The sequence below is a fragment of the Phoenix dactylifera genome, chromosome 17 (assembly GCF_009389715.1).
Source record: "Phoenix dactylifera cultivar Barhee BC4 chromosome 17, palm_55x_up_171113_PBpolish2nd_filt_p, whole genome shotgun sequence".
Classification (NCBI taxonomy): domain Eukaryota; kingdom Viridiplantae; phylum Streptophyta; class Magnoliopsida; order Arecales; family Arecaceae; genus Phoenix; species Phoenix dactylifera.
In genome coordinates this window covers 233,967-356,556 of record NC_052408.1, presented here as the reverse complement: position 1 = coordinate 356,556, position 122,590 = coordinate 233,967, and the positions used below count along the sequence as shown (strand labels likewise).

The 122,590-nt window shown below is 39.0% G+C and overlaps 2 protein-coding genes, 3 long non-coding RNA genes and 1 pseudogene across 5 annotated transcripts; 2 read left to right on the top strand and 4 right to left on the bottom strand.

The window, feature by feature from the left end:
- Window positions 1–14,387: 14,387 nt before the first annotated feature.
- LOC103715065 (60S ribosomal protein L24-like) lies at window positions 14,388–19,303 on the bottom strand. The gene is made up of 5 exons (XM_008802574.4): window positions 19,158–19,303; window positions 16,094–16,169; window positions 15,649–15,750; window positions 15,395–15,543; window positions 14,388–14,846 (listed from the first exon to the last, which is right to left on the bottom strand). The coding sequence occupies exons 1-5, from the start codon at window positions 19,166–19,168 to the stop codon at window positions 14,693–14,695; spliced, it is 492 nt and encodes a 163-aa protein (XP_008800796.1). The 5' UTR covers window positions 19,169–19,303; the 3' UTR covers window positions 14,388–14,692.
- Window positions 19,304–27,698: 8,395 nt separating this feature from the next.
- Window positions 27,699–27,944, bottom strand: LOC120104158. Its single transcript, XR_005506608.1, has 2 exons — window positions 27,853–27,944; window positions 27,699–27,760 (listed from the first exon to the last, which is right to left on the bottom strand). It is a non-coding gene; the product is annotated as an uncharacterized LOC120104158 (long non-coding RNA).
- A 780-nt stretch (window positions 27,945–28,724) lies between these two features.
- Window positions 28,725–30,167, bottom strand: LOC120104159. The gene is made up of 2 exons (XR_005506609.1): window positions 29,597–30,167; window positions 28,725–28,908 (listed from the first exon to the last, which is right to left on the bottom strand). It is a non-coding gene; the product is annotated as an uncharacterized LOC120104159 (long non-coding RNA).
- A 15-nt stretch (window positions 30,168–30,182) lies between these two features.
- LOC120104157 lies at window positions 30,183–30,774 on the bottom strand. The gene is made up of 2 exons (XR_005506607.1): window positions 30,692–30,774; window positions 30,183–30,607 (listed from the first exon to the last, which is right to left on the bottom strand). It is a non-coding gene; the product is annotated as an uncharacterized LOC120104157 (long non-coding RNA).
- A 6,122-nt stretch (window positions 30,775–36,896) lies between these two features.
- On the top strand, window positions 36,897–68,161 carry LOC103715075 (annotated as a pseudogene).
- A 7,783-nt stretch (window positions 68,162–75,944) lies between these two features.
- On the top strand, window positions 75,945–88,175 carry LOC103715064 (E3 ubiquitin-protein ligase At1g12760-like). The gene is made up of 5 exons (XM_008802573.4): window positions 75,945–76,869; window positions 84,173–84,292; window positions 84,391–84,523; window positions 86,228–86,395; window positions 87,629–88,175. The coding sequence occupies exons 1-5, from the start codon at window positions 76,310–76,312 to the stop codon at window positions 87,800–87,802; spliced, it is 1,155 nt and encodes a 384-aa protein (XP_008800795.1). The 5' UTR covers window positions 75,945–76,309; the 3' UTR covers window positions 87,803–88,175.
- The last annotated feature ends 34,415 nt before the right edge of the window (window positions 88,176–122,590 follow it).

Sequence of the window (122,590 nt, the reverse complement as noted above, 5' to 3'; positions counted from 1 at the left end):
GATATTGGTACTCCCATACTCGCACTTATTTTCTCATGATCAGATTATTGAATGTTTTGAACAATTTTTTTTTTCCTTTTGGGTTAACGGTGCAAATTTTGCTAGCTAAATTCTTGGCAAGGACTAGGTTACCTGGACTTCTGGAGGAATTGAAGCTGCTGATACCATATATATTGTAAATTCTGGGTGCTGCTTTTATGCCACAAATTTTAGGTCCTGTGAAATGGATGCAGCATATTGTTTGGAAAAGGCTTCATAGCATCAGCCTGCTCTCTGCTCATGGCATTCATTGTGTGTCTGTCATCCACTAAGTCCATGTACTGCACCAATCTCTGACTGCTTTGGTAGCTTCATGCTGCGACTGGGGAAGTGGTGCTGGGTAGCAGCACTGTTTCAGAAATGCTCAAACAATTTAAAAAGGTCACTCGGTGTGGTTTATTCTCATTGCTCCTTTTGAATTGGTATCGTGAAGTGTGCCATTAAACGAAGCAAATTGATTGGTGAGATGCACTGGAATGACATTTTTGAGTGATTTTTCTAAGTTACCATGGCATTGCTCAATATGCACTCTAGATCTGAGGCATGGTGTCGGGTGCGGACCGTCACAGGTGAGCTAGCTACTTGCGCACAGCTGTGCAGTGGGTATGGATTATTATTATCATGCTCTCATATTAGCTTAAACCATTTCTCTGGTTTGTCTTTGTACGGCTGGTGTGCTTATATACATGCAGAATTTTAGTCACTAATATGAAAGGTTACATGATCCATGTTGCAAATCCGTAATATAAATTGTTGGATGTAATGTAGAGGTTGTGTGAAAAATCATGGATTTTGGAATCTTGATGCATAAACAAAGTTATCTGATTTTTCGTAAGCATTTGACAAGGTCTATCCGCTACATTCCTAAGCATGTTTTTGGAGTCTGCCTCGGCCACCACCCTATACAAGAGTATCAAGACCAAGATTTAGAATCATTTACGTTCTGATGGCGATCAGCATCAGTTCTCTGGATGGGCATAAAATGCAGAATGCATATCATCAACAACTTGTTTAGAATCATTAACCTTCTCCAATTCAAATTGGCAATGACATAAATTATATAATATATTCATTAACGGTGTATTTTGGTTCTAGCTATAACCTTCACGCCTTCTCATCTTCCTAGAGCTGAGGAATTGTCTGCTTTTGGCGTACATAAACTTGTAGCTAATGGATTGGTAGGGAAGGGTTTGAGATGGCATGGTAGGTATAAGAATGCACTACTTCTTTCCTAACAACTACTGGGGTTTGGTGTACCAAACATAAAGACAAATGACTCAATGCGATCCAAGTGCTCATTTGTAGAGGATGGATTATTGTTAAGGTCTCACACCTGTGGCTTTGTTTTGCCTAGGCCAGCTCTGCAGGAATTTCATGACCCATTTCCTTAAGGAGGCATTTGGTATGGAGTGATCATTGCAGGATCAAGAGTGATGTAGGTGGAGGTGATGAGATCATCGCATTTGGTTGCACCATGGTGATCCTACGTGGTAGTGATCCTAAATCACCGCCCAACTCGGTAATGGGATATTTGTCCTTATTTTCCTAATCAAAATAATTATTAGTATGAAAAAATATATTATAAGTATAAATAAAAATATTAATTCTATAATGAAAAATAACATATTTTTATAAGATTAATAATTTATTAGAGTAATTGTCAACCTTAAAGGATGAATTTTGATGATTACAAAACACTTGAGATGATGTTGTATGCTAATGATGTTGGCTTAATTGTGAAGTTTTATAAGTTAAGAAAAATCAGAAAAAATGAAGCACTGCAAAATCATAAGTTCTTCACAAACACTTCATTGGATATGTTTGGCAAGGAAAATGATTCTAATCTAATCCATGGAGATCAAAGATGAAGTTTAAAGTTTTCTGGTTGAAAAATTTGACTCGACCCCTAAGCAAAAAGGACAAGTTTGAGTTGACTCTGGCATGTTTTCTTCAAGTAGCATAGTTAATGAGTCGATCCCCGCAAAACATGAGTCGACCCTTGTATAGTTTAAATTAATAGAGAGCTTTTACTGCCTGAGACAAAGTTTGAAGAGTTGATCCTTGTTCCAAATGAGTCGACCCCTGAAATTGAAGAGTCGACCCTTGTTCCAAATGAGTCGACCCCCGAAATTGAAGAGTCGACCCTTGCGTTTGAAGAGTCGACCCCAGTTCAGTCTTAGCATTAGTCAGAAAAATTACTGGATGAGTCCACCCTTGTATTTAAAGAGGCGATTCCTGAAGAAGATGAGTCGACCTTTAAGGTTAAAGAGTCGACCCTTTGAAGCTATCACAGCAAGAGTCGTCTCAATATCTTGAAGTGCCGATCCAGGATAAACATGAGTCGACCCCTGAGTTACATAAGTCGACCCCAGTATTGCTGGGACCACAACGGAAAGCTTGCAACTCTTCTTCTGTAATAGAAAAGATTCCCATCAGAACGGAAAGAAAGAAATTCAAATCCCTCCGAAGAACTCGTCTATAAATTCAAGGAAACCTTAGAAGGGAAACAACAAGGAAAGTGAAAAAGATTCTATTAAGAAAGAAAAGTTTCCATTAAGGAAAAGAGAAGAAAAAGCTAAATAGTTCATCATCCTCACCAGCATTCTTCTGAAACTTACTCCTGTGAGGAAATCAGTCGAAGCTTCTCATTGCATCGAGAAGAGCTACTGCTCAAGTATTGGAACATTCTTCCACAGCCAACTTCTTCATCGGCTTCAACTTTTATATTTATTGATTCGTTCTATATACTCTGAAGCTTTAAGTTTTTTAGTTACAACATTTATTTATTTGGATTGACTGTTGCTATAACAGTTTCATTCATTTGAAACTTGTAAAGGCTCTTCCAAACCTTGATTGGAAGTTGCTAAATCGGGAGTATTCCGCAAGGAAAAAAGTTTTTGGTTAGTTTGTCTGAAAACCAACTGGGTTGTTTGTGAGCCCGGAAAAACAAATGGTGTAAAGTTTTTGGTTGGTTTGTCCGAAAACCAACTGGGTTGTTTGTGATTCCGGAAAACAAACAGTGATAGATTTTCGGTTGGTTGCCTGGGAAAACCAACTGAATTTTTGATTATGAGCTAGGAAAACAATCAGGTTGTAAGCTGCTGGATTATAGTGAAATCTCAAGCTGGCTTGGGGAGTGGATGTAGGTGCTGGGAGTGCACTGAACCACTATAAATTCTGATGTTTGTGTGTATGGTTTATTTCTCTTCATCCACTGCTTTATTTGTGCAACTTTAATTCTGTTGCTAAATCTACAAGTTATTGAAAGATAACAGTAACTCACATTCTTCACACTATTAATATTAAAAGACCCAATTCATCCTCCCTCTTGGGCTGCACCTCTGGGCAACAAGTGGTATCAGAGCCTGGTACTCATAGTAACTTATTGATCTAACAATCAAGAGTTAAAAGTCATAACAGCCTCTATGGGAACTTCTATTACCGAAGGGTAATCTACCAACAAACCACCTCTTTTCAATGGCACACACTTTACTTATTAGAAAGCACGTATGCGTATTTTTATTCAAGCACTTGACTATGATTTATGGATTGTTATTGTCAATGGACCTCACACACCAACTAAGATTATTGATGGCATCACCTTATTCAAACCTGAAATTGAATGGGATAACCATGATAAAAGAATGGCTCAGTTGAATGCAAAAGCCATGAATGTTCTTTACTGTTTTTTAGATGCAAATGAGTTTAATCGTATATCTATTTGCATGATTGCTAAAGAAATCTGGGATAGGCTGGAAATTACACATGAGGCACTAACTAGGTAAAAGAATCTAAAATCAGTATGCTAGTACATAAATATGAACTATTTAAAATGAAAAAATTGAGTCTATAACTGAAATGTTTACTAGATTCACTGATATTATAAACGGCTTGAAAAGCCTTGGTAGATCTTACTCTAACAGTGATCTTGTTTGGAAAATACTTAGGTCTCTTCCTAAAACATGGAAAGCAAAGGTCATTGCCATCCAAGAAGCCAAAGATCTCAACTCTCTCCCACCGGAAGAACTGTTGGGTTCCTTAATGACTCATGAGCTTTTAATGAAACAGAACCTTGAGGAGGACGAACACAAGAAGCACAGAATCATTGCTCCTAAGTCCACTCTACATGAAGATGAGAGCGAGGATTCTGAATCTGATAACAGTGAGAAAATGACCCTAATTACAAGAAGATTTAGAAAGTTTTTCAAAAGAAATAAAGAAAACTTTAAGAAAAGACCTGTAATCAAGGAGGAGCAAAGTAAGGAAAACAATCATAAGAAGCAAAATGTTTGCTACGAGTGCAAAAAATCAGGACACTTCAGAACTGATTGTCCTCTATTGAAAAAGGCTCCGAAAAGGTTAAGGAAGAAAGCTATGCTGGTTACTTGGAGTGACAGTGATGAATCCAGCTCTGGAGAAGAAGAATAGCAACAAGAAGCTGTAAATCTGTGTCTAATGACACACGAAAATAACGTATATTTGAATACTGAATATGATTTCATTTTTGATAAACTTTAAGATGCTTTTTCTGAACTAATGACTGAATAAAAAAAATTTAGCTTAGAAAATAAGGAATTAAAAAAATAAGAACCAATCATTGGAAAAAGAAAATGTTCTGCTTCTGAAAAATGAAAAGAAACTGCATGAAGAAAATCAAAAGATAGCTAAAAAAGTTGGATAACTGAAACCTGTAGTAGACAAATTCACCCTAAGTTCTGAGAAATTAAATCTAATTCTTGAAAGTCAGAAAGCTGTCTATGATAAAGCTAGTTTAGGATACAATCTTTGGAGAAAACAGAAATTATTGAAAAACATATTTGTGAAGCCAACTTATGTTCAACCGAAATCTGCACTATTCAAATTAGACAAACTGAAACAGAAATACACTACATGCAATCCTATAAGCCAGAATCTTATGAGCAATGTTTCAATTAAGAAGATATGGGTTCCAATGGAAACCATCATTGCTAACATTCAAGGATCTAAGAAAACTTCGGTACCAAAGATAAAGAATTAAATTTCTATTTTGTAGGTGTGTCTAGCATCCCAAGCATCAAATAGAAAATAGTATTTGGACAGTGGGTGTTCTAGACACATGACAGGGGATGAATCCCAATTCATATCCCTCAAAAAGAAAGATGGAGGAATGGTTACCTTTGGTGATAATAGAAAAGGCAAAATCATTGGCATTGGTAACATTCGGATCACTCCAACAACTTTTATTGAAAATGTTTTATTGGTAGATTGATTAAAACATAATTTACTAAGCATTAGTCAATTCTGTGATAAAGGATATGTTGTGACTTTTGAATCATCTATGTGCTTAGTTTCTAGTACTAATGATAGTGGTGTAATATTTACTGGACATAGACATGGAAATATGTATTTGGTTGATTTAGATCAAATACTCATGAAAAACATGGATTGTTTGGTAGCTATGAAAACCAAAAATAGTGAAGCTAGTTGGTTATGGCATCGAAAGTTAGCTCATGCAAGAATGGATTTAATTTCAAAACTTATCCGAAAAGAACTTGTTTTCGGCTTGCCTAAATTATCATTTGAAAAAGATAAAATCTGCTCTGCATGCTAACTAGGAAAACAGACAAGAGCTTTTTTCAAATCTAAAAATGTTGTCTCCATAATTAGACCCTTAGAGCTTCTGCACATGGACTTATTTTGACCAACTAGGACTGCAAGCCTAGATGGAAAACTTTATGGCTTTGTTATTGTGGATGATTTTATTAGATATACATGGGTTTTATTTTTGGCACACAAAAGTGAAGCATTTTCAGCTTTCACTAAACTGTATAAAAAGATTTCAAATGAACATGGACTGCAAACTATCAAGATTAGAAGTGATCATGGAACTGAATTTGAAAATCATGACTTTGAAAATTTCTGCACTGAAAATGATATTGATCATAACTTTTCTGCACCAAGAACACCACAACAAAATGGTGTTGTAGAGAGAAATAATAGAACTCTTACTGAAATGGCTAGGACTATGTTATGTGAAAGTAACTTACCTAAGTATCTTTGGGCTGAAGCTATAAACACAGCCTGTCATGTTCTTAATAGAGTTACTCTTAGGTCAATTCTAAAGAAAACTCCTTATGAGCTTTTGAAAAATAAGAAACCAAATCTTTCATACTTTCATGTTTTTGGTTGCAATTGTTTTGTTCTAAATAATGGCAAAGACAACTTGGAAAAGTTTGATTCTAAATCAGATGAAGCCATTTTTCTTGGATATTCTTCATCAAGCAAAGCATTTAGAATATTCAACAAGAGAACTTTAGTCGTAGAAGAGTTAATACATGTTATTTTTGATGAATCTAATAACCCTTCTTCAAGAAATAATGTAGATTTTGATGATGATGCAGAAGAACTCAATAAGCAAATCAAAGAGTTAACCCTAAAGGATGTTTCTACATCTGAAAATTCAGAATATGATGAAAATCAAGAAGAAGAAGATCAAATGCTTAAAGATAAAACTAGTCTACCAAAAGAATAGAGGTATGCACATAGTCATCCTAGAGACTTAATAATTGGTGATCCTTCATAAGGCATTAGGACTAGATCTTCCATTAGAGATGTTTGTAATCATCTTGCATTTGTTTCTCAAATAGAACCAAAATCTTTTGAAGAAGCAGAAAAAGATAACAATTGGTTAATGACTATGCAAAAAGAACTAAATCACTTTGAAAGAAACAATGTTTGGAATTTGGCTAGAAGGCCTGAAAATATTTCTGTAATTGGGACAAAATAGGTTTTTAGAAATAAATTAAATGAACATAGAATTGTAATTAGAAATAAGGCTAGATTAGTTGTTAAAGGATATAATCAAGAAGAAGGAATTGATTTTGATGAAACTTTTGCACCTTTAGCTAGACTTGAAGCTATTAGGCTATTACTTGCATTTACATGCTTTATGGACTTTAAATTATTTCAGATGGATGTCAAAAGTGCATTTCTAAATGGTTTCATAACTGAAAAAGTTTATGTAGAACAGCCATCTGGATTTGAAAATCATAAACTTTCAGATCATGTTTTTAAATTGAATAAAGCACTTTATGGCTTGAAGCAAGCTCCTAGAGCTTGGTATAATAGATTAAGCAACTTTTTAATAAAGAGTAATTTTTCAAGAGAAAATGTTGATAAAATTTTATTTATTAAAAAGAAAAATGCTGATATTCTGATTATTCAGGTATATATTGATGATATTATATTTGGTGCTACTAATGAAAGTTTTTGTGAAGTATTTGCTAAGCTCATACAAAGTGAGTTCGAAATGAGTTTGATGGGTGAACTCAACTTCTTTCTTGGACTCCAAATCAAGCAAACAAGAGATGAAATCTTCATCTATCAAAGCAAATACACAAAAAAAATCTTAAAGAAGTTTGGTATGAAAGATTTAAAATCATTAGGTACTCCCATGTGCTTCTCTTGTAAATTAGAAAAGATGAGTATGGTAAATCCTTTAATTCAAAGCTGTATAGAGGAATGATTAGATCTTTACTTTATCTTACAGCAAATAGACCTGATATAATACATAGTATTTGTATGTTGCAAGATATCAAGTAAATCCTAAAGAATCACACTTAATTGCTGTTAAAAGGATATTAAGATACTTAAAAGGAACACAACATTTAGGTTTATGGTATTCTAAGACATCTACAATTGACTTAATTGGACATTCAGATGCTGATCTTGCTTGTTGTAGATTAGACAGAAAAAGTACAAGTGAAACTTGTCAATTCCTTGAAACAAACTTAATCTTTTGGTTTAAAAAGAAACAAAATTCCGTAGCACTATCTACAGCTGAGGCTGAATATATTGCTACAGGAAGTTGCTGTGCCCAAATCCTATGGATTAAGTAACAACTTGAGGACTATGGTATAAAATAAAATAAAATTCCTATAAGGTGTGACAATACTAGTGCTATAAATCTGACTAAAAATTCCATACAACACTCAAGATCTAAACATATAGAAATCAGACATCATTTCATAAGAGATCATGCTCAAAATTGGGATATAAAAATAGAATTTATAAATACTGATAAACAAATTGTAGATATTTTCACTAAACCTTTTAAAGAAGAAGTCTTTTGTAAATTTAGAGGTGAATTATGCATTTGTGATCCTTTTTGATGATTGATTATGAATGATAAATTGCATATTTTGATTGACTATTATTGGTTGAATTTTAGTTGATTTGATATGTGGTTTACAATTGATTTTTGAATATTATTTAAAAAGATTTTGTCTCTTGAACTATCTGAGGAGACGACTCATGTAAATGAGGAGTCAACTCATGTAGTAAGGGACGACTCTTTTAAAAGAGTTGACCCCTAACCTACAGGAGACGACTCTTAAGTTAAAAGAGTCGACCCCTAATCTACAGGAGACTACTCATAAGTTGAATGAGTCGACTAAAGTGGAACTATTTGAAACGGATTCTAAGGATTCTCTCTCTCTCTGAAACGTTGAACCTGAAATGTTTCATACCCCTTAGAGCGTTTTTCAGTTTTCAAACACTCCTTCAAACAAAAAAAATCCTAGAAAATCTTTTCGAGGTCCCGATTGATCTTCCAATGGTGAGAAGAAAGCAACTTATATCCAGACCAAAGAGGAAGAATACCACTCCACAAATAGAGAGGAGAACAAAGGCTAAGGCAGAGAAAGACATGAATCCACAAAGACAAGAAACGCCGCCACCTCAACCCGTTTCGGCCCCTCTGTCACCTCCATCCTCGGTTTCAAAGCAAGGTCCCCTCTCCATAAGAAATATCTCCACCGGAAGAAGAGTGGATTTCGAGTTTTTGGAGAAGAACTTCCCATTAGGGCAAAATTTAAAGGAGATGGGTTGGGAATATCTCTGTTTACTGAATGTGCCAACCTATCCAGACTTGGTATGAGAGTTCTACAACAATGCCAGATTTGGACAGGGTCAGATCTCGTCCAAGATAAAAAAAATCCCTATTTTGATTACAGAAGAGATTCTCAGAGATGCTATTCGGATTTCAAATGATGGAGAGAATGGAGATCACTTAGAGAATAGGAACGAAGGAATAAGCACTATTCTAAATAGAGAAATCACAGAAGATTGGACTGAAATCAGTGCCAATTAACTGAATGCTGAGATGCGTCTGCTGCATCACATGATCAACAAGATGTTCTTTCCGAAGACAGGAAAATTTGATCATGTCTCAGAGAGAGACATATTAGTTATGCATCATGTGATTCAAGGATTGCCATTGAATCTATCCTGCTTAATGCTCAGATACATGGAAGCTTAAGGACAGAGAAAAGGAGCTTCACTTTCCTATGGTATGGTTCTGACATTAGTCTTCACTTATTTCAATTTGAATCTAGAAGGGGAGGCCAAAAAAGAATTACTGTCTTCAGATATCTACAAAATGACAAATCACTGAAGAGAATGGGATTTGTCAAAATTGAAGACAAATGGATTTATAATGGAAAAGGAATTCAGGATGAAAGTGGTCAAGACACTCCAACACCACTTAAAGGCAAAAGAATCCCTACTCAAGCACCTCCAAAAGTGCCTCCAGTCAGTCAACCTCCACCAATTTAAAGACCATCAGATCCTCCACTACGATTTGAGAAGTGACAGTTAAAATTTATTGGAGGTAACATCATTAAAGCACTGTTCAATTCTGGAGTATGCTGGAATTCAGTAATTGATCTGACCAACTTGATTAAAGAAGTAAAAGCTAAACTCCAAGGATTGAGGCAACTAGCAGCTAATCAGCAAAGAAGAATTGCTGCAATTGAAGAGCAATTGAAGTCTTAGAAAAATTTTGTTCAAGGCTCTATCCAAGAACTGAAGGAAGAACACACTAAGCTCACTGGCTCTATCTCTGCACTAAACAACAAGATTGAAAAGCTGATGGAAGAGCAAAAGGAAGATCAGTCTGGACCTTCATCCTCAAAACCTTGAACCTAGACTGAACTTAGAATGAACCCCATGTTTTCAAAATACTTTGTTTCATGTCTATTTAGCGCACTTGTATACTGACTGATACCAATTGTATCTTTTTGATTTATCAAGTGTACTTCATTTATCAATTGCAACGAATACTTACCCATCTTGAAAAATATGTTTTCTTGGACTGTATGTTGCTCTGATACATATATTGATATGATATCCTCTCTCCTTAACACAACTGTTAACTAATCTTTAATGTTTAAGCTCACAAAAAGAGAAAAATTGAAATTATTTTTTTTTTCCGTCCTTTTGTTGATGACAAAAAAGGGGAGAAATATAAAAATAATTTCAATCTGAGAAATGAGAAATAAGAAATGTGAAAAGAATTCTAATCTGAGAAATGAAAAATAAGAAATGTGAAAAGAATTCAGAATTCCAATCTCTACACTAAAGATAATATATAGAGAGAGACTTAAATTATAATATACATATATGGAATGGTAATGGTACTGTGGTACTGCACTATTAAGAAAAACTTAAGAAACGAAGAAGAAAAAGAACTCTGCATAATTTAAATGTTTGTAACTGATAGGGGGAGATTTTTCTCCTTAACTTGTTGAAATTATGCATATATCTCTTAATGTCATATTTGCTCTGAACTTCATTACAAAATTCTTATAATTGCTGTGAAATTTATTGCAAAATTCTTTTAAACTCAATGGTTTTGTCATCATTAAAAAGAAGGAGATTGTCAACCCTAAAGGATAAATTTTGATGATTACAAAACACTTGAGATGATGTTGTGTACTAATGATGTTGGCTTAATTGTGAAGTTTTATAAGTCAAGAAAAATCAGAAGAAATGAAACACTGCAAAATCATAAGTTCTTCACAAACACTTCATTGGATATATTCTAAAAGGAAAATGATTCTAATCTAATCCATGGAAATCAAAGATGAAGTCTAAAGTTTTTTGGTTGAAAAACTTGAGTCGACCCCTAAGCAAAAAGGACAAGTTTGAGTTGACTCTGGCATGTTTTCTTTAAGTGGCATAGTCAATAAATCGACCCCCACAAAACATGAGTCGACCCTTGTGTAGTTCAAATTAAACAGAGAGCTTTTACCGCCTGAAACAAAGTTTGAAGAATCGACCCTTGTGTAGTTCAAATTAAACAGAGATCTTTTACCGCCTGAGACAAAGTATGAAGAGTCGACCCTTGTTCCAAATGAGTCGACCTCCGAAATTGAAGAGTCGACCCTTGTTCCAAATGAGTCGACCCCTGAAATTGAAGAGTCAACCCTTACGTTTGAAAAGTCGACCCCAGTTCAGTCTCAACGTCAGTCAGAAAAATTACTACATGAGTCGATCCTTGTGTTTAAAAAGGCGACTCCTGAAGAAAATGAGTCGACCCTTTGAAGTTATCACAGCCGTCTCAATATCTTGAAGTGCCGACCCAGGATAAATATGAGTCGACCCCTGAGTTACATGAGTCGACCCCTGTACTGCTGGGAGCACAACGGAAGCTTGCAACAACTTTTGTCTTCTTCTGTAACGGAAAAGATTCTAATCAGAACGGAAAGAAAGGAATTCAAATTCCTTTGAAGAATTTGTCTATAAATTCGAGGGAACCTTAGAAGAAAAACAACAAGGAAAGTGAAAAAGATTCTATTAAGAAAGAAAAGTTTCCACTAAGAAAAAGAGAAAAAAAGCTAAACAGTTCATCATCCTCACCGGCATTCTTCTGAAACTTACTCCTGTGAGGAAATCAGTCGAAGCTTCTCATTGCATCGAGAAGAGTTGTTGCTCAAGCATTGGGACATTCTTCCATAGCCAACTTCTTCATTGGCTCGAGTTTTTATTTTTATTGATTCATTTTATATACTTTAAAGCTTTAAGTTTTCTGATTACAACATTCATTTATTTGGATTAACTGTTGCTGTAACAGTTTCATTCATTTGAAACTTGTAAAGGCTTTTCCAAGCCTTGATTGGAAGTTGCTAAATCGGAAGTATTCAGTAAGGAAAAAAGTTTATGGTTGGTTTGTTTGAAAACCAACTGGGTTGTTTGTGAACTTGGAAAAATAAACAGTGCAAAGTTTTTGGTTGGTTTGTCTAAAAACCAACTGGGTTGTTTGTGAGCCCGGAAAACAAACGGTAATAGGTTTTCGGTTGGTTGCCTGGAAAAACCAACTGGATTTTTGATTGTGAGGCCGGAAAATAATTAGGCTGTAATCTGCTAGGTTATAGTGAAATCTCAAGCTAGGCTTGGGGAGTGGATGTAGGTGCTGGGAGTGCACTGAACCACTATAAATTCTGGTGTTTGTGTGTATGGTTTATTGCTCTTCACCCACTGCTTTATTTGTCCACTGCTAAATCTACAAGTTATTGAAAGATAACAGTAACTCACATTCTTCACACTATTAATATTAAAAGACCCAATTCACCCCCCCTCTTAGGCTGCACCTCTGAGCAACAGTAATAAATATATTTTTATAGAATATATTAATAATTAATATATTGATAAATATATTAATATTTTATTATAATATATTATGATTAATAAATATATGATAAGGGATACTAAAAGTAGAATATGTGATAAATTTATGGAGCTATTATAGGAATTAGTATATTGACTTATATTTTTGATTCATGAGAATTAAAAACACAAAAAATCCATCTAAGATATATCAGGGGTATTTGTGGTATTATGTGATCGGTGATCTTGGATCTCCGTACCATACCAAACAAGTTACTCATGGATACCTGAGGATTTTTAATTACTGGATCATGGCCTACCAAACACATTGATCTTTTTTTTTTTTTTGTTGAAAGCGGCAATTCATATAGCTCTAACGTGAGTACATCCCGCCAGATTATAAGAAAGCAAAAAATACAATGGGGGCGGAAGCTCTGCTATGGAAGTCCAGCAGATCTCTCCGGAATGCCATGTAACATGAGAGGCAACCTAGTTTGCTGCTCTATTCGCCTCTCGGAATACATGTACTGCCTCAAACTCGTCCATCTCCAAAGCCAGCCTGCGGGTCTCACGGATAAGAAGGTGACCATCACCATACCTGTTCGCACATCGGATCCAGTCGATAACTATAGATGAATTCTCCTCGAGATGCACCCGCCCGGCACCGAGCACCCACCTTGCATAGGATATGCCCTCCCAAGTTGCCCGCAGCTCTGCCCCAACTACTGTGAGCCCAGGCGTATACCGGCCACCTGCTGCAACCAGTCGCCCCAGGTGATCTCTGATGACAAATCCGACCCCTCCGAATCTTCCATCGGACGCCATGCTACCATCAAAGTTCACCTTGAGATGACCAAGAGGTGGGGGCACCCAAGAAGTAAAAACACATTGATCTTAGATTACTGGGGATCAAATCACCCTAGCATTCGGATCATCGGAGATCTTAAATCACCGTGGTGATCCTGTTGGGGTTACAAATGCCCCCTAAGAAGGCAATTTAGGAAGCTCAAAATAGATGGCCTGTCAAAATGGGGAGATGAGTATTGTACAAAAACAGACTCAGCAATACTGAAGGCTATGGGCTCATGCAGTAACATTAGCCTTGGCCCAACTATTTGGGATCCCTCTCCAGGGTCCAAGTGTTCAGCTGAGCATTTTCCGGTGACTGCATAGCAGAGCTCCAGTAGTCCCCTACACTGACATGCATGACCCTCCTTTCTGCTTTTCGTTATCAACTGCCAGCATAAACAAACCAAGTGTTAGAGAACAGGGTTTAAATCTAATGTATTAATTCTTGCGAATCCTCTTACGTTGAATCATTACCATCAGATAAAACCAATAAATCACCAACAAATAATCTATAGCCGAGAATTGCATAAAAAAAAAAAAACATTTCAGTTAATTCTTTTAAAATCTTTCTATCAATCCTACGGTGAACTTTGCCACATAAATGGATAATACTGCAACAAAGACGAGTTCTAGATTACTAATCAAGAACCAAGTCCACTTTATTTTTCTATTTTTGACTCCTATCAAGTTAAAAAACCAAAAACACTAAACCACAATCAAAGTTATGTGAATCGAGATTTCAATGCCCTGCTTATGAATCAGCAGCACCAGCACCCGTGTGACACGGATCAAAATGCCTCATGCAGAAGTTTGTAAATATCTTGTGAAAAAGTTTTATACCATAATTGGCCCAAAATTGGCAAATTGTTCAGGATGTTTCAACTTAAGTCTGGATGGTGTTCCCCAATCTCAGTCCATCCTGAGAAATCCAAAATTACATGATTTTCTGATAACCATACAATGTCTGTTTAAGATGATGGCTCATCATCATGCACATAAAGGCCTCTAAAACCAACAGATCGAGGGCCATCACCGGAAAGTCCAGCCACATGGTAAAAACTGTAGTACGAAAATTTTCAGGAATGCACAGAAAATTCATAACGGCCCTCACATCAGGCATAGATAAAGTCATTGCAACCTAAACAAAACAATACATCCAAGTTGACAAACTAAAGGTAGAACATCAGCAGAATCGGAGTGGCCAACAAAAATTGCCTTGAAGTCCCAAGCTGGAGGCTACAACCATAGAAGGTCTAAATAAACATGTAAATACCAGCACAATGAATATGCAAATGTCCGAATACTTGAACAAAAGTGAAACACTGTTCCTCAATCTAATGTCCCGTTGCCTTTCTTCTACTAGAGAAATACTAGTTGTTCAGCGCTTTCCTCCACCACCTCCAAGCTTAGGGCCTTTTGTTGCTGGTCCCTTCGGCATGCCCCTAGTCTGAGTTTTTTGTGTCTTTGCCAATGTTTCTGCCTTCTTCGCCTTCTTCTCATCCTTGGTTTTCTTAATTCTTTCCTTGATCTCACTGCATAAAACACAATTCAATTTTCTTAAATGAAGTGAATAATTATGCGCTTTGGAAATTATGTTCAAATAACAAGATAACGCAATAAACAGGAAAAGACATCATATTCGTGAAGGGATGATCCCTACCCTGAAAAAAGTGTGTTGAATTAGTCAAATATAGCCCCCAAGCAGTTGCCTAGGCGTTATTTTAATAAATTAACATCTTAATATGCTTTAAAGCAAAGGTATGAATCTAACCAATTAACACTTTCAAGGTATATACTAGTTTCAAAATTTAACATTCTAGCTGGTAGAATTGAAAAATATTACATATAAACATAATTGTAAAATATAAAATAAAAGTTTTCTTTTTTGGTAAGTAAATATAATGTAGAAAATTGAATATTAATTCATTGATCACATTCTAGTCAATGAAGACTTCTGAATTGTTGTTTTATGATGATATCGTCTTCACGTTCAGACCATCAAAATTTGATAATGTTTAGTGCAGTAAGCATTCATACGGGATGAAGCCAGAGGGAAGGATGAGAAAGAGCAGCAATATACCGTAAGGCAGCTTCCCTGGCAGCATCCCGTACTTCTGGTTTCTCAGTTCTTTTCTTCTGAATCACCTCTAAAGTAGCACCAACAATTGATCTAGAGTAAGGTTTCTTGGTAGTTCGGCGCCTCTTCTTCACAGCTTCAGCATGGATATCCTGATATAGAAAACAGAGATGAATATGCCATTGACCAGCTATAAAAGCAATGCAGTATCCAGAATGAATCATAAATATACATCGATTATAGAATGGAACAATTACCTTTTTATGCTGTTTCCTATACATTGCAGTCCAGGTAAGCTTCGAAGGCTTGAGTCGGTTGTGGAAGTACCTCTTGCATTTTGAATTGGCGAAAAGGAAAACCTACAACCACCAGCAAAGGCGTTTTGTCAATAAGCTAGAAACTAAAAGAATAAGGTTCTTGGTCTGCCATTTCTTTAAAGGCTTATAAGAACAAAAGCCAATTTTATAAAATAATGAAGGTTAACCATAAACCCTGCATTCTTTCTTTTCCCTCTGAAAGTTATAGAATAAACCCCAAATACACTGAGGAATACAAACTCCACCTTCATTAATATGAGCAGAGTATATCTACCATTGGAGCAGTTAGCCAGCGGCAGACCATTTTATATTTGTAGAATAGAAAGATACATCAACAGCCACCTAGAAAGTCAAGTAATGCAACACTACTGCGATTTTAATTTACCTGGGAATCTGAGCGGACGAATCTGATACCCTTACCAGGGTATATCTTGGCACCACTGAAGCGGCAAAGTTCAGTCCTGAAAAGGATCCAGATATTGATAACCATGAGGTACTACCACGCAAATGCTTGTACTACTATCATATACCCCTCATTTTGGAGCTTTTTAGGTTTCATAGTGTTCTACAATATACGAATTAAGACTAGGAAGCACATTCAGTTATTTACAATGTCAAACTCTAAAGCTTGAATAACATTGAAGGTAACTCTAAATCGGAATCCCTGGCAAGATGTGATGATTGTAGTTATCTTATGATAGCGAAAAGGGAACAATAAAAGCATTACCATAGTCAAGGAAATTTTATAATAATTGGAAACAAGCATCTGAAAATTTATAGACATGAAGACAGAGCCTACAAAACAATCACCATCAGTAACATATGGAACCAACTTCAAAATTAATATTATTCCTGTCCATGTGGTGAGCCTTATTTAAATGGAGTGAGATAGGGTGCAGATGCAGTTAGTTCCCTATGAGGCAACATAGAAATTTCCTGCTATTAGGTTTAAGATAAAAGAACAATTCTATGCCCACACACTATTTATGCAATGTTGAGGTAGGACATGATTGACAATGGATTTTAAAAGCCATCAAGCTATATTAAAATAATTGTCCGATCAATGCATAAATCAAGCATGTGTGAAAACAGTGTGAGAATAGAATGGTAAGAGTTCCCAAAGAAAAAAAATAAAACCAAAAATATTGGAGCTTCGATTAATATATATTGGGAGAAAGACTGCCATAACAGATCTAAAAGAAGACTTCAACTGAATAGAATGTCATTTTGACATAACCTGATGATTAGCTATAGCCACAATGGCAGTATATGATTTGGTTTTGTCCATTTTAAACATTTATATTGAACCCAATTTTCCCATTTGGTTCCTCAACTGGATATTTTTTACTGCAAATAACAGTTCCTAATGTTAAACCTTGCCTACTTCAGCAAGTCTCCTTTCAAACAGGAAAACTTACTTCAGCAAGACTACTTTCAAACAGGAAAATTTTCAAGGGTTACTTCCTGCTTGCAATTCAAACAACATACAACAAATATGTGAGAACTGCCTCCACAATAACTAGTCTCCCAGGTTTTTTGCTAGCTGACTCTTGCTCAAAGTTGCCTGGGACATTTAGCAAGGGTTGACATCAACTTGAGGTGCCGGTGAGGATCTTAGAAATTGGAAAGAGAACATATTGGTATGCACCTCATTAAAGATAAGCAGCGCTTGCTGGGCAAAATTTACTAAGTTATACATCTCATTTTCATTATGTTTATCCTGTAATGAGTTTATGATTGCCATTAAGTACATTTCTGGGGTTGCTACACTTAAGAACAGACAAGGGGAACTCTATAAGTTTTGGCTTACAAGGCAAGAGAGGTCTAGCATCTGTGAATTTATTACTATATAAAAGTTAGAAAATGGGAAAAATGAGGGATGAACAGAAGTCAACACCCAGCAGCACAACAGATAAAACCCTACAACTAGATACCCATTCCTACAAGCATGCACAAAGAATTAGAAATCATAAAATGAAATGATACCCAATCATGGTTTAAAGTTGAAACTCTATACCTGAAAGTCTGAAACAGTTCAGTTTTAGTTGTATGTGATCTGAAACTAAGTCCAGTCTTTTGAATTTTGCCAAAACAACTTTATGAGGCCAAATTAATTGTTCATATCAGATATTCAAGCTAATTAATAGTTTTTTAGTACATAAAAGGTTAGAAAGCATTCTGTATTGTTGAAGTTTCAAATTGTCCTCATTATTTAAGGGAAAAAGACATGATATAACTCCCAGTGTAGTTTCAAACTCCAACCTCACATGCCGAAGGAGTGGGATGTCAAACTGCCAGACCACGTTTGAACATGGCTCATGCTCTATGAGACTATGACATCATGACATGACTGTTAATGTCTTGATACACTCACATGTAAGCATCACTTACATGTAATCTGCACATAGACATAGGCAGAAAAATAAGATGGAGCGAAGTGAAATTTAGGGAGTAAGATCTTAAGAATATAAGAGTAGGATTTTGTTGATCTTCCAGCTACATTTTTAGAATTCTTATTCAGGTGAAATTTTATTCACTATTCAAAAAAAAAAGATATATGAAGAAATTTGAGCCCTAATCTACTGTCTCAGCAAATTCCATCTAGATCAAAGCAACCCTCATCAACAAGGATAAAGAGCCATCTACCATCCCCGATAAAATTAGAATACAAATAATAATACACTCACTTGATGCCATTCACCATTTAGCTTCTCCTACATCCACAGACTACATTCACAGCATTTGGCAGGGAGTCTCCTTACAAATCTTCTCACCCTTGGAATCAAGATTATTAAAATGGGCTTTTCAGATACGGATACGATAGCTTAAATCAAACCTTCCACGACACTCAACATAAACAGTCCTTTAACTAGGGTAATACTATGATCATCAAGCTTTCTCCCAATTATTGCATGACGCAAATGTTTAGCTAAAATGCTAGGCCATGATTTCACTCAAATTTCTTAACTTTCAACTACCGACCCTCCAGAAACAAAAACCCATGATCATCTATTAAATCCCAAAACACACAAAATATAGAATGAAAGATAAAACAACAATCAAACATCGCACAAGGAAACTACGAACGACATCCGTAAAACAGCTCCAAATTCTCATTTTCAACTGTTCCTTCCATTTAAATAGAAATCCAACATGCTCATCGCACGGGAAAAAAATTCCAAATTCAAATAGTTCAATAAAAATAGAAAGATCGCACCTGACCTAACCTAATATGTACTCGAACATTTGACTGCAATCGAATCATTTGCAAAGAAACAAAAAAACATCAAAAATAGTTTTTCTTCAAAAAAATCAGAAATCCAGATCCATAGCAGAATTTCTGAAAATTAACTCAAAAAGAAATTTCTATGCGATCTTTCGCAATATCAAGAGCGAAAAAAATGGGAGGAGTCATCAACCGGAAGGGATGATATGGAGAGGAAACGTACTTGAGAACCATGGCTGCCGCTGCTCGCCTTCTCTCTCGACAGCCCTAACCCTAAAAACGCTGTGGGGGAACTAGAAATAGGAACGCCATATATTTTATGAGGCTCCTTAGCTTTCAAAATTACATAAACACCAGGTGCATCTGAGTCCGCTTACGGCTGCAAATGAGTCCCCAGGTACTCGTGTCGTGTCAAGGTCAAAAATTGGACCCAATTTGGGTTTATAATTGTTGATCTGACTGGACGCACGGGCGTATGCGTCATCTGAGTTTAATTTGGGCCAGCAAAAAAGGATGCTTGACCAGACCAAATATAATTTAATCCAACCCAAAATCTCCAAACATATAAAAAAAACTCATCCTTTTTTTTCCAAAAAAAAAAAGATAATTGAACGAAAAATTCTATTAAATTTGTGGACTGTACCAGTACAACCATCAAGAATGAATTACGAAAACGAAGGAAACAAAAACCAGGCATCATGTAATGGATTGGGAAATCGAAGGAGATAGGAAAAAAAGATTAAAGTCACATTCGATGCCACGTGTGCTGCATCCATAACCAACTGAAATTATCCGATGGTCCACCTTTGGCTTAAGTGAAAAAAGAAGAAGCACTATTGACATCCATGGGGATGATCAGTTGTCGTCAACTTTTTTTTTTTTTTTTTTCTTTGGTAAAAATAACATTCCATATAGCTCTAACATGAGTATATTTTGCTAAGTTAAAAGAAAGTAAAAGATAAAAGAAAGGGAGTAAAGCTGTCAATGCCATCTAGATGAACTCTCTGGAGTGCCATGCTACAAATGAGACGATTCAGTCTGCCGCTCTATTCGCCTTCCGGAGCACATGTGCTGTTTGGAAGGAGGTAAACTCTTAGGCTAGTCTACGAATCTCACATATCGGTGGGTGGTCAACCCCAAACCTGTCCACTCTTCAAATCCAGTCAATCGCCATGAGTCCCCCTCGAGACATATCCTATCGACACCGAGAACACGCCTTGCATAGGAGATGCCCTCTCAAGCTGCTCGTAACTCCACCCCGACAACATTCAGACCGGGAAAATGCCGACCTCCGGTTGCAATCAGCCTGCCAAAATGGTCACTAATCATAAATCTCATACCTCCAAACGCTTCATCCACCGACATACTACCATCGAAGTTTACTTTGAAATGACTAAAAAATAAAGGTACTTAAGAGAGAAAGACAAATCTGGACGCTGTGACAGCAGTACAGATACCTCCCATGCATGGCACACATGGTAACTTTTATTTCTCCTCATTAGCGTGGCAGTTCTGGGCCATGTGGCTCATTTGTTTCCGAGAACGAAAAGCCAAACTGTACGTCCGGCCCCTCATCTTACTCCCTTTCTTTTTCCTTTTGAATGTTTGGGGAAAAAGTATATTATGCTATTTTAGCTTTAATTATTAATTTTGATTTTTTCATATATTATGTTGAAATAAAAAAATAATTTTTCTTCATGTAGGTGCCCTCCACTGAGAGCTTCTACTTATCTAAAAAGTAATTCTTTCTGTGAAGGCATTTTTTATGTATATGAATATAATCATAAATGGCTAAATTATAGTACTCTTATAAGTTTTCTTATGTTTGATTTTGATCATGTTTCTTTTTCCCATTTCCATAGAGTTTTTTGAATAGTTTTTTAATGTCTATTTGTTATTGTATTTTAGAATCTATATATGCAGGGTGGTTTGTTTTTGTACTGATATATTGATTTTTTTTGTCTATTTTGGGTTGCTTAAATTGCATTATTAAACAATCTTCTTTTGGATACTTCTTTTCTATTAATAACTGATTTTGCGGTCAACTATAATTGCAAAGATCGATGTAGTTAAGATTTCGCCTAAAGTTATGTTGGAAGAAATTATGTGTAGGCTAGCTCTTTCAAGACCAATTTATCGAATTAAGTTGCGAGATGAAGGATATTTGAGATCTTTTGTGGACATCGTGCTAGCCTGTGGGAGAACTCTTCCGAAGTAAGTAGGATTTGGGGACGGTTGGGTAGAGACCAAAGTGAATTAGAAGAAATCACCACAGGATTTGCAATTAGAAAGTTGAAGAACATATTCAATTTTGAAATTGAGGATTTTAATTACAAATAGAAAGAATATTTTAAACATATGTATTAGAGAACCATGTTGCTCGTGATGATCTTGAGGCTGAGCATGGGCAGTTACAGTGGGACCATCATTTATCACTTGAAAGATATCAAAAGTTAATGCCACAATATGATAAGCTAGAAAAGGAGATCAGTGAATATAGAAAAATATTTCAACCTGACTTGGAATCATCAGTAGGTGAAAACAGTCCGTAGAAGGGTTTGACCAGCTTTTTTTTTTTGTAATTTGGTCCCTAACCTATGTAGAAGAAAAAAAGACTGATCCCCCTTATGTTTTTTTTTGTTTTTAAGAAAATAAAACGGATCCAATAGAGGCATCTAGACATAATAGAATAAAAAGAATTGGTATTATTGCTTAATGAAATACTGGAAGATCACCAAAAATAAATGATCATTTGGGTAATAACACTAAAAACCAACAATTTGTAAATGCACATTTTCATCACATGATTGACAGTGAAAGGTACGTAGATAGTCATGCATGCAAAATATTTTTAATTCCATATCGGACTGAGCAAGCTGTTATTGTGAAAAATGTAACGCGGTTGATGAATTTGATAATTTTTGAAGTGTTGTTCTAGATATACTGTTGCAGATGATGTTTTTTTGTAAAGACTTGAAAGAGATGCTATGTTGATGATAGATGGAGGTATATTTTTTTTATTTAGAAACAAAATAATTATTTTGTATATCTAGGATATTTGTTAATGTTGAGTTTATTGTTGTTAAAAAAACAGTTCAAGAAGATGAAGTTTTCAGTGCAATTTCTACCAACCAGCTATTTCATCAGTTAGAATCTGGTGCATCACACTCTAAAAGTTAGAGTAAGTCATTTAGCAATGGCGTATTTTTTGATGGTATGTTATTCAAGAATATATATATATATATATATATATATATATATATATATATATATATATATATATATATATATATATATATATATATATTTGGTGTAGAAATATTTAATGAGCCATTGAATCTAAGATTGCTTGAATATCAATGCCAATTTTGCGGCTCTTTATTCTAGTATAAAAAACATATACACAAATCAACTTTACATAGCGGTTTCACACGTAGCATCGTGGTACGGACTCAAGATTATAATAGAGAATGAATATACTGAGTTTGAAGATTATATGAAGAATATTATTTATAAAGAAATTTTTTCTGACCTTTCTTCAAGTATCTTTTCTATTATGCAGTTGTATATAGTAGCTTAATGGATTTCATTTTTTTCTCAAGCTCATGTTTTATTATACATATTGAATTAAAAGTAGAATAAATAAATAGTATTATATTATCTAGTTAAGAATTCCATGTAGGTTTTGGCCGTTAGGCTGCCATAGATAATAATGCTATAGTATAATAGATATTGCTCCACATGCCTTTCATAACTTTTCAGTTCTTTTCATTTTTCTTGGAGAACTTTAAAAGTTAGTTCGCAAACTTCTTTAGAAATAGTACTTCTCAATAGACGACGGTCAACTCTGTATCAAATGACTAACTTTAAAAGTTACTTTTCAAATTGGAGAATGATGAAGCCTAAGCTATTAATAGAAAGCTAACATTAAAAGAGGCATGAACGAAGATATAAAGATAAAAGATTGTGTTTTATTATTTTTAGCTAACACAATTATATGTACAAGGCAAAATGCTGCTATTTTTGACTAATATAATTATAAGGCTGGATAGGCTAATACTCTCTAAGTTTTCATTTCACTTTCGAACTAACCTAACGAAGCCCTTCACTACCCTCAGCTTGCATGATGATCTACTCACCACACATCGTTATCAATTGCAGAGGAGGTGGACCGAGCAAAGCAAGTTGAGGGTTTAGGTGTAGGCCTGGTTGATAGGAGTGGAAATAGGAAAAGGTCCACCAAAACAAGCCTAAAGAAGGTGAGGAGATAGGATTAGTCCAAGGATGGGTGAAAAAATGTTGACCTTTTGATTTGAAAGCCTCCAACTAAACAGCAAGCAGTTAGTGATGGTATTTCAATTTGGCAGTGCAACTCATTTGTGATGATATCCTGATTCATAGTGGTATTCCAATTTGGCAAACCAATCAAAATCGATGAATCAAAATGAATGGTCTTCTTCGACCAATACTTAGTGTTGCTCATCATGATAAATGAAAGGAGATCAGAGGGGGGCATGAGTACTTAGGAAGAAGGATAAGCACCAAAGAGAGGGAGGTGGGGCCTAGTTAAGAGGGAAGGTGTGACTTTCTAGAAGATGAATTGAAGTCCCTATTAATACGGGAGACCACATTGGATCCCTAAGGATATGAAAGATCCTTTGAACAACATCCAGCCATTTTAGTACACAAGAGTATGCCATGCAACAAAAAGCAGAAATTTTAAAGAGATCAGAAGAGATGCTAGTAGATTACTGAAAATAGAAATAATGCTTCAGCAAAAGGGAAAGTATTCAATTAGCAAATTAAAACTATAAGTGTAGGATTTCTTCTCTCTAGATATCAAGAAGGTGATAATGGACATCTGGTCAATCTTTTTATCATCGGTCAACAAGATGTGGGGGGGCATTTCTACACCCTATCTCAAAACTTCAGATAGCAGTCAAGAGCAAGTGCCAAGTGGATTAGGATAAGTGAAGATTATGTGACTTTTGCTAAACTAGAGAAAGTGCAGCCACAATAAATGTCACTAAGTGGAGATATATATCAAAGAAGGCCCAAAGCTTAGAATGTGGCCACGATCAACTATGATACATGAAAATAGACCAAGATGACTAAAATAGTTTCAGGGATAGTCCCAAGTATAGAACTATATCTTAGACTGAAAATATATGATTATGATTTGATAGAACAAATGTAGTGACGAACTTGCATACTAAAGAATAACTGGCGTTACTTACCATAATCGTCTAGAGTGGAGGCCGAACATGAGAACAACCATCAGAGTATATAATTATTGTTTGTTAGTATAATTAAGTGGATAGTGTACTTTCACTACAAAAATTTAGAATTTTATCGACAAAAAATTTGGTCATAAATTTTTTTGCTTTCATCATTAAAAGATTTTAGTAACCAAAAATATTTCATCACTAAGTGGTCACTAAAGGCCCTGTAACTAAGTTTTATTAGGCAAAAATGTAAAGTCATTGAAAGAATTATTACATTTAGTGATCAAGTGCCAATGGCTGTTAGTGATTATTTTGTTTGTGGCAAAAGATTGAAAAATGATAAGGAAAGCCCAAAATTGATGACTTGATAAGGAATCAATGACCAAAAATGACTTTTGATGAGGATTTAGTGTCATAACTAGCAATCTTCTTTTGTGACAAATTTGCCTTGGTCATAAAAAGCTATTACAATTAATAATGAAATGGAAATGGTCATTAAAGACAAATATTTGCAATGATTTTTTTTGATGAAAAGATTAAAAAATTATACTTTTTTTATATATACGCCACTACAAGAGATCGAACCTAAAACCTCTTAGATATTTTCCCATTACTTAATAGTTATGACAATGTTAGCTTTTTCTATATAGTTATGCTTTATTATACCTATTTAAAACTTTCACATTATAAGATCATTTCAAAATATATTATGATATTTTATATTTGGATAATTAATTATTTTCATAAAAAATAATTATTTCCTTTTTGAAAAAAATAAAAGATAAATAAATTTATTTTACTATTTATAATATAATGAAAACCTTTCACTTAAATATTTTAAATATCAATAATTTCAACATATTTCTATAATTCTATATTTTTTTTGTTAAAGTTCCTTAAAAGTAGATAATTCATGAATCTTGTTGTTTATGTGTAATTAATAAGTAATGGTATTTAATACAAAATACACTTATTAATACTTTATATTATTATTTTATTTAAGTAATTTTATTTTTTATATATTTTAATATAAATCAAGTTGGATCAATAATCTAAATCCTTAGTTAAATCAGTTTCCATACAAGTTTTTAATAATCACGTCTTAGACTATCACCTAGTTATCGTGTGTCGCTTGAAATATTGATAGTGGATTTCGTATCATTTTTTTTCTTTCTAATTGTTAAATTATCTCGACTCATGCAAGTTGTTCAAAAAATAGATTGAGCCAAATCATGTTAAACATAAATATTTAACTTATCAAAAATTTCTTGGTAAAAATATAATATATAATCAATTTTATTAAAATGAATTCTGATGGGGCACATGAATTTTAGTAGCTAGTTTGATGCATTTTCAAAACCAATTAAGTATCTAATCGAAATTATATGGTATTAGCTATATCTTATCATCCTCCAAATCTTTATTTGAATTTTCATGATGGTTGGCTTGGTTTTAACAGCACACTGATAGAAAATCATGATTCATATTTTATTTTTAGTGATTAACGCTTGCTTTATTAAAATATTATAATAATTTGATATTTTTGCTGATGATATTAACATTTGATCATTAATGTATAAGATTTTAGTAACAATATAATGTATTGGCAGTAAAGATAGAGAATTTTAATGACCACTCTATATGCTCATCATTAACAGTATATAACTATAGTGACGATCTTAAAAATTCATCGCTAAAGTCATATGCTTTAGCGATGAATCATAAACTTGTCATTAGTATATTGACCAATATTGATTTTAGTATTCAAAGTTATAACAACATACTATATCGTCACTACAGACATAGAGTTTTAATGACCATTTTATCTTCTCGTCACTAAAAGATATATACCTACAATGACTATTTTAAATTATCATCACTAAAAAGGAAGATAAGAGGTAACACTAAACCCAAAAGTGTCTAATGAGCTTAATTAAAGGGCAGTCTAGTGTATATCACCTCCAATCGACTCAACATGATTAGCCTGGGTAGAATTTCAACTTCAAACTACTTACATATGTTTGATGTTGAATCTTCCAATACATCTTGAATCATCTCAATTGGAGATCGAATAAGGAAGATATGAATACTTTAGTAAGGTTGTATTGTTGTTAACAAAATTTTAGATAATTATAAAAATGCCCCTGCATGACTAACACGAATTAAGGATGATTCTTTTTTGATTTTTCTTTCATATTATTGGCTTTTCCATCTAAAAAAACTTTGAGTTAAAACTCTTAATAATTTTTTTAAAATTCTTTATTATTATCCTTTTGTCTTTTTAAGGGATATTTGGTTGCTTGCAATTGGCAACCGTAGATGTAGTTGGTTGCAATTGAATTATAGGCATTCAAAACAAGCATTTAGATGCTTGCAATTGTAACTCATTCTGTAGCTCAATTGCAAAAAGTCTCAAAACTTGTAATTGTAACTGCAGCAAAAATTAACTGTAGCTCCAACTATAAGGAATCTTGTAGTTGAGACAACCTTTAGAAGAGATCCCTCACCACTCCAACCGTTCTCCTTCTTCTCTATGACATCCTTGTAACTAGTAATCATAATATTAGCATAATATTATTTTTATATTAATATTATTATATTAATAATATAATAATATTTTGGTATTATATAATATTATAATACTATGATCTCGTTATACAATTATTTATTATATTAATCATAATAATATCTTATTATATATAGACTAAAACATTACACACTACAAAAGAAAGGAAATCTCCCGACGCTTTTTTTGGTCTATACCGACGCTTATAAGCGTCGGCGAATTCCAAGCCCACGCTTCGCAAAGCGTGGCTCAGACGTCGGGCAGGTGGGCGTGGGTCGGGTTTAACCCGACGCGTTTAAAAAGCGTCGTTGGTCTATGCCGACGCTTTTAAGCGTCGTTCCTTTTATCATACGCCGACGCTTATAAGCGTCGGCGAGAGGGGTTGCTTTTCCCGACGCTTTTAAGCGTCGTTTCTTCTATCAGACTCCGGGGAGAAGGGTTGGTTAGTACGGGTTTAGGCCGACGCTTAAAAGCGTCGTTACAGGCTTGCTTTTCCCGACGCTTTTAAGCGTCGTTTCTTCTATCAGACTCCGACGCTTGTAAGCGTCGGGGAGAATGGTTGGTTACAACGGGTTTAGGCCGACGCTTAAAAGCGTCGTTAAAGGCGTGCCATTAGCTTTTTTCTGTTGCATTTCCCGACGCTTATAAGCGTCGGCATTAAATTTTTTTTTAAAAAAAAATTTTGTAACAGTAATTTTTAAATACTCTGTGTACATTAAATTCTTACAAAACAATAGAAACAAATACACTGAATCACATATATAACAAAATATGAGTCACAAACAAGAACTTTGATTACATTCATATTATCATATTTGATTACATTGTGCTTCAAAAACATTCTAAAAACATACAAGTCAAATTCCTAAGTACACAATCTACAATATGTATCAAGTTTCCTAAATGAGAAGCCAACTCTCGAGTTTGTTTAGCGAACTTCGCATCTTGGACTACTGGGTTGTTAGTGCGCACAGGCGGCGAGCCACAGAAGAAGCCTGCTTGGTTGTTCATGTCTGAATCACCATCAGGATCATCCTGAGAAGGACCAAACTTTAAAAAAGTTGGATACGAAAACTAATAAATTAAGACTAAAATATCTGTTACATGATTTTGAAGTAGACGGGTACCTTGTTCAAGATAATATCAAGGATCTCCGGACCACAATCCCCTCTATGGACAGGCAAAATGCTGGAAAAAAATAAAACAGAATCAGGGAGATGCAACCTTGGCGCCGGCATTGTAAGAATATAACGTTGAAAAGATGAGGGCATTGCGTCATGCATGCTTTACGGGCTTTATCTCTTGCTGGTTAGTTCAAAGTCATTAACTAATATATGTTCACTGGATGCTGACTCATCTTATTGAAATCACTTTGGAGAAACATGAAAAAGAAAAAAAGTTCCATCTGCAATGTCAAATATACTAAGAATGACAAATAAGGTCAAAATTCAACCAGCCTTCTACTTTAATTCAAAACTATAACATGAACCAAACTGGCACAAAATTTATCAACAATTATACGCTTTTTTCAGAAACATTTTCACTGCACGCTGGGAGTGAGCATCAGAAGCATATTCATTGAATAAAATGTAAATGCAAGAAAGAATCACTCACTTGAAGATGTCTGCAATATCATATATGCAATGGCCTCTTGGCAGTGTATATGCCGGAAATCACCAAGCTTCCTTGACTGGGCCAATATTCTGGTTATGAAAATGTTGGGCAAATCAGCATCCAACAATATGTTGCCAATCATACGGAACAAGGGTGCACTGAAAAAACCTGGAAGTTCCTTTTTTAAGGTTTTGTTCCCGGTAGCTGGGAGAAATGGCACTGTAGCAGTTTGACTGAGTCTAAAATTAATACATGAGCACAATAAATACCTAACTTGCACTGTACCACCCTGTTTGACCAACAATAAAGAATTAATACATGAGCACAATTAACTACAACCAAAACACAAGGTACCTGTCTAGCAGTAAATAAAGTTCTGGGCTGCTTTTTTTTTTTTTTTTTTGGGTACAACAGCTGCAATAAGAAACAATAAGAAAGACATTTTTATTTCCCAACAGCAGCTTAGAGAAACAATTATACATGGCTCACATAGAGTCAATAAGAAAGACAAAAGTTATAAATATAATCTGCAAACCAAGAACAATGAAAGTGGTTGTTGCTGCCGTAATCTGCAAATCAAGAGTCAAAGCAAACGTATTAATAACGCAAGATACACTATAGATGGAAGTCAAATGCAACAAGACTTTGCTATAATAGAGTCAAATTTAATCGCTCAGGAAGTTGAAAGTGTTATAAATATATGTAAAAGCTCGATAAGTTGATACGATGAGCAGTCCATGAAAATTAATTAGGCCGCTTAAGTCACTTTTCGTACCTCTTCAACCTATAAATTAGAAATCAAAAAGTAAGTGATTAATAAGATTAGCAAGAACGCTGCCACATTTTATCATTCAAACAAATAAGAACTTTTCACATGGCACTTGAAGAAAATACCATCACCACCAGTGCTCGTATATGCCCTACAATACATTTCTAGCCTTTCTTCTTAGAGAGAAAGAGATATTAATACTGCTAGTTTAGATGAGAACAACTTGGCATAGAGAAATAAATTCTTTGTCTTCAAGCTCCAAATAATTAGTAAGCACAGATGACTGAAAAAAATAAGAGGACATGAAAGCAGTGAAATATTAGAATTCAATCAAGGGATTTTTATTTTTATTTTTATTTTTTTGTGTGTATGTGTGTGGTAAAAAGGATGTGGCAGCATGTCTATAGTTTTATTATGTTCTTTTGAGAAAGTACATCCATATGGATTAGCATTTGCAAGAGTATATTGACATGATCAGCGTCTTCCACCTGAGTTGGGAGGTCCCAAGAGATCATGTATCAAACCCCTGGTGGAGAACTGATATTATTTGACTACCAAATCCATCAGAAATTGGCATCTTGCATGGAACTTGATTCTGCTCGTCCGATGGTAAGGTATAGATATCCTATAAATGAACTGTAGTGGAAGTATTGTTGTTCCAACACATAACATCATGTTGAAGATTCCTTGGAATAAATAGGCAGTGAGGAAATTAAATGGACCATATCTGAAGGAGTGGTGGTAGTAGCTGTCTTTTTGAGTCAGTTACAACTTACAAGGTTGTAAGTAGTAATTTCTCAAGGCACTCTTCCAAGAGGAACTTCACCTATCAAGCCCCAATACAGTCTTAGCTGCGCTGTCTTTTTGCCCAATAAGAACAAGTGCCCAAGAAGAATACATGAAGACAGTCCTGAAATAAAATGTTAATCACTCGATTGCAGTCATGTGAGAATTACCAAACAGCAAAATCTTCCCAGCATTAGCCTTGCATCCAGAAAATACATCATAACAATTATAAAAATGAGAATGATGCCATAAATCTGAACACATTAGATATGAAAGGCGTAACCTCAATTGATGGAAACCTGGTCTGGAAATTTATGTTTATGTTTTCTTTACAAATTCAAGATGGACTTTACAAAAAAAGGCAGTATAATTTCAGCTATCTTACCACTACAACCCTAGCAAACCCAACACAACACAATGAATATGTGCATGAAGAACCATGCAAAATGTAAAGCTATTCTGATTGAGGCTGGAAAAAAGACCATGGAATATTAGTTGATACATGGAAAGCTACCTTGGTAAGTGTTGCTATTCCACTCATTCTTTGCATAAAATTGAGGGCAACCCTTTCTGCCACAATAATGCTGCATGCACATCCTTAACAGTGTCGGTGAAAGGGGTGAAAGAGAAAGGTTACCACTCAGCAAGCTTAAAATTTGCAGATAACAGTGTTGGTGAAAGGGGTGAAAGAGAGGGCTCTTCACCTACAATCCCTGTGGATGTACCAACACAAGCATGAACACATGAAATTTATTTAAGAATGTCAACAACAACCAGTTCCAGAAACATCAACTCACCTACTGTTTGATTTCTTATCCTTGCAAGTTGTTGATATGTTTAAATGTCCGAATATGTTGTCTGGAATGAAGATAATGCTTCTCAGAAGATTTATGGTGATCAAAGATTAGAAAAACAACAAAAATAAAGAAACTTTGATTATTGAACTATCTATTATATTTCTTCACAAGAAAAATAGAATTGGTGAGAACTAACCATAAATAGTAGCAAAAACAAGACCACCAGTAACAACATATAGCATCATTAATTTGTAAGGCATCAAAGTTTTTGAATCAGTCATGGGCAATTCATGAGTAAATCATAAAATCTATGATAATGGCAAATAATTAAATATTCTTGATAATTAAAAAAAAAAGCAGTACTAAGGATATATGAAAACATAAAGAGGATAAAACCAGTGAGGTACCTACCAGAGGGTGCACAGTATGAAGCTGAAAACGTAAAGAGGATAAAACCAGAAAATCTGCAAAACAATGGTAAGTAGATGACAAAGTCAATATATAAGATAACAACAAGCAAACTTTAAAGCCATTTATGTATTACATGTATATGAAAAGAGAGAAAGCATAAAGAAAAGAAAAACAACTAAGGATAGCATTGATATAGAGAGATGATATGTTAAACTATTACCAAGAAATTTTTCAAAATCACGTACACTAAAAGCAATATGGTCATAGGCAAACTATCAACAATAAGAATGAATACTCTTGGGGAGGTTGAAGTTCAATGATGATTATACACCTGATCTGACAGTGCAAACTTCAGTTTGCTATTTATTTCTTATTCCAAAGTGAGAGTCTAGGATTCCATCTTTAAAAAATTAAAATTAAAAATAATAGTTTATATTCATTATGCATAGGGATATGTATAGTTTGTTGCAGATGTTCTACAGACTTAATGAGGGCAAGAATAGATTCAAATTTAAAAGGTAAACTTTTCTAGTATAAGGTAATCCAAAATTTTCCACAAAAATAATTAACGGTATCTGCAATGGTGAATGATTATTTTAGATAACTAGAATATAAAAAATGGTGAACTTCCTCTAACCAACTTATGATGTTTTGACCAATTTTACAGCCTTGAGCAGGCCAAGAGGCGTGCATATTGTTTTCTTAAATGCTTTGAAATTCTTAGGACACCCACTTACTACAGCTACCTCTGAGGGAATAGATAGATATGGTTGTTGAAGAGAATATAGGAAAGTGCATGGTGTGGCATGGGAGTCCCTTTGAGAAGCATAGGAAAACTAGGAGCATATCCTCAACTACATACATCATAATATTCCACTCAAGAACAGAGTGAGAAGAATTTGAAGACCCCAAACCATACTTTCCCTGGTAGTTGAATTTGTTACTGTACTTGCTATTAAAGCACCCTACCACCTTCACTCTTCCCCCTACTGGAAGTGTTTCAAATGGACTACACACTATAAAAATTAATTTATTGACTAGAAGTAATGATAAATACCGTAGAGCACTTACATAGAAAATCTGAACAAGGATGAAACGTAAGAAGGAATAAAGTGCTAAAGCTGCTTTATGGTCGCAAAGACTCTGTGAACTTAATTTTTCACATTGATCAGGTAATATCCACATCAGGGTTGGGATGACTGCAGACTTTAGTGTAAATAAACTGCACAGAAAAAAAGAAGCTAACAGTAAATAAATCGCAAACACATAAAAATTAACAAAGTAGCTGTACAGGTATCAGCTCAACCCCCTGTATGACTATAACTCGTTAACCATTAACTACAAGAAACACGAGATCAGATTGCTGTCGAGTGCAAATAAAATGGCACATAGATATCACGAAAATTAATGCTTGGGACAAATGCCCATTGTTTCACAACCAAAAAAGAAGTTTAATGAAAGAAAGAATTTGACCAGTGCCAAGAAAACCATCTTTGATAACCAATGTTTTCATTTCTGTTTGGTTTTCTTCAATAATCTAAAGAGATAACCACTTTTAAGAAACGAGAGAAGAAGAAGGGAACCGGAGTGCGAGGTCGACGGTGGCGGGGAAGCGAGATGGGGAGGCGATGGATTAATGTCGGCGCGGGACGCCGATCGGAGCTCGGAAAGCGAGATGGGGAGGCGATGGATTGATGTCGGCGCGGGGACGATGATCGGAGCTCGGGAAGCGAGATGGGAGGCGATCGGAGCTCGGGGACGCCGATCGGAGCTCGGGGACGCCGATCGGAGCTTATAAGCGTCGAGAGGAGATGGGGACCCTTTTGAATGAGAGGAGAGGAGACGAGACGAGACTTTTTAAGGCAGAGAGGGTTGGAAAGGATTTGGCCTACGACGACGCTTATAAGCGTCGTCGTAGTGAAGCGTCGTCTATTCTAATGATGTACGGTAAAATTTGGCGCTGATCAAAACTATCCCGACGCTTTTTCCTAGCGTCGGGAAAAAAGCGTCGGGAAATGTACCTTTTCCTGTAGTGACAGCAATAGCATAATACCATAATGAAATACTATTATAGTAAAATGTATTATTATATTATATTATTATAGTAATATACTGATATTTTACCATTATCATTGTATTATATTATTATTATTATTATAATACTATAATATTAAATATTACTACAATAGTAGTCGAATATATTATATTTAATATTATTTGAATGTTACGGTAATATCATGATAACACTATTGTTATTAGAATATTATAATAGTATCAATATAATACTATCATTACTAGAATATGATAGTATTATAGAAATTGTATCTTATTATACAATATTACCATAAGATTATTATGGTATTATTATTTCTATAATGTTACAATGTTATTGTAATTTTATGGTGCATATATAATGTTATAATAATAATTATAATTTAATATAAAAATAATATATAATAATTATTTGTTATTATAATGATTATGATAAAAAAAATATTCTAGTTTATTATATCACATTACTAAATATTCTTACACTTACTATAGCAATCATTTTTAACTAATCCATCAATAATTTAATGGTGATATTATATTTTTGTTATATAAAATATTATTACTTAATATTCTTATACTTACTATAGTTGTCATTCTTTACTAATCCATGAATAATTTACTAGAAATAGTATATTTCTATTATAATTAAAAAAATATTAGTATATTATATTATAATAGAAAATGTAAACAGTCCATTGTTTCTCAATGTTAACCTTACTTGCTCAATTACAGGGTAATCATATCTCTTTCCCCGTCAAACAACTAAGAAATTGTAATTGCATTTACAGTTTTCATTTAAAGACAACTAAACAAGACCCCTTTCAACAATTGCAATTCTAATTATAAGCAATTGAATTGCAAGCAACTGAATGATTTCTTAGATTAATATATATCCATATGAAATAAGGAGGTCTTATAGGCCTTAGAAGACCTGTTAGCACAAATACCCCTTCTATATTCTCAAATTTGAATCAAGTAGCTTTTCTCCTGAGTGCATTTGAGTTTCTCTTCTCTCTTCGTGGACTCTATGTATGCTCTGATGGATTCTGCCGTATGCCCTAGTGGGCTGTAGTGAACATCGATGTCAAGTTAGTAAATTTCGACGAGTTGTGACAAGCCTTGAAGATTTGATGGATTTCAAGAGTTGACAAAAACCTTTGTTAGCGAGCTAAAGCTATTATTTATCCTTTCTCACTTTTTTATTGTTTTTATTTAATCATGTAGCTTAATTTTAGTTTTTAGTTTCTTTAATAAGGTTCTAAATACCATAGAACAGGGATATCCCAGTTTCTTCATGGAACAAGATACCTTGTTATCCATGTTGGATTTTGACCCACATGACCAATCGTGGGTGGTTATAAATGGTTACGGTAACCACTTTCAGAGAAGTTATAACTCTCTTATCCTTGATAGAAGGATAAACTCATGGGTCTCACCCTCTGCCTATAATGGAAACATAGACACTAGTCTCCATCACGGTATGTGATTAACAGGGGTCAAGAGGGAGAAACAAGTTTGAGCGATCAGACTATTCAATGGATCCAGGTACGCTACTCTTTTATGATATGTTTATGATGCTAATTACAGCTTACATGTGGTATTAGAGCCTGGTTCATTCTAGAACCAGATCACGGTAAAAAGGTAGAACCAGATCATGGTAGAAGGCCTCTTATTTGACAGTCCATCAAGCCATGGAGAGTCATCCATGGCTGCAGGGACAAGGCAATGGTCGCCTTGGCTGGTCGCCATCTTGGTCGACCGTCATTGGGATTGGACCGGTGTAGAGGCGATCAGATCGTCGCCTTGGCCGGCTGTCATTGGAAACAGACCGAAGCAAGGGCGATCAGACAGTCCCAATATCGGACGCCGGCATACGGTGCCAAGAGAGTAGGCCAGATCCGACGTCGACTCTCGGCTATGGCCTCACTCACACACATTTATAGAATAAAAAAAAAACTTATCGGAGTTCCTGCGAGTGGCGCGACCGCCCGGGTGACGCCGTCGGGTGGCGTTTCATCCGGCGGCAGGACCGTCCGGGTGGCACCGTCGGGCGGCATTTCGTCCGGCGGCAGGCGTCATGATCACCGCCCTCTCCTAAGGTTCGACGGGCTGGGTTCGGCGGAACCCTAGCCCGCCATTGTAGCGAGCCCGCCGCCGTTGCTCATGGTGGCGTGCGACCACCGGTGGGCTCCCCATCGGGCGGTGAGTCGTCTAGAGGTAGGCGACGTGCTTACCGTCCGACGGTTGTGGGCAAGCGGGTTGGGTTCAGCGGAACCCTAGCCCGCCGCTAAAAAAGGAGGAAGACGGGTCGGCCCGACCCGTCTTCTCTTCCTATTTAAAAAAATAAAATAATACTTATGGCATAACAGGTTTCGGGTTTTCGACCCGAAACACGGATTCGGTAACCCGTCTACATTAAAAAAGGGCACAACTGGTTCGTGTTTTTGGTTTCGACCCGAAACCCGAATTCGGTTGGCCAATAAAAGAAAAATTTTTAGTTAAGTCTTTCTGAAATATTTTATTTCTTCATAAGTCCTTCTAGGGCTGTTAGAGGAAGAAAATATTTTCATTCAGTCCCTGCTACATATTTAACTTATGCATATGTCTTTCCAGGGCTGTTAAAAGAAGACAAATGTTTCTGTTAAGTCCCTGTAAAACATTTTATTTATGCTGAGTTCCTTCCAGGGCTATTGGAAGAAGAAAATATTTTTGTTAAGTCTCTGTGAAATATTTTATTTATGCTGAGGTCTTCCTAGGCTGTTAGAAGAAGAAAATATTTTTGTTAAGTCCCTGAAAATATTTTATTTATGCTGGCATCCTTTTAGGGCTATAAGAATCAAAAATATTTTAATTTAGTCCTTATGAAATATATTATTTATGCAGAGATCCTTGTAGGGTGTTATGATAAAGTTTTCCGTCATTTATTTTATATTTTAGTATAATTTATGGTATGATATGACACATGTACTGATTGTGTGGATTAGTAAAATATTAAATACAAGTTTTATTTTTAATTTGTCATATTATGAATTGTCAATTATGTGCAATGCCATTATTCCAATTTGATGTCTATATTATGAAATAGTTTGGTAGTTGCCAAAGTAACCCAACTAGAATGTTTAATAGACATCAAGTCATCAAATACTCTTATCCCAGGTATTAAGATAGTGACTTTGTAAATTATGACTTACAATTTTCAATCATGAGATATTATGGATTGGCCTAAAGGTGCACTACTTTTGAATGATTGATTTGCTGAATTAGGATAATTAATGAATATCCTTGATTTAATAGGTATTGGATGCTCAAAGGTGACATGCCTATATAAATTTTGGAGATATATCATTAATTATTTCTAGATAAATTGGGAATCACCATAATAGTAATTTAGTATTTCATAATTACTATCCAAAGGTGTATTATGGTAACACTGTTTATGTTATTCATTATTATTGCTAACTTAAAGTATTAATGTTGTAAGCATTTTCTTATTGTCAGTTTTCTTATTGCAGTAACTATTCCTGTTTCGTTTTATTCGTAAGCTTCATCTGTTTCGATCTTTAATGGAACTAATTTCTCAGAGTGGAATGAACAAGTCCAGTTTCACCTTGGTGTTCTGGATCTTAATTTAGTTCTCCAAACTGAGAAACCGGCTAATATTACTGATACAAGCAGTGCGGAAGAAAAGGCTTTCTATAAGTCTTGGAAAAGATTGAACAGACTGAGCATTATGTTTATACGGATGAGTATAGCGAACAACATCAAGTTAATGCTTTCTGAATGTGACAATGCTCAAACATTATTGAAAACTGTGGAAGAACGTTTTCAATCTGCTGATAAGTCTCTGGCTGAGACATTAATGGCTAAGCTTACCACCATGAAATTTGATGATACTCATAGGATGCATGAGCATATCCTTGAAATGACAAATATAGCTGCTAAGCTGAAGGCTCTTGGGATGGATTTGAATGAATCTTTTTTAGTTCAATTTATTTTGAACTTCTTGCCTCCTCAATTTGGATCATTTCAAATTCACTATAACACTATTAGGATAAGTGGAATGTGAATGAATTGACCAGTATGCTTGTTCAAGAGAAGACAAGACTTAAGCAACATGGACATCATTCCGTCAACCTTGTAAGTGATGGAGCCAAGAAGAAGTGAAAGAAACTAAGAAAGGGCATGAAGAGTGGATCATCTAAGGATAAAGAGCCTCATCATGATACCGAGGTTCACAAGAAGAAATGAAATAAAGATAGATGTCATTTTTGCAAGAAATTGGGACACTATCAGAAAGAGTGCCATAAACGCAAGGCATGGTTTGAAAAGAAAAGTGAGCTTTTGGCTTATGTATGCTTTGAATCAACCTTACTGAAGCTTCTTCTAATACTTGGTGGTTTGACTCAGGTTCTAATATTCATGTTTCAAATACAATGCAGGGATTCTTTACAACCTAGATACAAAATCCAAATGAAAGTTTTATAGTTTTGGGAAATGGGGTCAGAGTTTCTGTAACAACTATTGGAACCTATAATTTGTTCTTAAACACTAATTGTCATTTAGATTTGCTTCAGACTCTTTATGTTCCTTCTATTTCTAAAAAAATAATTTCTATTTCTAAACTTGATGTTGAAGGATATTTTTTTAAAATTAGGAATAGAAGTTTGCATCTTTTCAAAAATAATATTTTTCTTGGTTCTTGTGTCTTATGTGATGGCTTATACAAAATAAATCTTGATAACCATTTTGCTGAAACTCTTTTGACCTTGCATCGTAATATTGGAATTAAACGAAACCTGATAAATGAAAGATCTTCTAACTTGTGGCATAAAAGATTGGGTCATATATTCAAAGAAAGATTAGAGAGATTAGTGAAGGATGGAATTTTGTCAAACTTAGACTTTACTAATCTTCGTATGTGTGTGGATTGCATTAAGAAAAAGCAAACCAAATATACAAAGAAAATTGACACAAGAAGCGAAAAACTTCTTGAAATTATCCATACAGACATTTGTGGGCCTTTTGACTCTCCATCATTTGGTAGAGAGAAGTATTTTATCATCTTTATTGATGATTTTTTACGTTATGGTTGTCTATTTATTGCATGAAAAATCTCAGGCAGTGGATGCCCTAGAGGTACACATTACTGAGGTTGAGAGATAATTAGATAGTGTTCATATGAACAGTGTCATCGCGGAACACTGTTCATATGAACAGTTTCTTCACGGAATACTATTCATATGAACAGTGATTTCAGCAAAGAATAGTAACTTCAGGAATGAATAGTAATTTCAGCTATTGTTCATGGGATTGGAGGCTAAAAAGGTCATTTTCTTTTGACAAAGTGAGAGTGGTGTAAAGAGAAGGGATCCATGGCTGAAATATGTCTGATTGCAATTGGTTTAGATGAACTTCTATTCATGACAATAGGGACGAATCGTGATGATACAGTGGAAAGATAGGGAGTGACTTAGGTTTTAGGTAGGTTTGGCTCGGAAGGACCTTCACTTACAATAAGGAAACCAAAATAAAGAAATACATCTTTTTAAGAGTTATATGCAGAAGAACTTTAGAAAATTAGGTCCAAAAGAGTGCTAAAATTTGCACAAATGTGCATTTAACAGATAGAAAGATGAAAATTGTCAGGTCTGATATCGTTGTAGATAGAAGCTCTTAACATTGCTGTATACATATTAAACTGAGTTCCTAGTAAGGCAGTTCCAAAGACTCTTTTTGAGTTATGGACAAGAAGAAAATCAAGTTTAAGACACCTGCATGTTTGGGGTTGTCTAGTGGAGGCCAGAACTTATAATCCACGTGAAAAGAAATTAGATTTTAGAACAATTAGTGAATACTTTATTGGTTATCTCAAAAAATCCAAAGGGTATAGGATTTACTATCCTAACTATAGTACGAGAATTATAGAGACTGACAATGTCAGATTTATTGAGAATGGTGAAACTAGTGGAAGTGATAAACCACGAAATGTGAAAATTCAAGAAGTTAGGGTGCAAGTCCCTTTACCCATGACTTCTAATTAAATTATTGTTCCTACAGTTGTCATACAGCTTGACAACATTGAATAGCAAATTAATGACCGAACACTCCATGATGTAGTTATCACCACTGAACAAGTTGTAGAAGAATCACAAGGGATGACATTAAGGAGACCTCAAAGAGAAAGAAGATCTGCTATTCCAAATGATTATATGGTTTATCTACAAGAATTTGATTTTGATATAGGGACAAGAAAAGATCCGGTTTCTTTCAAACAAGCCATAGAAAGTGTTAATTCTACTAAATGGATTGATGCCATGAAAGATGAGTTGAAATCAATGGATCAGAATAAAGTCTGGGATGTCCTTGATTGCCCGAAGATTGTAAGACAGTTGGGTGTAAGTGGGTCTTTAAGACCAAGCTCGACTCAAAGGGCAATGTTGAACGACATAAAGCCAAACTGGTGGCCAAAGGTTTCACTCAAAAAGGAGGCATTGATTATAAAGAGACATTTTCTCATGTATCTAAAAAGGGCTCATTTAGAATCATTATGGCTTTGGTTGCATATTATGATTTAGAGTTGCACCAAATGGACGTAAAAACTGCTTTTCCGAATGGGAGTTTAGATGAAGAAGTCTATATGTCTCAACCCAAAAGTTTTCCATTAAAGAAAAAAGAAAACATGGTTTGCAAGTTAAAGAAGTCAATATATAGTCTTAAACAAGCTTTCCGATAATGGTATCATAAGTTCAATGACACCATTACTTCCTTTGGTTTTAAGGAAAACACTGTTGATCGGTGTATATACCTAAAGGTTGGTGGGAGCAAGTTTATCTTTCTGGTTCTATATGTTGATGACATATTGCTTGTTAGTAGTGATCTTGGCCTATTGCATGAAACTAAAGTTTTTCTCTCAAAAAACTTTGAAATGAAAGATATGAATGAAGCAACCTACGTGATAGGCATTGAAATATTTCGTGATCGATCATGTGGATTGTTAGGGTTGTCTCAAAAGGCATATATAGACAGAGATCTAGAGAGATTTGGTATGGAGAACTGTTTGGCTAGTGTTGCTCCAATTCAGAAAGAAAATAAATTTAGTCTCATGCAATGCCCACAGAATGAATTGGAACGTAAGCAGATGAAAAATACTTCTTATGCTTCGGCAGTTGGTAGCTTGATGTATGCTCAGACCTGTACCAGACGGAACATCAGTTTTGCAGTTGGAATGCTAGGCAGATACTAAAGTAATCCAGGAATGGATCACTGGAAAGCTGCAAAGAAGGTAATGAGATACTTGCAAGGAACAAAAAATTATATACTTACATATAGAAAGTCAGATAGTCTTGAAGTAATTGACTATAAGGATTTGAACTTTGCTGGATGTGTGGATAGTAGAAAGTCAACGTTTGGCTATTTGTTTCTATTAGCTAGGGGAGCAATCTTATAGAAAAGTGCCAAATAGACAAGCACTGCTTCATACACCATGGAAGCAGAATTTGTGGCATGCTTTGAGGCCACAGTTCATAGTTTGTGGCTGCGTAACTTCATCTCGGGACTTGGGATTGTCGACTCTATTACCAGGTCACTGAGAATCTTTTGTGACAATACTGCAGCCGTCCATTTCTCCAAAAATGACAATTATTTAATGGTGCTAAGCACATTAAGCTTAAATATTTTGTTGTCAAGGAGGAAGTTCAGAAACAAAGTGTCTATAGAAAATATGACAATAGAGCTCATGATTGCAGATCCTTTGACAAAAGGTTTATAACCGAAGGCATTTAAAGAGCATGTTGAAAGAATGGGTCTTTGTTGTAGCCCTTGATATTTGTTGAGGATTGTATTATGTTTATTTCTTTGACACTTAGATATAATTAATCATGTTTCTGATTTTTCTGTTTTTCAAATATATGTACATGTATGAGTTTGAATGTATGATCACAGGAATTGTCTCGGACAAAGATATAATGTTTGACCATTATAGATTCTTCTCATTTATGGATTGTGGTTAAATAATTTGCTGGTGTTGTGGTACTTGGAAGGAACTATGTCATTTTGTGAATATGGAACCGCCATAACTCGCATTAGTAAGTTATTTAATTATAGTATTATGATGACCAAACTGACTGTGGATTGGAATGATGCACGCCTAATATTTATATCATTCTAACCAAATTATGGTCATATGGGCCAAGTGGGAGAATGTTGGATTTTGACCCACATGACCAATCGTGGGTGGTTACTAGATGGTTACAGTAACCACTTTCAGAGAAGTTATAACTTTCTTATCCTTGATGGAAGGATAAACTCATGGGTCTCACCCTCTGCCTATAATAGAAACATAGAAACCAGTCTCCATCACGGTGTGTGATTAATAGGGGTCAAGAGGGAGAAATAAGTTTGAGTGATCAGACTATTCAATGGATCCAGGTATGCTACTCTTTTATGATATGTTTATGATCCTATTTACAGCTTACAATCCAGGCCTATCACAGCAGTTGTCTCATCCCATCCCAGTAGATACCTTCCATCTTTTTCCCCTTCTTTGTTTTTCTTTTTCCCTATTCTTTTTTCTTTCCTTTCTTTCATATTGCCTTTTTTCTTCTTTTCTTCTTCCTTCCTTTCATTCTTTTCTTTTCATTCTTTCCTTCCTTCCTTCCGTTTTCTTCTCCTTTCCTTTCTTTCATTTTTCTTTTTCTTTCTTTCCTTCATTCCTTCCTCTCTTTCATTTTCTTCTCCCTTCTTTTTTTCTTTCTTTCCTTTTTTTCTTCGTTCCTTCCTTCCTTTCTTTTACTTTTCTTCTTTTTCTTTCCTTCTTTTCTATTTCTTCATCATTCCCACTTGGACAAGTTTTGGGAGTCCTACACACATCCAATTTCCATTTTTACATAGGAACAGGACGAGACAGGTCGGATGCCCCTCATCCTGCTAGTATTTGCTTTTAAGCTTCTAATTTTTCATTAATTAGCTTCTAGATTATATTTATTTGAGATTCCTTTACCACTTCCATTATGTTGCTCTGAAGCTCATGGCGGCACCTCCCCATGTGTGTTAACTTAATGGTATCAGAGCAAGTTCTTTCCAACTTAAGTTTGGACTCTTAGACATTCTTTCATACTTTGCGTCCTCCAAGATTTAGAATTTCCATTCCTATGTCGTTTCGAAGAAAGAAAGAGTTGTTTCTGTCAAAGCCAAACTAGATCTTGAAAATAATAGAAACTGATGGTAGTCCTAGCTAGCATTGTTATTTCTACTCTGGTGGCGCCGTCCTTACCTCAATTCAGATTCAACCAGAGACTCTGTACTATCAAATTAGCTTAGTAATCATAGACTTTGGTGACTAAAAACTGCAAAAATCCAATAACAATCTAGCACAAATTTGACCACAATGGATGAAGAATAGAGCAAAAACTCAAGTTGAATAGCTTAAAACCTAGTTTGTGGAGAGTACACAAACTGCCATGCTGGATATCTTGGCTCATAAAAATGCTATCGATCTTTTTACAAGCCACAGTCATAGTATAACAAGATGGCCAGGAGTCTGATTTTGGGAACTCTCCATGTTTGAACCACCATAGTCCTTCTAGGAACCACAAACCTAGCAAAGAAGAATACTGTTGCCCAGATAGACAACCCAAGAGGGGGGGGGGGGGGGTGAATTGGGTTTTTAAAATAATTTGGCTAATTAAAACTTTGTGGATGATTAATTAAAAACTATAGCAAGTTATTTAATTAAAGCCTAGTGCTGTGAGTAATGTGCGGGGAAGAAGATGAGAGACAATGCACTACAAACACAAAGTTTTATAGTGGTTCGGAGCTAACCCTTGCTCCTACGTCCACTCCCCAAGTCTCACTTGGGAATTTCACTATAACCCCCTTGGATTACAGCCGGTTGTTTTGCAAGCTCACAACCAAACTTGTTGTTTTACGAGCTCACAACGAACTCGGTCGGTTTTTCCAGTCTCACCGACTAGAACCAACCCCGATTGTTTTTTCGGGCTCACAATCAAACCCTTACACACGTTGGTTTTAACTTGGCTCACCAACCAACCTTAAACCCCTTGATTCAATCCCCCGATTGAATCAAGTAAATACAAGAGATAGAAGAAAACAGAAAATAGCTTCTCAAAAAGCAGATTTAAAACAATATAATCATAAAGGAGTTAGAAGCCCTCAAACGCTTTTAAGCTGGTGAAGAGGTATGGCTTCTGGAACTCCGGTCTCCTCTTGAAAGAGTGGTCGACTTGAATGCAGGAGGAGGAAGCTTTGATTGTTGGGAAGAAGTTGTTGGAGCAGTAAATGCAGATCTTCCCTTTTTCGTTTAAGAGCACTTGGAGAGCTTGAAAACTTGAATGCTTGGAGTGGAATATCTGTTCTCTGCCTTGCTACAGTCCTCTGTGGCTATTTAAGCCAACCCCCACGGAAACTAGCCGTTACTCTGCTTTTTCTGGCCGTTCTGCACACTCTGCGCAGCCTGACAATATGACCGTTGGTGGGTTGGAGTCGACTCGCGCGATCAGGAGTCGACTCGGCTGTAGCAGGAGTCGACTCACGCTTTTCCGGAGTCGACTCGGCAACTGTTCCAAATTTGAATTAAAGTTGCCGTCTTGACTGGGAGTCGACTCGTCTTGACCTAGAGTCGACTCGCCAACTTCTGGAGCTGACCTGGCAATTTTGGAGTCGGCTCATCCACTGAAGTCCGTGGATCCAATTTTGAATTTTGTCCACTCGAGTCGACTCGACTGTCCTGGGAGTCGACTCGAATCTCAGAGCCCGAACTCCCGATTCTCTGTCTTTTGGCTCATCCAGTCTTGGAGTCGACTTGAACTTCCTTGGAGTCGACTCGGCTCTCAGTTTCCGAAAGTTGGTCTTCTGCCTTTTGACGTGAAGCTTGTCTCGGAGTCGACTCGAGCTGTCTGTGAGTCGACTCGAATCTCAGAGGCAGTAACATGGTCTTCTGTCTGTTGATGGTCGCTCAGTCTCGGAGTCGACTCGCGTACTGCGGGAGTCGACTCGAATCTCAGAGTCCGAAAATCGTTCTCTGACTTTTTCCTTGTGTTCCTCTGAGAGTCGACTCTTACCTTCTTTGGAGTCGACCTGCCAACCATCGACTCGCGTTCCACTGGAGTCGACTCGAATCTCAGACCCGAAAACTGCTCTCTGACTTTTCTTTGTGTTTCTCTTGGAGTCGACTCTTACTACCCTGGAGTCGACTCGTTGAACATTGGAGTCGACTCGCGCACTTCGGGAGTCGACTCGTTGACAGTTTCTGAGTTGAAGCTTTCTGTCCTTCTGTCTGTTCTCAGTCGGAGTCGACTCGTATTGATCTGGAGTCGACTCGAGCTCGTGCCAGTGAACTTGATACGCTTGGAGTCGACTCGTGATACTCGGGAGTCAACTCGAGTCTCAGACTTTGGTTCAGCAGACTTCTTACCTTATCCAAAATACTATGAACCAAATCTAGAGACACTTGGACAGGATTTTCACTGAAACACTCAATTGAATTCATTAGTAATCACAAGATATACTCAAATGCTTTGAGCTCATCAAAATCAAATGGGGTTTTAATCAATCACTCCATAATCTCCCCCTTTTTGATGATGACAAAACTTTGAGTATATGTAAAATGAATTGCTCATAAAACAATGAAGTAAAATCCATAAATGAATTCAAATGTCTGATAATTTAATTTATCCAAGTTTGAAAGGAGTGAAACATTAAATTTCGGAGTTAAAGCTCCCCCTTTCATTTGGAATTATATAAGCCTTCATATTATGCAATCAATTGTTTGGCTTATATGTCATTAATGATTTAGCTTGATTAAGATTCAGATTCTCCCCCTCAACATATGCATTCAACTATGTTTTGATTCTCTGAATTTCCTTTTAATGCTTTGAAGTTTTTGAACTGAATTTTATCTTTTTAGAGGAAAAATCTGTCAATTTGTTCTTGAGTAGGATTCAGCTAATCTCCGAATATCCCTTGAATAGATTCTGGAGATTACTCCATTAGGAGCCCCAAAAGAGAGATAATGAGCCTCGAGGTACCGAATCCACTTAGAACAAATTTGAGTGTGTTTTTAAGAGTTTATCTTTTTATTTATTTCCATTGATTTCTTTTACATATTTTTTTATATTTCACCCCTTTTACACATTTTATACATATTTCTCCCCCTTTTTGTCATCATACCAAAAAGGAGGTAATCACACACAATCAATCATAAAGCAAAGCACATAATTGAAGATAAAATGTCTACTCATTGTATTGATATGAATGTGAATACATGTGAGAATACAATAAGTAAAGCAAAGCAAGACAAAACACAACTCAAACACATCTATGTCCTCCTCGAGGATGAAGCTCCCCCTCTCGAGGATGCATCTCCTCCTCTGGAGGATGTGGCACCTCCTCTCGAGGATGGTGCTCCTCCTCTCAATCGGCTCTGCTCCATGAGGAGGGTGACTGCATCTGTCACATGTCCGAGCTGCGTGATAATAGACGTGGTGGCTCTGCTATGTGTAGTGGAGAGCTCTGTCACCGACGCCTGAAGCCCAGTCACCGATGTCTGAAGTGCGTCCAGCTTGTCGATGAGTACATTCGCCAAGCGCTCGGCCCCCTCGGTGGTGGTGTGCATGTCACGACCTATCTCCTCTCGCATCTGTCGAGTGGAGCTCGTGACCTCACTCATGCTGTGGAACTGGGCCTGGACCAAACTCCGGACATTGTAGATCTCTTCCCGTACATGAGCCGTCATGTCAGTCACGGCTGTCAAGGAAGGGACCAACTGAGAAGATACGGGTGCAGGAGTGGGGGCAGGCACCGCACCTCGGAGCTCCCGAAGCAGCTCATCCCTCAGATCTCGGACGATCTCCTGCCGCAGCTCCCGGAGCTGCTCTGTATCAATACGGACCTCCATAGATGGTGGAACTGAGGAGGAAGGTCCGGCAGAGGTGGTAGGAGCAGGAGGAGTGGATGGGAGGTCTGGATGGTCTGGAAGGTCTGGGTAGTCTGAATCTGGCTCAGGACTGGGTGATGGTCTGGTGGTCTGAGCAGTGAGAGTGGACTTCCTAACCCAGATCCCTTCTCTCTTCCGAAATCCCATCCTGTGCATAGTCCCCGTACATAAGCGATCAGTCCATCGCAAGGCACGAGAGGGTTCCCTCTCAGGAATGGGAATCTCGTACTGCCTAAAAAGAAGAGTGAATAACATCCCGTATGGGAGTGAGAGCCTAGGTCTATCTAGGGGCTCACACATATACCTATAAATGAGCTTTGGAAAGTTGATCGGGGTGTCCTGAAGGATATAAGACATAATAGCTAAGTCCCTCTCATTCACAAAATCAAATCTCCCTGTCTTAGGGAAGATGGACCTGGACAGAGTGCTCAAAAGGATTCTCACTTCAATAGGAAGTGAGCTAGCAGATACCTCATCTAGGGGGGACTGAGGTGGATGCCCTAAGACGACCGTAAGGGCCGCAACTCTATCCTCAGGGTGTGCGGGAGCCACCCCTACTAATGGAAGGTGAAGGATATGGGCAATGAGGTCCTCTGTGACACGCAACGGGACACCTACTACCGTGCCCTCGATACCTCCATCTCCCCGATGGACGGTACTGTAAAACTCTTGAACTAGGCCAGGATAGGTGGGAAGGTCCAAGGTGAGGAAGTACTCTAGGCCCTGGGCTCTAAGCCTATCGCCTATGGTGAACCCCTCCCGGGAGAGATAGTCGAAATCGACAAACCTCCCGGAGGTGACGGCCTTCCCGGCCAACGGCCTAACGAGAACCACCCTAGGCGGGGAACGATCCGGAGGTGGTTGCCTCGCGGGATCGTGCCGCGCCTTGGAGCGCCGCTCGGGACCGGCCTCGGGACGGGACCTCTTCCTAACGACGGTCTTACGAGGCATCTTGACCTAAACGGGAAGAAAAATACCTAGAGGACGGTGAAGGACCGACAGAGGAAGCTCGGGACGGACCGGAAATGACTTAGGAACGGACGGAAACTCAATGTCCGGCGAAAAATCGACGGGAAAAGGGCTTGGAGACGATCGGGGATGACCTAGGAGTCGGCTCTAGGGCTTTGTGAACAGTGGCGGTTTGAGGAAAAGTGTTTGCGAAACGACAAACCTAGGGTTAAAAAGTCGGATCCCGACTGCGAGTCGACTCCCCTGAGTCGCGAGTCGACTCGACCTCGAGTCGACTCCAGAATATGCGCGAGTCGACTCCCGACAGTGTGCGAGTCGACTCCCCCTCAGCTGCCAACTTTGCGAGTCGACTCCCGCAAATGCGCGAGTCGACTCCCCCTTAGGAGCCGGCTCTGAAACTTACTCGAGTCGTCTCTAACCTTGGCACGCACCTAAAAACCATGCCATAATCGTGCCAAATGAGGGAAAATCACCTAATTAAGGACTGATTTGATGATCACTGCATAGAAACTCTATTTTAACCTCATTCTAATCATCAAAATCAATTAATCTAGTGAAAAACCCCACTAGGATGGATCAATCACTCCTAATCCCCTTCTAAGCACACTAAACCTCTCTTCACTTAGGGGTTTTGTAAAAATGTCTGCTAATTGATTATCAGTACACACAAATTGGAGTGACACATCACCATTCAATACATGATCTCTTATGAAGTGATGTCTTATCTCAATGTGTTTAGTTCTTGAGTGTTGAATTGGATTTTTAGTGAGATTTATGGCACTTGTGTTATCACAATTAATGGAGATTTTATCTTGTTTAATGCCATAATCTTCTAATTGTTGTTTAATCCATAAGATTTGAGCACAACAACTCCCGGCTGCAACATATTCAGCTTCTGCAGTGGATAATGCAACCGAGTTTTGTTTCTTGCTAAACCATGAGATTAGGTTTTTTCCTAGAAATTGACAGGACCCGCTGGTACTTTTTCTATCAAGCTTACATCCAGCGAAGTCTGAATCTGTGTACCCTATTAAGTTTAGGCTAGATTCTTTAGAGTACCACAGCCCTATGTTCTTAGTTCCAATTAAGTATTTAAAGATTCTCTTAACTGCAGCTAGGTGTGATTCTTTAGGATTAGCCTGATATCTAGCACACATGCACACACTAAACATAATATCAGGCCTACTTGCAGTAAGATACAGTAAAGAACCTATCATACCTCTATAAAGTTTTTGATTTACAGATTTACCTGATTCATCTTGGTCTAACTTACATGATGAGCTCATGGGGGTGCTGATTGACTTGTTTCCCTCCATATCAAACTTCTTGAGCATCTCCTTGATATATTTTGCTTGATTGATGAAGATGCCTCCTTCAGATTGTTTGATTTGAAGCCCGAGGAAGTAGTTCAGCTCTCCCATCATGCTCATCTCAAACTCACTCTGCATCAAATCAGCAAATTCCTCGCAGAGGCGATTGTTAGTAGCACCGAAAATGATATCATCAACATAAATCTGTACTAATAACATATCCTTATTTTTCTTTTTCAGAAATAATGTTGTATCTACATTTTCCCTAGAGAATTCATGTTCTAATAGGAATTTACTAAGTCTCTCATACCATGCTCTAGGTGCTTGTTTTAGTCCATAAAGTGCTTTGTTCAGTTTATACACATGATTAGGGTATTGATGTTTTTCAAAACCAGGAGGTTGTTCTACATACACCTCCTCATTAATAAACCCATTTAGAAAAGCACTCTTTACATCCATTTGATATAGTTTGAAGTCCTTAGAGCATGCATATGCTAATAGAAGTCTAATTGCCTCAAGTCTAGCTACGGGAGCAAAGGTTTCATCAAAATCTATGCCTTCTTCTTGATTATAACCCTTTGCTACTAGTCTAGCCTTATTCCTTATAACAATTCCATTTTCATCTAGCTTATTTTTATATATCCATTTAGTACCTATAATTGGATATTCAGAAGGTCTCTCCACTAGATCCCAAACCTTGTTTCTAGTAAATTGATTTAGTTCTTCTTGCATTGCATTTATCCAATTTACATCATTTTCGGCTTCTTCTATATGTTTGGGCTCAAAGTGTGAAACAAAAGCTAGATGATTATTCAAATTCCTAAGGGATGCTCTAGTCCTAACCGGTTGTGATGGATCATCTAGAATTAGTTCCTTAGGATGCCCGTGAGCATACCTCCAAGCTTTAGCTAGCCCATGATCCACTATAGGCTCTTGGTTTGACGATTCTCCTTCAATCAACTTTTGATTATCATCTTGTAATCCCATCTCATCTATCTTTTCTTCAAGTATTTCAATATCATCATCAAAATTAACCTTCTTACTAGATGAGATGTCACTAGAGTCATCAAAAACAACATGTATAGATTCTTCTATAACTAGGGTTCTTTTATTAAAGATTCTATAGGCTTTACTAGTTGTAGAATAACCTAGGAATATTCCTTCATCAGATTTAGGATCAAATTTCCCTAGATTATCTTTCCCATTATTATGTACAAAACACCTACTTCCAAAAACATGAAAATAGTTAACTTTTGGTTTTCTGTTTTTCCACAGTTCATAAGGTGTTTTCTTTATAATGGGTCTTAATAAAACTCTATTTAGTATATGGCAAGAAGTATTAATGGCTTCTTCCCAAAAGTACTTAGGGAGGTTACTTTCACATAACATCGTTCTAGCCATTTCCTCTAGAGTTCTATTCTTCCTTTCCACAACTCAATTTTGTTGTGGTGTCCTAGGTGCAGAAAAATTATGGGTTATCTCCTTTTTACTACAAAATTCATCAAATAATTGATTTTCGAATTCGGTACCATGGTCACTTCTAATGGCTATGACTGAAGACTCTCTAGCATTTGTTACTTCCTTATGGAACTTTTTAAACATTGAAAATGCTTGGTCCTTATGTGCTAGAAACATGACCCATGTGTACCTAGAGTAATCATCTACTATGACTAGACCATATTTATTTCCACCTAGGCTTGTTATTCTAGTTGGACCAAATAGGTCCATGTGTAATAATTCTAGAGGCCTAGAGGTAGAGACACATTTTATGGATTTAAAAGAGTTCCTAGATTGTTTGCCAAATTGACATGCTTCACATATTTTGTTCTTTTCAAATTTTAATTTTGGCAAACCTATCACGGAGTCTCTTTTAACTAATTTAGTTATTGTGTCCATGCTTGCATGACCTAACTTACGGTGCCATAACCAACTAGCATCATTATCTTTAGTTTCATTTACAACTAGACATTGGTTATGTTTTGCAAGATCTTCTAGGTCTACAACATATACATTTTCACGTCTAATCCCTTTAAAAACTAAGCTATTATCATTAGGATTTGTTATAATACATAGTGATGGTTTAAACATAACATCATATCCTTTATCACATAATTGACTGATGCTTAACAAGTTATGCTTAAGACCATCAACATATCTAACATTATCTATAAAAGTAGAAGGGGTGATTTGAACTTTACCAATACCAATGATGTGACCTTGGTTGTTGTCTCCAAACGTCACAGCACCTCCCTTCTTAGCTTCAAGGGTAAAAAATTGGTCTTTATCACCCGTCATATGCCTTGAGCAGCCACTATCCAAATACCAGCAATTTTTGTTGACCTTGGCTGCAAGACACTCCTACACAAGCAAATCATGTCATCTTAGGTACCCAAGTTTTCTTGGGTCCTTCATGGTTAATCAAGTTGGTTCCTTTTGGAATCCATACCCTTTTAATTTTTCTTTTAGTTTTACTTTTCCTAAAATTACATACATTTGCTTTATGGCCTACTGTACCACAACAAAAGCAGGTTATTTTCTTAGTTTTTGTTTTTCCAGCTTTAACAAAGAAGTTACTAAGAAGTTTTTGCTTATTTCTTGGTTTATATCCTAAACTGGCTTTATTAAACACTGCACGTTGACTATTTAGTATCATGTTTAATTTTTCAGAACTATAGGTAAATCTTTCAACTAAGGGTTTGTATTTGTTAAGTTCTTTAGTTAGTGTCTGATTTTCGGCTTTTAGATCATTAAGTTCTTTAGTAAGATCCTTATCTAAGGTTTGTTTATATTTTTTAAGTTCTGAAAATTCCTTAGTTAGTTTTTCATTTTCTTTAGTTAAGGTGTTGGTCTTTTGAGTTAAAAGTTGGTTGCTTGTTTTAAGTTCTATATTTTCTTTGGTGATTAAATCCTTATCCTTAACTAATTTATCGTATTTATGTAGGTATGATTGATTAGTTATTTTCAGTTCTTTATTCTTAAGATTTATAGCCTTATATTCTACCATTAATTCATTAAATGCATCATAAAGTTCATCAAAAGAAAAATCAGGATGCATGTCGGAAGTTACCTCGTTTTCGTTGGCCATGAAACAGAAATTGGCCTTCTCTTCTTGTTCATCATCTGATGAGGAGGATGATGAGTCGGAGTCCGGTAGGGTAGTGACAAGTGCCTTTTTCTTCTTGTACTTACTCCCCTTCTTCAGTAAGGGGCACTCCGCTCTTATGTGACCCGGCTTCTTGCACTCGTAACAACCAATCCCCTCATTTTTCCTTTCCTTACCTTTGTCTTTGCGGTAGGAATTTGAGGGGCCTCTCCTTTGATGATAAGACTTCTTGTGGTTGATGAATTTCTTGAACTTGCGCACAAGAAGAGCCTCACCACCATCTTCCTCATCTTCTTCTTCTTCACTGCTGCTGCTGCAAGACAAGTCCTTGTTAGAAGATGTAGATTTAAGGGCTATTACCTTTTTCTTATGGGAGGACTCTTCCTCGTTGTGTTGTTTCATGGTGAGCTCGTGCGTCATGAGGGATCCAAGAAGCTCCTCAAGTGGTAGCTTGTTCAAGTCCTTGGCTTCTTGGATTGCTGTCACTTTAGCTTTCCACGACCTCGGTAGACACCGAAGGATTTTCCTGACAAGCTCACTGTTAGTATAGTTCTTGCCAAGGCTTTTTAGACCATTGACAATATCAGTAAACCTAGTGAACATGGATGTGATTGTTTCATTTGAATCCATTTTAAATAGTTCATATTTATGAACCAAGATGTTTATTTTGGATTCCTTGACTTGATTCGTGCCCTCATGGGTCACTTCAAGTCTGTCCCAAATTTCTTTTGCTGAATTACAAGTTGAAATCCTATTGAATTCATTACGGTCTAAGGCACAATAGAAGACATTCATTGCTTTAGAGTTTAATTGTGCCTTCCTCATGTCATGTTCATCCCAGTCCATTTCTAGTTTAGGTACCTTAACACCATCTACGTAAATGGATGGGATGTATGGCCCATTTACTACAATGGACCACATCTCATAGTCTTGGGCTTGGATGAATATTCTCATCCTAGCATTCCAGTATGAGTAGTCAGATCCATTGAAGAAAGGGGGTCTTTGGGTGGACTGACCCTCAATGTGAGAAGATCCAAATGGGGTTGTCATTTTGATCTTTTAACTCTTGAGTGGAAGAGTTTTTGGCTCTGATACCACTTGTTGCCCAGATAGACAACCCAAGAGGGGGGGGGGGGGGTGAATTGGGTTTTTAAAATAATTTGGCTAATTAAAACTTTGTGGATGATTAATTAAAAACTATAGCAAGTTATTTAATTAAAGCCTAGTGCTGTGAGTAATGTGCGGAGAAGAAGATGAGAGACAATGCACTACAAACACAAAGTTTTATAGTGGTTCGGAGCTAACCCTTGCTCCTACGTCCACTCCCCAAGTCTCACTTGGGAATTTCACTATAACCCCCTTGGATTACAGCCGGTTGTTTTGCAAGCTCACAACCAAACTTGTTGTTTTACGAGCTCACAACGAACTCGGTCGGTTTTCCCAGGCTCACCGACTAGAACCAACCCCGATTGTTTTCCCGGGCTCACAATCAAACCCTTACACACGTTGGTTTTAACTTGGCTCACCAACCAACCTTAAACCCCTTGATTCAATCCCCCGATTGAATCAAGTAAATACAAGAGATAGAAGAAAACAGAAAATAGCTTCTCAAAAAGCAGATTTAAAACAATATAATCGTAAAGAAGTTAGAAGCCCTCAAACGCTTTTAAGCTGGTGAAGAGGTATGGCTTCTGGAACTCCGGTCTCCTCTTGAAAGAGTGGTCGACTTGAATGCAGGAGGAGGAAGCTTTGATTGTTGGGAAGAAGTTGTTGGAGCAGTAAATGCAGATCTTTCCTTTTTCGTTTAAGAGCACTTGGAGAGCTTGAAAACTTGAATGCTTGGAGTGGAATATCTGTTCTCTGCCTTGCTACAGTCCTCTGTGGCTATTTAAGCCAACCCCTATGGAAACTAGCCGTTACTCTGCTTTTTCTGGCCGTTCTGCACACTCTGCGCAGCCTGACAATATGACCGTTGGTGGGTTGGAGTCGACTCGCGCGATCAGGAGTCGACTCGGCTGTAGCAGGAGTCGACTCACGCTTTTCCGGAGTCGACTCGGCAACTGTTCCAAATTTGAATTAAAGTTGCCGTCTTGACTGGGAGTCGACTCGTCTTGACCTGGAGTCGACTCGCCAACTTCTGGAGCTGACCTGGCAATTTTGGAGTCGGCTCATCCACTGAAGTCCGTGGATCCAATTTTGAATTTTGTCCACTCGAGTCGACTCGACTGTCCTGGGAGTCGACTCGAATCTCAGAGCCCGAACTCCCGATTCTCTGTCTTTTGGCTCATCCAGTCTTGGAGTCGACTCGAACTTCCTTGGAGTCGACTCGGCTCTCAGTTTCCGAAAGTTGGTCTTCTGCCTTTTGACGTGAAGCTTGTCTCGGAGTCGACTCGAGCTATCTGTGAGTCGACTCGAATCTCAGAGGCAGTAACATGGTCTTCTGTCTGTTGATGGTCGCTCAGTCTCGGAGTCGACTCGCGTACTGCGGGAGTCGACTCGAATCTCAGAGTCCGAAAATCGTTCTCTGACTTTTTCCTTGTGTTCCTCTGAGAGTCGACTCTTACCTTCTTTGGAGTCGACCTGCCAACCATCGGAGTCGACTCGCGTTCCACTGGAGTCGACTCGAATCTCAGACCCGAAAACTGCTCTCTGACTTTTCTTTGTGTTTCTCTTGGAGTCGACTCTTACTACCCTAGAGTCGACTCGTTGAACATTGGAGTCGACTCGCGCACTTCGGGAGTCGACTCGTTGACAGTTTCTGAGTTGAAGCTTTCTGTCCTTCTGTCTGTTCTCAGTCGGAGTCGACTCGTACTGATCTGGAGTCGACTCGAGCTCGTGCCAGTGAACTTGATACGCTTGGAGTCGACTCGTGATACTCGGGAGTCGACTCGAGTCTCAGACTTTGGTTCAGCAGACTTCTTACCTTATCCAAAATACTATGAACCAAATCTAGAGACACTTGGACAGGATTTTCACTGAAACACTCAATTGAATTCATTAGTAATCACAAGATATACTCAAATGCTTTGAGCTCATCAAAATCAAATGGGGTTTTAATCAATCACTCCACAAATACAATAAGCATTATAATAAAATTGTGTGCTTAATCATAGATAATTTCTTTAGAAAGTCGAAACTGGCAGCTTTCTAGGATTTGCTAACCTAAGTTGATGACTATCTCAATTAACACCACCTTTCTTGTTGGAAGCAAGTTCAATTCCTTAAGACTAAATTCAAAGGTCCAGTATGCATCTTGTGGCCTACCTGACACAAGAAAAAGTGCTAATGCAAGCCTTATTGTGACATAGTAGAAGTCAAAATTGGAAACCAATATTAAATTTAACTAGAATCAATTAACACAAAAACTAGAAGAAAGAAGAAAGAGAACTAGAAGCCTGTTGAAGAAAACTAGAAAAAGAAAGAAAACTAGAAGTGGAACTAGAACTAGAAGATATCTATGGTAATGAGGTAAAGCTACGAGTGGTTGTGGGGTAACTTGTAGCTTAACCTCATTACCAAAGTCTTCATCCATGCTCAGAGCCCAAGATTCTTTCAAGGGTGGTAGCAACTTGCTAAAATCCACCAACTCATAGTTGTCATTCCTTAGAATCCATTAAGGTTTGCTCCAAAAACCACCAAAAGTGTGCAATGCCCACCATGCAAAATAAGTTAAAGTGAATACATGAGTAAACATGTAATAAAAATAACTTTTATTAATTGATTTTGAGTATACTTGGGTTGGGGGGGGGGGGGGGGGGTGGATTTATAGCTTCCTAGGGCCCTCTAAAAGTGGACTAGGACCTGAATTATTTGCAACCTCAAGGCTTCTAAAATAATAAGGGCATTTCTAGATGCATAAATCCTTTCAATGGTTAATTGGGCGATCAGAATGACCAAATCATTCATTTGCACCTATATTGACCAAAACTTGAACTTCTTTTAATGATAATAGTTTTTTTACCAAAAAATGAACTGACAGTAGAGGTATGTAGGTAAGGAGTCCATAGAGCACCTGATCTTCCATAAGATCAAAGTAAAATAGGAAAAGAGAATACGACCAAGAACTATAAGCTGGAAACTTGAACTAGAAGAGAATAACTAGAAACAGAAGAAAAATTAAGAACTAGAATATAATCTAAAGCTAGGGATAACTTGAAGTCCTCACACCTTCAAATTCATTCTGAACCTTCGACCTTGCACCTTCTGTTCTCACAAGGCATCACTTGAAGAATCTCAACCTCTACTAGTTCGGGCTCACATTATAGTCTCTCGAGCACCTCTTATCACAAAAAAATAAAGGAAAAGTCATTCTTAAATTATTAGGCCACAAAATGACAGTTTTGTATATATCCAAAATTTCCCAACACATTTTTGATAACTTGGCCATGTCTTCCTTATCTGATTGGATATAGTGAAATGGTTTTGCATAAAAAATTTAAATATATTTGTGCTACTAAAGCTTCCTTTTAAACTGATCATGAAATTACTATTTTCACTACTACTTGACATAACCTTCAAAATTTTTGTTCATTGGTTACTTGTGAGTCAAGAATTATGTTGTGTCCTTCCATCCGGTCACGTTGCATGTTTGGTGGCCATCTAAATTATGTTCTTTCTCACTAATAGATCTTTGCACCATTGACATTCAAGTTTACTCAAACATAGTTTTCAATGCACCTTGCAATATTTTTATGCTTTGATGGTCTTCCATCACATGTGTTATTCTTAAAAGTGCTCATTCTAGACATTTACCCTCTCTTATATCAAATTTATGATACAACTAATGGGTCCTTCACTCGCATCAACATATTGGCATCATTACTATTTGATAATTTGATATTTGGTGGTGGAATACAGATTTCAAACTACACTAATGCTGCTGAGTATTTTTGGCTATATATAACCCTCATCCGAGATCCAACCAAGGTAAGTCGAGATAAATTAATATCAGAAAGCTTACTTGATGCTGGACAAATTAGAAATGGTTGAATCTTCAAATTCAGTCTATGTTGTCCATGGTAAAGTCATCTTTCAAACTATTATGCACTAAACTTCTACCAACACTGTCAACTTGACCTAGAAAAGCAAAATCTCATCACCTACTCCGATATTAAGTTATCATGAACTTGTAAAGAAGGTATATATCAAAAGAATCATGTCTCTCTGATGTTAAGTATCGAGGCATCAATCTTTGATCTTATTCTAGCAATGTTTTCAATGTATCCCTGATATTCTTTGGTCTTTGGTAATATTTGGCCTTTTCTATTTGGCAATTGAGACTTTTTGATATAGATTTTGCTATAAGAGGAACCAGCATCATATAACCATAGGAGAAGATACTTTTGGCGTGCAATACCACCATACAAAACAATCAGGCCCACCATGGTGAGAACCAATTGCAACATGAGCCTAGATGAGGGAGAAGCTAATGGACCACTACACCCTTCGAACCACTAGGTTAATAAGCTTATCCCAACATGGCCAAATAAGATTTCAAGAATGCATGAAATTCTAGCTATTAAAAAAAAAGGAAATACTAAATTAAATACTTTTATTTAACACACATCAAAACTACACAAATAGATTATTAAACAAATAATCAATATTACTATATTTCCATTTAGTAAAGAAAAATATCCTAGTCAAACTAATGCCATATTCAAATAAATTTTTAGTGTTATATACTATTGATTATCCTATCACAAGAAAAGATCCTTCTGATTTTTTTTAGCAATTGTTTAATTTCTCTTTTAACACGACAAAAGGAAGTTGTTGAGAGAAACTATCACTAAATAATTTATTACAAGAACATATATTAAGAAGTTATCTCATTTGGCAAAAACATATTTTTCTATACAGACTTTATATGAATGTATCTAAACAAACTTGAGCTGGTATAGAGACCTTGTACAAATTTGATTTTGCATGACTTGTTAATGCATCAAAACACCTCTACTGGCACCAATATGGGAGGATCTAACTTGTGAATCTCGACTATTGCATTGTCACTTGCTTACTAGTATTTTCATGATGTAAACAATTACTATTTCAGTATGATGCTAGCACTTTAGCCACTGAAATAACCTTATTTAAGATGGATATACTAATAAATCAAACCATGGATATATATGCGCTTAGCATAAAACAAACGTAAGAGGCATTGCCTCATAAATAATCTAAAAAGTAAATCTATCTATAATTAGGTCATAGTCCTCTTTCCACCTCATCAAATCCTTTTCCTCAATCAATTAGCATTATCTCGAAGCAAAATCAACCTTCCACTTGACCCTCTATTCAACAAAACCAACAGAAACCATTGAAAATTTATATTTTTTTAACCTTTTGTTCATTTTTTATAATGAAGAGAGGTCTAGCAAAGAAGAAAAATGAGAAAGAATTTTTTTTTTTTTGGTAGAGGAAAATAAGAAGGGGGGTCTTTTTTTTTGGGCAGAAGAGTTTGTCGAAAAAGGTAGGAAGTTTTTTGGGAAATAAATAACAAAGCAAGGTAGAAAGGAAGTAGTAAAGTAGGCAGTGGAAATAAAAGGATGTACTTGCATTTATCGAAATAATACTTAAAAGATTTTGATGAGTATTATAAATAAAAAAAATAAATATATCAATTGATTTAACTATTTGAGAACTGATTTTCTATTTTTGGATCACCAAAATATGTTCTAATTAAGCACACTAAGCACTACTCTCTCTCTCTCTCTTGTTATGTTGAGTAAAAGTTATATAGAGGCTAGATCATTAACTTTGGAAGGCATAATTTTTAACTACAACCTAGTATTAGATATCAATTTGTCCCTTTGTTCTAGTAGCAAAGAGTTGTTATTAATCATTTTCAATATATACCCTAAGAAATGATACTAATTATATCTAGACAAATGAATGAACCTATATTTATAACTACTATGTAAATGATTTTATTTTACTATTAGTTTCATTAGTTGCTAGCTAAAATTGAATTTTAGTTATTAATCACATAAATATAGGGTTCATAATATCCTAAAGTCTTCTACCTATGTAGTTAAAGATGAAAAAAATGTATGACAAAGAATATTATATTTACTAAAACTAGAACAAAATCACAAATTCATTAAATAAGCATTGCATTTACGTTTTCATCAGACAACGACATATTTAGTTAATCATACTCCTCTATAATTACAAGTTTCATAATATACCGCATCACTTCGATCAATGGAACCAAGAGCATATAAAAAGTTATAATAAATATTATGATCATTATTTTTGTTGAAATTTAAGTAAGATAAAATCAATATTTTATTAAAGGAGCAAGGATGTTTATTAAAACTATGACATCATTAAAATAAAATAAAAAATAAAATATATTATGTAAACTAAAGAACCCTAATCTTTGATTATGAATGGAATATTGAGAGCAAGGGCAATTTAGTTATTATCAAAAAATCATGCATGCACATAGATAAGTCATGAGTTTGCAAGAGAACCCGGTGCATGAACCTAAGCAATGACATTGGGGAATATTAATTAGGATAACCTAGTGGCTAGTAAATGCCTACTGTATTCTCACACTTAGAATTTGAACATAAAATGTATCCAACATTCAGCTCATTTACTGTATCCTAATCCTTCCTTTTTGTGATGCTACTAGCTAAAAGTGATTTTCTTCCTAAGATGGCATCATTGGGTAGCCATTCTCGATTATCTAGCACTATTCTTCTAATCATAGCCATTTGATCTAAATCACATGATTAAAAATAAATGATATGACCTATAAATTCTAGAAGTCACCATCAATTTTTACAGCAAAGATGAGGGTAAAATAGTTATTTCAACACTTGCCCGAAACCTTATAGACCTCCTCTCTAATTCCCTTTCCTCCACACCGTCGAAAGCCAACTAATTTTTACTCTCCATTAAGTCTTCATCAATCTCTTTCTGGGTTTATTCCTGTCTTTTTCTCTTCTCTAAAGTGAGGCAAAATACACAGAGGCACATAGAGGCCCAAAGAATAAAGAGGTACGTAGAAACAAGCCAAAGATGGGTTGAGGGGAAGTCATGGGTTGGGGTTTTGGAGGTAAAAGATTAGATACATATTTTAATAGATTTTTATCTTGTTTTCTTAGTTAAAATTATATATATATATATATGATTAGACCAAGCAAAGTAGTACTAGTTCTGAGGTCATCGAAAGTTAGATTGACATGAATCATTTTTTTAATCTCTATTGTTTTTTTATCTTTTTTTGATGAAGGAGAAGTATTGTGCCCCTTTTTATCAGCAGGGAGATGATTCTATTTTGATTTTTTGGACTTCTTAGCATTTATGAGAAGAGAGAAGGGGATGGTCAACCAATGAGCTCTTTCACTATTTTGAATATTTTGGAAATATATATTCGTTCATATAGAGGGTTTCTTCTTTGAGGTTTATGAAATCTATTTGTACAATTTATTTATGAGATGCATCTAGTTTTGTTGGGTTGTTTTTATTCTATCTCCCAGCACGATAAGTAGGAAAGGGAAGAACAATGTTTTTGTCTTTTTTTAACCTTGTTTTAGATTAGATAGGAGAGGATTAGGGTTAAGGTATTGAAAACATGGGAACGGGGATAGGGAGGGGAGTAGGGAGACAAAGAAAGTAAAAACAAACTTAATCATTTGGCTTCTTTCTCCTTCTTTGCGCCATGTACTATGAGAGATGGAGGTATTGGTTTATGGAAGAAATTATACTTCTACCTATTTGAAGCATTGATTTTTAGAGAGTTTGTATTTTTACCTCATTTAATTTATCTATTTTCATTTTCATTTCTAATCTCTACTCCATTTTGGCTTCTGATTTAAGTTTTCCCACCCCCCACCCCCCCAAAAAAAATCATCCTTTTATCCCATTTCTATATATTGTAATTCTATTACTTATCCAAAAGGTTTTTTTTTTAAAAAAAGATTTTTGAAGAAAAAAGGAGTGGTTCTAAATAATAAGATTATTGATTAGAGGAGAAAGGAGATTTATGAAGAGAAAAAGGAAGCAAGAGGGGCTTTAGAAGGGGAAAGGAGGGATTTTTGATGAGTTTTAGGGTTTTGCTGGACGGTAGCTTGGTTGTGATATGATCAAGTATCTTGTTGCTTGATGTTATCTACTAGCCACATCTCATTTCTCTCATGCTCTCAAAACCCATGTTCACTTTCCTAGGTCTATCCCTTACCTTGATATGCCCAAGTCGATACACCAATACTCACTCTCTACTTTTTGTTTCTTCTTTTCTCTTTTGTAATCCCTCACCTTGATATGCCCAAGTCGATACACCAATACTCACTCTCTACTTTTTGTTTCTTCTTTTTTCTTTTGTAAACTAATTTAGGAAGCTCATTTTGATTTCCTTGGCTAGAAAACCAATATGGAAGGCCAGGGCGAGATTAGCCAATTGGGAGTTATTGGAGGAGAAGGAGATGGATCTCGAGACAAAGATTCCATGAGCCGAAATAGAGAAGATGAGAACACAAGCAACTTAGAAACTAATAGTTTGGAGGAAATTTCTAGTGATGATTTGGACCAAGAAAACCCTCGTAAGAAAAAAAGATATCATCGCCACACTGTTGAACAAATCCAAGAGCTTGAAGCGTAAGAGAGATTATTTTCCAATCCTTTCTTTCCTCTCTTGCTTGATTTTTCAATATTCTGCTAACTTTTTTTATGTGGCCTCTTGGCTTGGTTAATTTATCTACAGTCTTTTCAAAGAGTATCCCCACCCAAATGAGAAGCAAAGATTGGAATTAAGCATACAGCTTTCCTTGGACCCTCGCCAAGTTAAATTTTGGTTTCAGAATCGAAGAACCCAGTTAAAGGTAGAAAGCATATCAAATTTTATTTCTTTGTAAAAATGGATATAATAATATGGTGAATTTTGATTTCTTTACAATTTGAGTTATTAACTTATTTAGTTGGTTACCATTGAGCTTTTAGTCAAATAGTATTATTTATTTCTTGCCCCTTGGGTAAGATGTCAAGGGTTTGATTCTGAGTTGCTTCGGCACTCACTTTGACCTTTCGTGGGTAAGGGTGGCTATAGATAGAATGTAGGGATTAGCCTCTTATGGTCTCTAAAAGAAAGTCTTGTAAATTGGTCCAGCTGGTAAAGTCTCTTAGTATTATACAAAAAATCTAGGTTCAAGTTTGCATAATCTTAATAAATTATTTATGGGAATTGCCTATTTTCTTCTAAAAATAATAATTTAGCTTGTAAATGTTGGTAACAGACACAAATCGAGCGTCATGAGAACTCAATTCTCAGGCAAGACAATGAAAAGCTGAAATCTGAGAATATGACGATTAGGGAGGCAATGATGAACCCACGCTGCAACACTTGTGGTGGCCCAGCAATACTTGGAGAGGTCTCTTTAGAGGAACAGAATATGAGAATAGAGAATGCCCGTTTGAAGGATGAGCTTAATCGTGTTTCTTCTCTTGCTAAAAAGTTTTTGGGAAGGGCTATGTCTTCATTGGACAACCCAGTCCCTCCTACAATGCTGAACTCTGCGTTAGAGCTTGCGATCGGTAATAATAGCTTTAGTGGGCTTGATATGATTCCTACTTTGCCTACCATGCCAGCTTTTGTTTCAGGAGCTTCCAACCCATTAGTCTCAATTGCAACTCCTTCAGCTAGGAACTACGGTGTATTGGGTGATGCAGATAAGTCAAATGAGAGATATGTGCTTTTGGAGCTTGCATTAGCTGCAATGGAGGAGCTAGTACAGATGGCTCAATTGGAAGAACCCCTTTGGGTTCCAAGCTTGGAAGGTGGTAAGGAGATGCTCAACTATGACGAATACCACCGAGTGTTTCCTCGTATCATTGGGGTGAAGCCTATTGGATATGTATCTGAGGCCACAAGAGAGAGTAAAGTGGTGATCATAAATAGCCAAGTTCTTGTGGAGACCCTCATGGATGCGGTAATACTCTTATTCTTTCCTTTTATTATATTATTTTTTTCCTCATGGATGCAGTAATACTTTTATTTTGCCTAAACTATAATAGAATTTAAATTTTCTTTATTAGAACTTGAATCTAGATGATAATTGATAGAATGATAATCTCACTCCATAGATCACATTTTACATCACTTTCACTTTTCTAATTCTAAATATAAAAAATATTTGTTTTTGTTTTAGCTTTTTAAAATTATAAAATTTTTTGCTTAATAAAACTTGTTCAATATAATCAAACTATTTTAGTTTTATAAAAAAAATTTTCTCTGATCATTGGTGGTTGTAGCAATGGCAGTAGTACAACAAGGAGAGTAATAGAGGATATTATGGAAGTAGTAGCAATTTTGCTATGATGGAGATGAAAGTTATGGTGGTGGAGGTAGTAGTCCTAGTAGTGGCAGTATTAGGGCTAGTGGCAATATAAATGGTTGAAAGGATACTAAGGAAGTTGCAAAGACTATGTTTGAAAAATTTGAATTCCTTATTTTTTCAAAAAAAGTAAAAGCAAGTTCTTTTTGTGGTTTCATTTTTATCAAAAATAATGAGAATTCTTTTTTAAAAAAATAGAAAAAGAAACAATAATATATTTTTGTCTAGATATTCATGTTTTTATTCTTACAATAAACATAAAAACAAAAACAAACCAAACTAATTTTTGAGCTTTCTACTTTATGTTATAAGTTGTTGCTGTATTTGGTTATCGTAGCTCTTTATAGTGGTCATATAAAGTTATGTAGTGTTGAACTAGGCCAATTAGAATCTAAGATTCTTTTTTGATTCTTGGTTTCCTCATTTGGTTCAAATCTTTCTACATAGACTCGTTGGGCGGATATGTTCCCTACTTTAATTGCGACAAGCACAACCATCGACACAATAAGCAATGGAGTGGATGGAACCAAAAATGGTACACTTCAACTAGTGAGTCAATATCTTGTCATTCTTTCTCCTATATTAGAGCTTGTTCTATTACCTTTTATTAATGATTTTCTCATTATGAGTTATCTTTGTATTCTAGATGCATGCAGAACTTCAAGTTCTTTCCCCTCTGGTCCCAATTCGCAGTATAAACTTTCTTAGATATAGCAAGCAGCAAGCTCAAAATGTATGGGCAGTGGTGGATGTCTCCATAGATAGTGACAAAAATTACCCTCCAAGTCCTGGCACATATATGAGCAGTAGAAGATTACCTTCTGGTTGTTTAGTGCAAAACATGCCTAATGGTTACTCAAAGGTAATATCTCTCTCGCCTTTATGGTAGAGATCACTATCTCTTTTTACTAATACCCATCCTTGTTATAGTTACACAAGCATGCGATTTCTTTAAATTTCATAATCTATTGATGAAATAAATCATGGAGAGATTACACAAATTGGATTCAAGGCTTAATGTAATTTATAATTTTACATTTATAACTCCAATGCCTCTACATTTATAAGTTAAGAATGCAGCATAGAAATTTGGTTAGGTTGCAAGGCTTTGATTCTACCAGCAATTTTTTCAATCAATAGGAGCTAGACTAGACTGTGGCCAAGTGGTCTAAAGGATTGGATTCAAGTTTTGGTCCTCGTGAGAGGGCATGGATTCAAATCCCACTTCTAATATTAATCCATGTTGAGGTTTGGAAATCCCCATCAAGAAAGTTTTTAGATGATATGGAGTGATTTTGTTGACTAATTTTTTGATAAGATTTTAAAGATAAAAAAGATGTTTGATGAATGGAGGAAAAGCACTATAGTACCAATTTATATGAATAAGAATGATATTCAAAATCATTTTAATTATTCTAGTATCAGACTTGGGAGCTAATTATGAAACTTTGGGAGAAGGTGATTGAGCACGAATTGAAGTGTGAGGCAAAACTGTTAGTGAATTAAATTGGTTTTTCGCCAAGTGGGTTTACTATGAAAGCTATTTTTCTATTTCCGAGTATGACGAAGAAGTATAGAGAAAAGAGACAAAATCTTATATAATTTTTATTGATTTTGATAAAGTATATAATAGAGTCCCTAGAGAAGTTTTATTGTAGATGTTAGAAATGAAATGAGTTTCTATTAGATATAATATTGTGATTAAGCACATATACAATAAAGTTGTTACTAGTATGAGAATTGCTAGTGGTAGTACTAGTAGGTTTACAATCCCGATAAATTTTTACCAAAGATTTACTCTAAGTTCTCATCTTGCTAGTTATGGATAAGCTTACTAGATATATTTAGGGTGGTGTTTCTTGGTGCATACTATTTACAGATGATATCTAAGATCGATGTTAATCTTAAATTAGAATTGTGGAATCATTAAAATCTAAGGAATTTAGGTTAAAATACATGGAGCACATTTTTAGTAAAATTGGAAATAGAGATGAAGGTAGAGTGAAAATTGAGGATTATAAAATTCCTAAAAATAATTATTTTTGATATTTATGATTGATTATTCATAAGAAAAGAGAGATTAAAGATGATATTATCCATAGAATTAAAGTAGGTTGGATAAAATAGAGAAATATAATCGGGATGCTATATGATCCTTGGATACTTGCCAAGTTGAAAGAAAAATTTTATAAGACATATAAATAAGCTATACCCTATAGTGCAAACCATTGGGTAGTTAACAAACAACATCTTGCATAAGATATATGTGGTAGAAATGAGAATGTCGAGATGTATGTATGATAATACAAAAAAAGATAGAATAAGAAATAAACTTATTTGTAAAAAGATAAAGGTAGCACCAATTTAAGATAAATTGAGAGAATGACGTCTTAAATAGTTTGGATATATTTAACATTGGCCGAGGGATGCATCTGTACGAACGAATGATTTGATATATATAGAAGAAAAGAAGAGAGGCAGAGGTTGATCAAATTCACATAAATTGAAGTAGTAAGAACTTGATATCTCAATATCTTTGAGAAGGTACGGTCGTAGATTGAGCAAGCATTATGCACATTGCTTTGTATTCTTAATATTGTTAATGTCACCCCCTTAATATACTATGCATTTACAGCGCATCGTAATAAACGATTTAGCTACTACTACTTACTCGAGACCATGGGCCAAAGGAACGCCCAATCTATGTTCAATGAAACGTATCCCCCGTGGGCAAAATCTCGACTCTTCTAATGTAATGATTCTCTTGGGTTTTATTCGTTCTCTAAAAGTTGGAAGTCTTCGTAGCAATCCCATTAGCTTCCATACTATACTGTCTTTGCAGTTCTTGAGCTCTTTGTGATGTTTAATCCCTTAACCCTTTGGCTTTTATTACGCTAGAGCTTAGCATTTTGTGTATTTATTCTATATTTGTTTGATATTTGTCTTAATAGTTTAGAATACCTCCTCTCCGGATCTTTCCTTGCAAGTAATGAGGTGAGTCTCTATGTCTTGGTTTTTAAGAAGTCATGATCAAGGCAATGAAGAAAGGATAATTAACAAGAGAAAACTGGTCGCTGTTGGCTTGCAGGTCACATGGGTGGAGCACACAGAGTATGATGAGTCGGGGGTGCATCCACTGTACCGGCGTATGCTCCGCTCTGGGCTGGCCCTCGGAGCCGGCTCCTGGGTTTCCAACCTTCATCGCCGTTGCGAGTGCGTCGCCAATCTAATATCCTCCTTCACCACAGACGAACACTCCGGTAAGTCAGCAAAGAAGTTTTGATAGAATCCGTTGCTTTGGCGCCGGTATAAAACTCCTACTTCCATCTGTGAAACCAACAGCGATATCAATGGCCGGAAAGAGGAGCATGATGAAGCTGGCGAGGCGGATGACGGACAACTTCTGTTCAGGGGTGTGCGCTTGGGCAACGCATAATTGGAGGCAGTTGACGGCGGGCACCTTCGGCGAGGACGTGCGCGTGATGACGCGAAAGAGCGTGAACAACCCAGGAGAGCCGCAGGGCGTGGTGCTCGGTGCAGCCACCTCGGTGCCGGTCCCCGTGCCCCCGCAGCGGCTCTTTGATTTCCTCCGTGACGGGCGGCGCCGCGGCGAGTGGGATATCCTCTCCAATGGTGGGCGCATGCACGAGGTTCTCCACGTTGCCAAGGGCCACGACGCTGCAAATGCTGTTTCTCTCCTTCGTCCCACCGTAAGAAACTAATCCAATCCCCTGACACACTTTATTTTTCCTTGACCTGCAGTTAGTATAAACCTCCGCCTCTGGTCAAAGAGGAAGGTGCAACTTTTGCACTGCAATTTATAGATATAGCCACTATATATATCATTCATGTTGGAGGCAGGCAGCTCTCATTTATTTTTGAAATACGATGACGTACTAATAGCATTGACGAAGAAGAGCTGTCCATCTCCAAGATAGATGAGTTGCATATCCACATTAGTATTGTACTCTATCGTACAAAGTCACGTTGTAGATGATCTTGTTTTTGGTGATCTTCGCTATGCTATTTTCACTTTCCATAACTTTTTCTTTTTAATCATACCAGTCTTTGCTATGCAATTGTCATTTTTCTTAACTTTTCCTTTTTTATATCATATGCGCTGTATTATTAATTTTATGTAATGCTATTTAATTTTTGAATAATAAGGTAGGGTTCTAAAGTGTTGTTGTTTTATTTTTTTTAAATTTGTTAAAAACAAGATGTTAAAAACTGAACATCTTGGCAATTTTGGCAGAAGCCTATAATCATATGAACTAAGAATTGATTTGCTTCAGCTAATTTGAGAAATGTTAAAACCAAAAAAGAACTGGAATGTGATATGTATGTTGAGATGTTTCCATATTTTGGCCAATATTTATAACACCTACCGTATTGAAATATTGATGATTCCAGTAGAAACTTCTATTTAATTCAAAATAAATTTAATATCACAAATTTTGTGAAATATTTATCTACCAACTATCAGAAGGCATTGATTTATATTGATCAAGATAAATAATTTTTATTATATTACATACCAATATCAATACAAATTGATATATCAATGCAAAAGAAAAAGAATTATTTTGCTGAAACTTTATCCTTTCCCAACTCTTCTATCTCCCCATTTCTTTTCCCTTCTTCCTTCCGTGGAGCTCATCGACGTACGTTTATGTGAATTGCTTTTTCTTCCTCCATTTCTCCAGCGTACTTGTTTTTATTTTGCATTCATATCTTTCTTAGGTATTTCATATTTACATTTTTATGAGTATTCATGTGTTGTTCAAAAAATTGAAATAATGGAGTTGTGCTAACAGGTGGTGGGGGCGAGCGAGACGAGCATGCTAATTCTCCAGGATACATTCACGGATGCATCAACAGCACTTGTGGTGTATGCTCCGGTGGACTTATCAGCAATTCACGTTGTGATGAACGGCGGCGACCCGGGCTACGTCGCCCTCCTCCCTTCTGGGTTTGCTATCCTCCCCGACGGGTCTGGCAGCCCGGCAGCCACCGCCAGGAGTGGTGCAGGCGAGGCGGCTGCGTCACCGACCGGTGGGTCCTTGCTGACGGCGGGATTCCAGATCCTGGTGAGCAGCATTCCAACTGCGAATCCCACACAGGATTCCGTGGAGACCGTCATCAATCTTATGTCTTGCACTATCCAAAATATCAAAACTGCAGTCCATTGTGAAAATGGAGTGTGTTTTGGTGGATAAGTGGCGTCTAGACATAAGTAGGGGATTATGCTTTGAAGAAAAACATTATGATAAACTAAAGGAAACTAGAGTCTAATAAGAGTCGGAAGTGCTTGCGTTGGGGTTGAGTCAGGAACGAGCTGTGCCTGAATAACCTTTGTTTAGCATTGAGCAATGGTGGTGGTTTGGTTGGCAACTCAATCTCCAATTGTGATTACTTCCATGGCTAACTTTTTTCTAAACTTAATTATGTGTGTGCTGGATACAATGGAGATCTCCAATTGAGACATTTCGGTGTTTTGTTATCGTAGTGTTTTATATCATCTTATTTGCTTTCTATATGAACAAATGAATCATTGGGTGATTATGGTCATTGCTTGTTAATTTTATCTTAAACAAAGTTTATTGATAGGCTATCTCATTCTCGCCCTTCATTTTAACATTTTGTTAGCTTATATTGTAGCTCACCATTCTTTAGTTGTATAAAGTTTTGGAAAATTCTTTAGGGGCACCTTGTATGCACCATATGAAAAATTTATCAGACCAACAATGTTGCTTTGGCAATTTTATGATCAACCGGCCCTCCGTGTATGGAAACATATTCCAAGAGTTGCACCAGATCTCCTTGTGCCATGTGACAACAGAACTATTTCATGTTTACGTAGCAGGAACCTTATAGCAAGTTTTTATTTATATGGGTTACGCACAATGGTTGCCTATGTGGAGTTTAAGCCAGCCCTCGAGATGACCATCCTTTGGAAAGAGCTCACCATTAGCAGCAAGCTAAAAACTACTTTGCATAAGAAGAGGGTAGGAAAAAGAGCATAGGCTCCATGTCCCTCCATTTTGTAGTTGCTCTCCTTTTCTCTCCTCCTCCCCAGAAATTTTAGGCCCATAAAGTCATCAATGATCAATGCCTCACTCTATGGCTCTATATATGTCTATTATCTACCATCAGTTATATGTATCTAAAATGGAGGCTTAGCTTGTTTGAAGCTCTCTATTCGCCATGTGGACAACAATATTAGTGATGCTGATATTAATATACTACCCACTATTAAAGTTCATTGCTCAATGTGTAATAGATATTAGTAACGTCATTATTAGTGTACTTAACTATTATTAAAGTTTAATTTGATATTCAATAGACATTGGGTATTGAAAGCTTATAATTTGATATATTATTATACTGCATTTCAAGAACAGTTGGAAAAGAAGAAAAGAATGAACCCTGCATATCGCATGAGGAAGAAATTAATAATGTCAGTATTAATCATGAAAATTTCTGCACAGAAGCTCATCTTGTGTAGATTTCTTCGTTTGCTATATAGATACCAATACCAATAACACCATTACTAATGACAGGAGTTTCTGCTCGGTCACTTAGCATATATAGAATTTTCTGTCATATGGATGTTGGCACTAACATGCTAGTCATCATTAGAGTTCATACAACAAATATTAATAATGTTAGTATTCTTGTGCTTAGTTATCATTAAAGTTTATTGCTCATTGTGCAATAGAAATTTTGCTATTGAATCTTTCTATTAATTATAATTTATTAAGTTATTATATTAATTTTGCAATAGTTAAAAAAACTCCTGCCCATTGCGTGAGGGTAGAATTAATGACATTAGTATTAATAACAGGAGTTTCTTTTTGACCATCATTAAAATTTCTTATTTAATATATGAAAGAAATTTGGCTATTGAAACATCTTATTTATTACAATTTATTATATTATTATATTACATTTTAGAATAATTGAAAAAAGAAGAAAAAAACCATGTCACGTACATCTGTAGGTTATAAATTAGTATATATCTGAAATGAAGGCTTAGCGTATGATGAGAATTCCATTCCCCGTAAGGACACCCATATTAATGATGGGGCAAGTTCATTGGAAGTGGCTAATAGAATATCCTGGAGAGTCATAATGCAAAGAAGACACGTATTAATGAAGGAGCATAACTATGAATTTTTTGTATTTTGTTCCTTCCATTAGCAGATAATATTATAGATATGCTTGGTTGATATGATCTAAAACTGGCCGACATTAAAAAATAAGACCTAAATATATCTAAAATAGAGATTGTACAATTCTCCATTTGCCACGTGGATACGGGTATTAATGATGTAGCTAGGTGGTAATTATGGTCAACCACTATTAAAATTTATGTGTAATAGATATCAATAATTCATGTACTAATATGCTCGCAATCATTAAGACTTATTGCCTAATAAGCAACAAAAATTTGGCTATTTAAATCTTCTATTTATTATAATTTATTATATTATTATATTATATTTTAATAATATTTGGAAAGGGACAAAAAAATTGTACCTCATACATTGCACTGAGCTGGTATTATTGATACATATAATAATTATGAGAGTTTCAATTTGAAGGCTCATGTATATGGAAGTCGAAATTAATGATAGAAGTTTCTTTTTTTTTTTTTTGATACAACGGCTACTCATCCTAATCTAGTATAAGTACAACCAACATAATCAAGGGCAACAATCTGACAAAACTATAGGGGAGGGGCATCCTGGTCAGTCCAAAAAAATCCTCCAGAATGCTGTACTGCATAGGCAGCGATTCAGTCGACAGCTCTGTTCGCATCCCTATACACATGCAATGCCTTTTAGGCACTGCATTCTCTCACCACCCATCAGATATCGCCGAGTAGGAGACTTCCATCCCCTCTCTGCTCCTCTCACAACCAACCGATCGTCGTGGCCAAGTCGCCCTCCAGGATGATGCGCTCCGCCTTCAGTCTCTATCTCGCATAGGAGATGCTTTCCCATGTTGCCCTCAGCTCCACCTCTATAGGTGTCAGTCTATCTGTGCATCGCCAGCCCCGCTGCAATGACCTGTAGTCATGACTTCTGATCACGAAGCCCACACCCACTCTATTTCCATTACCAGTAGCTCTACCATCAAAGTTTACCTCGAGATGGCCAGGAAGTGGAGGCTCCTGAGAAACAAGAACGAACCTAGACGCTAAGTCAGCAAAGTAGAGGTCCCAGATGTCCCTGACCATCCTAGATGAAACTGTCGCAGTGGCCCTGATGATCTCGGTAGCCTGAATGAACGCCTTATCAACAATACGCCTCGGTGGATCCTACCTATCATCGAACACTCGGATGTTCTTATCTAACCATATGTGATATGCTAGATAGGCACTCATCACCCCCCACTCCAACGTCCTCGGACTCTGCATAGCATCCCTCAGCTGGCGAAGAAGATCCTTCGTTGATCGAAAAGTCTGGGGCCAGGCCAAGGCTGCTCAACTCCAGATCTGCACCACCCGCGGGCATCCAAGTAAGGTATGGTTAATAGACTCCTCCTCATTCGGACACCATCCACAAGTCGGAGTGATCCTGACACCCCTCCTCGCCAACACGCTTCTGGTTGGGAGATACCCCCATGCCACTTTCCATAGGAACAGGGCCATCGAGGATGTACCTGCATCCTCTAAATCCATCTGTTGTCCAACTGCCTAGTAGCCTTCCCTCCCATCACCACCCACAAGTCAGTAGCCTACACCCTAGACCTACATGTGGCTGCCCATACCAGCTTATCCACTATCCCATCCGACGACAATAGAGTGGTTAGAACTCTCTCCGCCAACTGCTCTCCGAAGACCTCCCTGATCAACAGCTCATGCCACTTGCTCCAACCTCGTTGAGTCGACTAAGGTAGGCATATGGCAGGCGGCTGCTCGAGTACCCAGCTATCCTCTAAGACTCTGATGGAACGCCCATCCCCAACCTCCCATCTGACCGCAGCTAGCACCGAGTGCATGAGTGCAAATCTCTCTCCACCTAAACAAACTTCAACAACCAGCCTGGAAGTCTGTTGTCATCGTGCATACTCCATATTTCGCTTTCAATACAGCACGCCATAGACTTTCGGGTTCCAATATATATCTCGCCGCATGCCTCGCCACCAACGACTCCCGCCTTGCTACCAGTGATTAGATCCCCAAGCCTTCCTGACTAACTGGTTGATATACCACCTCCCATGCCATTAGATGAACACCCCTTCTACCCTACTGGCTACCTCCAAATAAAGTTTCTGAACATCTGCTCCAAAGATCTCAATAGTGATACTGTCACAATAGTATTTGATATCAGATAGGTTGGAATCGAGCTAAGGACAAACTGCACCAGTGTGACCGTGCTCATTATCAATAATGCACCAACCTGCCACCCCTCAATCCTCCATCTGACGCTGAGCTCAATGTCACTACACTCCCTATTGCAGAGGTGTCGGCCCGTGATGGGAATGCTTAGATACCTCATTGTGCCCTCCTGCTCCGCCACTCCCAGTTTCTCCTTGATGGATGCCTTCACCTATAGTTTGGTTTTTGAATTAAAACTGATCGCTGACTTGGTTAGATTGACCTGTTGACCAAACTTTGCATAATAACCCATGCTGCCTGTCTCGTAGCCAGTACCAAAAGCAGATAGTCATCAGCAAAAAGTAAATTTGTTACCTAAGTGGACGCCGCCCTCGGGTTGTATACCTCTAGGGCCCGAGTCTCCACAGCACGCCGAAGAGCTCTGGATAGCGCATCCGAATACAAGATGAATAGTAGTGGGGACAATAGACAACCCTGTCGCAGCCCAACCGAGGACTCAAAGAAGTATGTAGGTGTGTCATTGATCAATAAGGGAAAGAAGGGAGACCTAACACACCCCATCACCCAACCAATTCAGTCTTCATGAAAGCCAAAACTCAACAACGAATACTGCAAGAAATTCCAGCACACCGTGTCATAGGCTCTTTCCATATTCAGCTTGATCCCCATAAGACTTCTCCAGCTCGGGGTTTTTTGTAGATCATGCATGAATTCTTGGGCTATAAAAATTTTGTTGGATATACTCCCTCTTCCTATCAAGGCATCCTGCTTTGGGCTGATGAGCCTTGGAAGCATGCATCTCAAACTGGCCACTAGTACCTTCACCATAGCTTTGTAGTCGGTAGTGATACGACTCTGTGTTATCCTGCCTCTTCAAAATCAGTGTGACAAACATCTTTTTCCAATCCGCTAGCATCACTGTTGAGCTGAAGAACTTCTGGATGGCCTCCACCACATCCCATCTAACCAGTGGCCAGTATCTCCTAAAGAATAGAGGTGGGAAGCCATCTGGCCCTAGGAGGCTAGAGACCAAAACGCCTCCTGGATCTTCTTTATGGTAATCAGTCTGATCAGCATTGCATTCTCCTCCTCTGATACCCTGGTTAGTGGGGGTTGCACAGCCTGCTGACTCCCACTACTCACCCGCTCTGTTTACCTGGTACAGAAAAACTACTCAAAAATTTGCCTGATAGCATTTGGGTCCTCGGTAGTCTGCCCGTCTATTCTCCTAGCAACTCTGATTCTGTTTCTCTATCTCCAGATAATTGTCAACTGGTGGAAGAAACTAGTGTTCCGGTCTTCTTTCCTGATCCACTACATTATGGACTTCTGCTTCCATAAGACTTCATGTTGCCGGAGGAGAGAGCGATGCATGGATAGCTTGCTTCTGAGCTCCCTCATCTCCACTTCCGTCAAACCCCTCCTCTGTTCCTCCTGAGATTGCAACTCGGCTATGCTCTCCTCGGCTATGGACAACTCGGCTATTCTTAAAAATATTGAGACGATCCATTTTACTATATCATATCAATAATTGAAGAATATTTGAGACAAGCCACTATCTTAGCTAAGATATCAATCAATTTGAAAATCTTGATAGTTTTTTGGCAAAGTTTAATGGATCTATTTGGAAACTATTACTTATAATAGAACCAACAATTTGTCATTTCTTGCTTTTGGCATCTATCAAATTTCATAAGATTGAACAATGAATATTATTAGTAGGGGTAGCATTAGGATCTTCCCTAGGGGCTAAAGGATGATAAACCAACATGATATGACAACTCCTTCGCAAAAGTGACTCTCTTTGAGACCACTCCAAGCATTTTTTTGGAGAAGGGAGTATAAAATAGATATATAAAGAATGCATGCACAATTAAGGTCAGAGGACACACTTTAAGTATAATTATCTAGATGGTTCTTTTTTTCAAGACAAGGATGGCAAATCCCAACTAGAGTTCTATTCAATGGGAAAGTTAGAAAAAGAAGGAAGAAAATGACCACAAAATACTTATTAGCAAATAACACAAAAGACTAATTAACAGATAGCAAGGTATTTAACTTGCCCAAAAACAATATTATAAGGTTACAATCCTCTCTTTAAACCATCATAAACCAACAAAATAGGGATATTAGTCCCAACAACATCCAATAAGAGCACAACTAGAACATGGAAATATAGACCAAGTTAAATCATTTGGCAACAAAATACTTTTGTAGTTATCTATAAAATGTAAAGGATATTATACAAACAAACTCCAAACAATAGCATAAGGCATCAAAGTTACAATAAGATTTATCTATCACATTAATATTTATAATGAATATATAATGTATATATGTATGTATATATGTACATATGTATGTATTTATATATTCATGTATAAATAAAGAAGAAAAAAAGTATAAAGCTTCATATACATGGATTTTAGCACTCATAAGTAAATACAAGTAGGTAGGAAGCATAGATTTCCCTATTCATGGGCAAAGAAAGCATCATCTATTCATGTTTAAATTTCTAGTATATAATAATATAGTTACTAGAAATATACCTTAGTTATAGAGTAACCCTAGCATTGATATCTTATTTAATGTCTCTAATATTTTTCTCCTCTCTTGTAATATAAACACTACAAAGTTCTTGTCTTTCTTCTCTATCTTCTCTATAGTAGTAGTACCTACACACGATGTATGCAATTTATAAATTTGAACATACCTCTATATATGGATAAGAATTTTATTTGAATAGGATTTGCAACAATTTCTTTTGAAAGGTTTAAAGGTTTAGATTAAGCAATGAGATAACAACTATCTACCAATTATGCATTAATTTAGGGAGGTTATCAATTTTTTGGGGGGGAAGTTGGCCATTTTTGTGGAAAGATTGAGGAACATAAGTTAGGATAGCCCGCAATGGGATTTTTGTGTGTGTGTGGGGGGGGGGGGGGGGGGGGGGGGGGGAGCTATAGCTACCCTTAGTTATTATAAATAATCATTAGTCTCATTTGAATAAAATAATCTATTCTATTACCACTAATGGAAAAACAAAAAAAAATCTTTATAGGCCTAAAAATTCTCTAAAAATAATTGTAACATATCTTTTTGGGTAATAGTAACAGCGAAAATGACATTTTTGGTACAAATAATAATCGAACCCTTGAGAAACAAGCTTTTACACCCTTCGAGAGACATAGCAGTACTTATAAGAAAATAACTGCATAGTTCTATAACTATTAAGAAGACTTCCATACTTCAAATACATTTTAATTAATTTGATTCTTTGGCTATATAGAGAGAATCTTAAATCAACACCCAAAGTACTATTTATTTTCAAGATATAAAATCTCTCCAATTTACAAGTAAATGGATTATCCGGTTGGGCCTATTTGAATGGATTGAACTATCAAAATTTCTACCAACCTAATCTATATTTTTATATCTCAAAATATAAAATTCAATGTTGTCAATAGAATTAGAGATCCTCTTGAGAATCTCGATGAGTTGAATCAATGTTGCCAATATTTTTTTTTCCTTAGGAAAAAAAAGGGCAAAACTGTACTATTTTTTTTGTATGGTGGCCAATTGTGTAAACAATTATAGCAACTGTTATTGAAGTCATACTTAGGATTCCGCAGTTTGCGGATACATCTCCCATCAACTTTTCTGTAACCATCAGTCAGTCCGTCCATCCATGCTCATCTAACAGGCATCTCCGGCGGGTCCTAACTACCTTATCCAAATATAATGTTTGGATTGGTCCCGTGATCGATGTTTCAATGTTCTGCAGTTCACATTCAATCCTTCCTTCCGTTTCCCTCCTCTCTTCCCTCCCCCACCGTCTTCTCTCGTCTTCCCTCCCGGTAAATAAACGACCAATAAGACGAGAAACCAAAACCTCGTAACCGCGGTGAACCGCCCCTCGAATTCCGAACCTTTTAACCCCGAAGAAAACACCGAAATTTAATTATTCGTAAAAAAAAAAACGTGAAACGCTCCCCGATCACAGACCTAGTTTTCTTCTCCCACAATACCTATTTCTCCTCTCCGATTGCGAATTGTTGAGGGTTCTTCTCCAGTTGATTAGGGCTTGGATTGAGATCGATTTGGAAACAAATTGCTTTCTTGGACCTCTGTTGATGTCGGCGACGAGATCGTTGAATCCAATAGGGGGCGCCACAATGGACCCGGGCCCCCTCCTCGGCACCCGCAGCGGTGGCGGGGAGGACAGGGGGCGGCGGAACGGGCGGCGTCCGAGCCTGCGGGGGGCGGCACGGTTCTTTCGGCGGGCGGGCAGCCGGCGGATGTTGCGGGAGCCATCGATGCTGGTGCGGGAGGCGGCGGCGGAGCAGCTGGAGGAGCGGCAAAGAGACTGGGCCTATTCGAGGCCCGTCGTCTTCCTCGATATCCTCTGGAACCTGGCGTTCGTGGCGGCGTCGGCGGCGGTTCTGGTGTTGAGCCGGGAGGAGAGGCCGTCGATGCCGCTGAGGCTGTGGATCGGAGGGTATGTGCTGCAGTGCGTGCTGCATATGGTTTGCGTGTGCATTGAATACCGGCGGAGGCATCCACTGCAGGGGGAGGAGGTGTCGGAGGATGGAGAGTTTGGGAGTCGGGGAAGTTCGGAGCCGAGCTCACCGAGGGAGGTGGAGGAAGATGGTGGTTATGATGCCGAGCAGGGGCAGCATGAGGAGGGAACCAGGTAAAAGAGTTTTTCTTCTTTTTCTTTTTTGTCATTAGTTTTGATATGCCATATTTCTTTCTTTAAGGTTTTTTGAACAATAACTAGGACAGGATCAATATAAAAGAAAGGAGAAAACATTTTAGATGTTTATCATGTTATGCATTCATGGTCAATTTGTTGTATCTGTCTTGAGGATGGTCAGACAATCCTGTATAGAAGTGATTGTGATGAGGAGAGATTGTTTAGCTAATGCTCTGATATGGAACAGTCAGAAGTTGTGATTCACTTAGCTGTAGACGGACTTAGGAGTGGGTCTAAACATTGGAAATTAGTATTTAAATGAGGAAAAATGGGATGTTTTTCTTTTATGTTTCCATATTTCTGTGAAGAGTTAGGTGACTCTTCAGCAAAATTCTCAGGATTGAGGATCAATTTAGAAAGATATTTGTCCTGATAGTGCAAACCATGGTACGCCATACCAACCTGTATCAACCGATATAGGAAAATTGTACCGTACCAATTCGGACTGGTATTTGGTACGGGTGGCGTACTGATACTCGGTACGCCAAAAATATTTCATACCATACTGTATCGACACTATGCTAGTGTGGCACTGGTACAAGGTCTGGTACCGAGATGGAGAACCTTGGTGCAGACATATTTCTATGTTTCTGTTAGGTGTTTAGTTTTTCTAATTTCATGAGTAAACCAAACTATAAGTTAAATAACTGATATATTAATGAAAAAAACCTAATACTATATATGTATGTGTGTGTGTACATATATAAGACAAATTCCTTACCACTTGTAGAAAAAGCATTTTTTTGATCTTGATTGACTAGCAACCATCACATTTTTCTTACGTGGTAGGCTGACCCTTGGTAGTCCAACAGGGTTAAGGATATTCATTTTATGCATTTGTTGGTTATAATTGCAAAGGTTCAGGAATTTTTCTGATATTCAGCTTATTTTAGAACTATCTTTTTCAATTAGACAGTATTAGCCTTAGTTTATTAGTATTTTTTTTGTATTAATCATCAAATATATTATCATTTTTTTCATTTTACTTATTAAACAATTCATTATTTGTTTTCTGTGCCCTCAGTTGAAGGAAGTCGTGTCCACTTACCTTAAGGAGATCTAGGAATTTATACTTATAGAATGGGTGCGAATGGATCATACAATGTGGGGAGCTGAGGCTGTTTCTAAGCTGATTTGCTAACTTGGGGTCCATCATAATGCTTAATGATCAAAGCCTCATTACACATGATAGGCCAAAGAATCTTTCTGGCCATCACTCACTGCTTGGGTAGGTGAAGGCAATTGTTCTATCAAAAAGAAAAATTAGAATAAATATAAGATAGATGCTTGATTTAACATTCATTCGGTCTAAGTGATTAGGCTCTGATATATAAAAAAGAGTTATCTGATGGGAGGACAAATCTATTTCTTGTTGTGGGAGGTGCTATTGTAAGAGCTATATGCCTATATTGGCTACTCCCCTGTTTTATGTTATAGTTAAATTTAGGTTGCCAAAAACATGGATTTCAGTGGGACAGGGGTGAGGTGTGTACGGAAAGAAGGGATATCTATTTCGTTGGTTGGGATAAGGCTGTTGAAAATTAAATAATGAGGAATTATGTATTACAGAGACATTAGGAAATTAGTAGTGCCAAGATAGTGACGGTGGGCTTGCACCCGCTTTTTGGAACAGCTTGACAGAAATAGAGCTATGAAGTAAGCTCCATTCATTACCTGGAAGGTGAAAGATTCATACTGATTTAATATTTAGGTCTTCTTTATGGCATATAGAGGGAATAGCAATTCTGATGGCAAAAACTAGTGTTCTACATAGATTTATTTTGTAACATCGTTGTTTTCCTCTGGATTGCCATGCTTGAAGGGATTTTTTCAGGCATAACTGACTTATTTCCCATTACTGTTTCACCTTTAGTCTGTTTTGGTGCAGAGAAGTGCCTGTAGTGAGTTGAAGGAAAGTTGTTTTTCGAAAAAAAAAATGATTTCTAAAACTGGGTACTTGGTAGCACTATGGATTTCATGAAGTTCTGTTGAATACTACCAAGCATAATTGTTGTTTGCTACCCATGGTCTTCCTTACAAATTAAGCGGGGCTATGATAAACTTTTTTCAACTATGCTAGAAGTAGTGAGATAAGAATAGTAACATTTCACTTTGCTAAGTCACCACCTGAAAATGGAGGTGGATGTAATTGTTTAATTGTCTTATATACCAAATTTTGGATGTGAGTTACTCACATGACTTCTAGATTAGCTTTCATAAAACCAAACAGACCCTTCAAGAGATGGTCATATTTCTTAATATATGCATATCACCTTATAAATAATTGAAGACTGTTTGTTGCTTCAGAAAACTCCTCTCTTAATTCTGAAGGACAGAAAGTATAGATTTTGGCCCACTTGAAATTTGATGAATGTTCATAAGACCAAAAGTCATGAACTGTTAAGAGTATGCAAATGAATAGAGTTTAGGATGCTGTTTTGTAATTGCTTGATTGCATATTATTTCATTGATCTTTCTTCTGCAGCCTTCTTTGAGGCATCTTGGGTGCTATTTCTAAATCTCTATTATTAAAGGTTTTTGTTTATATGCTTACTCTTTGTTTCATATCTTGACCTCCTTTAGAAGTTTGTTTCCCATTGATGAATGTTAGTATCAGTTAAGAAGGTAGGTAGGAATATGCCAACCCTCTTTGTGTCCGATAAATGGGATGTTCTAACTCTTATTTTATGTGCAGTTGCACAAGTATAAAAGTATGACTTATTGTCATTGCCCACCTTTGAGGCAAATGAAGAACTCATTGTAAAAGAGTTTCTTTCTCATATCACTGTTTTATGTGGCTAGTTTCTAGTAAAAAAGAAACTTCTTATCTTTTTTCCTAGTTTAATTGGGAGACTGTAGTGAAGCATGGGCATGGATACAAGATATGGATATGCCGATACAACAAATCTTGAAAAAGTAGGATGCAATATAGCTAGAATATAGCAATTTTCACATACACACTCCATACATACATACATGTATATATGTGTGTGTGTGTGTGTGTGTGTGTGTTGAGCTTTATATATATAGACACATATAAATCTTGAAAAAGTAGGATATGTGTATATGCGCGTAAAGATACAAAGCTACATAAAGCATAGTATGATATCAAAATAAGCTAGTCTATACCTTATATGATAGCATTAACTTCCACAGACTCATTACCAACACCACAAACTCTAGAATTAAATATCCATCATCAAAAAATTAACATTCATAATGAAAGAAAAAACCTTCTCCCTCACTCCCAAAGGTATTGGGGAAGTATTTTAAATGTATCTGCAAAGTATCTGGAGTGCTTTTATAATTTATTAAAACATTAGATATCAAACATGAGTATTAGATATATATCCTTGAAATCGACGAATTGCGTTTTGCCAGATGGATTCTTTAGAAAGATTCTCCGGATAAATTTGACATGTGATTTGAATTATCCATGCTTCCTAGGAAGAATCCTATGACCTGGACAAAGATAGTAATATTTTTATATATTCCAAGGGCTGCTACAATAAAAGTTTCGCTCTCTTGGATATCTAGATATATGTTTGATCAGATCCCTTCCTTCAAGAGCACAGCATAAAACTTGAAACCATAGCCAATAACCATTTCGCTAGCATCTTATTTTTAGAGAAATCTTTGGTGTTAGTGCATGTTCTATTTACTAGAGGATTTGTTTTTAATATAAAAATATATCCCCTCTTGAGAAAGTTAATTTCAAGACCAAGCATGGTGTAGAGAAAAGAATGATTTTGGTTTCTCATGATGGGACACTATGTTATGCATAGGACAAGTGACAAAGTGGGCCTTGGTTATTACTTAGCCATGAAAAAAGGAAAAAAAAGGTCCTTGAACTGACTATGGAACACCAAACGAATTCAAGTAACTTCCTTTTGTAACTGAGTTAACATTCTGGGGTAGCCTGACAATGACATGTTGGGCAATGGTTGAACTCTAAGTGACACCAAAAGCCATATCAATTGTCAAAAGCATTGATTTGGAATATGTCAGAAAATGGAAAAAAAGAGTGATTCTTTAGACAGAAAATTGGAAATATATGTTGCCATTGGTTCCTTGATGCTGCTGATTCTCTCCAAGTTTCAGAAATCGGACCCTAATTATTTTCCCCAACACCTCTGGCAAGTACATACAGATATAGAATACTAAAGTAACAAACATAATATCTCTAACCAGAATTAAGAGTAAACAGAAAAATGAATATGTCCTAGTGTCATCATAACGTCTTTGGGTCTAATAAAAGAATCAAAAAGGAGCTCTCACGTAAGTTCAACACCTCCAGCAGTAAGCTACCAAAAAGTCGAATAAAATGTGGCTAAAGTGGAGCATGCGACTGTGATCTGTTAATTTTTAGAAGGCTTATTACTAATCCAAAACAAGATTTTTAACCAAACAAGTATGGCAATTATTTTAAATATTATTGAAATAATTTAGGTGAAGATATGTGATGCTCAATGTGTAGGAGCATAGATGTAGTCAATAATGAAGGTTTGGATGCATGGAAAAGGCCTATTTTCTGCAAAGTCCAGCTAGGAAGTTGTATCCATGCTTTCAGTCAAAAGAATTAGGACAAAGATATACAATATTAGAACAAAAAAATAGATACAATTGGACGATGTATATATGTCTAGGTATACCATATTTTGTTTCTTACCATTATTCAGAACTAAGCTAAATTTACAATTGGTCCTAGTACATCAATAATGTTATACGACTCTTACGGTCTTACCAAAAGTTCCATGTGATACTCTAGTAATTTCACCATCAGTGTGGCCATTTTATTTGTACACCTATGTTTGTTCATAATTATTCAATGGAAACTCCCAGCTCCATCTCATTATTTGCTAATAAAGTTTTAAATTAATTACACAACAAGTATATTTTAGTTTGAAATGAAAGATTAAAGCATGAGGGTGACTTTTGCTGTACCATGAAGTTAATCTGTTATTCTAATAAATAAATACTACATTAACTTCTTGTATAATATTTACTTTCTTTCATTTCCACCATTCCCAGTATCTCAACTTTATCATCATTTACTCTATGATGACTATTTTTTTTGTTTTCTATTAAGTACAATTGAACTATTGACATTGTTGCTTTGTTATATACATGTTGTACTGTAGATTTGATTTCAAGTGTATTTTGATTACTAGTTATGGATTTATATTAACATGCTATTAGAAATAGAGGTTTTTCGATATAGAACTTGTAAATTAAGATCAAATTTTTTTAATTGATTAGGAATTTTCTTTACTAGAAAATTCACAATATAATAGATTGTGTCAAAAGTGGATTTGGATATTGATAGATTTACCATAACTTTGGGATCATCATAATCACATTTTGAAGTGACCTAGGTACCATTTGAAAGAGCTGTATTAAGGTCAAATTTTCAAAATTTGAAATTTAGTTTCTTGAATAAAATATAATTTTCTGTCTAGCATTTTTTGTGTCTCTATCCCCCAATCATTCCTTCTTCTCCTATCTCTTCTGCTGGTTTGTCCTTATTTTCATCTCTTTTCTATTTGCTTGACTGTTAGACTATAGCAATCCTTTTTCTCTTTTTTCTTCCAAAAGAATAGCCAACACTAGCAGCTGCACCAACAGATCAACTTTTATGATATTCTAAAATCTAACAATAACTTACTATTCATTCTTTCTTTCTTTTTAGGCAAGGAATGCAGAGCTGTCCCATACCGCTCGGTTCGAGGCATACCGAGCCATGCCGGTAGCGGAACGGGATGGTTCTGGCATTGAAAATGAGAAATCAGTGCAGAGGGAGAGAAAGAAGGAAAGAGAGGAAAAGAGAGAGAGAAGGGGGGAGAGGGAGGGAGAGAGATGGAGTTCGTTAAAGGTTGCCGAAAAGCGAAGGACCCTTGTTTCATTTGAAACAGAGATCCATCAGGGCTCCTTTTTTATTTTTTTCTTTTTGTATTTTGGAAATATTAAGTGAGTTTGACAAGGGGTTGCCGACTTTACTTAAAATATGCAAAATAAAAAAAATGCCCCGATGGACACTTGTTTCAAACGAAATAGGCGTCCAGAGGGTGGATCCCCTTCTCTATCCCTCTATACCACTCCCTGGCCCTCGGTAGCCCTTCGATGGCCTCCATCTCTCTCCCTCCCTCTCCTTCTCTCTCTCTCTCTCTCTCTCTCTCTCTCTCTTTCCCTCTCACATTCTTCCTCTCCCCTGTCCTCTCTTGAGTGTCAAGCTGCGCTCCGCTGGCCTCCGCCGGTCTCTGCCGGCCTTCACCATCTCTCTCCCTCCCTTCTTCCCTCTCCCTCTCCCTCTCCCTCTCCCTCTCCCTCCCTCCTCCTCTCTCTCTCTCATACTCTCTCCCGTTCTCTCTCTCCCCCGCTCGCTGTACTATATTGGTACAGGCCCGACATGGAACGGTATGGAGGTGTACTGAACCGTGCTGCCGGCCGATTGGTATGGGCTCCGGTACTGGCAGAACGATTCTTGCTTTCAGTTTTTATTTTTCAAAAATTATTAGTTTGATATGGGAAGCTTCTATTTCACACCATGTATTCTAAAGGTATACTTTCTATTTCTGGTCATGTCTATGATCCTCTTGATCACCGGTAGCTCCAAAATACATATAACCATGATTAGCTTTTTTCTGTTGGAATACTCTCCCAGTAGCTTTCTATATAACATTGTGATCAAATATGTTTGCTTAATGCTGACAATTTCTCTAGGTTCCAATGAACAAATAGACAATCTAAATGGAGCCTATGAAATAACATCTGGAGATTTTTGTGTATAGGATAATCATTTATGGTTTACAGTTATATAGCAGAAATCCTCTTCTCTAGGATCTTCCTGAAAGATTTTTTTAAAATTTTCTTCGGCATAATTATTTATTCATGTGCTACTTATGAAATTGCATTAGGCTTATGTCTTAGTGATGCAGTTTGTGTAGAAACATGTTTTTTTGAGTTTGGCAATCATTCATTCGAATGGAACTGCTATATTGCTCTTGTAAATTCACAAGTGAACCTATAAATTAAGGAGGGCAAATGGCTGTTATTTATGATGAAACTCTTATAGTTTGTGATGTAGAAATCTTTACTGGAATTGTAATTCTCATTTTGACCCGCTTCCCTTTCAAAACTGTAGTCTCAAAGGTTTTCATTTTTGTGTTTTCTTCTCTAGCAAAGTGTTGATATATTGTGTATTCAGTCTGTCTGATTTCATTTTCAATCCCCTCTTTGGCAGTATCATAAAACATCTGGAGTCTGCAAACACCATGTTTTCATTCATTTGGTGGATTATTGGATTCTATTGGGTGTCTGCTGGAGGCCAAGCCTTGACGAGTGATGCACCACAACTTTACTGGTCCTTCTCAAATCATATATCTACATATTTCTTTTGACTTTGTTTCCACATGCTTATTTTTCTTTTCACTCCTTGTTACCTAGTTGATTTGTTTGCAGGCTTTGCATCGTTTTTCTGGCATTTGATGTGTTCTTTGTCGTTTTTTGTGTTGCCCTCGCGTGTGTTATTGGTATTGCTGTTTGCTGCTGCCTACCATGTATCATTGCAATTTTATATGCGGTGGGAGATCAGGTAGCAACCACAAGGAAAGGCTTCTTTTTCTATAAAATATTGATTATGTGATTTAGCTTCTAGATTAAAATTTACTTTAATTTGATTCTGTTTTGAGACTAACAATTTTTTGTTTGAGCATGACAATCACAATTAAATTGGACAAGATAGAACAGATCAATGCTAATTATTTTATGACAGTAAACACAACTTCTTATCGCTTCTGGCAAAAGCTTATCTTGGTAGCATGGAACATTGTTGCAATGTAATTGCATAATCTCCACCTGAAGACAATAATCTGAATTTTTTCGGTAGAAAATGGAATTTTATTGATGGTTGATAGCACCAGGTCACCCTTATATTAGATTGAGTTTTGATGGGAAAGGATGGTAATTTTTTTTGAGTTACAGGACCCTGGCTCCAGCATGAGCCATGTGACATGCTAAAGCTTATCTATTTCATTCATGATAGACAACCTTCCTAAGGCCATGAACATGAAAATGTGCTCCGAAACCAGTTCTCAGGATAATATTTGATTCTGACATTTTTCATCTTGTTTCTCCGAGTAGTAATGACTGACAATAGAAGGTGAAGTAGATCATACATATTGTGGGCATTTGACATGTGCTGTATTTATCCTATGATTTTTTTTTGTTTGTATGTGCTGATGTTGAAAAAATAAGAAAATTTTCTCACAGATGGTATGTAGATTTATGCGCTTAAGTTTTATTACATGATGTGTAACTGACAGTATACTGATTTGCCCAATTTATTAAATGATGTGTAACCTAAAATTGGAATTATATGCATATCTGTCTTTGCTGCAGGCTCAATATGGTGGTTGCACACTTTTTTTTTTTAAAGTTTTTGATAATATAAGGCTTTCAGATATAGCACTGAATTGAGAGGGTGGGCTTTGGCGCACTGCTCGTTGTAACCTCCGTGGGTTCAAAATATGAAAACAGTCTTTTGATATGGGTGTTAAGCCTGCATATATTTGACCCTTCCCAGACCCTGCAATGGAGGGTGCCTCGTTCACTTGACCACTCTTTAGATATAGCATTGAAATGAGGCTGAAAATTTTCTTATGCATAGTAGTTCATGCAGGATTGATGCTAAATTTGTTTACACACTTTTAAATATATTTTTTTCTTCTAAATAAGTATCAGCTAATTTTTCTTTTATACTAAACATGGTACGCCATATCGTACCAAATGGGGCAATATAGGATGTATTGGACATGGTACGAGAGGTGTATTGAGTGTCGGTACGCCGACTCGGCCCCGGTACTGGGCATACTAGTTTGGGGCTCGGTACTGAGATGGCGTACCTTGATACTTAATATTGAGTTAGTTTTGATGTATGAACTGCCATATACAAATAACATCTTAGGAAAACATTTGTGAGATTTATAGTATGATTAGGTTTATGTAGTCATTGGCCTGCTCAAGAAATGCTGACAAACTATTAACAGAACGGGCTTGATACATCTGCATATTTAGCTAAATGTTCAAACACATTTGTTGTTAAATGTTAGCGCTGGTTGCCCAAATAATCATGCATCTCATGCACCTAAACTGTAATTTTCTTTTTTTCCCCAACAGCAGTTAATTTTACCTTAAATAGTTATTTTTCTATAGATTTAAATGTTGAAATTAGAAATTAAGTATAGACTCTTTTATGTTGGACTAAATAGTTTATTTTGCATTTGTATTCCTTTTAAAGCAAGAAGGAGCATCTGATGAAGACATCCGACAACTTCCAAAATACAAATTCCGAAGAATTGGCGATCCTGAAAAACCTAGTGGTGACATATCAAGGCCATCTGGTGGAATAATGACAGAGTGTGGTCATGATCCACCCATTGAGCATGTTCTTTCAGCAGAGGATGTGGTAGGATCTCTAGTTTGATTCTTCTTTTCTTCAGTTTATCAATTTTGACTGATTCAAAGTTTGAACAGTCTCCTGCTTTTGTCTTCTCCATGAAACTCGCTTTACTAGAACAAATGAATGGTTTGAACTTGCATTAGGTGGTTATCCAGCTATGCTAGCCCAACATGGTATGCTTGTTATATCTTATCAAACTTTCTCTAAAGGTACATTTGTACTTTATGAGAGTAATGATTTAACAACAAATGGAATGAAGGGCTGCAGACTAGGTGGGAAGCCCCTCTTGGGCAGAATTCTTGTTCATGTGATGGGGTTTAGGAGCATTCCTAACTTAAGCTAAATGTTAAGCATTAATAGGAGCTGATATCTGAGGCATTAGCCAACTTGCATAACAAGGGGCCATCAAATTCCAACTCATTCTCATTTTGCTTAAAACCTTTATTCTTATTGTTATCGACATGTTTACTAAAATATATGCTGGTTGTGGACATATTCTAGCTTCCATCATATATGGGTTTTGTTAAATTTGTTAAAGTGCCACAGGTTGTTTCCAACAGCACTCTTTAAGAGAAGGGGGAAAATCATGCATACTGCATTATATCATAATGAATTGTACATCTTTGGCCAGGATGGAAGCCCAAGAGTTTGCATCATCCCATGCCCTATATATAACATAAGAGGCAGACTTTTTTTCCTCAAAAATTGTTTAGTAGTTTACTTACTCTTAAACGTGATTAGGGAAAGCTTGCACACTTGCTGCTGATTAATGGTTGCATCTAAAGAATATACTTTTGAAAAAAAAAAATCCTAAAACTATTTCAGATCTTCTTGTTGAATGATTCTCTAAATATTCCCCAAAAACAAATTAATCAGCAGGAATTCAGTTATTCATGAATTATTACAGATTTTGTGATGTATATACAAATTATATGCAACCAATTCAATTCTACCAAAAAATGTACAACTAAGTCAATAAACCTTGATGATGGTATAGCTTTTGCTATTGTTTCCTGTTTTGCCTCTCATTCTTTATTTCATGTAAATAAATATTTTAAATTTTTCTATATTTTTTTATTTTTAGGAAATTTAATTACCTATGTCCTATTTTTTTGTTTTTTCTGCTTTTTCCTCCCATATCTAAAATTTACCTCTTGTTAGATTGTTCTAGAAAGTTGAACTTGTGCCTCTGCTGATAGGACACATAGGCATCATGTGACATTCATGTGTGACATGTAGGAATGTTGCATCTGCCTCTCTTCCTATGAAGACGGGGTGGAACTGCGGGAGCTTCCTTGCAGCCACCATTTCCATTGCGCCTGCATAGATAAATGGCTATACATCAATGCAACGTGCCCACTGTGCAAGTTTAATATTATAAAGAGCAGCAACCATGGAAGGGAGGAGGTATAGATGGTGCTTCAGGATCTCCAGCCTCCATCAACTTGTTCAGGTACTCTTGAGATGCTGTGATCGCCCATTCAGAAAATGAACGTCATCCAGTCTATTTGCATGAAACGTCTATAATAGTCACTTGGGGAAGTGGAAATGCAATTTTAAGTTTGCAGTTCTCTGTTAAGTAATATGTTTTTCTGATAGAATATTGTTATACAGATTGTTGAGAAGCAAACCACGCAACAGGATAAGGATTGATTATTTAGGTGCTAAAGTATGGAAATGTATTGCTTAGTATAGAATTGTTGCAGCAATCTCTGTTGAAATTACACTACCGTGTCTCTGAACTCAGGTTTTGTTTAGTTGATTGAACATGTTCTTTGCTGAGTTTTCTAACTGTTTTAGAATCTGGTACCCGAAGTCTAGGGCTTTTTTTTCCTGCAGAAGTTGCTGCAAGGATGGCTTTTGTTCTGCAGAGTTTACAGGCTGGGTTGCCCTGGATGAGAATATTGACTTAATCAACTTTGTAATAACTTTCCCAGGCAGCGGGGATGGGGGGATTATAATCAGAAACTTGATAATAGAACTTGATTATGGAAGCATATATTCAAATGAGTAAGGGGGATGATCTGAATTTTTATCGTTTAAGAAACCTCAAAGCATCTAAATGTAGATCAGCAAGGGAGATAAAATTTGCTAAAAATGGAATGGATACAAATTTGAAAATTATTCAGACCTGCGCAACTCAATTTTTTTCACAGTTGATCACCATTGCTCAAAAATTTCTTCATCCTCTTGCCCAACCGACTCATATATAGATCTCCTAGATTCAGGTTCCTGATCTTCCTTGTTTTTCCGGCTTTACAGATATTTTTCTAGTTTTCCAAGCAAAGGCCACCATTAGCAAAGTTAGATCCTCCTCAAAACAAGGCCTAATTTTATAAATTTTTTTAATGACTCAATTTGATGATTTTTTTTTAGTTGTTATTGTTGTTGTTTTGGGTAAGACTAGGAGAGGATAATACCTTTAAGAATTGAGCCCCTAGATCTCTTGCCCAAGTGGTGAAAGATGATACTATCCAAGCAAGTGCTCATATTAAGTGACTTATTGAGATGATGAAAGACAAAATTGAGTTGATCAAAATTAATTTCCCCAAAATTAATGACACCCTAAGCCAAATAATATCTTCTCTATCTTTGAAATCAAAGAAAAAACCATTTTGTTTCTAGTTTTGTTGGAAATCTCTAAAGAGACACCAATCACTTCTTTTCAGATCTCCAAGTCTTCGAAGGAAACTCGAACTCTTCATTAAAAGAGTCTTTCTTGTCGCTAAAGAAACTAGCCAACAATCACCTAGAGCTTCATTAACACTGAACTGAATAATAGAAGGTTTTTAATAGTTGACTCTTGAATTGGAATATATATATATATATATATATATATATATTATTGATGATAAGGGAGGCTGAAAGAGCAGCCACCCGGCTTTTATTCAAGATCAAAAAGCAGGAGAAATTACAAAAGTTTTAGCTTAGAGATACAAGGGAGAGGGGGAGGGGCGACACAAAGTCAGAGCGTTACAACAGGGAGAAAGAAGCAATATTGAGAGGACAAAACAACAAAACAAACTCCTTAAGCAGACGTGGTACTAAGCCTGAAAAAAAAAAAAAACTCTCCTTTTCTAGTGAAGCAATTTGAATCCCTTAACAAGGTATGAGTAGGCTAGTATCTCCTCTTGATCTCTGAATGCAAGGCTGGAACGCACTCCTAACAGTTCTAAATGGGTTCCCCACCTGCAAAATATGCAAATGGTGTTCGTACTTTGGAGCATACTAATGCTTCCATCAATGCTTAAGACTTCTCAAACATCATTCAAAAATCAGGCAATTTTTTCACAGTGTGCCAAATCTTCTCATGCTCCACCAATGATTTGCTATTACATAGGTAAGATCAGAGATTAAAAAGCTGGATACCTTCGGATGCAATTGAGCTCAAAGAGGCCTGTTGATTTAAAAATACTAGCATTTCTTTCTTTCCAACATATCCAAGTCATGGCCCCAATCAACATGAGAACTACTTGTTGTGCTGACTTGGTGAAATTCCTTTTTCTCCATTCCAGACACAACCCTTCAAAGGTAGCGTGAGATTGAAGAACACCAAGCAAGAAGCAGATAGGCTTCCATAAGGTAGAGAAGAATTCACACACGAAGAAAAGATGATCCACGGATTCCAATGCTAGTTGACAAGAGGACACATCCACTAATATTCTTTCCAAGCTTCCTGCCAAGGATGTCTCTTGTATTGGGCTTTCTCTTCCAACATAGCTAAAGGAAGCTTTTTATCTTCAGGCGTAGAGATTCCAAGGAGAAAGATGCGAACCTGCATTTCACTCCTCTAGAGTTAGTAAATAGATAGAGAGATGATGATGAGAAGGTACCTGTTGCTGGAAATTGGACCCGGGGGCTGCCGCGAACCGAGAGGGGAGGAGCTCCGCTGCCGGGACGGTGGGTGGCGGCGCGCCGACTGGTGGCGTCCTCCTGGAGAATCCTGCAAGAAAGCCGGTGGCCGGGCTTCCTGGCACCGGCCCTCCGAAGCTTAAGTTAGAGGGGGCTAATACGTAGGAGGAGTCAAGGAGGAGAATGTTTGTTTTTGTATTCGTTTGGGTCCCCCCCTTCCTTTCCCCCCAGGTTCTCTTTTATAGAAAGATATTATGTTACCTGGGAGGTGACAGGGGAATTTGTCTCCTTTTGTGATAATTGGGCACGATCATGCTCATTAATGGCGTCGTGGAGAATAAGGCCGGATCAGACCGGAGTCAGGGAGCTGTCACGGTTGATCGGACCCGTTGGGGTGGTTGAACCGCCGGCCGTGGTGGGCCTGGGGTTCGTAGATGGTAAGTGCATTGATTGCTGAGTGAACCGGTGGTCAGGGAGAGTCATACGCTTTGATGGTTCAGTGATCCGGAGATCATCTTGAGCCGTGTTCATTTAATGATTGAGTGCATCGGAGGCGTGAGGGGGTCACACGCATTAATGATAGGGCGTGCCGAAGGCCTGCGGAGATCACGTGCCTTGATGACTTAGGAATGGCGACAGATTGTGGTAGAGTCATGTATTTAGTTGTCAGATCCTTTAGAGGATTAAGCGGATATTCTGGAAATTTGGCTAAGGCACGGGCTCGGCACGGGTGCCGAGCCGAGCCGGTTGCTTAGCGAAGTATCCTGTTGTGGGGTCGAGCGTTTCCCTGGTCGGCGCTTCTTGGTTGAGTGTCTCTGGTTGGCGCTCTCTGGTCGAGCGCCTCTCTGGTCGGCGCTCTTTGGTCGAGCACCTCCCTGGTCGGTGCTCTCTAGTCGAGCGCCTCTCTGGTTGGCGCTCTTTGATCGAGCGCCTCCCTAGTCGGCGCTCTTCGGTTGAGCGCCTCCGAGGTGGCATGACTTGGGTTTTTCCCCCAACACTACCCCCCGACTTCCGAGTTCCAGCTGGCTACCAGCTTGAGCGCGGGAAGTAGTTTTAGTTGGGTCATTATGAATTATGGAAATTTTAAATTATCGCGCGTTTCGAATTATCGGGCGCTTCGAGGTGCCTTTAATAGGCGACGTCTCTTCTTTCCCGAAATGTCTCATTATTGGGACGCCTCCTCCGAAGCGTCCTCGCGTCGTGGGCTCATGATGGGGCCGCACGATCCGACGGGGCGCTTCTGTGTTCGAAGCGTCAGCCCGAATTAAATGTGTCGCTCCGTCTTTTGGGCCGACACGCGTCGTGATCCGAACGGGGTGCAGCGTTTTTCTCGCTGATCTAGGCCGTTGGAGGGATCTATATAAACCCTCACCTGGCCTCCCGTTACTTTCTTATTGTCTCCTTCCTCCAACTTTTCAGTCCGAAGTTTCTTATCTCTGGCATCCTTTACAGGTCCCTTTTCCTCTCAAACCTTCTCTTTTTCTTCCTAATGGGTCCTGGTCCGAATGATGTTGAGTCCACCATGGGTGAACTGGAGGTCGAAATAGCCGAGGAATGGTTTTTTTCTCGACGAGGGTTCCGTTTGGAGCCCGCCAGGCGGGGGGATCGGGTAACCAATCCTCCGGTAGGTCGGATCGGAGTGTACTTGGAGGCACTCTAGGCCGGCCTACGATCTCCTCTTCACAGGTTCGTGAACGAGTTGCTGACGGAATACCAGTTGGTTCCGGCGCAGCTTGCTCCGAATGCCTGGAGGACAGTGGTCGGTTTCCTGTCGCTATGTTTAGCGTTCGGGATTCCGACTTCTGTCAACGTTTTTTGGTGACTTTTTGTATTAAAGTCGAATCTGGGAGACGGAGAGTGGCTTTACATTGCCCTTCGGGCGGGTCGGCCACTCTTCCAGGGCGCTCCTTCGTCCATTCATGACTGGAAGAAGAAGTTCTTCTTTCTAGGCTCTGAACGGACATGGGGGTTTGACCCTAGGTGGGGGCCGACCCAACTCAGGTCCGTCAACAAAGTCCCCAAGCTTTCTTCACGCGAGCAGGGGATCCTCGACACCATCCGCAGCCTCGGGGACAGTATTCTACTGAGCGGCCTCATAAGTGAGGACGCTCTAGTGAATGTTGGGCTGAGCTCGGCGCGTCCTCAGGGTAAGGGTACCAGTAGGAGTCATTTTTCATTTTGTTACTGTTTGGAATTCTAATCCTGCTCGTCCTTGCAGATATCGCGAAGATGGTGACTAAGAGCGAGGTCTTATACGCCCGGTTCCAAAAGAGGGCGGCCGAGCTCTCGGGGGAGTCGATCGAACCGAAGAAAAAGGCGAAGGTCTCGGCGACCGCAGCGGTCGAGACGGGCGCTCCTCGCCCCGCACACTCCGGAGCTGGTCGGAGGGAGGGTGCGGCCTCTGGTGGAGCCACGATAGCGCTCCCGTGCCCGGCGCCAATTTCGCAGATCCCTGGTCGGCAGGAAGCTCCAACTGCCGATCAGGGAGGGAGTTCGGCGGGTCTGGCGCTTGCGCGCCCCGCCTCGGTTATGCGGCAGTCAGATCGGCCGCCTGTCCGACTTCAGTCCTCCGGTTCCGAGCCGGGGAGCGGCCAGGGAGCAGTGGGGCCGGCTCCGCCCAGGCCAGCCGAGGTCGGCCTTCCGGGCTCGTCGGCTCACGGGAGCGGGTGCCTTACGCTCCCGTCTGGTCGGTTTTCGAGGGAGACTCGGCCCTTGATAATCCCCAAGTAGCGCGCGAAGTATTTCGGGTCGCGCTGGTCCCGGCCGATCAGGCCAAAATTCGGTCCATGAACTATGGCGCCTTCATGGACTCTACTCTTTGCTCTGCCGTCCGGGTAAGTTGGTCTTTTTATTTGTGCAGTTCGTGCAAGTTTTATTTTTAGTTTCTTACGTTTCATTACGCCTCTTTTTTACAGCATCTGCACGAGACGGAGACGCTGATGCACATTGTCCAGGACTACCGAGAGCGAGCCCGGAGGCATCAGCGGGGGCACGAGGAGGCCGAGGCAAGGTGCCTAGCATCCGAGGCCGAGCGCCAGGCGCTCCAAGCAAGGGTGGGAGCGGCCGAAGACGAGGTTCGAGCTCTGACCGCCGAGCTCGAAGAGGAGAAGGGCGCGCACACGCTTGCCAGATCTGAAGTGCGCGCCGCGGAGGCTCGTCTGGCCGATGCCGAGCTGGCGCTGGTCACCCACGAGCAGGAGGTGGGGAACGCCCGCCTCAAAACCTTGAGCTCGAGCGGGAAATAAAGAACCTCGAGCGGAAGGCCGCGTACCACAAGGCTCGGGAGCAGGCCCAAGACGCAGTTAGACTCTTCCGCGAGTCGGATGAGTTCCGTGACCTTCTAGAAGAGGAAGGCATGAATGGGCTGATCCAAGGCTTCAAGGACTTCCGCAACCAACTGCGGCGGCTCCTTCCGGATTTTGACCTGAACCTGCTCAAACCAGGAGCAGGGGTCGAAAGGTCGGAGGCGGAGGCAGAAGCTCCGGGGGCCGACCAGGAGGGTCCGGCCGAGGCGCCCGAGGCTGTCCCCGAGGTCGCTGAGATGGCTTCCGAGGCTGTTCCTGGTGCCGCCGAGGCTGCCGAGGAAGAAGCCTTCATTGCGGAGCCGGCCATCCCTGAAGTCGCCGAGCTTGAGCCTTAGTTTTTTTTTTTTTTTTTTAATCGGGATGGCCTCCATTCTTGTTAAGGCCGAACCTGAGCTTTGTACTTAGCCTACGGGCTTTTTGAAATGAATATACATATTTGTTTATAACTTGCGACCGCCTTGTTTTGATCTTGGGTAGACCTAGGTTTCTCCGCTTGGATCCGCTTTAGGCTCCAAGGACATGGGCTCTACGGCCCCAACTTCGTCCGCCACATAGTTGGACTTGCGTTTAGGCTCGGCACATCCGTTGCTCGGTCCTTCGACCAGTAATATAGCGACGCTTATGTCTAGGATACGTTTGGGCTCGGGGGGTCTTTTCGAGGTTAGCTCAGAATTCGACCGAGCCCTAGGATTGGGTCATAGACTTGGAATTTTTAGTGAACTTTGAGCCCGGACCTCGGGTTGCCGAGGCGGATGATCGGACTTTTTCCGACAAATGGGTTGAACGCCCGTCAGCTCGTGATGGGGATTCATCAAGCTAACGGTATAAACTAAGCTTGCTATTGAACGGTGCATGTAGGAGGGGTGAGGCCGAGCGATGATTGGCCCGACCAGGTACCTCGACGCCGGTCGGGGGTTCATTCAGGTAATTAATTAACCAAGAATGAAAATAAATGAAATAATGTAAAGACATTAATTGAATGGGTACCTGGTACCGTGAGCGTTCTTACACCGAGGCTGTGAACTTCGCCTGGCGACTGAAGACGCTCTTCTGCTCGGAGTCCGTTCTTTAGGGACGCCGGCAAGATGGAAGAATCCAGTTTGCTGCCAATCACGGACTTTTTGTTGATCACGAACAGGAGATTGAGTCGAGCCCTGTGATCGATGGAGAACGAGGCGGGCTCGTTGGTCGATGGAGAGCGAGCCGAGCTCGTATGGTCGATGGAGAACGAGCCGAGCTCGTTGGTCGGTGGAGAACGCATCCCGAAATATCGGAGCATCCCGACCATGGTCGGGGTAGGAGAACGAGTCGAGCTCGTTGGCCGATGGAGAACGAGCCGAGCTCGTTGGTCGGTGGAGAACGCATCCCGAAATATCGAGGCATCCCGACCGTGGTCGGGGTAGGAGAACGAGCCGAGCTCGTTGGCCGATGGAGAACGAGCCGAGCTCGTTGGCCGATGGAGAACGAGCCGAGCTCGTTGGTCGGTGGAGGCCACATCACGAACTCACGAACATCTTCAGGGAGTCCACGTAGGTACTCCATCATTCCGAAATATCGGGGCATCCCGACCGTGGTCAGGGTAGGAAAACGAGCCGAGCTCATTGGCCGATGGAGAACGAGCCGAGCTCGTTGGTCGGTGGAGGCCGCATCATGAACTCACGAACATCTTCAGGGAGTCCACGTAGGTGCTCCATCATCCCGAAATATCGGGGCATCCCGACCGTGGTCAGGGTAGGAGAACGAGCTGAGCTCGTTGGTCGGTGGAGGCCGCATCATGAACTCACGAACATCTTTAGGGAGTCCACGTAGGTGCTCCATCATCCCGAAATATCGGGGCATCCCGACCGTGGTCAGGGTAGGAGAACGAGCACGCGGAGATCTTCAGAACTCCAGCTTCGTGGGATGGGAGTCCCATCTAGAGACTCTAGCTTGTAAGTTCCGGGCCGACGGATGCGCGTGACTCGGTAAGGTCCTTCCCAGTTTGGAGCCAGTTTTCCTTGCTCGGTTGGTCGGGAGGCCTCGGCTCTTCTGAGGACAAGGTCCCCTGCTTTGAAGGATTTGACTTTGACCCTGGCGTTGTAGTACTGAGCTGTCTTTTGCTGGTACCTCGCCATACGAACTCGGGCGGCCTCCCTTGTTTCCTCGATCAAGTCAAGGTTGTTCCTGAGCTGTGAGGAGTTGGAGCTGGCATCGTGATGCTCTACCCTTGGGGAAGGGAGTCCGATCTCCAATGGGATGACAGCTTCCGTTCCGTACGTTAGATTGAAGGGAGTCTCGCCGGTGGGGACACGGAATGTAGTCCGGTAAGCCCACAGGATATTGTATAGGTCTTTGACCCATTGTCCTTTGGATTTATCGAGCTTGGCTTTGAGCCCCTGCAAAATAGTACGATTTGTTACCTCGGTTTCTCCATTCGTCTGAGGGTGCGCGACCGAGGTGAAGCGGTGGTCGATGCCAAGCTCGGAGCAGAATTCTCTAAAATGGAGGTTGTCGAACTGGCAGCCGTTGTCGGATATGAGGATGCGGGGGAGCCCGAATATGCAAATTATTGACTTCCAGACAAAATTCCGCATCTTCTGCTCGGTGATCCGGGCAAGTGGCTCGGCTTCCACCCACTTTGTAAAATAGTCGATGGAGACGACTAGGAATTTTCTTTGCCCGGTAGCCAGAGGGAATGGCCCTAGAATGTCAATTCTCCACTGGGCAAAAGGCCAAGGGGAGCTGATAGAAGTTAAGGGAGCCGAGGGTCGGCGTTGGACATTGGCGTTTCTCTAGCATCGGTCGCATCTTCGGACGAAGTCCACAGCATCCTTCTGGAGTGTCGGCCCATAGTATCCTTGGCGCAAAATTTTATGGGCCAATGCTCGTCCTCCCAGATGATTTCCGCAAATCCCTTCATGGACCTCGCTCATTGCATAATCAGCCTCTGTCGGGCGGAGACATCTGAGGAGGGGAGAGGTGAAAGATCTCCGATAAAGCTTTTCCTCATGCAATATGTACTAGGTGGCGGAGCGCTTTATTCGGCGAGCCTCTCGTTCATCACTGGGGAGGACTTCGTCTTGCAGATAGCTGATGAGCTCGTCCATCCAGCTTGGCTCGAACTCAATACAAAGGGCCTGCTCGGGCTCCTCCGTACTGGGTTTTTGGAGATACTCCAGTGCCGTCGTTTTGGGGAGCTCGCTCATGCGAGAGGACGCCAGCTTTGACAGCTGGTCGGCCCTAAGATTCTCCGACCTGGCAACATGTTGGATGTGGAAAGAATTCAAGGTCGAGGCGAGATCTCGTACCTTCTGAAGATATTTCTGCATTGTGGGGTCTCTGGCTTCGAAGTCACCCAGGATTTGGTTGACGACGAGCTGAGAATCACTGAAGGCCTCCAGGTCCTTCACTCCTAGCTCTCTGGCTAGCTTGAGCCCGGCGACGAGTGCTTCGTATTCTGCCATGTTGTTGGAAGCAGGAAACTCGAGGCGTAGGGCTTGCTCAGCGACCACCCTCTCCGGGCTGGTGAGGATGAGACCTGCTCCGCTACCCCCCGAGTTTGAAGAGCCATCGACATGTAAAGTCCATGCCAAACTCGGAGTCTGCTCTGTTGGCGTAGGCTCGGGTTCGAGCTCGACCTCGTCCGGTATGGTGCACTCGACTATGAAGTCGGCGAGTGCTTGCGCTTTGATCGCCGGTCTGGGTCGGTACTCGAGGTCAAATTTTTCGAACTCGATGGCCATTTAGTAATCCGGCCTACGCGGTCCGATCTCTGCAGGATCTGCTTTACTGGCTGGTCGGTCAGCACGGCCATTGTGTGGGCTTGGAAATAAGGCCGGAGCCTTCGAGCTGAGATGACCAAGGCATAAACAGTCTTCTCCAGCTTGGAGTATCGGGTCTCAGCATCCCTCAAGACCCGGCTGGTGTAATACACTGGTTTTTGGAGTTTGCCCTCCTCTCGGACCAGGACCGAGCTTACTGCTACAGGGAAAACAGCTAAATACAGGTAGAGGAGTTCACCCTGTTGAGGCTTTGTGAGCAGGGGAGGGGAAGCAAGAAGGTGCTTGAGCTCTTTAAAAGACTACTGGCACTCGTCCGACCATAGGAAATTTTTCGGCTTCTTAAGAGCCGCAAAGAATGGAAGGCAGTGCTCGGCTGAGCGGGAGATGAATCTCCCGAGAGCTGCAACTCGGCCCGTAAGCCGTTGTACCTCCTTGACTGTCCTCGGAGGCGTCATTTCCTGGAGCGCTCGGATCTTTTCAGGGTTGGCTTCGATTCCCCGTTATGTAATGATGAAGCCGAGGAATTTGCCCGAGGTGACTCCGAACGCGCATTTAGTTGGGTTGAGCTTCATTTGGTACCTTCGGAGTGTGGAGAATGCTTCATCAAGGTCGGCCACATGGTCTTGCGCCACCTTGCTTTTCACCAGCATGTCATCAACATAGACCTCCATGTTTCAGCCTATTTGGTCTTTAAAGATCCGGCTGACCAGCCTCTGATAAGTTGCCCCGGCATTCTTTAAGCCGAATGGCATTACTTTATAGCAATAGGTACCCCCGTCGGTGATGAAGGCCGTCTTTTCTTCATCTTCTGGCGCCATGCGGATCTGGTTGTATCCGAAAAAGGCGTCCATGAATGCCAACAGCTCATGCCCCGAGGTGGAGTCCACGAGCTGGTCGATGCTGGGGAGTGGGAAGCTGTCCTTTGGGCAAGCTTTATTCAAGTCGGTGTAGTCCACGCACATGCGCCATTTCCCGCTGGCTTTTTTGACGAGGACCACATTGGCGAGCCACTCCCGGTAGGATATCTCCCGGATGAAGCCAGCCTCAAGGAGTTTGTCAACCTCCTCGGCTGCTGCTCGTTGTCGTTCAGGGGCGGCGCCTCGCTTCTTTTGTCGCACGGGCTTGCAGGTTGGCTTTACTTGGAGCCGGTGGACCATGATCTCTGGATCTATCCCCGGTATATCCGCGGGCGACCATGCGAAGACGTCCATGTTGTCTCGCAAGAAGTTGACGAGGCGATCCCTTTCGCACTCATTGAGGCCAGAGCCGACCTGCACGGTTAGCTCGGAAAAGTTTTCACGCAAAGAAACTTGGATTAGTAGCTCACCAGGCTCAACCCGCTTCTTCTGAGGGCTGACTCGTGCCTCCAGAGTTTTAGCTGAAGGCTGGTCAGTGCTGGGATAGGCACCTCAGCTGGTCGCTTCGCCTCATGGGTCGCCATGTAGCATCGTCTTGCTACCGTCTGGTCCCCACGAACTTCGCCAACTCCTTGGCTGGTGGGGAATCGCACGAGCAGGTGGCGAGTCGAGACCACTGCTCGGAGGGCGTTGAGACCTGGTCTTCTGAGGATGGTATTGTAGGCCGAGGGCAGGCGTATCACAAGAAAGCTCATCCTCACGGTACTTTCACGGGGGGCGAGCCCGACCGTGACCAGGAGGTCGACCTCGCCCTCTACTGGGACTGAATCCCCAGTACATCCGACCAACGGAGCATTCATCCTCCGTAGTTGCTCTTCTGTCATCCCCATTTTACAGTAGGCATCAAAATACAAAACATTCGCCGAGCTTCCATTATCGATTAAGATGCGTTTTACATCAAATCTATTTATAATCATGGATATGACAACGGCATCATCGTGGGGAGCTTCGACTCCCTCCAGATCATCATCTGAGAAGGAGATGGCTTCCGAGGCGCGTAGGCGCTTCGAGGAGGTTCCTTCCCCTGAAGCTTCTCCAACCGAGGCCCCGCCTCGGATGGTGTTGATGGTGCCGGCGATGGGCCTGTTGGCATTTGAACCTTCAGGCTGTGCGGCTCCCTCGGCTGGCTTCTTTTCTTCACGCCGGCCTCCCACGAATCGATCGAGCACCCCTCGGCGGATGAGCGCTTCGATCTCGTTCCGGAGCTGATAGCAGTCCTCAGTATCATGGCCGTGATCCCGATGGAAACGGCAGTACTTCCGAGGATCACGCCGAGCCCCGGAATCTCGTTTCGGAGGTGGGAGCCGGATGTAATCCTGACCCTCAATCTCCATGAGGATTTCGGCCCGAGGAGCGGTGAGGGGAGTATAGTTTCCATACCTCCCTTCGGGTGCACGGGCCCGTGGTGGAAACCTCGGGCGGAGTGGTGACCTCTGCTGAGGCGGTCCTCATAGTCGGGGTGGACTCTTTAGGCGGGGCGGATTTTTGGCTCGGCGCGGGGACGGGCTTCTGGGCTGGCCACGCTCCTCGCGGCGTCTTTTCTGTTTCTTGGGGGTCTGCTCGGCCCCGCTCCGCCTAACAGCCACGGCTTCCTCAGCCTTGGCGTACTTCCGCGCCCGAACAAGCATTTCGGTGAGGTCCACAGGAAAATTCTTCTCGATAGAGAAGAGGAACCTGTAAGACCGGGCTCCAGTCTTCAGCGCCGATATGGCGATTGACTGGTCCAGCTCCCGGACTTCCCATGTTGCGGCGGTAAACCGATCCAAGTACTCCCTGAGGGACTCTCCCTCCTTTTGTTTGATGTCAAGGAGGGAGTCCGATGTCCGCCGCTGGGGCTGGCTAGCGGCAAAATTACTGGCAAACTGCCTGCCGAGCTGCTCAAAGGAGGAAACAGTACTCGGCTTCAGCTCGGTAAACCAAAGCCAAGCCGGGCCGGTCCTCGGAGCGTTGCTGGAAAAGCTTTGCACATCATGGCCTCCGAGGCTCCTTGTAGGGCCATTAAGACTCGATAACTTTCCAGGTGGTCAAGGGGGTCGGCCCTGCGGTTGTAAGGCTCCACCTGGGGCATCTTGAACCGCGGCGGGACTGGTTCGTCATCAATCTGCTGGGAGAAGGGAGACTTCGTGGTGAACTCAAAGTCACCATCACGTCCCGGTTTTCTTCCGTGGAGTGCCTGGATCTGGCGCTCCCGCTTCTCGACCTTCTTGTCGAGTTCATCATTCTGGGGGATCGCTGCAGCGGTCCGTTCCGGTGCGAGTTGCTCTGGAACTGACTCGGCCTCTGAGGGTAGTGGCCAGCCACCAGGGCCTCTAACTGGGTGTTCTCTCCAGAGGGAGGCCTGGACTTGAAAGTCCTGACCTTGAAGGGGAAGTCCGCTTGTAGGAGGCTCCGGTTGAACTGGAGCCGGAGGGAGCGGTACCGTCGGGATGCCCCTGGGTTGCAAGCCTTGGACAGCGGTAGCCAAGGCCTGCACCTGTTGCACCAGGGCATCAAACTGCTCCGGCCGAACTTGAGGAGTTGACTCGGCCGGAGGCGGCGAATTCTGGACAGGGTGTCCAGGACTAGGTGGAGGACGTCGAGAGGCATTGGAAGCCCCTTTACTTCTTAGTTTCATGGCAGCAACTCGGGCCCTTCCTCTAGCGCCAACTGTTGCTGGAAATTGGACCCGGGGGCTGCCGCGAACCGAGAGGAGAGGAGCTCCGCTGCCGGGACGGTGGGTGGCGGCGCGCCGACTGGTGGCGTCCTCCTGGAGAATCCTGCAAGAAAGCCGGTGGCCGGGCTTCCCGGCGCCAGCCCTCCGAAGCTTAAGTCAGAGGGGGCTAATACGTGGGAGGAGTCAAGGAGGAGAATGTTTGTTTTTGTATTCGTTTGTGTCCCCCCCTCCCTTTCCCCCCAGGTTCCCTTTTATAGAAAGATATTATGTTACCTGGGAGGTGACAGGGGAATTTGTCTCCTTTTATGATAATTGGGCACGATCATGCTCATTAATGGCGTCGTGGAGAATAAGGCCGGATCAGACCGGAGTCAGGGAGCTGTTACGGTTGATCGGACCCATTGGGGTGGTTGAACCGTCGGCCGTGGTGGGCCTGGGGTTCGTAGATGGTAAGTGCATTGATTGCTGAGTGAACCGGTGGTCAGGGAGAGTCATACGCTTTGATGGTTCAGTGATCCGGAGATCATCTTGAGCCGTGTTCATTTAATGATTGAGTGCATCGGAGGCGTGAGGGGGTCACACGCATTAATGATAGGGCGTGCCGAAGGCCTGCGGAGATCACGTGCTTTGATGACTTAGGAATGGCGACAGATTGCGGTGGAGTCATGTATTTAGTTGTCAGATTCTTTAGAGGATTAAGCGGAGATTCTAGAAATTTGGCTAAGGCACGGGCTCGGCACGGGTGCCGAGCCGAGCCGGTTGCTTAGCGAAGTATCTTGTTGTGGGGTCGAGCGTTTCCCTGGTCGGCGCTTCTTGGTTGAGTGTCTCTGGTTGGCGCTCTCTGGTCGAGCGCCTCTCTGGTCGGCGTTCTTTGGTCGAGCACCTCTCTGGTCGGTGCTCTCTAGTCGAGCGCCTCTCTGGTTGGCGCTCTTTGATCGAGCGCCTCCCTAGTCGGCGCTCTTCGGTTGAGCGCCTCCGAGGTGGCATGACTTGGATTTTTTCCCCAACAGTACCTTTATTATTTGAGCTCCAAACAATTTTGTCCTCTTCTCTATTGAATGTAATCGTAGCTAGTAAGGAGAGCAAGTGGTTGAGCTGTGAGCGTATCACCTCAGATTGTTGGGATGATGATTTGAGTTTCCATGACATGGTTCTTGGGCTGAAGAAATCTGCCACTGATCCATTTTTTCTTGAGCTGTGAGCATAGAGGGTAGGGAAGATCAACTTGGAAAGAGCATCACATAGCCAGCTATCTTTCCAAAACAAAGTGCTTCGGTTGTTTCCAACATGGAAGTGGACTCTTTTCCAAAATGCTGGAAGAGTCTTGATGACGTCTTTCCAAACGTTTGAATATCACCTTGGGGGCTTCCAACTCATGGACAATTTCACCTTCTTATCATAGGCATGCTCAATTTGCTTTCTCCAAAGGCCTGCGTCTTTTGTAATAAACCTCCACCCACGTTTTGTTAGCAAAGCACTGCGTCTTTTATAAAATCGAGTTTACAAACTACTCCATCTATGTCAGATCTCCTGGAATGGTGCAAATTCGACTCTTGAATTGGAAATTAACTCAAAGAAATAAAGAATAAACTTCAAATTGCAGATACCAGTATGATATATAAAATTTGGTCATGTAGCATAAACTACAAGCATAGTTATCAAGTGAAACTGGTCCACTATTAAAAAAAAATAAAGTGAGATGATCCATTGATCTACCAAAAACATGGAAGACTTGGATCATAAACCAAGAAAAGTAAATCTGTTCAATCTGTCAAGATTCTTTGACTAATTTTCAGCTGATCCAATCTAAGATGAGTTTTGATCTGGATTAGCAAGCTTTAGGACCATGAACATAGGAGGTGCTACATTGAGTTGTTGGTCTAAGAACTAAATAATTTAATAAGTTAAGAAGTGTGTAATGGACCTGTACTTTTTATTAGGTAATTCTACTACCCTTTTGTACAAACTCTTTATTTTTATTTTTATTTTCTTAATCATGATCTCCTAAGTAACTTTTTCTATTTTACTCCCTGATTTTTTTTTGACTTATCCAAACTTTTCAACTCCTACTATTTCCAATTTGACATGTTTTTCACTCATTCATTTTTTTTTTATATAATCCGATCACAATCCCTGAGTTGCTAGCTTGCCTCTCCACCCTCAATCCCTTCTGAGATAGTTCAGTTTTTAAACTCTTCCACTCTTTTTGATCCCCGCTCTTGTGCACTACAACAAAATAGGGTTTTGCCGACTATTTTTCGCCGACGCTAACAGAAAGCGTCGGCAAATTTCGAAACAGCGCTGACATACTACGACGCTTTTGTATAACGTTGGGTGAAATTAAAATAAGACGACGCTTTAAAGCGTCGGAGGAGGAAAAAGGCCACCAAACCCATGGATCGCCTGTCTTTTTCCCGATCCCCTGCCTTTTTCCCTCTCTCTCTCTCTCTCTCTCTCTCGTGCGGAGGAAAAAATGGTTAGGGCAACAAACCCTAACCCTTTCATCCCCAGCCGCCATCATTCCCCCCCTCCTTCCTCCCCGATCATCTCCCCCCAACCCTAACCCTACGTGCTTGTGTTTGATAATGTGCATTAACCATGTAAGCTGCTAGATTATTCAAATGATTGACCAAATGACCATTACAATGACCATTATTTGACACCCTGATGTTACAGTGACTAGCAACTAGCTAGTTGGCTACTTGGGTTGTTTTATGTATTAGAAAACAATAGTGATGCCTGAAATTACTTGATTGTTTTATATATCCATGGTGGGCATTGCATGTTTTTGTACTCCATGATTGCTTCTTGAAGTTTACATAGAAGACCAAATCATGAGATACAATTTCAGATTGCTATTACATGTAAGAGTATTTATTAGTGACGCAGAATCGATCAACATTTGACAACTATCATGAATCCAATGCATGGTATATAGCAATCATGGAACATAGACTTGTATGAGTTGCAGTATAAACCCTTCCTTTCAACAAAAATTCCTGAACTATTTATATGGATCTAATTTATCTGTTTCAAAAAATTGGAATTATGAATTATCATATACTTAGGCCTATAGTTAACTTTTCATTCAAAGGTTGTATCATGTATTTTTTGTGATGTCAAATACATAGAACAAAATATAGTATCAAAGGAAATTTATTTTCTGTAAAAAATTGTGTTTGTAATTTTGACATTCAACTTACATGCCACCCAACTAATCTCATAAAAAAATGGCAAACAAATTATCATCTGCATATAAAGTATATAAAAAAGAAAAAGGTTGCAAGTCCTTAAACGAGTATTTAATTAGTTATCATTTCCTGTATTACAATTTTACCAACTTTTCCTAAAATATTCTTCATGAAATTTTGAAAATTCCTATGTGGACATGAATTATTTGCAAATCCTTAAATCACAAGTTTCATATGCAAATAGTAGACTATCGGCCATCTTTACATGAAATTAGTATAGTCAAAATTTTTAACTAACTGGCAAATCTCAGTCATCCATATTTTCTCATTAGCATTCTCTATAAGGAAGAAGATGCTTACTTGATGGCTTGGTTCCTTGATTGCTAGAAGAAATCAAATTCAACAATAGTTTTGGAATGAAGTCTCAAGAACATTCTAATATAAATAAGGAATTTGTAAAAATATTCTTGTTTTGTAAACTATAAATACTAATATTTAGTATTTTTGTGTAAAAAAGCTTTTCATGTGATTAATCCACAACATACATTAAATCATGTGTTTTGATGACCATATTAATTTTCTATTTATATAGAACAACGAGATAAATTTCATATGTACTATATAAGATGCCAACCTAATTCTAAAAGTATTTTAGTTTAGCGTATCAATTATATTATGTCTAGCAATATCTCATGAGGATATCGGGGGGAAATTTATTCAAAGAAGATGCTATAGTATACTCTTTTCCTCCAAACTTGTCCGATAGTTCTCTCTTTATTAGTTCTACCAAAATTCGATGTTATAAAGAAAGTTTCAATTATAATTTTAAGTATCACATGAATAGGTTAAAATGATTAAGTATCTATATTTATAAAAAAAATATGGAATAAAAGAAATACATAATTGCTTTGTTTTTCAATTTTTAGTTTCTCTGCTCTTCCCATATTATGGTTTGAGTAATTGGTTGTCTTCTATTTTCTAGTTAGTCTGCTTTTCTTTGTTATGGATACTGCCATTGATTCCATTAACCCCATTTTCTCTTAGAATAATCCTAATTGGAATTCCCAAACTGTGAAATGAAGCAAGTAAATAAGAGAGGAGGGAGAATCTCAAGGTGTGTAATGGAGAAATAAATATCTTGTATTTATACAATGACGACATTTTAATGCTAGATAATACATACCTATAAGTAAATATAATTATTTGAAACATGATATTATTTATTATTACTGAGCTACATAATTAAAGGAAGATTTCTTAAAGCCAAAATAAAGATCCATTACCAATTCTATCCAAGTGAATATCTAAGACCCAATGTTTAAACAATACAGAAATATTTCTATATTTATTGAAACAAATTGTTTAATTAAGTTATTTGGTGAAATATATATGTTATGAGACTTGCAAACTATTTAAGTCACAAAAATTATTCTACTATCACTTTTAGTGTTGTAACTATGGATTTAGTAATAGATTCAAATAAAAAATGTTACATAATGAAAATTTTATGATTAAAAGATTATCACTAAAATAGCTAAAAATTTAAAATATTGTAAGGGTATAACAGGATAGGGCCATTTTAAGAATTATGAAAGTTTTCAAAAATATTCTCACATTTATATAGTTTTTATGATTAGATAACATTTTCAGAAATAACAGTTGAAACATTAACATATAAATATATTTTTATTTCTCTAAAAAATAAATTTTTAGAGGTAACAATGGTGTAGAACCAAGTCCGGAAGGAAGACTTCAGTGGAATTTTAAATCAGAAACAGAAGAAGAGGGAGAAGAGAAGGAGGAAGAGAAGAAGGAGAAGAGAAGAAGAAAGAGAAGAAGGAGAAGAGAAGAAGAAAGAGAGGAGGAGAATACGTGGGGGAGAAAATTTCTTAAACCTTCATTAAGCCCTAATCATGAAAATAGGTCCCTATATATAGGGCCAAAATACACAATTTGCATAAATCCCCCTTCACAGAAATAAATCCTAATAAACCCACAAATAACCCACAAATAAGCCCTAAAATGCAAATAAGCCCAGAAATAAAATAAACCACAAATAAACCCTAAAATGCAAATAAACCCAGAAATAAAAATAAACAAATATGCAAATAAAATGGGGACCTAGCTGATGTCCCCATCAACTCCTCCCGGGTGGAAAAAACTCGACCCCGTCGAGTGTAGACCTGGCCGGCTGTCGTACTGTTTCAGAAGATCAGGGTCAAGGCGCTGCAACTCGGCTCGCGAAATCCACGACAAATCTGATTCGGGTCGATCTTTCCACCGAACAAGGTAACGTTGGTAGCTTCCTCTCCTGGAAGATATAACCTGCTCATCTAATATATGTTCTATGTGTTCTCTGCGTGCATGAAACTGTGGAGGTGGAGGCTCAATAGTAGGTGCTGGATTAGGGTGATCAACAATAGTGGCTGTATCAACAAAAGGGTCAGAAAGAATGAATGTTGATTTCTTGTATGGGACCAAATCTTCAATATTAAATGTCGCACTAATCCCATAGTCTTCAGGAAGATCTACAACATAAGCATTCGAACTGATTTTCTTTAGAACTTTGAACGGTCCCGCACTACGAGATTGCAACTTTTTGAACATCCCCGAAGGAAGTCGTTCAGGTCTAATTCTTACCATGACAGAATCGCCTACATTCAATTCTTTATAACGTCTGTGCAAATCAGCAAGGGATTTATATTTTAAGTTATTAGAGTGAATATGTTTGCTGATCTCCTGATGCAATGAATACAAATGTGAAGCAAATGATTGTGTAGACTCAGAGACTCATGCCTATGGGTTGCCTAGGTTTATATCCATTCACCACTTCGAAAGGACTCATGCCTAAGGTCCTATTGACCGAACTATTATATGCAAACTCGGCAGTTGGTAACACGAGATCCCAAGTCCTACATGCTCACCTACCAGACATCTTAAAAGATTTTCTAGACTTCGGTTGACAACTTCGGTCTGGATATCAGTTTGGGGATGATAGGCAGAGAAAAATTTTAATTTGGTACCCATCATGTACCAAAGAGTTTTTCAAAAGTAGCTCATAAATTTAACATCCCTATCGGACACAATAGATTTTGGAAGGCCATGGAGTCTAACGACTTCGTTAAAATAGAGTTTCGCAATCCTAGAAGCATCAGAAGTCTTAGAACATGGGAGAAAATGAGCCATTTTAGAGAAACGGTCCACCACTACAAAAATGGAATCGTGTTTGGTCGAGGTACGTGGAAGCCCTAACACAAAATCCATGCTAACATCTTGCCACGGACAATTAGGAACATGTAGTGAAGTGTAAAGCCCAGTGTTCTGTTTATGTTGTTTGGCTAGTTGACATGTGCGACACTGAGCGACAATTTTGGCCACGTCTCTCTTGAGACTCGGCCAGAAGAAACGTCTTTCCACCATTTCAATGATTTTGTCTCTTCCGAAATGCCCAGACAATCCTCCAGCGTATACTTCCCATACTAGAAAATTTCTCAATAAGGTTCGAGGAATACACAATCGGTCGGAGCGAAAGAGATAATCATCTTGTAAAAAGAAATCATCTTGCTCTCTCTCTACTCCATCTCGTAAGGTCAGGTATACATCACTAAAATCGGGACAGGTAGTATATTGTTCCCTGATCCTTTCAAAATCAATTACTTCAGTGCTCATCACGAATAGGAGGAAGATCCGTCGACTGAGCGCATCAGCAGCCTTGTTCTCAACTCCAGCTTTATGATTCAGCACAAAAGTATAGGCTTGCAGAAACTCAATCCATCGGCCGTGTCGAAGGTTTAGTTTCTTTTGAGAATTGAGATACTTTAAAGCCTCATGGTCTGAATATAGGACAAATTCTTGCGATAGCAAATAGTGTCGCCAATGTCGCAAAGTTTGCACTACCGCATAGAATTCCTTATCATAGGTGGAATAACGCAACCTGCCGTCACTTAACTTTTCGCTAAAGAACGCGATAGGATGACCTTCTTGGCTTAACACGCTACCTATGCCCACGCCAGAGGCATCACATGCGACCTCGAATACCTTAGTGAAGTCGGGGAGGCGCAAGATAGGTGCTTTGGTCATCCTATGCTTGATATCTTTAAATGCTTGGGATGCCGATTTAGTCTAGATAAAGTCTCCTTTCTTCATGCAATCTGTAATGGGAGACATTATCGAACTAAAATTTCTAATGAACTGATGATAGAAAGTAGCCAGACCATGAAAACTACGTACTTCTGCTAGAGTCTTGGGCTCGGGCCAATCGACTATCGCGCTTACTTTTTCTGGATCAGCGGAGACACCCTTAGAAGACACTATGAACCCTAAGAAAGTGACGTGATCAGTCAGGAAGGCACACTTCTTAAGGTTTGCAAAGAAGCTTTCTTTCCGCAGGACATCACAAACCTGCCTTAAGTGTGAGAGATGGAGCTCTTGAGTTTGACTATAGATGAGGATGTCATCAAAATATACAACGACAAATTTATTCAAGAAAGGTCGAAAGATCTGTGTCATCACCCTCATAAAAGTACTTGGAGCATTTGTTAATCCGAAAGGCATTACTAACCATTCGTAGAGTCCATCTTTGGTTTTGAATGCAGTTTTTCATTCATCCCCAAGACAAATCTGAATCTGGTGGTACCCACTCTTTAGGTCGATCTTGGAAAAAACTGTAGCACCAGATATATAGTCTAAAAGGTCGTCCAGCCTAGGAATGGGAAAACGATACTTAACCATGATTTTATTGATAGCACGGCTATCGACGCACATCCTCCAAGAGCCATCTTTCTTGGGAGTGAGGAGTGCAGGTACAGCACAGGAACTCAGACTCTCACGAATATACCCTCGAGTGAAGAGTTCGTCAACTTGACGTTTCAGTTCAGTGTGCTCGTTTGGATTGAGTCTATGATGGGAAAGATTTGGCAATGACGCTCCAGGAATGAGATTAATTACGTGCTGGATATCACGCATCGGAGGGAGTGCATCTGGAAGATCATTTGGAAAAACAGAGTGAAACTCCTCCAACAGGGGAACTACGGCGGCCGGATGCTCGGCACTTGATTCCACATTGATAACTCTAGCCACAAGGGCGAACACAGGTGAATGGCTTTCGATATCTTTCATTACCTTTTTTGAAGTAATGATGTGAGGTGACTCATCTTTTTGTGGTGTAGCACCCTTCTTCTTAGGACCGGGCTCTCTAGGAGGCAATGAATTCAGTATAATTTTTCGATCCTGAAACATAAAACTACACGAATTTGACCGACCATGAAGTGTGATGTTCCTATCGTATAACCAAGGTCTTCCTAGAATGACTTGACCTACGTCCATCGGAAGGCAGTCGCACCAAATCTCGTCTTTATAAGATAGGAATTGAATCGGAACAAGGCATCTTTCTGATACCGAAATGGACGTCTTATCTACCCTTATATGGATTAGGATGAGGGGTAGATTTCAGGCCAAGGTGAGAAACAACTCCAGATGCAATGGCGTTGATTTAACTCCCGCTATCAAATAAGATTTTGCATGTTTTACCATTGATCTTAATAAGCGTGTAAAATAGGGAGGTTCTACGCTAATCTTGTTCGGTCTTTGTTTGGGCTAGTGTACACCTAACCACATGGAGCCTAGGGTTTTGGTCATTCCAATCAGTAGGCTCATTTTGGTATTCAGTCTGAACAAACTCTAACCCGGTCTGTTCGTCTCCAAAGTCTTCTACAAAATCCTCGATGTTTGGTTCATAGACTTCTTCGACACATTCAGTCTCCTGGGTTCCTGCTTCTAGTTCAGTCATTAAATAAGTCTTGGCATTACATTGGGACGCGATATAGCCAAACTTTTGGCACCTGAAACACTGGATTTGGCTTCTTGAGGGCGGGTTGGACCCTAATATGCCTTTTTCTTTATCAGTTGACGTACTTTGAGCTGGCATCGGGAACGTCCTAGTCGACGTTTGGCTAGAGCCGGGCTGGGTAGGATGGTTGGAGAGTGGTCTGAATTGCGGGAGATAGCTTTGATTAGGTCGGGCTCCTGGAGGTAAGAACCGAGAGTCGGTACGTCTCACTACAGGGACTCGTAAAAAACTATCCACATCTTGAGCCAACTGGTATGCCTGGCCAAGGGTGGTAATCTCTCGGAGGATCAATTCTTTCTGGATCTCCTCACGGAGTCCTGCCCGAAACCTAGAAAGAGTAACAGTCTCCTCTTTGATTACACCGCACCTCATGTGAAACTCCTCAAATCGGGTAATGTAATCAGCAACAGTTGAAGTTCCTTGAGTTAGTTTCTGCCACTTATCCATAAGTCGTTGTCGGTAAGAAAATGGCAGATACTTCTCATTCAGTTTTTCTTTCATATCCTCCCAGGTAGTGATACGTGGAAGCCTCTAGGTCTCACGCCTATGTTCTACATTATGCCAGTACCAGTGAGCTTGTCCAATAAGCTTCATTTTAACAAACCGTACTTTTCGATCATCAGTCATTTCGTACCACTCAAAATAGTTATCCATGGCTGCTCTCCAATCAAGGTACGCACTCGGTTCTAATTGACCAACAAATGTGGGAGCATCTACTCGTACGGTATGAAGTAGTCACTTGTCAAGATCGCGCTGGTGATCAAGAGGAAGTTGGTTCCTAGGAGGATGAGGAAAAGCTACAGGTGGTGTGGTCAAACCAAGCTCAGGATAAGCTGCGATTGGGATTGTCGGTTCAGGAGTCCTAGGGTGTTGCACTAGAGCACGGATCTCTCTTTTGAATTCATCTTGATCAGCTCGTAATGCAGCTAATTGTTCCAAAATATCTTGTAGAACTCTGGGGTCCATGGTGGGTAAAGGGGTCTGAGAGTCAGTGAGAAGGTACTCTCTACCACTACGGGTTGGCATGCAGGGACTACTCTAGTTGGTGATATGATATGAAATGCTACTAATGAACCCTAACTTACCAAATGCAATGCAGGACAACCTACTAATGCAATCTACTATGAATTCGGAAATCAGCAAATTTTCACAAAAATAACTTAAAATTAAATATTACTAATTTGTACGTTGGTTATTTCAGAATTAAGGTAGAAAATTAGTCACTATAAGAAATTAGGTTGCAAACACGTGTTACGGTCGCTCAAAATCCGAAAGTAATCTGATCTATGGATGTCGAGAACTGTCCTGTCGCTAAGGTGTGCTAATTTATATTTAGATTTAAATGGTGGGTAACATAGGTGTGGTGGTAAATGTTCTAGGTTTTGCAGTTTGACAAGAAAATAAGTTTCAAAATAGGACTGTCATGCAAGAGAACTAGAACATAATTAGATAAACAAGCCCAAAAGAAAGAAGAACCTGTTACCTGTGGCAGATGTAGTCAATCAGAATCGTGTACTCGTGGACTGGGGCGACGATCCGGGCATGGTTGCAGCCGATGGACTCTCGAAACGGCTCCAATTGGATCTGATCACAGCAACTTGATTGGGCTTGTGGAAGAGAGGAAATTGGCCTGATGGCCTGCTGGGCCTAATGGTGTGGGTTGGTATAAGAAAAGGCCTGTTGAACCCTTAAATTGAAGGAGGGGAAAGAAGGAATTGGTGAAGGGCTTGACGGCTGCGGGCCTGATAATGTGGGCCCCAGTGGTGCGGTCAGTGGAGGGCTGCGGGCCTGATGGATTAGAAGAGGGGACGTTTTGGTGGGATGGGCCTGAGAGTCTGGTGTGAAGCGAAAGAGTGGGAGAATGGGGTGGTGGTGGTGATGGCCGGCGGAAGCAAGAGCGACAGAGGAGGCGGGGGCGGCGGCGGTGCTGTGGGGAGGCGGAGCTCGGATGGTGACGGCGGAGACAGGTGCGGCTGGAGACGGGAATGGCAAGGGCGGGCAGCGCTCGGGCAGTGATGGTGGAGGGAGAACAGCGAGGCGGAGGTGGCGGAAGTGGGGAAGAAGAGGGACAAAGGGAACTAGGCGGAGGCGGAGGCGCGGGTTGGGGCGGAGGCGGAAGCGGCGAGAAACGGCGGAAGGAATGGTACGACGGCGACACGGGGGGGGGGGGGGGGGCGGTGTGCTCGGGAAAGAAGAAGGCGGAGGCGGCGGCAGCAGCAACAACGGCGAACCTAGGGTTTCCCTTCGGCACGGAGGCGGCGCTGCAGGAAGAGCTCGGCGACGGCGGCGGAGGCGGCGACGGCGGCGGAGGCGGCGGCGGTGGCGACAGCAGTGCGGCGGAAACCCCTAGGGTTCCCGTTCGGCAGAAATAGAGGTAAGCCTTTTTTTTGTTTTTTTTTGGGAACACGTGCAGGTCACGTGATCCTACAGAATTTTTTTTTTTTTGAACCTTAACGGGTTCGGGTTATCAGGTTCGGGTTTCAGTTGAAACCCGCTCCAATAACTTTGAAGCCCAGCACGTGCAGATCACGTGCAAGCAATTTTTTTTTTTTTTTACTTGTTGGATGTGGACCCGGGCTATCGGGTTTTGGGGGTAACGGATTTAGAACTTACCCGTTACCACTCGTCTTCAACCTCCCGAACCTCCCGACCGAAATGGGAGGGTGACCCGGGCTGCTCGGCGGCCATTGCGGATCGACCGAGGGGACCGGCGGCGCAGCCAATGGCCACGGAGTTGCGATCGGCGGCGGCTGCAGACGGGAAGGAAGACGCAGCGGCGATTGCGGCCGGAACGGAGGGCGCAGCGGCGGTTGCAGGTGGGGCGGCCGACGCAGCGGCGACTGCGATTTCGAGGGACAAGGTTGAAAATAGATCGGCGACGCTCTTCTTCTTTCCGGCAGCGGGAGTCACTCGTGGCCCTTCGACACGCTCCGGTGTCCATGGTCGAGGTACAGCGTAGAGCTCGTGCGCCCATAGGAATCCGGGGATCCGGCGACGCTCGGCCATACACCGGCTGACGGAGGTTGCAGGTGGCGGAGGCAGCGGCGACGACTGATGGCGGCGGCAGGATCAAGGGCTACGGGCAGGGAGAATCTGGCGCGGGACTGTTGCCCTTTCTTCTCTCTCGGCTACAGAAGTTTTTTTTTTTTTTGTGAAGCTGACAGAGGGAAAGGGGAAGGAACCGACAGAAGCTCGGTGAACCAGGGTTGTTCCCTTCTGTTCCCTTTTTGTAAGAACCGAAAGAGCGATAGATTTTTTTTTTTTTTGTGTTCTCGGTTTGGAAGACGTGGCCTGGCTCTGATACCAAGTTGGTGTAAGTCTGGAAGGAAGACTTCAGTGGAATTTTAAATCAGAAACAGAAGAAGAGGGAGAAGAGAAGGAGGAAGAGAAGAAGGAGAAGAGAAGAAAAAAGAGAGGAGGAGAATACGTGGGGGAGAAAATTTCTTAAACCTTCATTAAGCCCTAATCATGAAAATAGGTCCCTATATATAGGGCCAAAATACACAATTTGCATAAATCCCCCTTCACAGAAATAAATCCTAATAAACCCACAAATAACAAAAATAACCCACAAATAACAAAAATAACCCACAAATAAGCCCTAAAATGCAAATAAGCCCAGAAATAAAATAAACCACAAATAAACCCTAAAATGCAAATAAACCCAGAAATAAAAATAAACAAATATGCAAATAAAATGGGGACATAGATGATGTCCCCATCAAACAATTTAATTTTATTAAATTTACACACTAAATTTATTAAATTTAGTGTGAAAAGTTAATATATTTGTGTTATTTTCTTCCACATCAGGTGTTGTATATACTAATTATTATTTGATGCTACATATTACCTCACCTTATTTTTTTACTTCAAAAAATACTTTACCTAGCTTTCCAAACTCCAATCAAGCCACCTTGACTCCCCTAGTCTCTTCGCACAAAAAAATATATTTTAATAACCATGTGTAGCATGACCGATAATGTTTAGATGAACTAGTGGATGACTTTGTCATATCATAGCATCAAGTTTCTCTTGAACAAAATGTCATGGTGACAATGACTTGGCAATGTATGCTTTTTAAATTTTTTCCATAGTACTTATTATACATGTAAAATTCTTTTAACTTCTAATATATTGAACTTGAAAGTTAATGGTGCTTAACATATAAAACTCGTTTGGTTTTTAGAAAGAATTTCTTCTTACTGAAATATTTTTTTCGAAAAGCTGATATATGGATATATGATGGCTGAAAAAATAATTTTTGCATATTTGGTTGATCATGAAAAATTGGTATATTTCAAAATAGCTTATATTTAGTTGAGCATCTATTTTCTTAAAAAAATAAAATACCTATTATGCCCTTAATAAAGAAAAAGACTTTGTCCCATTCTACTAAAAACTTAAGGGTATTTTTGAAAAAAAAATTATCCTAATTCTCAGTCAGTGGGAATTGAATTTTTTCATGTCCCATATGAGTTTTTTTCTATGAAAATGTTATTCCTATAGGAAAGCCATTTTTCCATTTCTCTTTTTTGAAAATTCCAACCAAATATGAACTATATCTCCATTTCTCATTGACCACACTTTTCCTTCTTCTCTTTTTGTGAACCAAACGAGTCCATAATGATCAATTCTGCCATATAATGGGTTTAATGGTGGTACTCTACTTATAATGATCAATTTTACTATATAATGGGAACTCGCAAAGCACCATGTTTGAGATGCTTTTGATAGGCTTTTATACACACAAAATATGACTACTACACTCAAGTAGATCTCCACTTAGATCTAACCAAGCATAAAACGGATGATGGGGCTCCTACATCGATAATTCAAGCCCTTAAATTTGATTTACTATATTCAAACTACTTACATACCAAAAATCATGTAATTTAGAGATCCTCAGCTAATACATTAGGTGGTCAAAAAATTAAATAGTTTAAAAAAACATGCAACAATATATGTTCTTCTAACTAATTGATGTATAGTTTAGGAGTTTCTAAATCACATGATTTTTTGTATTAAGTAATTTGGAGATAGTAGATCGCATCCAATAGTTCGGATCATTACTATGGAAGCTCCATTATTCGATTGGAGATCTATTTATATGGCCAAATTTCTCTCCCCCTCTCTCTCTACATATATATATATATATATATATATATATATATATATATATATATATATATATATATATATATATATATATATATATATATATATATATATATATATATATATATGTGTGTGTGTGTATGTATGTTCATTTGTATCTACATATGTATATCCTTGCTCATGACTTTTTATACTATGACATATCATCCATAATTTCCCCCCTCTTTTTTCTTTCCATAATTTGGTCATGTTAATCAAATCCTAAATGTTGCTCACCTAGTTACTTGACGTGAGTAATTTATTTTTATTACTTTAATAAATTGATTTATAGCACTTATTAATTCTCAAAACTTTATCTGATAGATAAAATTAAATTTGTTCAATAAGTTGCCACACCTAGCATCCTTTAATCTTCTTACGTGCTTTGTCATGGATGATCCATACATATACCAGAAGAAGCCATGCGTGTATGAGGCAAACAAAGAAAAGAAGAAAGGAAGAAAGAAAAAAAAAAAAAAAAAACTCGCACAGGGAACCTGTGTATTTCTAAAATAGTGCCGAGCCAATCCCCAACTCGCCTTGCAACAAATCTTTGATTTGTAAGACAGGATTCAAAACACCAATGGGCATCACCGTCCAGCTCCTTATTGATCGAGGCCTAATTATTCCACTATATATACATATATATATATATTTAGAGAGAGAGAGAGAGAGAGAGAGAGAGAGAGAGAGAGAGAGAGAGGGGTATATACACACGTTTGCTTAAACTTGTACACGACAAGGCGAGCACGAAACTTTGATCCTTTCAGCGTCAAGGATACGAATCCAACCCGACCGTCGTCGAAAGCGGCGCCGAAACTTCCATTCAACCAAAATTTCCACCAAAAGTCGAGGCACACGCCAACATGCCGCGTTTCGGCGTTACAGCCCGCCACGTAGAACTAAGTCACCCCCTCCCACCCGTCCCCAACCCGCGACGGGGAATGCCGCCGAACGAGTCGCAACCGGGATCCCGATCGCCACCCGGCCCCACCCCTTCTCCGGCCGAGCCTCCGCCGGCGGTGGCTTCGGCGGGGCTGGACGGTTCAAGAAGGGGCCGAGGAGGCGGACGGCGACGTGGATGACGCCGCGGCCGCGGCCGCCGTGGCGGCAGGAGCGGAGGGCGTAGCTGAGGCGGCGCTGCATGGCCGGAGGCCAGAGGCCATCGAGGACGTCCGAGGGGCGGATCCGGCAAAATCCCAGCCGGGTGGGTCCCCCGACGAGGCATTTCGACAGCACGGTGACGTGGACCGCGGCGTTATCCTCCTCTTCCTCCTCGTCCTCCCGCCGGCCGCCGCCGGCGCCTGCGACGCGGAGGAAGGAGGGGCCTACGGGGACACGGATGGTATCGTGCCACGTGGGGTTCCGGTCGCCTGCTTCGTCGACGCGTGTGCGGTACAGAGGCTGGTGGTGCTGGGCGGAGGCGGAGGCGGTGGCGGAGAGAGTGACGAAGGGGCGGAGGCGGCGGGGGAAGAGGAAGGAGGAGGGGTTTTTGAGGGAGTCGGCGGAGAGAACGGTGACCTCAAGCATGAGCTCATCGTGGCCCTTCTTGAAGGACATGATGATGCAGATGGACGACGGCGATGAGAGCCAAAGAACAACGGAGATGAGTAGAGGGAGGAGGGAGAGGTCATGAAGGAGGTGGTGGTGGAGATTATAAATATATATAGAAAATATTGTATGGGGAGAGAGCGTTTTGGAGGGGGAGACTCTGACTGTTTCTTCTTGGTGGAAAGGACGTAGAAAGGTGGGCGATAGCGCGTGGAGCCTCACCTTTTCCAATTCCTCTTGGAAGCTGCGTAGAAGTTATGGAATGATTAAGGTGGTGAGGAGAATGAGTGCATGATTCAGTGTGGGTCCTAGGGTTGTTTCCATTTGCTATCCTAGGGTCTTTTTTTTCTTCCCTTTTTTGTTTGTTTTTTCTTTAGTAGATGGGTTTTGGATTTATGTTATTTGAGCAATAATTACAATAACGAGTTTATTCTTTGATAATTAAGTGACAACAGGAGGGAGGGGAATGATTAATTTGAGAAACCAGCATCATTTGGGAAGTCGAGTTGGGGTCCCGTATTTTTTTGTTTTGGAATGAGGGGACCAGATCCTTTAACGCAAGTTATGGGAACAAGGGGCAGGGACGCCCAATATTTTATGAATAAAAGAGAGATTGTACAAAGTTGATGGTTTGTCAGGTTTGGTGTTCATAAGATGCCACCGTTAATGTGGAACGGAGGTGGGAGACATTAAGGGCCTACATTTACAAACTTAGTTATCGTCTTTCATAACAAATTCAACCTATTTTTTTGTTTTCTTTTTCATATCTCTACTGTTTTAGAAGAATATTAGAGTTCACAATACTATTTCTCTCATTTGAAACTATTGTATGTAGATAGGTAACATAGCTCCAAGGCACAGTTTCTCGAGAAATTTGCTACTACTAATAACGTTTCTATAGCCACCTCTTTTTTTTTTCATTGCTAATGTTCAGTATGTTTTTTTCTTATTAGCCATGAATTTGTTTATAGACTTTCAATAAAAGAAAATCTATTTTCTCTACTATTATTGTTGTTGTTGTTATTGTTTTATAATCATTCTCTTATCAAAATGAAAACTTGTGGATGTATGGATATGTAAACACGTAGGGCTCATTTGGTTCGCAGAAAAAGAAGAGAAAAAAGTATGGTCAACGAAAAAGTAAAAAGATACCTCTTGTTTGGTTGGAGTTTTTAAAAGAGAGAGATGGAAAAGTTGTATTCCGTGAGAATATGATTCCTACGTTTCATGAAAAAGTTACTTTTTCGTGATCCGAGAATCGAAACATTTTTATTTTTTTCCAAAAGGCCCTTCAATAATCCTTATTTGATTCAAAGCATTAAAGAGCTAATTTTTATTAAGGGTATAATAGAAATTACACATAACTTTTTTAAAGAAGCGGATGGTCAATCAAACATAAGCATTTTGAAAATCTGTCACTTTTTCATAGTCAACCAAACATGCCAAAAGTACTTTTCTAGACATCTTCCTAGGAATTTGCTTTTCAGGAATCATATTCCTATGAGAAAAAATGCTTTCTACAAATCAGACGAGCCCATAAGGTTTAGATCAAATATGAGAAAGATCTGAATTTGACTGCAATAATATATAATCAAGATTAAATTGGCATTTATTTTTTTTTCCTTTTTTTGATTTAAAATATGGAATACGCATCAAAAAAAATTTTGATCCAAAGGAGCTATAGGCAATGGACTACACAACTGGGAGGTAGGTTTAACCCCAAGACAAAATTCACTCCTAAGTCATTTCATATAATTGCCAAAGACTTTACTAGCTTGGAAAGGCAGAACATTCTTTAGAATGTTATTAAAAAATGATTATTCTATATCAAGTTCAGTTGGTTGGAAATCTATATTTGAACTTTTAATAGTCATTTATGAGTTGAGGTGTATTCCAATGGTCACATCCCTTTGCTTAAAAACCAGATGTTCCAAGTTGAGACTTAGATGGTGCATCCACAAAAATTCGAATTGTGTGGATAATATAGGTGGGTCTCCTTCTCTTTCCTTTACAAAGAATATTAATAATCATGTAATATTTTTAAAATTGGTACCTTTCTACAACATCTTCATATAACAACCTTGTAATATTAATTTGATCTATTTAATCTTCATGTTCACAACGGCATTTGTTTGTTTTTATGATATCGAGCAATTTTTAGTTAATGTTAATTGATTTTTATAACCATTTATGCACAAAATTTTGATTCTAATTGCCTTATATTTAGCACTCTGTGCCTAATCAAAAGATGTTCGTAATTGTTTTTGAGAAATTAATATATTGAAATGCTATAAAGAGCCATGGTGGCATATATGAAATGCTATAAAGAAAACAGTTCAAACACCACTTTTTCTTTCCGGTTATCGGTGAAGCAGGTCCAATGCCTACTTTTTGGCAGGGTTGCATTCGAATATGAAATTTTCTCATTATTACAAAACCCATATCTATGTATTTGAGAAACTAAAATGTTGTTGAACAATCTATTGAGTTTATACTTCAAATTTGGCGCATCTGAAACCAACCATATAGTTTCTTTGGTTCTAAATTTATAGTCCGAACTCATTTTTTTTCCAATGATCAAGCTAGATTATTAGATGATCGGTCAGCACTTAAAACCCTGCATGTTTGTTGTTATTTCTATTTAATATATGTGGTATCATATTTTGAGGCATGTTCCTTTCTTAGGACATTCTAAAATTTTTAACAACGCATAATTTGTTAGTAGTTTGGACCTTGAATTTCCAATTAAGTACTAATTATCATTATATCATTTAGGGATATATGCTCTCCTTGCATGCTATTCTTCTACTAGAAATATTCTTTAGCCTAGTGGCAGTTATCGGGATAGATTCTTTTATTCTAACATAGACCTTCTTCTTTGCTTTTATTCCTTCACCCATCGTGCCTCTTAACACAAGGCTACTTGAATGACCCACCTCAAATTGAACAAAGCCCACCATGAATCACAATCAATTGATGGATCACATGGTGGCTTGTGATTGTATAGGCCACACATGATACATGCACTTTATGCCTCGCTATTATGGGATGGGTATTTTCTATACCCAAACATCTGTGCAGTGCTCCAACATGCCACACACCAAGGCCAACCCTTCTGAGTTCTTTCCTTAGACATATATATAGGCAACAATCTAGCCACACAACCAAGCATATATCTCTATGTTCCTGCATAGTACCTCTGTCAAATTGAACATATTCGAGTCCCTTGAGTACCTACAAACAACCTGACCCTTCAGGTCAACCGCAATGCTCATGCGATCTTCGTGACTCTTCTCATGAGTGCTTCACAACTAGGCACCTCTATGTTGATTCAATAGCTTTGCTCCATAAGCTAAGGATGGCCTACTTAGATATCTCAATGCCTAGTAAAGTACTTTTGTACCATAACATATGCAGTGTGCCACAAATCTGCAAGCCACCACACTGCCCTTTGAAATACATAGACCAAGTCCACATGACACAAATTGCAAAGCTGCCTCTATGCATGAGGTTATAGGAAACTATCTTCTAGCATTGTTTAGCTGAACTATCAAGCTGATATGCCCCATAGCCCTTTGAAGCCACAGTTGATTGTGCGTGATCAAGCTCTCCTGAATTCCATTATCCAAGCTATCCCACAAGCTCTCGTACCATGATCTCGATCCTGCATCCTTCGTATGTCTTTCCATCTATGGTCATATTGTTCAACAATGTTAACGGTTAGTTCAAACATTGCTATGCATTACCATAGTCTCCAAAGTCTATGGCAATGTTGTCTAACATTCTTTGACCACAACCTGCTCACACATCACTATACACTACCATGGAACTAAAATCTAAGTCTATTCATCAAGTAAATATTATCGATTAACAAAACCTTATGTTACACTATCCTCTCCTTGGCATGACCCACTTGGTCATCCTTGATTCTTGGCCCAACTCTAAGGCATATGATTTGTCCAATATTCCTTAAGCCACACCTATGTCTTATGGCCAACCAGCTTTCATGGATCCTTGTAAGATCATATTATACAATGCTTATAAAACTTGTCTGTCAATGTAGGTTAAACCCTTGCTGACTAGTCCCCTATTACATCCATGCTCTACTATAGAGATCAAGTATGCATGGGGTAGCTGAATAACTTCACATGGCAAAACCTTATGAAAATCCTTACCATGCAATATGGCTAGCTCATCAACCAACATTTTCCTAAATGCCCTCAAGCAAGACCATATAGGTGTGGCACTGCCTTGCCCTATGACTATACCATGACAGACTTGTGTCTTATGAGTCCAGGGGAGTTAGTAATGTATCCAAAGAACTGCACCCCTTCTCAAACGATGAGAATTTTTTAAGTATCCACACATCCTAGTGGTCCATCACCATGCCAAATATCAAGCTTTGTGAGTACTCCAACATCATGCCATGGCCTAGCTAGGCCACGACCAACCATTGACTCTTCAAGACCCTAGCTAGGCATCCACCAAATCTTCACCCTAGGAGGTTCCATGGTATCAAGGATTCATTGCAACTTATAGCACAAGCAAAACCCTCTGAAGCACCATAGGGCACACCCATGCTGGCACCCCTTGTGACGAACCAGCAATTTCAATTGTGACAATTCATCATGCCTGCATGGGCATGACCCATAGGGAGACCTTTGCAATTCAAACAAAAATTAAAGAGGATCTAGCCCCATGTAATTTTTTCTTTTCTTAAAAATAGCCTCGTGTTATACTAAGTGATACGCCTCCAAATCGGCTACAGCTAACCAGAAGATCCAACCAATTAAAACACACCATGGTGCCAACACATGGTAGATCGGGAGCAGCCACTAGGCAGGCCCAGCGCCAAACCACCGAGTTTACATATCAAGAGCTCTTCATTGCTGGTCGTATCCTAACTGGAAGACCTAGTGATTATCGAGATCTCACCGATATGACAGGCAGAATATCATCCACTTGCGAAGTATTCACGCTTGATGTCCAAGCCATACTCAAGCTTGTCATTTTTGATCGACCCGTATGCCCTAATTCTCTAGTGGTATGTAGGCTCCTCCACCAGACATAGAAAAAAAAAAGAGGCAAAGGAGGTAAGGAAGAAGAACGTCCTCATAGACTGAAAGATAATTTCCTCCTACTTTCTGATTACTATGCTAATTTAAGCATCGAAGGGTTCTCCATCAGGTACATTTCGGCTAGAGGCCTTCTTTGCTCTGTACTGTTTCAGATTAGAGTGCTGCCATCTGACAACAATCTCAACTGCAACGATCGAGCTCTGCTTAATTTATCTAATTCCGACCAGAGCATCCGACCATCGAGCTCTTTAGTGTCGTCGTGCTTCTCACCACGAAGCCTAGAAATTGTTATCACACTTATCCATCTTATCGAGCCAACAACATATAGCAGCAGTCCATCAAATATTTGAAAGAGTCCCCGAGGCACAAAAAAAATGATGAAATCTTTTAAGCTATCTATCAACAACAGAGGGGCTACTCATAGTCAAAAGCTACTAGATTAGATGGCCAGTAAGTTCTCAGCAGCAACACTAAGTATTGAAATTAAAATAAAAATTATTATAATAATATTTAACAAAAAGTAATAGGCAAAGTAGAATAATAATGTATTATTTTTCAAGTTACTCTTTACCCAATAAAAGAAAGAAAATTCCAAGTTATATCATGCTTTTGGGAGGGAACTTGAAACAAAATTTTGAATTTTTAAAAATATTGTTTTATAAACGATAAACAGTGACAATTATATATAAATTGCCATTATACAAGTTTGGTAAAATTATGATCATTATTTAAATATTTATGATTAATATAAATATAATATTATTGGCTCTTTAGAATTGTTGTAATGGCCATTATAGTGTTAGAATGACCACTCTTTAAAACCATAGGTGGAATACATTTACCGACAACTTGCACATAACAATGGCCATTAAAATGTTATGTAGGAAT

Coding starts and splice junctions, on each gene's coding strand:
- LOC103715065 (XM_008802574.4), bottom strand. Junction 15,751..16,093: donor TCGTCCGCTCAGATTCCCAG/GTAAATTAAAAT, acceptor TGGTGGTTGTAG/GTTTTCCTTTTCGCCAATTC. Junction 14,847..15,394: donor GCCAGGGAAGCTGCCTTACG/GTATATTGCTGC, acceptor TGTTTTATGCAG/TGAGATCAAGGAAAGAATTA.
- LOC103715064 (XM_008802573.4), top strand. CDS start 76,310: ATGTCGGCGACGAGATCGTTGAATCCAATAGGGGGCGCCACAATGGAC. Junction 76,870..84,172: donor CAGCATGAGGAGGGAACCAG/GTAAAAGAGTTT, acceptor CCTCTTTGGCAG/TATCATAAAACATCTGGAGT. Junction 86,396..87,628: donor TTCTTTCAGCAGAGGATGTG/GTAGGATCTCTA, acceptor TGTGACATGTAG/GAATGTTGCATCTGCCTCTC.